Source organism: Dermacentor silvarum, chromosome 2, assembly GCF_013339745.2.
Source record: "Dermacentor silvarum isolate Dsil-2018 chromosome 2, BIME_Dsil_1.4, whole genome shotgun sequence".
In the NCBI taxonomy this organism is placed as follows: Eukaryota; Metazoa; Arthropoda; class Arachnida; order Ixodida; family Ixodidae; genus Dermacentor; species Dermacentor silvarum.
Genome location: NC_051155.1, coordinates 154,135,569 through 154,279,747, shown reverse-complemented (window position 1 = coordinate 154,279,747; position 144,179 = coordinate 154,135,569). Strand labels below are relative to the sequence as shown.

At 45.9% G+C, this 144,179-nt stretch overlaps 4 protein-coding genes and 1 long non-coding RNA gene across 10 annotated transcripts; 3 read left to right on the top strand and 2 right to left on the bottom strand.

Annotated features, from left to right (window-relative positions):
- Positions 1 to 1,879: 1,879 nt before the first annotated feature.
- On the top strand, positions 1,880 to 6,968 carry LOC119441139 (uncharacterized). Its single transcript, XM_037705821.2, has 2 exons — positions 1,880 to 1,963; positions 4,948 to 6,968. The coding sequence occupies exon 2, from the start codon at positions 4,978 to 4,980 to the stop codon at positions 6,316 to 6,318; it is 1,341 nt and encodes a 446-aa protein (XP_037561749.1). The 5' UTR covers positions 1,880 to 1,963; positions 4,948 to 4,977; the 3' UTR covers positions 6,319 to 6,968.
- A 16,794-nt stretch (positions 6,969 to 23,762) lies between these two features.
- On the top strand, positions 23,763 to 24,371 carry LOC125943191 (uncharacterized). The gene is made up of 2 exons (XR_007465636.1): positions 23,763 to 23,925; positions 24,247 to 24,371. It is a non-coding gene; the product is annotated as an uncharacterized LOC125943191 (long non-coding RNA).
- On the bottom strand, positions 24,086 to 41,964 carry LOC119441932 (acyl-CoA-binding protein homolog). The gene is made up of 4 exons (XM_037706601.2): positions 41,832 to 41,964; positions 40,305 to 40,419; positions 36,735 to 36,797; positions 24,086 to 24,556 (listed from the first exon to the last, which is right to left on the bottom strand). The coding sequence occupies exons 1-4, from the start codon at positions 41,844 to 41,846 to the stop codon at positions 24,483 to 24,485; spliced, it is 267 nt and encodes an 88-aa protein (XP_037562529.1). The 5' UTR covers positions 41,847 to 41,964; the 3' UTR covers positions 24,086 to 24,482.
- Positions 41,965 to 42,106: 142 nt separating this feature from the next.
- On the top strand, positions 42,107 to 54,221 carry LOC119441931 (60S ribosomal protein L37a-like). Its single transcript, XM_037706600.2, has 4 exons — positions 42,107 to 42,229; positions 42,409 to 42,537; positions 42,674 to 42,756; positions 54,125 to 54,221. The coding sequence occupies exons 1-4, from the start codon at positions 42,227 to 42,229 to the stop codon at positions 54,186 to 54,188; spliced, it is 279 nt and encodes a 92-aa protein (XP_037562528.1). The 5' UTR covers positions 42,107 to 42,226; the 3' UTR covers positions 54,189 to 54,221.
- A 12,696-nt stretch (positions 54,222 to 66,917) lies between these two features.
- Positions 66,918 to 108,128, bottom strand: LOC119441929 (reticulophagy regulator 3-like). 6 transcript variants are annotated; one of them, XM_049661741.1, is made up of 9 exons: positions 102,152 to 102,414; positions 100,257 to 100,394; positions 89,665 to 89,791; positions 85,772 to 85,856; positions 85,570 to 85,689; positions 82,933 to 83,145; positions 73,092 to 73,424; positions 67,529 to 67,605; positions 66,918 to 67,134 (listed from the first exon to the last, which is right to left on the bottom strand). In XM_049661741.1, exons 1-8 carry the CDS (start codon positions 102,385 to 102,387, stop codon positions 67,544 to 67,546), a joined length of 1,314 nt encoding a protein of 437 aa, XP_049517698.1. In that variant the 5' UTR covers positions 102,388 to 102,414; the 3' UTR covers positions 66,918 to 67,134; positions 67,529 to 67,543. The 6 variants fall into 6 exon arrangements, with proteins under 6 accessions (XP_049517698.1, XP_049517701.1, XP_049517700.1 ...); XM_049661744.1 differs by lacking the exon at positions 102,152 to 102,414 and adding an exon at positions 107,840 to 108,128 and having other exon boundaries at positions 66,918 to 67,605; XM_049661743.1 differs by lacking the exon at positions 67,529 to 67,605 and having other exon boundaries at positions 102,152 to 102,415.
- Positions 108,129 to 144,179: the final 36,051 nt, after the last annotated feature.

The window sequence follows — 144,179 nt, the reverse complement described above, 5'->3', positions numbered from 1 at the left end:
CGGTCACGATTTCATCTCCATTGACGTCATACGGAACCTCACGGCGACGGCGACGGCGACGGTGACGGCGACGCCGACGGCAGAAATCTGCTTTTGAGTGTCCATATAATTGCTATCGCAATAAAATTGCACAGTAGTGTCGACAAACCACAGGGGTTCGACCGTTAACGAAGCTTCGGTACGAAGCACCGTCGTCATGTGCGGCCGAGCAAGTGGCGATTGCATTGGCCCTCCTTTACGACAAACATGCCAATATCTTCAGCGACTCCAGGGCAGCCATCCGCGCCTTCAGCGTTGGCGCCGTGTGTAAGGAAGCCTGTCGCATCCTCGACGGCAAAACCATCACCACGCACACTCTCACGTGGTTCCCCGCTCACATATAGGATCCACCATGAAAGGCCCCACAAACCTCAGCGAGCTGGCCCACTCCAAGGCGCGAGGTCTCGCTTTCCGCGACCATGGAGAACTCCCCGGCCGGCCCGCAGTGGTGGAGAACAGAGATCAACCGACCACATATAACGAAATTACGCAGCACTTTTATCTCGGGAGGAGAGACTTTCCCCTTCCTCACAAGAAGTTAAATAGAGCGCAGGCATTGACCCTCAGATTATTGCAAACAGGCTCGTATCCCAGCCCGGCTTTATTACACAAGCTTTATCCCGACACTTATACCAGTAGTTCTTGCAGGCACTGCAATGACTTCGCTAGCCTAGACCATATATGCTCTGGCGTTGCCTCTGGTTGCGAGGCACGGGACAAATCAATGAGGACAAGTGGCTCTCCGCTATCAAGAGCCCCGATGACGGGGCGCAACTATGGGCTGTCCAGAGGGCCCACGATGCGGCGGTCGGGCATGGCCTGACTGTCCCAACGTGGGAGCGGCCCGCTGCGCGCTGAGTCGGGTACCTCAGGACTTTCTATAAAGCTTTACATTCATCCATCCATCGAGTCAAGCCAATACAAGACTGTGGGTATGCGCAATAATTATGTGGACAACTACGTACGCCCTTATTTTTTACGAATCCGAGTGCTTGTTATTAAAATTCACCGTCACAGAAGACGTGGTAGCACGGTGCCGATACGAGAAACGTTTTCTACCACCTCCAAATACGCTTTGCAACACTTGCCCCGCTGATCAGCACCCACTATCAGAACGCGAGAGTCTGGGAGATTGAAAGAGATGAGAAAAAGCATGTCCCCAAACTAGGGCCGCATGCGATGGCCGGGCCTATCCAGAAAAAAAAGAAAGAAAAAGAACGCCATTCTTGCACTGTGGAGCTTCACATGAGAAGCCTAGCTAGTGCGACATACCTAGAGATCTCATACACCCTCTCTTCTTGCACCAGTCAAGTTGCCGTTCCTTTTTTTTTTTACATATTTATTCTCTCTCTCTCTCTCTCTCGAGCTCTCTTGTGCTCCGAAGACGTCATAACCTGCCATCAGCTCCACTTGCTGTTCGCGGTGATCATTTTACGATGAAAGCAATCTCTGTCCCAGTTGATGAAAACCATATACCCCCTAAACGAGACATTTAAATCGTACCGCCCGCGTCAGCATTTCACGTTTTTTTTTCCAAGTTTCGCAATAAATGTTTGCGCAATTCAGGCCTCCACTTACTGCTTATAAGACATTTGTTCATCTAGAAACCCTGCATAGTACCTCTGGGCAAGGAAGACGAAAATGCCTAGCGAAGTATAGTGCAATTCGCTATTCTTGCGCGAATTCTAACTCTCTTGGTTAGAGGTCAACCATAACGACTTGAGCACTGATTCGTGTGGCATCGCTGCGTTATGATTGAAAAAAAAAACATAATTATTGAATACAGCACGATGGCTTCTTCTATATCTGAACCCGCGCACTGCCCGCGCGTGAACTTCTTTTCTTCCCCCGAGAGGCTGACCAGAAGCGTTGCTCGCCCCGTTGCAACCAGTTCAAGCTTCTCCATGGAGCGCCGCTAGGCTTAGTAAGTGACCTTTTTCTCACTCTAGTTTTCCCCGTCAGCGTTCGCTCGAACAATTTACAGCTTCCCACTTTGTTTCCTGGGCGCAGATTTCGGGTCGGAAGGTGAAATAAGCGGGTTTTGCATTTCCGCGCGCTGCTCAATCTTCTCGAGAGGGCAGGAGCGAAGCTTATGCTAGGCTTGAAGTAAACCTATATGCGTTCAAACGTATGGATCGCGTTGTCAGAGGCGTATTTAGACGCTCAAGCGTTCCTTCTCGAGCCTACTTTTCCTACGTTATTTTTTTTTTTTTTCGTGCGTGAGAGCTGTTTGTCGTTGGCCTGTCACCTTCGCTAGTCACTAATGGCTGGCGCTCGTTCTTACAAACGTATGTAGTGTAAGATCGGCTTTGTAAACATAGGCTCTAGTTTCTATTGGCTGTTAAACGAATTTAGTTGAGCGCTAACGCCTTCGCTAAAGCCTAATGATTTTTCAGTCGCGATCGCGCCTTCTTAAGACTTGCAGGTCATTGAGATATTCAATATGCTTGGCTACAAACATGAACACTTTATTACAGCTCTCGTTAACACTGCGTTAACGCATCGGTGTGAAGGCAAACGCATCTTTACTATCGTTAGGTCGTAGCACGGTACGTCGATCGAAGAGTGCATCGAATTAAGCAGTGACCGCATATACCGCACATTTTGTGTTTTGTGCGGGAAGTCGACGCGTCTATTTGACACTGAACCATGGTCATGCTTTCTGCAAGATCAGTAACCGAGCGAACAAGCGTTCTATGTACCGGTGATTAAAATTAGAGTGTCGGCACAGTGCAGCGTTAATTGGATGCGCCGACACCCCGCCGAAAGTATTCCGGAAGTTGAATTCTGAGGTTTTACTTACCCGACTATGCACGCGTGGTTCATTACTGACGCTGTAGTGGGTGACTTCGGATTAATTTTTACCACCTGGGTTTTTTTTTTCGCACATCGCAATGTGGCGTACGAAGGCCGTGACATTTTGCTCATAAACAGAACACCGTATATAGTCATGCACAAAGAGACCGCTGCGGATAACGCGTCGCAAGTACGTTCTAAGAAGTTGTGTATTTCGAAAGCTCCTGCATTTACAACCCATTATGCTGGCATTCCAAAACAAGCTCTGTTTAAGACTGTTCGTATGACCTGCGCCGTCCATATGTGCTTTTATCAAATCAGTTCATACGAATGGTTAAACGATAAGCGACTTCACCTCGGATCCAACCATGTGCCGCTCCACGCCGTCTCTTTGCCAATTATTGTCAGTGTGGCGCCGAGACCTTTCCCCGCTAAGTCTTCATGCTTGATTGATTGATCATGCTGGATTTATGCTTGATCCAGTTTGCTGGGCTTGCTCTCCGGAGTGGACACTTAAATCCTAATTTTCTCACATGTGAAAAATAAAAGTCCACTTGTCGAAACGTTGGCTCCTGTTCTAACCTTGTTCTCATGTTGCTCATCCAATGTAAGAAGACACACACATTGTAGGAAGAAGCTAAAGCTTCGCATAACTTACTCCACTATAAGGTTGCGTTGATTTCGGACTCATGAATGACATCACCATTAATTAATGACAAGAAAGGGCATAGGTCTAGTACACACAAACACGCAGGAAAGGAGACGGGACAATGGCGTCGCGGTAGTTCAGTTGGTAGGAGCATCGCACGCGTGATGCGAAGACGTGGGTTCGTATCCCACCTGCGGCCACTTCTTTTCGTTCACTTTCGTTCACTTTATTTATCATTTTCAAATTTCAGTCAAGACACGTAATACACCGTATGGTTTACTTGGTGTCATTATCTGTTAACTTATTAACTCACCATTAATTACGTCTCTATATCAGCTTCTACAGCGGGTTATTAAACAAATTAGATGTCATTCAAGCAACATTGGTATAAGCCGCTGCAGCTGCCATTGTGTTACATTTATTACGTTAGTCTGAACGTCGAGTTCGGACGAGGACATTCATGTTTGAGCTTAGAGAAACATTAGCCTGCTGCGATGAAAAGATGCACCCTCCGGTCGGAGACAGCGTCATACTGCAGGTCACGGCGATGTACAGGGTGGTCCAGTGTAAGTGGAAACGCTTCATTAGTATTCAGGCTGGTATAACTTAAACATCTACTTCACGGGGGAAATGTGCCGAATACGACGCCGAATGATGATACCGATAAAGGAAATAATCGTTTTCTTTATTTTGTGCTGAACATCAGCTGCTATAGACTCTTGAATGCTAATGAGGTGTTCACCCTAAAAGTGGCGGGCCCTGTACGTAACCTATCTCATAATTATGTTACGTCTTGCCCAGGGCCGGCATAATGCAAGGATTCCTAGTTTCCACTTGAATCTATTCATTTATTATCACCACCGTTCATTGCCTGTGGATAACGGTGAAAATAGGGGTGGAGCGCCACTCGGATAACTGACGAAACGCTATAGGGAGTAGCATTGAAAAAAAAAAATTGTTACTGTATCCCAACCAAGGCCTCGGAAACGCACCAAGGCACGTATTCACAAAAACGTTCTTGCGCTAGGGTTGTTCGCTAAGACAAAATCCAGTCAATCTTGAATTCGTTCATATCTTTAGCAAAAGCGGCCGGCCAATAACAAGCAGCCCTTACGAAAGGAAAGTTTTGGATATTTGAATCCAGAGCCCCTAGATACACAATAATAATAATAATAATAATAATAATAATAATAATAATAATAATAATAATAATAATAATAATAATAATAATAATAATAATAATAATAATAATAATAATAATAATAATAATAATAATAAATACAACGCTTAGGTTAGAATAGTTCATAAGCGAAAATTCCAACCAATGATGGTGCTGGCGTGTAACGTCAAAGAGTACTCTCGAAACAAAAGCTTCGTGAATTCGCCCCCAGATTCCCCGAGCGGCATTTTCCGGTTGCTCGAATCTAACGAAATATGCTCACTCAATCGTACTGCTTGCGCAGGCGACGGGGACGTGTGACGCTCTCACCGCGATGGCCACCCGCCAGCGTCACACTGCCACTGCCGGCCCCGGCAGACGTAACCAACAGTCACAGCGCCAGAGAGAGAATCAACGCCCTCGACGCACACCACCGCACGGGAGCAATGAAGAATACGAGCGCCGCTTCGACCGAGACGGGGCCGACGACAGTTTTAACGGGAACGTAATGCCGTGGCCAGGTATGGTGCCACCACCGTTCCTCTATCTGCCACCTCCTATGGTTGGCTTCCCTGAGCTGATGTCTCCATTCAGCCCCTACGGCTCTGTCATCGACGAAAACGGGGACATCTTCGACGCCTACTACGCGGCCGAGTACGCGGATGCGGGCGGTTTTGACTTGCAGGACGAACCTGTCCTTTACGATTACGACGTTGACGCACAGCAGCAAATGGACTACGCTCGGTTCCTGCATGCTTCCATGGTGCGGGGATTCGACGTTCGTGAGAGAGCGGACGAAGAAGACAGCGGCACGGGCGAACCGCATCCCGGCGCCGCCGACGGCGACGACTCGCCGCGCCACGTCATGAGCAGAGGCGGCTGCGGCGACGCCCAGGAGGACCCGGAGCCCGTCTTCCAAGAACCCTGGGAAGAACTTCCGGACGACTACTATGGTCCAGTGGTGACCAGCTACGGCACCGTGTCCGTGATCCTGCAGGATGCCATACGCGTCGACATCGCGACGGACGGCTCCGTGCGGGTCGTCAACTTCGCCATGCATTGCACGGCGGCCATCAACTCCTCCGGCGAAACCAGCTGCGTATGCCACCCTTGCGGCCGTGTGCTTCAAGAGGGCGAAAACGTGGACATGGTCTCGGGCATCAGGTTGGCCAAGGTCTCCGGCCGAGGAGTGACTTTCACGGCGCTCAACCATGGACTCGTCTATCTGGTCGATGCTTCGGGAACCAAGTCGACCACCGAGAGATTCCGGAACCTATTCTACGACCTCCCGCTAAGCGTGTTCCACTCCAACCCGGAACAGGGGACGGAGCGCTTCCGCGAATGTTTTCGCCTGGTAAGGGAGGCGAGGCAGAGGAGCACCCGAAACGGCGATGAAATCTGGCTGGTCGGTGGCGTCCGCATCAAGCAGACACCATGGGGAGACGTCCAGGTGTCACGTGACTCGGGCAGGCGGGTCGTCTGGACCTCGCCCACTGCCGGAACCATCTCGGTATCCACACCGCTTGTGAAAATCGCCTTGAGTGTCGACCCCGCTAGATTCTTCTTCGTGAAGATGGGACAAAAGAAAATCAGCGCCAGCGCAGAGGCGTTCACGGTGAGAAATGGCAGCCAGAGCGCCGGCTTCGACAATCAGGGCCGCGTCACTCTACCCTGACAGCACTTTATCGGACCCTAAGCTCTGAAAACGACCGAATACGTCTCCTGGACAGGCTTCATGAAATTGACTCCTTTTCCTTTTATTTTGTTTTGCTCAATGTGGACAGACAGCTCAAAGTGGACAGACTGTAATGAAGCTCGTATCATGTTCACGTACAGTCATACTGTAGTTCTGACAACTGTATGGGCCCTGAGAATGGAAGACAAAGTCGAGTATGATTTTGAAGTGAGGTCGTCGCCCATATCACCCGAGACATCAAGATCATCGCACAACAGGTCATCGATGTGCTTAACGACAGTGATTGCTTAATTGGCGATGACATCGACGCTATTTGACGGCTAGCAATCAAGAAAATTTTGAGAAGGTTGGTAAGGACATGCAGGATTCCACTGGAAGCCAAAGCAGAGCCGGAGTCGTGACGCTGCGCGGCGGAATTCCTGGCACATCGCGGCTTGTATGGCGGGGTTGCCCGAGTTGTCTTGGTAGCCCGAGTAAGGTGGACAGCTCCATTAAATTGCACACTTGCTTTGAATCATGCACCCTCAGTCGGTCACCGCTCACGGAGCAAATGATACCAATAAAGGGTGCCACGTTCTCTCCTCTTGAGATACAAAGCACAGAACAGTGTTACTTTTGTTGCAGCTGTCCTAATAAGGCAGGTATGTGAAGTGCGTTCGATGAACGCTTGGAAAAAGTGACGCAAATGTAGGACAACTGCGCGACATAACTGCTTTAGCGTGACAAGCTTCGCCAGTAAACTAGGCAGTTTGGTCAATCTTTTCTCAACTCTCTTAAAAACTTTTGGTTACGTAGTTAATTTGTGTACAAAAGACGTAGCAATAAGTTGTTGGCATTCAACAACAGCAATAACGTTTGAATTTCGGAAGCCGAAAATACTCGGAGCGTATAGCAATAATTTTACAGCAAAGTTAGCTGTTAGCCTCTAGTTTGTCGGAATCCCCGGTGAAGCTTCCCGAGTATTCGTCGAAAATTCGTCGAGAATTCGTCGAGAATTCGACGAGAATACTCGTCCAGTATTCCATCGTTAGACTCTCTACGCAGGCTTGATGCATAAGGCACTGGCCTTTCAAGGAAAGCTTGTGTCAAAAATTACGGGATGTGACAAACACGCAGTTTGGGGCAGTGGTTACAGTAAGGATATGAATTCTTATCCTGTCACAATATTTGCTTTCTATGTGCTTTAGATTTTATTACTCTTGTTAAGAATGCCGAATACGATGCATGGAATAAGCTTAGAGCAGCGTAGTCTAGATTGTGCTCTTGTCATTCATACCTTTTTATTGACTTATTTCGCCAACACTCCGCTCACTGACTTCTCTCCTTACTTTTCAACGCGTGCCGTAAAGTAGTTGTTTAGTAATTTACTCAGTCTACTTCATATGACTCGTTATTTAACGCGGTTCCACAAATAATATAGCAACTATGCTGTGAGCATGCCACGATGGCTGCTTCAGAAGAAGCGCCAAGAGAGAATACGCACTGCAGGACGGGCTTCCATTGTAAATTGTTGATTCGTCTTGTCACTTTCAGTGTGTTGTAACCGCGCGGCCCTCGACAAAAATCGATATTGTAGCCCTAGCTGTTCGGGTCAGCATCAATGTCACCTTTACCATCGAGTGACCAGACACCTGGAAAAACGCTAACGAAACACAAATTCTTCAGAAATGCGACGCCAAAAAATAAAATTATGGATCCGTTAGCTTGCAGCCTATATGTTTCAGCCTAGAAAACAAACCGTTCACTAAGGCGAGATCGAACAGGGCTAATCAGCAGCAGCGGCCTCCCGCTGACCATGCTGCGTGAGTGGTGGGGGCGGACTCATCACGTGATGTTCTGCGCATCGTGGAGCAAGCGGGGCCGCGGCTCAGGATCTGGAGCAGGATCCAAGGGAAGTCTGTTTCGAGACATCGCGCTCATCGTGCGTGTGTGAGCTAGGCGTGCGCATCGCCGAGGTCTGTAGGTTAATCGGCCAGCGCTCGGCGACTAATGCAGGAAGGCCTGGACAAGTTAGTTTATAATGTTGAATTCGTTTCTTGTGCGCGCAGCCTGTTGTAGTATAGGTTAAGTTCGTTATTAAATAGTGTTTTGCTTTCGTCAACCGCTGCCTCTTCAGTGTGAAGACTACATCGCACCCCGCAAGTGGTAACTTAGGATCGATGCTAAATTAAACGGAAATAAGCTCATTCAGCCCAATAGGCAACCGTTGCCACACATTGTAGCCGCCGTGGCGGCGCCGTGTCCATGGCGCCGCGTAACAACGGGAACGGAATGTAAAATCGATTCATTAAGTAGAGTTAACTTTCCGGAGCTACGCATGATTTGAGGCACGTCGTAGTAAAATGCTTCAAATTGGTTTGAAATACCTGGATATCTATAATGTGCATTTTGAATTATTACATAGCAGTCTTGTGTTCGCATCGGAACGCGGTCACCCAGGCTGAAAATTTCGTGGTCGACAGGCGAGTGTCATAACCACCGAGACAAAGCAGGGGGCCGATGCAAGTACTGCCGCACATTTTGGTGAAACCCAATTGGCCCTATTATCCTGGCGCAATAAATTAGGACATATCTGATAGCGCATACGTCACTTTACGATGTAAAGCGCTCTTAGGTGAGTGCCTATTGGAAGTTGCTGAATTTGACGTCTTTTTTATCATGTAAACTTATAATATAGAGCAGAAAACTGTTACCACGTCAACGACATCCACAGTGGACTTTGTCTTCTTCTCCTAACCTTTCCCTACCCCTTTCCCTTCCCCCAGCGTAGAGTAGCAAGCCGGGCTCAGTCCTGGTTAACCTTCCTGCCTTTCATTCATCATTCTCTCTCTCTCTCTTAATTATATAAACAATTGTCCTGCTTTCGTATACTCTTGTGCCTGCTTTGTCCTCCACGGAGAGCTGAAGATATATGCTACGTACCGCTCAGAAACGCTGATTGACTGAAACATTCTTTACCGCATACTTCTTTTTCTCGACATCCCGCTGCGTAAATATGTGTGCTCCGAAGGTATAGCTGGCACAAAAGGAAGGAAAATAAAGAGTACTTAGTATGCATTGCGTTTAATATGCCAAGTGTCTTCGTTTTCGTCGTCTTCGAACTGCAAAGCATAGAAAGACTGCTGTATAAATAAAAAGCATGTTTTCGCGTTGTTCTACCTAGGCAAAACAGCTAGAACGTTACTAGTTAGGCGCTCGTGGCTGTTACGGCGTTCAGCCTGTACAAACGATTCCATTCGTGGCCCTGACTGCGCATGAGCATATTTTGTTCCACCAGGGCCCGACAGTAACTTCGATTATTATTATTATTATTATTATTATTATTATTATTATTATTATTATTATTATTATTATTATTATTATTATTATTATTATTATTATTATTATTATTATTATTATTATTATTTTACCTCTCCTTTCTCCGTTTTACGGAGGCACTCTCCTGTTGCGGGCTTCTGGAGTCATCATCATCATCATCAGTTGTCTCTGCCACGCAAGCTTCGCCAACGTAGTCGCAGCAGCTGCAGGTTTTCTTGGAACTTTGCCGAGCCTGGTGAGCGACGTTCTGTTTTGACTTAATTATCGCTTCCTGACCGTTTCTGACAGCGAGAGAGCTTTCTTTCGCCGTGCTTTGGAGGCGTGTAATTGACGCCAGGGACTGAAGTGCTTGCCATTTTTACCAGCTTCCAAAACGAGGTTTGCGTTAGGCCTAACCAACTCTCGATCATAACGCGCGCCTAGGCCCGCAAGGCTTGTAATTTCCCACTTATCAGTTGAATTTAATGGCTGGGCTCCCTATTCAACCTTTATATTTTGACAGTGTTATATCGCCGAACGAGGACATACTCATGACTTCTTCTGTCACCGCGTGTAGGCCAAGGAAAGGTGGGTGGACAACAGAGCCTTGGCTATTCGCTGCTGCTCCGCTACCACCAACCGGCCAGTATGCAGCTGCATCATTCGTCTTGCGCTGCGTCAACTTGTAGACTTCCGGAAACTGGTCGCACTGAGCGAAGGTGGTAAACACTGCGACATGGAAGAAGGTAGTGAGAGCTGTTCCATCGGGAGAACCACAGTCTGTCACTCCGTACCGGTGACCTTATACGTCCAGAACTGTCAGCCTGGCTTACCCGAATGGCAGCTTCAGTTCGGCCCTCACGGCTTTTTCTACCCCGACCGTTGTAATATCTTCGACACTGTGTACTTCACGGAGTATCTCGGCAACGGCGAGCTTGAGCTGCAAGCCGCATACCTGCCCTCCTGTTAAACGCTTCAACATCTCGATTGCCACCGCTTCCTGCTGGCGTCGCTGCTGACGAGTCTTTGCGTAGAGGATGAAGGGAATCGTCCAGGCGAGCTACACGCGGTGGACCTCTCAAAGCCATTGCAAGTGGAATACACCCAGCGCGCCGGCGACGTGCAGCTGTGCCCAGAGACCACCAAACGCAGTCTGTGGGAAGAAATCCATCACCTACCCCAAGTAACAGATCATGGCGCATTGTTCCCAATCCCTGAGCACTTCAACATCTCTCTGCGGTGCGCCGTGCAAGTGGGCAACTACACACTGCATAATGAGAACGAGTTTCCTTGGGCGATGGCAGCTACGTGTGCCACCGAAGCGACTGACATCAGCAACGAGGCGCCAACGTGGACGTGGACGTCGGACACCATTCGAACGAGGTTCCACAACCTTTGCTACGAACCACGCTTGGACGCCTAGCAGGGAGCGGACCATTTCGATGAGCGTCTTCCGGGTTGTCGGCATGGCGAAGATGGAATTCCGCAAGAAAGGAAGGCATTGCCTGGTTGGTCGAGGACGTGAGAATAAAGAAGGTGCCGTACCGCCAAGGTGTCTGATAAATAGGGGGCGCGGATGGAGGGGGCGTGACCTCCGGTAAGGTAGATGCTGACGATCACGCTTCTCGCAACATCGGTGGCCACCTGCGACCCGAGGAAGTCTTTGTTCGTCCTGATGGACCACAAGAAGCGGTCTACGAGCTCAGATGGCTTCGCAGTGAGGAACGGCAGCAATCGAGCAGCATTTGATTTTTTCTGCGATTGACATTTTTGCGGATTATGCGACGAGGATGATGTGTTGTTGTATATCAGTGTTCGTGTGGCGCAATCACTTCGCCGCCACATAATTATATAGCCATGTCATGTTACAATTGTCCTCAATTTCTTAAGATGAGGCGAGTGGTGCATTTATTGCGTGTTACGAACAGTAAAATAAACAGGTTGTTGTTTCTTTATATCGTTGCCTACTTTTCGTTGAGCCGTAAATGCGTATTATCCATTGATATATTTTGAGGTATCGTTATCAGTATTCGCTTAAAACAATATGAAGAATCTGGAATAGGTTACAGTGAACCAAGCAAGCGCCAACCATGTAACCACGTCTAATGTAAGTAAATTCAATACGTTTAATATAATCTAATTGTCTAATCTTATCGAATCATCTGCGTCACAGCAGAGGATTAGATAACACTGAAAGTAATTCAGCGGTGTTGCGTAGCAGTTCCCAAAACGTGCTTGCGTCTGCGGCTTTGTTGCTATGGCGTCTGTGGTGAAGCACAGGGGAAGAGGTCGAAAAAATTATATTTAGATCGAACGCTCCTGTACGGATATCCTTTGGAAAATCCAAACTGGGGCACGCGTATACAAGAAGGTATGTAAAGCCTTATAAAACTTAATTTGTGACCCCCGCCATACTACTGGTTAAAAAAAGTATTGCTGTTTTATTTGTTTCTTTCTATATAGATAATTTTGGCAGTGCTTTTTTTATTTCATTTCATATCAATCGCGTGTGGCTGTTCAATTATACTTTAATTTTATATTGTTATTAATTTCATTTATGGAGCTTTAAAAGTCTTCAGTTATTGTATTCTAGGCTGCGCCACTCGATCGTAGCCAAAAAACCCCTTTCCGGTTGGCGGGTACATGCCATAGCCCATCAACCTCATCGTCACACAAACAGCGTCCTGGCAGCTGGGAGGAGTGGACCACTCCCCCACGAAGGTTTGAAAAACTATGGTGGCCGCTTCTGGTGCAGCACGTCAAGAACGTTCTGGGCCAGGAGGCATGAGCCTACCAGGAGGCCCGGACTTGGGCTTTAGTTCCTTCGGGGCTAATAAATGTTATTTCTCTCTCTCTCTCTCTCTCTCTCATCGTCACCATTACAGCCTTGAGGTTGTGTCTGATACTACTGCCGCGCGATTCTTGGCTCACTGGGTACGAGCCATGATACAGGTTAATCATCATCATCGTCTGATACGCATGCTGTTCGCGAGCGCTGTCGTACTTCCTGAAGACTTTCCTGGAACATCGCCGAGTCTGGTAAGTGGCGTTCGAATTCGGTACGATTACTTTGTCACTGTCCGTATCAGGAAGAAAGCTTGACTTGTCTGTGTTGAGGCCACGAAATCGAAGCTAGGAACAGTAGTTCCTCCTCCTCGCGTTACGCGCTCTTCTATGACGAGGTTCGCGAGGCCTAGCCAGCACTCTGGTTTTAACGCGACACAACTCAGAAATGCCAATCCTGAAGTTGGCGTCTTTTGCTGCATTCGCTATTCAGCACAATTCGGCAGGATGATAACACTGAATCTTTAGACAGGAGCGAAATTTTATGGGTCCTACGCCATCTTTGTGATGAAGCCGGTGCATGTCCCGCGTCTTGCCTTGTTATATTCCGTCTCGATACTTGCTGGGTTAGTGTCTGTTTCCTAATTACTAAAGTTAACTGTAGAACTCGGCGATTGATTCAACTGGATTACTTGCACTTTATTGTCAGATGTTTACCTCTCTTCGGGCTTGTAATTTGGGTTTGTAAAAGTACTAAAATTACGTGGTATGGTTGAAAATAAGAAATGAAACGGGAGCTGATGTATCGACCGTAATAAGAGGAAACACCCAGAGATTCAAAACCTTTAAATAGCTTTTGTCGCATAATGTCTCCCTTGTGATGGCGCGTTATTTACATATCAAGCATGCAGGCGGCGTGCAGAAATAGATAAATCCAAGCCGGTTCGTTTTATTCGAACCCGTGGATTTTTTACTCTCTCAGCTAGCTAGTATACAAGGTGTCCCATCTATCATGCACCAAGATTCAAAAAATGCAAATGCCACGTAGCTGGACAGAACCAAGGTAATGTTGTTTGCCGTCGCTTGAAGATACTGAGATTATTTTATTGCATTCCGCCTAAATACATAATTAGGTTTAATTAATCAACTTCTCAAATATTATAATTACATAAAAAGTGTCAGTGAAAACATTCTTCAGCAACACGAAAAACTTCCGATCAGCTTTCTGTTGCTCAATGCGTGCTACATAAAAGACTGGCCGCTCGAGTTACTTGTGGACTACGGCATGCATATGTCAAGTCGTAGAAACGTTAGCCTAATATTTGCCTCCTTGCCTCTACTACAATGATTGCTTGCTTAATTATTGTTAAACGAGAGAGACATCAAATTTTGAAAGACGTATGGAAGAAAGACAAAGTAAACAGGACAAAATCGAGGGGTGTCGTGCAGATCAAGGGTGGTCTGTAGGCACCGAAACAAATAGTCGTGAACTTGTTTGTGTAAATGTTAACTAATAGAACAATGCTTCTTATAAGATATCAAGGAATTTTATTGCGTTAGCAATTATATGGACACTCCAAAGCGGATTTCTGCCGTCGTCGTCGCCGTGAGGTTCCGTATGACGTCAACGGCGATGAAATCGTCGCCCCGCTCCAGACGCTGTATGTGCGAGTGAAAGGGAGCGAGGGACGCGCGCTTTCACGGGGAGTGAACGCACGTCGGAGAGCAAACGCGCGTTCTGCGCCGTGCTCCCTGAAGGGCTGCAGAATTAAGCGTCTCTTTCCTCCTTTCCATATACAGAGAGCAAATGCGACTTTTTCCGTCGCGCGAAAGGCTGTGGGGGGACGGGAGGGAGGGAGGAGAGGCGACGTTTAGCTGCGGCACCAAATGCGCATTTATATAAAAACGCCGTGCGCGTTCGGTGCGAACGCGAGCAAAACGCCGACGGCGTCGACAACAGTTCTGCGCGCTGCTGGTGCTTCTGCATGTCCAAGTTTATACAGCTGATAAAACTACTATCCTTACTCCGTATAGCTCTCTACTAATTTGCTATCGCAATTGATGCTTCGCCTTTCGGGTGAAACTGCGACAATTTTTGTTCACGCTTTCGGCTATCTCTGCGTGCAGGTGAAGGGAACCCTCGTGGGGGAACGAAGTCGTGGTTACCCGCCACTATCGACCAGCCCAACAACCGGCCGTACACGCCATCAAATACAGCCGATATTCATCAACACACGTAGAGTTAACCTGTAGAGCGCGTGAAATGGTGGCACACAGCAAAGGGGGAAAACACGGCCACGTGGAAGAAGGGAGCGAGAAAGATTCCGGCAGGAGTGCCACAGCGTGTCATGCCGTTCTAGTGACCTCCAACATTTCTGGCTTCACTGAGTTACAGCTTGTATTCGTATCTCGCCGCCGCTCCTTCGCCGAATGCCACGGCGCCATCTTCGATGCCGTGTACAGCACTCGTTATCTCGACAACGGCGAGCTTGACATTCAAGTTGGATTCCTGCCGTCAAGGTGCGTTTACACCTTTCAGCAGCTGGAGCGCCATCGTTTCCTGGTGCCCTCTGGGCTGACGTGCCTTAGCCCGACGGATGTGAGGAATTGCATAGGGAATCCGCAATCCGATGAAGACGCACCGCCGCCGCATGTGAAGAGCACCCGGCGAGCCGGCGACGTGCAGCTGTGCCCAGAGTCCACCAAGCGCACTCTGTGGGATAAAGAAATCCACGACATCCACCACAGGTGTGAGGTAACAACCTGCGGCGCGGTGTCCCTCATCCCTGATCCATACACCATCACTGTGTGGTGCACAATGCAACCGGCGGTCAACTCCACAAAGCACTGCATGGTGGGAACGAATTCCTGGGGCGAGCGCACCAGCCTGTGCCATGAATGCGGCCGCGATCAGCACCGAATCACCAACGCGGACATCGGACACCGCGTGGACGAGATCTCCGATTGCGGAGTGACCTCCACGGCTGCCAAACGCTGGCTGATTCATCTACTGGACGCCCGAGTATCCAGGTTCGTTCAGCGAGAGGTTCCACAACCTTTGCTACACACTGCGCTTGGACACCAGGCACCGTTCTTCGACGGTCGGTTCAGCGATTTATGCCAGGTGAAGCAGAGTCACACGCGAAGATGTTAGATGGCCCGGGTGGTCAGCGGCGGTACATTCAGCGGACACTGCAATTTCCCGATGAGATATCCATAGTGATTGCGGAAGGCGTACAATGCAACCGGCAGCGCAGCATTTTGGGAACGTTATCGGTTGCCACGCCTTTCTTCAAGGTAATCGCCGACCTTGATCCGATTCAAGTTTTTATTGGTCCGAGTGTACCACACGAAACCATGCGCCTACAGTCTACAAGGCATCAATATGGAATGTGGCAGCCGAAAGTCGGATTAGTAATGTATTACTATAATGATTGTCTGCATAGTAAAACACGTTTTGATGAAACATCGTCTATATCAGTGTGGCACGTGAAGCGTTCACATGCATTGCGTTATGATATGTATGTCAAAATGTATTTGTGATTAACACTTTCTTAGAGGTTGATCATTCTAGAAATTTCCTGTTACGAAGTATAAATGCCGTCTTGCCGTGGGCATATTTCATTTCCCCTTTCATTTTTTTTCTTGCTATTCCTCACTATCTCGTACATCATCCACACGGCACCGCTTTTGCCGATATTGTTTAAATCGGCCACTCGCACTTCGCATGATAAGAAAAGAATAATTTGGAACGTTACAAAATACTGGTCCTGGTAAAGTAATTATTCAAGTCTAGTCACAGCGCAAAAACTCGTGCGATAGCTCAGTCCTGCAAGACTGGTGTGGTAATTGATAAAAAGATCGCCAGCCCTTCCACTCCGTAAAGATAGCCACAGACTGCCCCGTTCCGAAAGAAATCGAAAATGGCTGCCCGCCGATCGCTCAGGCCCTCGCTACTCGTACCTGCGGGTGAGCATGCATTTATTTGCGCATGATAAACCTTTTTTCGTGGCAGTAAAACGTTATCGAACCCTTTCGGCATGCATACGACATCGCTCTGCCAACTCTTCCTTGCTGAGGATCCGTTCTAGCGGCATTCTTAGCCTTCCGTTGCACGCCACCGCGATTTTCGACCAGTCACCACAAGCGAAGTAAGTCGAAGCGGACCAATCGGAGAAGCCGGCACCACCCTCTTCATGCGGTTATCTATTTTCACTGTGATGGCTCGGCCCCATCAAAACCCTCTCCACTAGAGCGTGCTCCTCGCCTCTTGTCAGCCAATTAGATAAGAAAAACCGCTGAGTGTAGACAATGTTATTGGTTTTGAAAGCGAATAAAGGTGACCTCCTATAAAAGAGGAGAGTGTTTGATTGGGTTGTTCAGACAACGCTGCGGGTCACCGCCCGATGCTTGCGTCGGTGATTACGTAAATTTGACGTCAGGAGTTTGGATTCAAAACAATTTGGAATAATTTTACGTTATAGCGCCCTGAATGTGCCCTTGTTCTTCATCCTGCCTTAGAATCTCTACAATCATTCATACTTGTATCGCTGTTCGTCGGAGCGGATCACACTGATGAGGGACAAGTTGCTGTCGAACCACAAACGCTTGCGTTACGTGTCTCAAGTTTGCTCGGCGGCGTGGTTACCAGCATCCGCCCGCCATTGCCGCTTGCGATTCTTCAAAATTAAATTGCTTCAAAATCTAATCTGTCCGTCACGTAAGACAATGAATGGCTCATACGCCCTTAAGCAATGGCTCATACCCCCCTAAACGCGGCCACCCCATTACGACGACAGAAGAGAAGTGAAATTCTACGCTGGAATGATGAGCGGCAATGGAGCCAGCTGTGGAAGAAGACGACTATGACGACGACGATTACGACTACATACGCGGGAGCGATGGCACTAGCTTTAGCAAATTCCTCAGATTTTCAGCACTTGTCACATTATTGGAATAGTAAACTCTGTCAAACGCGATCACTTGAAGTTGCAATCAGTTCACTACGCTGCCGAATTCCGTTTCCAAATTTTTACCTACATAGAGCTGGTCTGGTACCCTCACCGAACTGTCCCTATTGCGGGCAACATGAAACATTAGATCATTTCCTCATTGTGTGTCAAAGATATGCTGAATTGCCAAAAAGAACCTAAGAAACATCGTTCCGCCTTCTTAGATTACAATTAAATGTGCAAAATTTACTATCTTTGGGGCCCTCGACCCTTGGGCACAGCGACAGGTAGGTTGGCGATGCCATCCAGGATTTCATTGCAGAGGCAGAAAGATTTAGGCTATAAAATCAGAGCTTAAGGTTCCGTAATTTTTACAAAATCTATTATTAGCTGCTTATTTTTTTAGTTTTAATTTATTCCTTCATTCTATTAAAATCATGAGAGATAATCTACCTATTAATTCTAGTATACGTACCTATTCCCAAATTTATGTTTGTATAGTATTTTATAATTCTCCTTTCTTATTGTTATATCAAACTACCCGGTTCTTGGCCAATCCGCCAGAGTGGGTATGCACCACTACCATCTAGGCTTTGCATCTACATCTTCATTTACAGTGCGTTCGCGCGGTCGCCCCGAGGGTCGCCAACGTGCCAACTGTGGAAGAAGACGACAACACTCGAGCCATTGCTGATGATGATAGTTTTTTGCGTACACGGACGACACCGAAATCTGTGCCTTATAACAAGGTTCACTTGGAAAATCGGTGGATCCCACGCATTTATGTGGGAATAGGTGTTAGGTGAATCTTTCGGTGGTGCTTTCGGTTATGTTTTCGCAATATTATGCAAACATAACGCTAATGACCGAAATTCTTGCAGAAATTGACGTAAATGACGTGTTATTTTACGCAGTTATCAATGACGCAATTGGGCAAGGGGGTGTTTAACCAGACTTCACGCGATCAGGCAAGTGTGACGTAATGAAGCGATGAGCTCATTGGTATAACGTGCCCACATTGTGTACTTGCCACGGTCACTGTGCGGTGTACATCTTATACAAGATGTTCGAAGATGGTATCTACACAAATTTGAAAAATATCTGAGTAGAGTACAATATACTAAAAAAAGTATTTTTTTTTTTACTATCTAAATGCTCCTAAAATATGTGACATCGCGCAAGGGAAACTAATTTCTGCCTCATTCATTTTGTCGAAAAAGTGCAGGAGAGCAGGGGTGCTTCTATTTTTGTGTTACATCTCGGTCCCTATTCTCAGCATGCCAATACTCGTCTCGAACCGAGAACTTAACCAGGCATTGCATTTCTGCACATAAACCAGTCAACTGTTGTTGGAGTATCCTGAAAAGCCTCACACAACTGTACTTACGTTATGGCACTAAATACTACTTTTCAAAAGTATTAGTGAAATACCGAAATACTAGCAAAAATATTTAAAACGCGGTTTCTTGAACGGAGAAGTTCAGATATGTACAACTTTGCTGTGTGGCTATGATTCGCGTACTCGGTTATTGACTTTGAGGCTGTGCAGTCTGATTCCCGCGGGCGCCGCGACCATTTTCTGAATAAGAGCCATGATTTAAGGCCACGACCTTCCGGTCCGGAAGGATTTGGTTTTCGCACATGAAAGCGATAGCTGGCCGATGAGAAACGTCGTAGTGTAGGGCTGCGAATTAAGGTAAAATACCTAGGGTTCTTTATACTAAAATGTTTCCACTACATAATTGCGGTGATTACTTCATCCGGGAATCACATCTTCAAATTACAGCTGCTTTTCGGCCTTCACGGCTTTTTCGCCGACGACCATTGCAACATCTTCGATGCAGTGTACTTCCCGGAGTACGTCGACAACCGCGAGTTTGAACTTCAAGCATGTATTACATCCTTCCTGCTTCGTTTAAATCCTTCAACTGCTGCAATATCGCCTCCTCCTCTTGCCTTCAGTGCTTCAACGCCTTTGTCTAATGGCAGAAGAGAAATTGCGCTCTTGATCCGCAAGTAAGTAACGGCGCAACGCCGCTGCACGTGAAAAAAACACCCAGCGCGCTGGCGACGTATACAGCTGTGCGCGGAAACAAACAAGCGCAGTCTGTGGGAGGAAGAATTACAGAATGCCAATGATGGGCCCGAGCTAAGGACTCAAGGTACGATGCTCGTTATCCACGGGCCCTTCAACATCTTCGTGCGGCGCACAGTGCAAGTGATAAGCTCCACACTGCATGGATGAGAAAGAGTTCCTTGGACGACCGCACCTGCACGTGCCACTTATGGGGCGATTGGTCAGCAACGAGGCACCAGCTTGGACACGGAAAACTGTCTGGTCGAGATTGCCAGCCGCGGAGCCACTCGCATGGCTCCCTAGCCGCGGGTTGGTATATCTGATGTACGCGCGGGCGAGAAATTACAAAGCCTCTGCTGTGAACCACACTTCGAAAAAAAAAAAAAAAAAGCAGGGAGCCGATTTCGCCGACGAGCGGCTTTCGTGCTGTTGGCAAGGCGAGTATATACCGCACGAATGGGGAAGATGGTCCGGTCTCGCGGTGGCGTGCGAATCACGCTACGCGTGAGATGCGGCACCAATGTATACGCCCCCGAATCGTTGACGAGGATTGTCCGGGCACTCTCGCGGGAACGATGTCGGTTGCACGCCGCCCGTCAAAGCTACTTACTGCCGGCTGCAACTCGAGAAAGTTATTTTCGTTAGTTTGGACTATTATATGCTACGAATGGACTATTATATGTACTAAATGGCAGCTGACGGCGCAGTATACGCGTTCAGCCTGTAGAGATATGCTCTTTTTGATAAAAGATCTTGTATAATTAAAGACACTATCCATACGTCGCGCACATTTGGTTTTCCGAAACTTAGTAAGAAATATGGCATTACATTTATCGATGATTTCTTACAGATTAGCTGCATGTTTCATAACTTCAGTGTTAGAAATGATGAAATAAGCCCTGTTATCTGCTTTTGCGTCGAGCCGGCAGGCGGAAAAAATCAAGCTGCTGGTCTACCTCTTGCGATGAGATTTGCTAATGCGGTGGCAGTATTCCGGCTTTGTTGTCCTAAAATTTAGTTTACCAAGCCAGTTGTAAATATAAGAGCGAAGCGATTATGTTCTGTTTAAATTCATTGGGTTTTCCTCTAGTACTGCGTCACAAGTATGACGTCAAGTTAGTCACGTTTTGCTGCGCATCCTCATTTAATGCCAACTCGTTAACGAGAAAAAAATTGGAGGGCGGTGCAGTAAAGCCTCCTGGCTTTCTTGCGAAAAACAATTACAAGCTCGCAGTGGAAAGGCAAGAACACCGTGCGAAGGTGCAATACAACTTGCCAGTGATACACGCACCGTCTTTCGTGATTATAACGATTATTCTTCGCTACGGGACGACTGTGATTGGCAGCCTTTCGTAGCGCGATTCGACAATATACAGCTGCCAGAAATATTGGATAAGTTTCTGGTACGGCCGCGATATTGCATAGTGCATGACTAAATTGACGAAGTGCTCGACAAGCTTTGAAAAGCGTTTCTTACGAGAGAATTATGACCGAAATACGACAGATTTAGGAACCTAGCAATAGCTTGGAGAGCTTATAACTCTGCGAGTCATAAGTACAGAGAAAGAAGTTAATTCGTTTTATGTCTCAGCCTGGTACTGAAGTAGATGTAACACTCATTTTTATGCACTGACACTACAGTTCATGAGTTAGTTTCTGACTCCGATGAAATGTATCTTCACTTTTTGTGTGTGTGTGAAGCTTGGCCTGCTGCATATATGTTTACAATTTAAATAAAAGTGTGGAGGCCCTCCTCGCGGAGAAATTGCAGAAGTGGCATGGCGAACTTATTTGTCATTATCTAACGCCTTTATAACAGTCCATCCGATCAATTCGTAGCTTGGCAGCTATCAGTATTTTTTCTCGAGTATCCCTCGATTCTCGGCAGATCCGCAACAAGTGGTGAATGTACTGTAGAAGCTGGAGCAGCACACTTTGGACATTTCACTGGGTCGTTAGGTGTTGAACCTGTATGCCCAGCTGACGAAAGGTGTAAGGGCCGCCCAGCCTGTATTCTCCGTGCTAGGCGACGTCAACATACTTTCGCCCTCTGCTGTATGTATACATAAGCTTGCATCACAATAGTATATATATATATATATATATATATATATATATATATATATATATATATATATGTGTGTGTGTGTGTGTGTGTGTGTGTGTGTGTGTGTGTGTGTGTGTGTGTGTGTGTGTGTGTGTGTGTGTGTGTGTGTGTGTGTCATTTGCAACACTACATTCATTAAGTTTCCACCAATAGACGAAGTTGCACAAACTGGCAGATAGCCAGAACGGCAGCGCAAAGCAGCAGCTCTATGCTGCAAGTCTCTATTAACAATTTACCAAGTATGTTTCAGAGGCGTGGCTCACAACCGCATTGCAAAATAAGTTATGCTATTCTTACTGCTTTCGAATAGCTCGAATAGAATGGTAAAGAGGTGCCACTTTACTGGACCATTAAGCTTGATTTATCTTTAAGGCATTGATTTTGTGGAGTCAATACCCTTTTTGAATTTGAGTCGTCTTGCACTGCGTTTCACAGACGATAGCTTTCATATGTGCAAACCTCAAATAAGGTTTCGAAGTTGTCTGCACATATGCAGCAGACACATTCAAGGCTGGCTTCCCCGCAACAAGAGGGCTTGCAGGGAGAAGCCCACTTACGAAATGTCCTTCCTTGTACAGGTCGTAGTCACGATATTGCACGTATTTTTGTGAGCATGTAGCTGAGAACCCCGCTGTGGCATCGGTATGCGTAGTTGTAAATACTTCACGAGTAAGCTTTGTTTAAACCTGTACTTTCGATTCTCAAAGCAACTGCCACAACGTTATGTAGCTACGCGCTACAAACTGACCGCAGGTGAAGTTTGCAATGGCGGGCTACATATGGGGAATATCAGAGCCATGACAGATAAGGTGTACACGAGATAACGTAGCGCTCTCACAAATCTGATCGTTGCCTGAAGTACATAAGCTAGGCGAAACTGGGTATCCCAAAAGCAACCCTAAGGGTGTCAGAGATCAGCCAAAATCTCCTGGAAGGGAGAACGTTATCGAACGCATCGGAAAGGTGCAATGCGGTAGTGCACACGAAGCTCCCAAAAGCTGTTGGTTATATCATTGCTACTTATCATATCGCTGCGGGACAGGGAGGATACCTATTATTTAATATATTGTTGTCGCAAGCTCTTCACCAGCGCACAAATAAGTGTTGCTACTTGTAACACATAGGAACTGAGCTAATACTTTCGCGGCAAGTTTCAGCCTCTAGGATTCTAATTGATATTCCTTCACAAAGCTGCAGCCATTTGTAAGATGTTTGTTCATCAACGCCATAAATAATATCGTCTGCGCACAGCTGATTACATTATCTTCATTTGAAGTTATATTCCAAGAATTACTGGGTAAAATACATTGCTCGTCTTGTGTAAAACAAGTGCGAGTCCTGTTATTCCGCGATACGTAGCGCGGCTATTCACCTAGAAGCAATTTTTTGACGACGGTTAACTGAGAAGATCTCGGCGGAGTTATTAACTTTCAGCTCAACATTGCACCGAATTTAAAAACAGCAGTAACATCCCAGAAACTACGCAGCATTCGTTGCATGCTTCTAAAGCACAAAAATCCGGTTGGAACTCCTAACAGCTGTTAGCGCTGTCCTGACGCCTTTCGCGGTTCAGATACGAAAATTACAGTAACGACCAATTGCGTCCGCTCTAGCAGACAGCTCCACTTCTCGGAATTGAGCAGCTGTCCTTGCTTTTTTCTTTTTTTTTGTTTACCAATACATATACGGAGACCTTCATTAAGGCGGAACTTATTCCCGAATACAGTACAGTTTCAACAAGCACTGTAGAAGCACGGCTGTCTACAAGTTATTGGACGGAAGCGTGTCATTTCGGCTCAAAATCATTTGCAAGCTGCCAATTGTAAGACTTTAGGATTTTTCGTTATAAATTCTTTACATTACAACGTACGTCCACGGTTCTTTAGGACGAAAAGAGAAGTTAAACGCGAAATCGCACGCGCAACATTATATCAGCTTTTGAAGCGTGTTTGTCAAGGGTATAATACCGAGCTTACATGCAGACCGTAATATTTGTAAGTGACAAGAAGATATACGTTCAGCAAAGTGATGACACCTATTATCAGGACGTGTTCCCTGAAATCCTTCCGATGATCTGTTCATCTCTTCTGATCCGTTCAGCCTACTTCGCTCCAAAGAAAGCACGTGCTAGAAGGCTGAGAAACTCGATCCTCTTGCCGATCTCGCACATAGAAAGAAAGAAAATGACTCGACTTCCGGTCAAATTTAAAAAGACCACTTTTATTGGTACTCCGTATGTACAAAGCACCTCATTGGTACAACAGAAAAGTGTTGCACTGAAACTCGTGCCATGCAAAATGGCAACATACCAAGAGATTGGATTAATTTAGGTGAATGTACAGCGTTATTGCTTCTGCGAGAAGTGGTACGTGGGAAATCCCTGAAATCCTTCCGATGATCTGTTCATCTCTTCTGATCCGTTCAGCCTACTTCGCGCCAAAGAAAGCACGTGCTAGAAGGCCGAGAAACTCGATCCTCTTGCCGATCTCGCACATAGAAAGAAAGAAAATGACTCGACTTCCAGTCAAATTTAAAAAGAAAAGACCACTTTTATTGGTACTCCGTATGTACAAAACACCTCATTGGTACAACAGAAAAGTGTTGCACTGAAACTCGTGCCATGCAAAATGGCAACATACCAAGAGATCGGATTAATTTAGGTGAATGTACAGCGTTATTGCTTCTGCGAGAAGTGGAAAAAAGAAAAAGGAACAGCTGATATCACAAATGTATCTGTTACGAAAGTAAATTTGTTCGGCGACCGTGGCGACATGGATGGTACGCCGTTAAGGGAGAAAAAAAAAAAAGGAAATAAGCAAGCAAGCGAGGTGACTTTGGGCTGATACGAAGAACACAGATCACGTTGAACGCGCGTCGTCGAGGGCGGTGTGAGCCCGCCCAGGCCGCAGGAGCGTCGACCCCGCAATCACTTCTTGTACTTCTCTATGAGCTTGCCGGCGTAGGTGACGTAAGCTTCCTTGGCTTCGTCTTGGCTGGTGCCTGCACATGGGGACAAAAGTGTACACTGAGTCAATTGAGAACGGGATACGGTACATGAGCGCCAGTTTTCTGTTTATTACTCGTTCTAAAGCCCAATCCGTTACATTCAGCTAATACAGACAAGGGTCACAAATCAGGATCCTTACTTACTGACTAAGATATTGATACTACAGCCGTAACCACCAGCGCACACCACGAGATCTCGAAGGCCATGCTACAGCGATACGATAACATTACTCGAAGGTATATAGTGCGAACAGAACACGAAAGGGCACAAAAATGAAAGCGAACACGAGACACAACACTGGCTAAAAAACTTTTTAATAGTAATGATCGATCGATTGATTGATTGATTAAACGAGACCGTTATCCTGATCAGTGTTCTTCCTGTTAGTGTTCGTATTTTCGTTCAGTGCACTTTTAAAATGAACCCATAATATTACTCCTTGTAAGTGTAAGCAGTTCCACAATAATTTAGCGCTGGAGTGGAAGCTACGAGGCCTGCTCTGGCGCCCTCGGGTCTGAAGAGACGACGCTCTGACGCCTAAAGGCATGGGCTTCACAGCAAAAGACGCGCCTTCATAAAATTACGTTCCTGATTGGCTGACGTCAACCGTAGCTTTCACTCCGGCGTCACATTATACTGGGATTGAGTATACTATGGCCAGCACTGGGCAGACGCTAGAAGCCACGTTGATTGGTTCACAAGGCCCAGTTCCGCGCATACTCGGAAGAAGTAAGCACAAACATAGCTTCAAACTTGGCGCTGATTATCTTTAACGGCCTCAAACAGTCATCGTAACTTCCTCGCATCATCCCTCTATTAGCCTTAACAAATATGTGCATACGCCACCGTCCCTTTATGCAATACCACTACGCCAGCAGGGGTCGTTAACGACAAAAGGGCCAATTAGCGAAGAAACTAATGAAAATTTCACTGAATAAATGTTTACGGTGATGATATAAAGCAAGCCTACGGCAGTGTACATCTCGTTCGCGACAATAAACGTGAGCCGCTACTTTTACTCAGGTGCAGCTGCCTCGACGTTATGTCTTTCTGTTACTTCATTTATTAGTATCTCTTCATGCTTTCCTCAAATAAATTACGATTTCAATCCTGCATATTCTGCTCTAAGACCATTTACCTAATTCCGTTGCAGCAACGTAAACACATCGCAGACAAGGGCCAATTATTCTACTTCTAATATTCCTTGGTTCACTAAAGAGAGGAATAATACCACCTAATTTGTTATTCTCGGTCAGTTTTTTTTTCTAATTAAGTTACAAATACATACGATGAACAATGTAAGGTGGATTATACTCTCCGTCTCTTTGCATCACTAATAGGTTCACCGGTGAGCAAAAGAATACGGACAGGCTCGACAAAAAAAAAAAAAAAAAAAAAAAAGACAGATTTTTTTGTAATTCAGGCGCACAAACAGAAATTGACGAGTGCATAAAAACGTTCGCAGCGTCAAGCTTGAACTGCAGTCCTCAATTTCAAGTTAGATTAATAGGTACAGAAAGAAAATTGGCTTGATCGCGGAACCCCTGGTTCGCATATTTTCGCCCAGAAGAGTACAGTCCATTTATATAATTTGGCAACGTTCTGCGTGGCATTACAAGGACGCACGCTGCTGCTGAATACATAGGATGGCAACGATAAGTGTGCGCGTTGACCAGATGTTTCGTGGACGGGCAACTTCCGCAACAGATTTCAAAGATTGTTTAAGCGTGATTTCCGAAGCTGATTTGGAGATATGGCCGACTAGCTACACTGGCTTGCAGCCAATTTGCGCGGCCTGCACTGACCGTCTAAAGAGACAGTTAAAAACAAAGATAATTAAGAGGCCTGTCTCCCGGTATTACGTTACTAGCATCTCTGTCCAACTCCAGTGGTATGTAAAGTTTGTTGGCAGTGACAGGGACTCATAATATAAAAAGGGGACGTAATAAAGCGTTTGCGACTCAGGATCTAGCAGACATTACATTGTGACAGAAACAAAACTAATTCAATAGAATGCAGCCGCAATGAAGTCATGCAGAGCAACCGCAAATAGCCCAGTGGCAGCTCAGGAGAAGCTGTGTACAATCGCATGATAGAGCGACTGCCAAGCTGATGCTTTCACATGCCCGTGTGCGCATGAACGAGTATTGAAGGTAGCGCCACTCCTCCCATCACCGCGCACGCCGTTTTTTCGAGCACCGCACTCGTTCGCACGAATCAGCGGACGTACATACAGGGCAGTTTATAACAGCGGAGCTGTTTAAGCTTGGCAAAATGCCGGTGTGCAACGCAAAAATTCGCTGAGCGAGGAGGAGCCACGTCTCTCGCGAGCATAGCGCGCGCCGGCTCGCGAGAGAGGAGCCCGGACATTGACGTCATAACTGCGCCGAGCACGCGTTCAGCCATGTGAACGCGCTAATGAAAGCGTGCGCGCGGCGGCGCCCTGGCATTTCTCCGCTCTACCGAGATATGGCTCGACCTAAGCGCTCCTTGACGCTGGAAGAAGGGGCTGCCCGACGAGAGAAGCGCCCGCAAGCCACGCGGGAAAGGAATCGCCGTCTTCGTGCCGATCCAGCCTACGTCGCCCAGACGACTTGGAATACCGAGAGCGCGAGAATAAAGCCAAGCGTCAACGCCGCGAAAGCGACCCCGGCCTCCGATAAACTAGTTGCCAAGAAACGTCGCCCTGCTCCGCTGTTTATTCAGACTTGGCACCGCTAGTGCCAAGCTGGCCACATTTAGTTTTTTTAGACAATACAGATTTTTTATATATATAAATAAGCTATGACGGTGAGACACCTGTCGTTTCGGCATACCAGCTCTACGGCGAGGCGAAAATACTTTGCGCTGCTTAAGTTACTCTGAAAACACTAACCAAAATTTGTTCGTTAACTTTTTTTTTTCTTTAGCTCGAGGGCAGTTGTTTATACGGAAACCTTGTAGGGCGTCACAATATATGGCATACCCCCTTTTTTTATAAATCCAAAATATCGCACGTAATATGAGAGATTCATCATCGAAATTGAAGGCCAAATTTGTGAGAAAACGGCGTATGCGAAAACACACACACACACACACACACACACACACACACACACACACACACACACACACACACACACACACACACCACACACACACACACACACACACACACACACACACACACACACACACACACACACACACACACACACACACACACACACACACACACACACACACACACACACACACACACACACACACACACACACACACACACACACACACACACACACACACACACACACACACACACACACACACACACACCACACACACACACACACACACACACACACACACACACACACACACACACACACAGGGAGAGAGAGAGACGTATACAGAGGGAGAGAGAGAGATGGCGTATCGGGAGAGCGCCACAACCTTCAACGCGATTTTACGACGGTTGACTATGAAGACCACACGAGGGAGCGTTTCAAACTATGCATTCATGTACAAATTACATGCGACTATTGTGCCACATGTTGTAACTTTGCTATGGCTGACCTTTATTTTATTTTAATTTTTTTCGGGGCGGATCGCATTAGAGAACTTCCTTCTCTCTTCAATCAAATTGAAGCCGCTGAGTTTCCGGTAGCGGTTTGCCCAGCCGGCCGAAGCCAGCCTAGGTTCGAGAAAATACTGCACATGGTCAAAGCGTGCGCATAGAGCGCATACGTGCGACCAGAACAGAAAGTTAGACGGTGACCGGCAGATGAAAAGAGAACAGCGCCAGCGAAAAAAAAGAAAAGAAGAAAAGAGAAAAGAAATAAAAAATATACCAGCGGACCGAAGAGGAAAGGCAACGCGCAATAAACCGAAGACGGCGACTACATATGTATAAGAAGCGGCGACATGACGTGGGATTTCCGAGGAGGAAACACACAGCGCGCATGTACTAGGTATTTGCGCCCGCGCCATCGCTGAAAAGGCCGCACGAGAAGTCATTATTATACCAGTGAGACCGGTTATATTGGAAATCATCCGCCTCGTCTCTTTTAACAGAATGAACGTCATCGAGCCCGAGGCGAACTTACTTTTTGCGTGCGAAGCATGCTATAGGCGCGGAAAAGTACCGTGACATAATGGAGACGAGGAGAAGTGCACTCTACGCACTGGGACCAAGCCACGATGAAGTGACCGACGGGCGTGCAGTTTTCTTAGTTCCTCCTCTGCGGGGCAGTGAAGATGGCGCGGACGGACGGAGTTCTGTGGAACTAAAATGTCAGAGGATAACGGCATGTCAGTTTCACTTTTCTTTTTTCTCTCTTTCGTACTACCTTAATTTTATTTTGGTCTGTTTATGTGTGTCTAATCTTTCGGAATAAATTGTTGGAAGTCAACGCTGTGTACGTCTTCTTCTGTACCGTGTTGCGCTGCTCCAAGTTCTTAAACACCGTTTTGACAAAACAAACGCAGCTCCGGCCCTACCATAGATAACAAAATATCAGAGCAATATAGGAACAATCAAGTAGCCGTAATTACGCGATTAGAAGTAGATAGATAGATGATAGATAGATAGATAGATAGATAGATGATAGATAGATGATAGATAGATAATAGATAGATGATAGATAGATAATAGATAGATAATAGATAGATAGATAGATAGATAGATAGATAGATAGATAGATAGATAGATAGATAGATAGATAGATAGATAGATAGATAGATAGATAGATAACATGGACAAACTTTCTCCTTTTACTGCTTGCCGCTCTGCATACTCTTGGCATCGAGCACGTCCCAATATGACCAAGCGCAACAGCTGCAGCGTGATGAGGAATTCATTGAGGACCGACCGTTCGTCGCCGAATAGCGCAATTAACAGCGGGAGGCGCACAACAGCTGCAACGCTGTTCGCGTTCCACAAGCGCGCGGGTACGCAAGTACAATGGTGCATGCATGTACAATTTTGCATGATACATGTACAACAATAAACCTAGAAGGCACACTATCTGTTATAGGACCGTGGCGCTTGCGAGTGATGTGTTAGCGCCCTAGATTTAGATCGATCAACGAATCAATCGAACAATCAATGCGTTCTTTACCGACTGATTAGAGAATTTTTTTTTAAATTAAGACTAGCACGTAAAGAGAAAGAAAACTGGCAATAATAGCTAAATTATCACGCGGCGCTACCGTGCTAACGTTTTACACTGTAAAACGCCATTACAGCTACGTAGCTTTGCATTTTTTTTTTAACGAAGAAACACGACTCGTACTATCGCAGTAAACTAGGCCACTTGAATCAAGTCCAAGTGATTATGCCAGAAAAAAAAAGCAATACAGTAGTAGACACATTATCTTAGTGATGTCAGACGACCCACCGATAAAAGAGCGTTCAGCGAACAGATATGCACGCTAGAGAGCGATTTTTTTTTTTTTTTTTTTTTTTTTTTTTTTGCCGGAAGAGGTTCCGCAAGAACAGGCAGGACGCGTACGAGTCTACGAGGAAGTCGGTCTAGCGGGAAAAATCTAGTTTGATTTTTTTCTTGTTGCAATTGTTGCTAAGTTAGTCAGGCGTGTAAGGGGGTGGGGGGAAATCCAGACATTATATTCTAGGTCAAGCCCGTCTAACGAGGTAAGGTGACGTAAATGCAACGTGATTCGCGTTGCTTTTGTGAACGTGAGGGCGGCTCTGTCGGCGCCTCGTACCTTGAGGTACTTGATTTTACAGGAACTGTCGTCACAGCCAGCGCAATGGCTTCACTTTAAACCGACTGAAGTGATACCGCGGGCAGTAAGATTGTTCAGGTTATTCAAAAACTCATATTATCAAACTCATCGGTTTATCATTATTATCATTATCAAAGCTCAAAATTGTGATGGATAACCGGTAAATGTGCATAAGTTACACAATTTTATTCCAAGGGAAGCCCGCTGAAGAGAAGTCAAGGCACTGGGCTGATGCTTCGTCCATTTCCTAATCAGTGGTCACAATTACAGAGTAATGAAATATTGATATAGTGCACAATAATTCTGCACTGATTTTTTTTTTTTTTGGATACAAGAAACTGACTGAACAGCTCGAAGAAAGTGATAAAGAAAGTGAAAATATGGGAAAAACGATTCTCTCGCCATCGTTGTCGGAAAATGGCTTCACTAGAAGTGGTCATGCGCAGAAATACATGTGCGCGCTGAATTTACCCGCAGCGAAATGTTAGCGGTTTTTATCCTTGCCACCATTGGACAGAAATGGCAACAATTCGCGCGTAGACAAATGTACAACGCCGCTGCCGAAGGAATTAAATGGACATCAAGGGAAAGAAAATGAAATTCTCTGATTTTACGTGCTAAAACCACCATATGATTATGAGGCCAGCCGTAGTGGGGGAGAGACTACCGATTGATTTCGACCACCTGGGGTTCTTTAACACAACGCACGGTACACGGGCGTTCTTGCATTTCGCCCACATCAAAACGAGGCTGTTGCGGCCGGTATTCGATCACCTTCGGGCTTAACAGCGCAACGCCAAAACCATTACACCACCACGGCGAGTACAAAAATAATTTCCGATGTATTAGTAAATTACAGTTGCACAGTACTAGAAAACCCCTGTTATCGCCTATAGAAAAAAAGAAAAAGAAGGCTCGGTAAGCTACAAAAGGCGGGAAAACGATGGACGGGTGGCGACGCCACCGTGAAGCTTCCGCACCAGCTCACCGTGACGTCGCAGACTCTGACGACGTCTGCTAGGGCCTAGTTAATTTTTTAACAGTAAGGATAGATTGCATTGTAATCGAAAAGAGCTAAACGATGATTTTAGCCAGTTTCAATAAGATTCACTGTGCTTCAGCGCCCCCCCCCCCCCTCCCCAAAGAAAAAGGGGAAAAAAAAGAAAAGCACTTTGCTTTCTTTTGCGTTGCTTCAACGCGAATTTTCTTTATTATTTTTTTTTACTTTTACTAATTTACTAATGTAACACCAGCATTTAATAATTTTTGCTGTGTGTTTTCTTTGGTCTTTTTCTCTCGAATATTTCAAACGTAACTGAAGTGAATGTCATTTTTATGTTTGCTACTTCGATAAGTGACTGCTACGTTTGCTGTCTGCCACGCGGGGTCCGTTACCTTGTCGAGCTGTCATTATGACAGAATTTACTCCGGGCCCCGACCACCAAGCATGACGTGGGGGAATTAACATCACATTATATATTAAAAAATGGAACTTTGACTTTCATTTGCTCTTCCAATTATCCATCAATATATTACCACGAAATTAAAGATAATAAGGATTTAGATATAATACTTCATCATTATAAGTTAATTCAGAGTTTCTCTTTAGTGTATTTTTGAAAACCTTGACATCAGTTATGCTAGCTGAACTTCTGGAGCAGCCACAAGCTGAAACTGACGAGTGCTGTCGTATATTATAAACGGCACTAAACACGACACTGTCACAAGAAAAAAGCGATTTTTTGATGGCCACAAAATTTAAGAGGTGCCGTGGAAGCATTCACGCAAAGTGTGACAACTTCGGTGGGCACATGCCCCGATTCAACGCTCACACGTGCTCTGTACAAACAACATGGCCAGGAAGCGGCATAAAGCGTTACACAGAGGCAGCACCTTCACACGTCCTTCAGATTGCTTAACATATACAGAGACGACAATTTTCCTTCAAGCGCATTTTATGCTCCGAGTCGCGAACAGGGAACTTCCCGTTGAGTGTTACTCAACGAATTACCGATAAGGAAAGAACACCACCTGTCAAAAGATCCATGCTCTCAAATAGTACACATCAGATGCGGTAACTTATACACGCCGCCCGAAAAGGCAAATATTCAATTCTTCCTCTATATTTATACCCGGGGAGTTGCATCCGCTTTATGGGTAAAACAGTGCGACCTCTTTCCTCGAGGAACTTGTAGCTCCGCCGGTGTGACCTCGCGTGAAGAAGTTTAGATGGCCGGGCGGTAAAGAGCCGTCACTGCAAATTCCTTGGAACGGTCCACGTAGGAGTGGACGCAGGGGGAGGGTTCCAAATAACGGTCATCCACAAAGAGGTATTTCGGGCGGCGGCATGAAAGCCGAGAGCTGCCTAACGGAAGGAATGGCTGCCTGACAGCTGGGAGCGGGCGTGCGTGGCCACCAAAGAGAAGGTAAGGAGGTCAATGGCCCAGCTATTTGGGTCGGAGGAAAGAAACAAGCGAAGACGGCTACGGTGGCTCCACGCCGTTTGCCTGTAGGAACGCCGGGATTGCCGAAACTGAGGGGGAAAAAGAAAGCTCAGATCCGCGCTCATCGTGGAAACAATGGTAAAGTCGTATACGCGTATATTCCCTGCGTCTCGCCTTTTACGCGTAGCGTGTGCTTTGAAAGGTAAACGCGAGCGAGCATTTAGCGATCGCACGCGCCGGACAGTCCGCGATAAAAGCATGCGCAACCATTTAACCTTTTCGCGCGCAGGTTCCCACGCGGGTGAGCCGTGATTGATGCTTGACCCGTATGACCGTCTCTAATGAATTGTTGTTGCCCTGAAATTGTCGCTGTGCCGAAACGTCGGCTCCGACCTGACGCTTCCCTATTTCGCCCACTGTTGATCACTTCAAATAAACCTGACACAGGAAAAAAAAAAAAAAAACTTTTTTTTTTCTGTTTTGCGCGAAATGAAACACAGAATATCAAATGTCATCATGTTCTGTGCAGTACTACAAGGCAAAAAAAAAAGGGGGGGGGGGGGATTAAAGCATCCGCATACGAGAGTGACAACGATACGTCAAGAAAAGACACGCAAGGATTGCAGTGTGCGACTAAAATGTCTAGATGTATTTTTTTCTTTTTTCTCATTATGGGTACTGTATACAAACTTTCTTGTAATTAAGAAGTGCTTATCAACTTTACAGCAATAATCAAGGGACAGCTCCCAATAATAAGTTTACACGGGACTCGAGTCTACTGCGATTCCAATTATATACGCCAGCAACATAGGGCCGACATGGCGGAGCACGGAGGCCGTGCTAAAATTGGTTCTGTCATATTGCTGGAAGCAAAAGCAGGCGCTAAGCACGAAAGCCAGAAGCACTGCCTCTTCATTACCATGAATAAATACTTCATTTAATGCTGGGAGGAAATGCTTTCGTTGTGTTATTTTGTAATTACTTCATGCTGTCTTGTTTGACAGCTGCTCTTCGATGGAGATTATTCATAGATGCGCACGCCATGCGACAGAAATGGCATTAACTTTTCCCTTGTAACAGGGATATGAAATGAACGCCAAGAACACGCGAGGCTGTCTTTTTTTTTTTTTTTCAACGAGTTTCATCATGACAGGCTCTAGCAACGGTGCTAATCTTCTTGTTCTCCGTACCTTTATTACTTTTTTTGCGTCACAAAAGCGTATAGGGGTCCAGGGATGGAAAAGGCACACCGCGAAAGCGCTACAAATCCGAACGAAAAATTTAGACGCTCAAGCAATACGTGTATCGCGGCCAGGAGAGTGCAGAATGTCTTCCGTGCGTAACTCAAAGCTTCGCGACGAAAATGGGTCTCCAAGCGACGAATTAAAACAAAATTCCGAGGCAAGATAACCCACCGACGAACGCCGTCTCGCAACCGATATCATAAAGGCCCACCCTCCCTGGTGGCAAAATTAATACGGAGTCCCCCACAACGGCAGGCCTCATAATCAAATCGTGGTTCTGGCACGTAAAACCTCGGAATCCAATTCACTCAAGCCCGCCGCGCGCCGTGTTGACCGGCAATGCTTTCTTCCAGTCACGGCGACCGGGAGAGCGCTTCTGTTATACATGTCCAGACCAGATGTTTTAATCATGGACAATCGGCGAGCAGAGTGATGCTGAAGGGTGCGGGAGCGTTACGGAGTCCAATATCGTCCCTCCTCCGCTCTTTTCCCTTCGGCGATTTTTCAGTTTTCGAAAAATCGTTCTCGAAATAAAATCGTGGCTACGTAACTGTAGGAGACCAGGCAAAGATGAGAAGAAAAGAAAAAAAGATGATGACGAAGCTTACAAATATTCATGGTAAACTCCGTCAAAGAGCGAATCGTAGGCACGAACAGTAAAGCCGAAAGAAAATGCCACCCGCACACCAGTGGGAAAAGAGGCGTCGCCGCGGGAAACCGTATCGATCACGAGAGCGCCCCAATTGACATCGCCAGGGCTGAAAAGATAGCATCCTCACTGCACGCGCAATCAGTGTGGCGGCTAAGGTAGGACGTCGCCGGGCCCGACGACTGCAAGCGAGTTGCGCGCACTTCATCGGCGAGTCTCGTATAACCAATGGCGCAGCCTGGTGCCGAATCCTCGACTAACATTTTTAGGAATATACTTGTCTACTTTTGCGTGACACAAAGCGACCGAAGCGACACTTCACCGGAATTGAGGGACATTCCGCCCCGCTCGCTGGCTCGGCCAAACAAGGTCGACTGGAAGTGATAGATCGACGAGACGAGCCCGGGAATTACTTCCGAGGGGAACCCAGGTGTTCACTATAAAGGAAAGTGAACCTTACACGTGGTCCACCACATTCAGCGAAGGGGCGGAAGGACAATAGGCCAGTTTCACCAAATTCCCCCGCTTCCACTCAGCCTCGTTACGCACCACTCGATAAGATTCTGAGATATTTCCTCAAATGCGCAATAAAGCGGGTTTGAGCCAGTTGGGATTTCACGATGCGAGGTGTTGTAGCACCGAAATATGGGGAACGACGGACAAGCGCTGACTTCCAACTAAATTGATTCAAAGAAAACCGCTCCATCTGCACAGACGCCCTAAAGTATTTCCGTGACAAAATGAAGCCACGTTCTGCCTAGCCATACGCAGCCGCCCCACTGCAGTAGAACCCCCCCCGTGCCTTGCGCGCAGTGGAAGGAGGCTTGCTTCCTCCCCGCCTTCCTCCCTTGCGCGCGCGAGATCAAGCCACCCTCCTCGGCTCACCCTCACACGCTTTCACTAGCACCTACAGCATACGGCGCGCGGCCCCGGTGTTATCGCCCTTGGACCTCATACGGAACATCACGGCGACGCCAGAAATGCGCCTGGAGTGTCCATATAATTGCTATCGCAATAAAAAAAAAAGTTCGGCTGTTTTGGCTTTACGACTCCTGACTCCCAAGAGGCAAAAAACGTGCAAACGACAGGCGCCCGTACATCCTTGTTCTGCACTTGTTCGCGTACAGGGCTAAAGACACAATGGTCAGTGAGTTGCATGTAATGCAGTGAAAGCTTCGAAACACATAACTGGGAAGGTCGAGTTGAAAGAAAAAAATGTCACAGTTTCGCCCTAAGGGCGAAGCAATGAATGCGATAGCAACACAGCAATGTCATACGAAGTAAGCTGAGCGGCTTTGGTAGCAATATGAATTGTAGTAAACATGAGCTGATTAAGTAAGCAGGTGTGCTGCGGCGCAAGTAGACCGACATGAAGAGAGACTCGATGACCACGAGAAGGCGCGTGTGAAACGGTGGTGTTGATGAGAAGCGCTTCCCGTGGGCAGCGCGTGCGAAGGGACACACCTGTAGCGCTGCACTGCCGATCCGGGCAGCATTGCATGTGTAGCGTGCGTTGGAAAATGTGGCCCGACTATTACGAACTGAATGAACAAGCGTGGTGTGAGCGCGCACAAACACGAAGAGATCACACTGAATGACAGCAGACAACGACTGTCAAAACGCTGGCAGCAAGCATACGCCGCAGCGGGCGAAGGTACGTGCGGTCTATCGCTTCAACGGAAACTGAGCGGCGAATGCACGGCGCATAAAGGTCAGAGCCGTGTGGAGAAAAGAGACGGTGCGAGCGAGCGACGAGCGCGGTTGTTGGCAGGGAAGTGCGCCCCCCCTGCTCCCTCCGGCGCTGGCTTCCTGCTTCCTTGCTTGCGCGTGGGAGATTGAGTGCGTTCGCTCTCCGTGACTAGCGCGCGTCCCCGCACGCTTCCGCTCGGGCATACGGCGCGCGGCGAAGATTTTATCTATAGGGAACCTCACGGCGACGGCGACGACGACGCCGACGGCAGAAATCCGGTTGAAGTGTCCATATAATTGCTATCGCAATAAAAGAAAAGCGAAATAGAAAGAAGTCTAAGTAGTAAAGTATGCAAGCGCCGCTCGACCGGTGCACGGTGTCCGCGTAGAAGAGCAACGCAGTTACATAAGCACTGACCTTTCTTCTTGTTCCAGAAGGTCCACTTGGCGCGACCCTTGGGGTCGAACATGCCGGGCTGGCCTAGAAGGAAACAGACAGATTCGTGAAAAGGCAGCGTAGAGAGAACGACCTTGATCCCAGCCTAGCCACTGCGTTTCCGCTAACCCAGTCAGCGTTCTAAGCTGAGAAGCGGCACGCCAAACATGACCGTGTGCGCGCAGTGAAAACTGATGTCTTGGAGTATGCACGCTACGAGATCACAGGTGTTGCAACGCGAGCAACACGTCGATCTTAAGCTGCAACGCTCCAGGGGTCAAATTCTCAAAACTTTCCGTCCGTAAGTGCTCTTGGCCGCTGGTTGGCCGCCTTTGCTAATCATACGTCTAGCATCAGGATTGGCTTAAAATGTGTCTTACGAACAATTCTAGCGTATAGACGTCTTTGTGAATACCGGCCCAGCAGCCTACCGGCGTCAGCAGTTACGAGTGTTATCGAGCACCTTTATAAGTGGCTACGATACGTGACCGCGGCTGATGATATCTCGCTTGAAGAACTGCGTTCGAATTCACGGAACGCGGCGTTATACAGTCGAACCCGGATATATTGAACCCGCATATAACGAATCATTGTTTATAACGAACAGGAGAAAAGTCCCCTTGACAATTTTTGTATAAATTGTCTATTTTATATGTAGAATTACCTAAATATCGAACTTTTTTTTTGATCGCCTTCAAATTCGACATATCTGGGTTCGACTGTAATACAGCCATCGGCATACTTGCACGGCAGCGGTGCACGCGCTAGAGTGTTGGTCACTGGCATACGAAACAACTTGCTTCTAGCGCGCGATGTCAGTTGCCATCGCTCTGCAATTGGCTTTCGTAGCTTCCGCTTATGGACGATTTCGTCCAACACTAAACCAGCATCCTTTGCCGCCTGGCTGCATCGAGCGAAAGCGAGCCTTATCACATTTAATGGCCTATCGCGAACACCAGCGATATCGCGTGCGCTGCAGAAAGGAGAGTTCGAATAGCTGCGGCTGGCCAACCAGACAGCGCTAGCTCGGTATATATTAATTCGTTCCGATTCGGCGACCTCCGGTGTATCGCGCATACGCAGTCTGGCGAGAGCTTCCTTTCGCCTACATAATAAACCAGGTTATAGCGAACTCGTATACAGATAACTAGGCCAATATTGAACAACAGAAAACGAAGCTGTGAACGGGACAATGCATAAGATATATATAGTTTATCGAACTCCACATCGGATATATTGAACGCGCGCACGGCTACCGCGCGAGTGATGCTAGGCCGCGATATTGTAGCGATGCCTTCCGCTCGATTCTATACCACTCTTATCATATGCCGTTCACCACCGGCTGATCCCACTGATAACGCGGGCGGGGAGTCGCTCTGACCACTGCCGAAGCGCGAAAAGGAATAGCATCAGAAAAGGCAACGCTATACAATATTGCCGCCCTACTTTTGTTCCTCTCATTAGCGTTAACAATGCCCAAGACTGTTTGACTAGATTAAGAACTCTGCTTGTCGACAGTGGGCCTCTTCGGTTATCCGTCCCTGACAGTCCCGGACTGCCCGAGGCGGTGTTTTCAGTCAATGAGCGTAGCGTATTCAGCATCTCGGGAAATCCTGGACAGTTCCGGCACGACAAATCGAAGAAGCTCAGTGTGTTAGTCTCATCCTCAGTTCCAACGCAGTTTACTGCGACCTCTGTACTCCTGTAATCTAGCAGTGTGGTGGACCCTCCATCACGACATTTTATGCATACTTAGTCTAATTTCTGTGTCCCTGGTGTATTTTTTTTTTTACAGGCTCTCTGTGCAAGAACATTTTGTTCTTTATATTGTCTCTGTTACATTACCTCTTCAAAACTAGCAATTTCTCAAATGACGTCGGCGTGGCCACCGCCAAAAATAGAACCAGCTTACTTAGACGGTATACTAAACATACCACCTGATTAAATATTACATTTGTTTTCAGCGTTTACCGTAATTTTTTACGGTTAAGGAAAGAAATTACATTCTGATTCGAATATATCCAAACACAGGACATACCAAACGGATTTCTCACGCATTGTGTGGCTCGTTATTGAAGAAAACGTTTTGCCTATAATTCTCTTATAGCCAGCGCGGCTCAAGACGTCCACGCGTTCCCCTCATGTTGCTATTGCTTAGCTTAAGTCACATTATTTAAAGGTCAGAACTCGGCAGAGAAGCGCCGCACGCAATACAAGTGAGGCAGGCGTGACGTGATCCATTAGAAGACAATGCTGTACCAAAGGAATCCGGCTGCATGCACCGAGTAACTGCTGCGCGAAGTAGTAATGCACTAAGTAGTTGATTACGGTCAACTGTTGGGGTTAGTTGGCTCATTCCGTACAATGAAGATTAATCCCGTTTATCCGTTCATATACCTCAGTGCCGTCCTCGCTTTCAAAGTGGCACACATTTATCTTCACAGTACAGCTGCTTGTCGAGAGGCAAACAAATAATAGCAAAACACACACACAAAATATCGAGCTTGAAAAAAAAAAAAACGAAAAATAAAGAGCCTTGTGCATGAAGGGCTAAACTAAAGGAGGCGACCGTGATGTGAAGCACATCGCGCACCATAACCGGCCCCTGAGAGTTCGCCAGTGGCAGTTGTATAACTATACCAGAGGTACCTATAACGTAGTCACGGCTCGCTTTGCTATTCTTTGGGACATAAGTGTTCATTAAGTATAATAAACCATACTAGTCTCTTGCCATCAAAGCAAGCTGAAATGAATAAGATCCGTGACAGGCGCAGGAAGCCGTAAGCACACTCAGTCGGTGCAGTCATTTCTTTTACTCCCGTCACGAGTATACAAGAGAAATATTGCTGTTCTTTTTTTTTTTTTTTTTCCCTACCAGCGACTATTATGAATGGAGAGTATAAATGGGGCTGTCATTGCGAAAGAACCGCAGTCTGTATCGAAGCAACTAAATCTATTTTCTCGCAAGTACCACAACAGTGGTGAACACGACGCGGAGGAATGATTTCACTAAATAAGTTTTCGGCCTAACTCTAATCCCGCGTCAATTTTTTTTTTCTCACGCCCTGTAAGCTCGTAAAGACAGCGTAGAGCCCGACGTCACCTCATCAACTTAGTCATCGAAAATTTGCATGCTTAAATAAGTAAATTACTATTCCTACTTCCGCGTCTTCAACGATTACTCAACGCTGTGTCGAGGCCCCTACGCAAAGCAAACCCCAATTCATGCAAAATATAATTGACATTTATTCGCTCTCCGAGCAAGTAACCCAAGTGGCTTAAAACCAGCGGTGGATTTTAGCCACCACGAACGAACAAACCGGATAAGTTTGACAGCCATCGCTTTTAGTGAAAAAGGCACGCGGAGATACACTCGGAACTCAGATACGTTATCTTCTTTCTTAAATGAGGGCAAGGGCGACTGCGCTATCTGAGGGAAATCTACCAGGGCATATCTACTAGGGCGCCATATCGTTGCTGATCAAAAAGAAGAAAAATAAAAAAAGAAAGAAAGAGTGAGAACGAGAAAGAAAGTGTGCGGTAAGGACTCACTGATGTTGCAATCGCCGATGCTACCCTGCTTGTAGAGGGCGTACAGTTCAAGGAGCTCCTCGTCGGACGGGCGCTCCTTGAGGTTCTTGACGTCGTCGGCGGCCTTGTTGAATCTCTGCGAGGGCGGGAAACAATGCACATGAAGCCAGTGTTCACTGAAACCCTCCAAATTTTGATTTTCAAGCATGTGGAGTATGTAAAGAAATAATCCCTTCTTATCTCTCATTTCTCTCCCCCCCCCCTTCCCCATTTTCTTTTGCACAGATCAGATCAAGAGTAATTGTCGTCCGATAAGCTAATTGTACCGACTTAAAAAGTTGTGAGAGGTAGAGATAAAGAGAGGAAAGAAACCGGCCTTTGCTATAGCTGATGCTTTAGACCTGACTTTTAAACCAGGAGTTGCCTTTCGAACAGACAAAACAAATAGTAGCGTGCGAAATCTAAAATAAATTAGAGGAGGAGGAGGAGGGATGAGCACCGGCAAGATAGAGCGAACAGACATGTATATAGGCGAGCTTTATTTAAAAAGAAAATTGCAAGCGCACAATACTGTCTGCACGCCGGCAGATATTGTTCGTTATTTTCCGACTGTTGCAATGAACATGTACTGTACAAGCGTGGGACAGTCAAACCACGACACCTTCCTTCGCATGAAAAACGCTTAGAGATCAGCAACCAACGGTGGCTGCGTTTCAATTATCCACTCCGGTAATTATTATTATTATTATTATTTTTTACAAGAGTCGCTACGGAGAATAAATAAATGGACAAAGAATAACGTATCGGTGTGATACCCGCAACGCAGACGCAAAATATGTTTTCCCTGCATCTTCAGAGGTTCCTCCAAATGTTGAATAAATTATAATTTCCACAGGTTGAAAGTTAACAGGGGAGCGTTTAGTAACGATTATGACTCATTCACTTCGCCGAGTGGTTGATGCTGGCGATAACGGCTGCGAGCGGGCCAATGACGGAGGCCGAAAAGAATGGTCTAATAAATATAACTGTTACAAACTCTGGGCACACTCCCGTGAGTGCTGGCGCCGGTCTATGTATGCAGTTCCTATGCGGCCGGGCGCGAGCCCTCGCGAAACCGCATTCGATCTTTTAAAAAAGCTCGTGCCTGTCCGACGGAATCTGTCATACGCTTCGATGCGACTACCTCATAATCCCACCAAGAAATGAACGAATGATGCAAGCACGTCACAGGCTGCCACAAATAACGGGCTTTTTCCTTGTTCTGTTCCACAACAGCTTCGACAGTCTAGTAATGCCCTCGGTGGTTGTAAATCTCGCGCATTTATGATTTCCACACACTAGCGTGTATATGAACATACTATTTCTGGCAAAATTATATATCGATTAATGCGTGAAAAGTGCTTAATACGCGAAAATCGTAGAGGCAATGAAATCAGTGGGTACATGAACCTGGGTGCTGCATTCGGGTGTACGAAGTAAATAGCTACAACAAGTGTTTTGATCAGCAGATTTTAAACAATGTCGGCTAAATTAATCTTACTCGCTTACCTCGTCCAGAGACATGATGACTCTCTTGTAATCCAAAGAGCGAATAAACTCCAGGAAGTAAATTCAGGTAATCGCAAACCGGCTACCACCTTTATAGCAGTAGACAACTCGTGTCGTTGTCGATGCCGCTGCCCCGAATAGTACTAGTCCTCGTGTTGCTGCACAAGAACTGAAAGCTTTAGAATATAAAAACGCTTTTATTATATTTTTAAAAATTTAATAGTGAGCAAACGTTTTATTAGTAGTCAAACATGTTTTTTTGAGAAAAAAAAGTAATAAGGAATAGATGGATATGGTCAAATTTGTCGCAAGCTTTTCGACCATCTAGCAACAACAGCAACAAACACTTCCTTTTCCTTTTCCAGTCAGCGTTGTTTCCGACAGGTTCGGCAAAAATGGTAAGCGAAGATGAAATCTAAATTAATCCTCTGTTCTTGTGCACGTTGTCTTGAAAATGATTTATAGTAGACTAAAACAAGCACCCATGTGTTTTTTTAAATGTCGATTTACAACCTACGGTGGCTCACACTCTTGAATATAGCCGGTAGGTAATCGCTGCACTCTACTCTTATTTCAGGCAAAGAGGACCAAGAAGGTCGGAATCGTCGGCAAGTATGGAACCAGATACGGTGCCTCTCTTCGTAAAATGGCGAAGAAGATTGAAATAACCCAGCATGCTAAATATACCTGCACATTCTGTGGCAAGGTGAGTGAAACTCCTGAGACTTGGTGAAAGTGTGCGTGTTGTGATATGATCGAGGTTGTTCTTTCACTTCCACCAATATGCCTTTTAGTTAGTGTAGTTTGCGTGGAAATAAGCATTGTGTGTGTATGTTTCGCAGGATACTATGAAACGCACCTGTGTGGGGATTTGGAAGTGTCGGTCCTGCCGCAAGACTGTTGCCGGTGGCGCCTACGTTTTCAGGTGAGCATGCGTATAGCATTTTGATTTTCGATTTCTGTGCCTCACGTACTGACCCTGATAATGCTCATTGACGCGAACTTTACCAGAAAGATATTCTGTGAAGTCATGTTGCTGTCGTTTTCATTGATGTCAGCTGTGATCGTCATCAGTAATACTAGATTTAGTAAGATAGGCATAGGCTCAGGCGCCGATGTGTGGATTTTCGCATCGACTACTGCTGCTGCCTTGCATTGGCTGCGCTGAGTCAGTGGAGTGCGTCAATTGCAATATGTACAAATCAGGCTGAATCCTAGAGATCCAGCTATGTCCTGCATTCAACTATGCAGTGCATGTGCAGTCTTAAAACAGCAGAACTGAATTTTTGTTGCTGGACTCAACTAGTGCACCAAGTGGATGTGAAAGTTTCATCTCATTAATTCCGACCTTTCCGCACCATTGGAAATTGACCAGTGTGATCAATTGTTTATGGCATGACATGTTGAGCGCTAATCAAGGACAAAGACGGAGAAGAGAGACACAAAACGACACAGGCGTTTTCTCTCTCTGTCTTTGACCTTGATTAGCGGTCAATGTGTCATGCAGTAAACACCAACTAGGCCAAACTCAAGTTCTTCTCAAGCAATTGTTTTGCCTGCCACTTCCAATGTTTACATTTGGATCTCATAACACTTGCCTTGTGGACCATTGCAAGCTGACCCAGAGTGCGGTCCTCTGCCTTTACTTGTGCTTTTGAGAAGGTGCTCTCACACACTTTCAACAGTAACGATTGTGGCAGTGCCCAGGCACTCTCATTCAAAGGATATATTGAAAACTGGGCTCAATTTGTGAGACAGCAAGAGCATTGCTGGGCTAAAGCCTCTCCAGCCCCATTTCCGGCAATCAGTTTAAGTACTGTCAACCTACTATCCTCCTGTATGCTCCTCTTTTGCCTTTACTTCCTGTACTAAACAGAACTTGCATCGTCTCGTCTCATGGTTCCAAGCAGATGTGATTCCATATGCCATCTGCCACTGCTGTGAGCTTGTAATGGCAGTGAAAGCAGAAATTGTGGAATTAGAACTGGTGCAAGCGACAAATCTGAGAATGGTGGTGCACATCAAGAATTGCGCCACTTAGCTAGCAGGAAAGAGCAGTGCAGATGGAGGGCATGTAGACTGGGAAAGCCGTGCAATACTTACTGGCAGTCAGGCTAGTTGCCCAGCTGTTCCCTTATTCTATGAAAATACTGAAAATATCTTGCGAACTTATCATGCCTAGTGTTGGACCCATCAGGTGAACTTAACCAATCGTGTGCACTGAACCTTGATCTGCGCGGCGGCGACAGCTTCGCCGGGCAGCCGCGCCATGTTTACGGTCGTCGGTTGGTCCGTGCGAGTCCGTGCATCGCGGAAGTATTGGAGATCGCTATCGTCCAAGCCATCATGGGGAGTTCGCACACAGCAGTGTTCTGTGCGCGGGGCCGTGAGTGCGTGCGCGAAGAGACTATACGTGCCGCGATTGTACGCCAATGCAGCAGCGGCATAATGGTGAACTCCGCGGTGTCGCCGTCTTCTTTTGAGAAGCCACGGTGCGAGCGACTTTTCATTGAATGACTGTAAGTGATGAAGCTGCGAGAACAAACAGACAGCTTAAGCGTTGAGATCTAAAAATTTGAATTCAATTTGAAAATTATGGTGGCTACAGATCGAGTTTGAGCACTTACTACTTTTCAAAATAAAGCAACTATAATGCTAATTTGTACGACGTCAATGAATGGCATTTACGGGACTACGTAAATGCTGACGGCCATTAAAAAGGAAGGAAGTTACAAATACGTTATACTTGTTTCTTTCGAAAGCTGCGCGGCTCTAACCAGCACTAAACAAACATGCACGGCACGCAGCGGTTGTGGAGGTCTAAAAAAGCATTTGAAAACAATTGCTGCATCTAATCCCTCTCCGACCATGACATCTATTACCGTGGTTATGGGATGCACACACAATTCACATGGCTATTTCACACACAAAAAAAAAGCGAACAAAAATAAACGACGGAAGCTCGCTCACCTTTCCGACAACAACAATTTGACGAACGGCTACTGCACCCACCCGCTCCTCAAATAATTATGGCCTTCCATGAATTTGTATGATTTTAGTTGCTCGCGCGACACAAAACTTGTTCTATGCACAAGGTAGTCCTTGATGTCGGTGAAATCCACGCGAGGCAGCAGCCCGACATCGTGCTGAAGTTCAGCGTCTTTCAGCTCAAGGGGGGTGGGGAGGGGGTCGACGCCGCCGCACAAGCGCACTTTTTCTTCGTAGCGCAATCCCTCAGGTTTATCTAAACCGCGTGCGTATGCACTTATATAGTTATATATTATAGTCACCGAACACACCAATTGACTATAAATACTGAAGTGCAACCTTTCGCTGAATTGTCCGTTTCGCTACTGCCAGCGCCTAGGCCTATAAGGCTGTGGCCTAAGGACGGCGACCGCCAACATGGTGGTAACCGTGGACGACGGTAGCGCTCCTCGCGGATGACGTCAAGTGCATACACCCTATAGCGGATATAGCTGCTCAAACGTAGCACTGTTTTCAATGCTGTGGGTTCTCGTTTATGTAGCAGAAGGTCTTTCTACGGTGTATCTACAGGTCCATACAGACTTGATCACGATGACTAGATCGAAAATGGTGGCTATACACGTCCTTCGTTAATGTACTGTGGTTCAGGGGGCTGTGGCTGTGTCAACAAATCTGAGAGCCATTATGGTGAACTATACCATATTTGGCTAAAGCAGCCACATGAGAAAAAAGCCCGACAATCAGCAGAATGCCATACCTGCCAACTCTCCAAATTGTTTTGTAGTCTTTACGAAATTGGGCTCGTTCTAGAAATTCATGAATGTTGTGTCCAGTCTTACAAAAGGTAGATTTTATTCTAAAGAAATATCTAAGGCTGAGGCAGCGCAAGATTATTCAGATTCTGTATGTCCAGTGAGATCGAATCTCAGTTGTGTCACTTGACCAGCGAGAAGAAATGTCCGAGGCGGAATATCCAACTAAAACAAATGCTTCAATATTTGAAAGTATCAACTGGTAGGGCTACTCTGGGTTGCCCATAATCTGGCAGCATAATCTGGTTTTGTCTTTGTCTCTTGTTCTGTTTTACTGGGTCCCAATACACTCTCTTGAAACAAATTTAATGGAATACCAACTGGACAAATCACTTCTTTAAACGTTAAGTAATTTCGTAAATATCATCACAACTACCATTCGCAATGCACAGCAATGTCAGCGCCGCTTTGCTTCCTAACTCAGTACCACAGTTTATATTATGGGACGTGGTAAATGCAATGTAATGCACTGTTGGCACATTCGTTTGAACACAGTCATCAAAAAAGCAACATGCTTTGTGGGATCTCACAATTGTACTTGAGACAAAGTAATGATAATACAGTAGTGCAAACAATCAGAAGGGCCTTTATTGCACCTTTCATACACCAATACCTGCTAGCTGAATTACTGGCCGATGGGCGTGCGACAAATCGAGGAGGTCCGTCCTCACCGCGACCAGATAGCGAGCGAATATGTTCGCCTCATGCTGGAAACCAATGCCTAGTCATTTGCATGTATGGTCATGCCAACGGTGCTACATTCCGGTGCCCCGCTTCCAAGCTCTCGCAGAGAGCGTGTCGAGGCATGCGCAGAACATCCACGCCGCTTGCCGACCCCAAACCAGAGGAACAGCCCTTCTCCCTTTTGGGCCCAAGTAACCCCGCCGTTAGGTGGCATTCGCAGCGCAACAACTACACCATCTCTCGCAATACGCTGCAACCACACCGACCGCCGCCGCTGGATTACAGGAGACGAGAGCCATGCGGGAAAACATCAGGGGATGCGTGAGAGTAGTGCATCCCTGCAGCTTTCATTTACTGAATGCTGGCACACGCTGAATATATTGTAGTTCTATATCATATTTGATACGTCGCGTCTAGCCAATAAACAACTACATGGTGACTGTAGAAAATCGAACGTTTATTGTGCTCTCCACAGTCGTATTTATAGGGGTCCATGACGTACACGTCACGTGATCCAGGTTGCCAGCCGGAGACACCTCATTATCTTCCCCCTACAGATTGAGGCGGACAGGGGCTCTGCGTTGGCGGGTAGACCTTCGGAGTGAAGTCTCTGGATCAGGGGCTTGATGCGCCGGTATACTTTGGCTTGGTATATCCAGCCTTGACGGTCCTGGCATCGTGTTGAAGTTTGTCGGTGAATCTGGTTCTGTCGGTTGATCCTGCAGATCCTGCAGTGGTAGTTCACCTCTTCGCACTTGGTCAAAATGCCTTCGTTGAACCCCTTGCTGCGTGTCAACGGTGACCATTCTTGCTCCCTGTTGTTCCCTCACTGTGGCTGGTATCCATTTGGATCTCGTCCAGCTTCGAGTCCAGACCCGTTGACCCTTTTGCCAATTCTGTTTGGTGTTCTGGTGCTGTGCGTTTCTTGTTTGCTGGTTCGGCGTGATGCAGTCTATCTTCGTTCTTATTTGGTATCCCAGCAATAACTCGGCCGGAGACTTGCCTTCTTGGAGAGGGGTTCGACGGTAGCTGCATAAGAATCTGGAGAGTCTGGTCTGTAAATTTCCCTGTCTCATCTTCTTTAATCCGTCCTTGACTGTGCGGACTGCCCTTTCTGCCAAACCGTTGGACTGGGGATGGTATGGAGCCGTGGTGAGGTGCTGTATTTGATTCCTATCCATGAAGTCCCGAAAAAATGCACTGGTAAATTGTGTCCCATTGTCGGTTACTATGGTTCTGGGTAAACCGAACCTTGCAAAGATGACTCGTAGGGCGTCCACAGTGTTTTCTGACGTGGCTGACTTCATAGGCAGTGCTTCAATCCATTTAGTTGTTGAGTCTACTGCGACTAATGTCATGTGCCCGTCCACTGGTCCTGCGAAATCTAGATGCAGGCGGCTCCATCTTTCGTTCGAGACTGGCCATGGTACTGGCGTATGTCGTGGAGGCATCGGTGCGGCTTCTATACAGACGGTACAGGCTCTTACTAGGCGTTCAATTTCTGCATCCACGTTTGGAAACCAGAACAAGGATCTTGCTGTCTTTTTCATAGCTGCCATGCCCGAGTGATTATCGTGTAACACATTTAAGACAGCTTTAATTGCAGCAGTAGGTATGACGATTCGATGTCCCCAGAAAATCAAATCCTGCGTGATCGTCAGTTCTTGTCTCTTGTTGAAATAGGGACGGTATCGCTGTTGATGCTCCCCTAAGAAATTCGGCCAACCTTGCACAATCCACTGTTTGACCTGTTGCAAAGTAGGATCCAAGTCCGTCAGCTGTACAAGGTCCCGTGCTGTGATAGCTTTGCTTGTTAGAAAGTCTGTGTACAGCACATACTCCGGGTTTTCTTGTAGGCCCTGAGACTCTTCACTGGTCTGGAGTGGCAGTCGGCTCAGTGCATCAGCATTGACGTTGTCTGCACCCTTTCGGTACTCTAAGACGTAGTGATAATTGTCCAGCAAGAGGGCCCATCTTTGTATCCTGGCTGCCGCCATGGGCGGAATGGCTTTGTTCGGATTGAAGATACCCGTGAGCGGTTTATGATCCGTCACCAAGACAAATTGGTTTCCGTACAAATAGTCTTTAAACCTGGTCACCCCAAACACAAGTGCCAACGCTTCCTTTTCCAGTTGCGAGTAGTTTCGTTCTGCTTGATTTAACGTCCTGGAACGGAATCCGATGGGGTAGTCAATTCCATTTACATGGTGAGAGAGAACCGCGCCAACTCCTACTGCTGATGCGTCACACTCCAACCTCAATGGTTTTTTCGGGTCGAAGTGGGCTAGAAACTTCGAAGTCTGAATTGCTCCTTTGACGTGCTTGAAGGCCGTCTCTTGTTTGTCCCGCCACTCCCATGTGGCACCCTTCTTCAGCAAGTCGTACAGTGGAGCCAGGTGAGTCGACAAATTAGGCAAAAACTTGGCATAGTAATTAATCAGGCCTAGAAATGCCTTGAGTTCCGTCACCGAAGTCGGCGTCGGTGCCCTTACGACAGCTGCTATGTTGTCATCCTTGGGCTTGAGGCCAGAAGCATCCACGCGGTGACCCAGAAAGGTTACTTCTTTTTGTCGAAATCGGCATTTGTTGCGGTTCAGTCTAAATCCATTCTCTCGTAACCGCTGAAGCACTTTTCGGAGTAGTGTGAGGTCATTTTTCTTCTCCGCTATGATGATGTCGTCAAGGTAAACTTGGACACCTGGCAGATCCCTGAAGAGCAAGTCCATTCGTCTTTGAAAGATGGCTGGCGCTGAACTTACTCCAAACGGAAGTCTGTTGAAGCAGAATAGGCCCTTGTGGGTGTTGAGCACAGTCAATTCCTTGGCCTTGTCGTCCAAGGGTAGTTGATTGTACGCTTGTGTCAAGTCGAGAGTGGTGAACACTTCGCCGCCGTTTAGCCGTGCGAAAATGTCTTCTACCCGTGGAAGGGGATATTGTTCAGTAACCGTAGCTGTGTTCACAGTGAGACGGAAATCTCCACAAACGCGGATAGATCCATCCGGTTTCACAACAGGCACGACCGGTGTGGCCCATTCCGCAGTCGTTACTGGTGATAAGATGCCATCTGCTACCATTCGGTCCAACGCCTCCGAAACTTTGTCCACCAAGGCATAAGGCAGGGAACGAGCCTTACAGAAACGAGGAGTTGCTTGCACTTTGAGTTGGAATTTCACGGGTGGGCCGGTGAATTTCCCAAGTCCAGGACGTACACGTCACGTGATCCAGGTTGCCAGCCGGAGACACCTCAATATTCACATATTGATAATATCATAGCTTGACCACTTGCTCACAAACGGTGTGCAGCAGTCATTAGTTTTGCAACACTTCCATTTATCTTTTAGAAAAAGGTAATATTTAGGGACAAATTGGGTTTAACATGATTGCAAAATTTGTTCAGTGCAAAAATCAAGAATTGTGTTTGCCCGAAAAAAAGGATCCTGAATGATTCACAACATCCAATATCGGCCCAGTGACATCAGCGGCAATAGTTTACGAGTTATGGCAAGACGAAATGTCCAACTGAGAAGGAATGTCCACTATTGGAAATTCCATCTTGTTTAGACATTCAGGCCACAAGCAGCGCAAAATCGCAAAAATTGCATACAAGAAAGAAATTATGATGGTAGCTGTGCTGGTTTTCATGGCAGCACTAGGTGCCATATATTAGAGGGGCACTTTCTTCAAGCAATTTTATTCGCCCGTGATGCGGCCCGATTTCCGTCCGTCTCCGCACAGATGATCACTTTCCTTTTAAATGCGGCATCATGATGAACTCGGTACTTCATGCTGATAGATAGAGCAGACGCTGAGAACGTGAAGACAGACGGTAGACTATTGCCTAAGCACGTGTACTGCAGCACACGGAGGAAGCTTCCGCATGCTACGGTGGCTAGGCACGACGCGCGTGCGAGGCGGCCATTTTGAAATGCCGACGCAGATTTAGGGTCGTATTGAAAGCGCGCGTTAGGTTTGAGTAAATACAGTATTCGTTTAGAAAGCGGCACTATAGTGGCATCGCCCATTTGGTGCCATTACGATAACGCCACACCGCGCGCCGATGCTGCACCATACCGATACTATAGTGCCTAGAATATACTTTGTAAGTATATTCTAGGCACTATACCGATACTACCGATACGACGCAGGTCAAAATGGCGACGTCGCTCGTGTACTTCAGCTGGCTACTGGCGCGGCTAGTAGCGGCTGCGATACTGACTTTTCTAGATGGCGCTAACTATGCACCATATTTATCAGTTTCAGTTAAAAACTGGCGCGTTTCTTAAAATCCTCGAATCTAAGCAGACCCTAGAGTTTTGTATGTGATTATTTGAAAAAAACTATCGGCCTAGATTCGAATAAATACGGTATCATCGTTTTCTGTGCGCCGATATATGACTGATAGTAAATTCCACTGGCGGATCTGGAGCAAGTTTTTTTGCTCCGTGGCCGAGAATTTGAATTCCACTGGCGGATCCAGAGCAAGATCGCATGTTCCACTGGGCGATTTGGGGCAACTTGCTCCGCGACAGAGCGCTCCGCGTTGATCCGTCTTATAGAGCCGGATTTCGGCGGAACTCCAGCGACTAGGCGCCGTCACTTCCGGAACAATCGGGTACAACGGTTGCTTGCAGCCCTTTTTCAAGCGCTGTCTGGTAACCCTGTGGCGTTGTTTACAGTTCTGAAATGTCGTCGTTCGACCCTGCCGGATTGCTCGTTGCTTTGAGCGACAGCGACAGTTCGCACAGTTCCTCTTAGAAAGCAGCAGCAGCAGCGATGAGGATGAGTCGTACGTACTGTACGAAATTTTATTTAATGAAATGTTTGCAGAGCCTCCGCACAAACGCCCCAAAATCGTCGGCTACGTCGAAGAAGACGCGAAGTGCAGTTGCCGCTATGCCTAGAACCCCCAACGTGGTCTAATGCGAGATTGGCAACATGGGTAACCGGATGCGTGCGACAACTTCCGCTGCAATCCCTGCCGGAGCGTGTTTATTTTTCACTGGTCGATCAGGATCGGGTCGCTCCGCGGCGGATTTTCTTGCTCCATCGTGGATTCAGCACACCGCTCCAGATCCGCCAGTGGATTTCACTATGAGTTGCATAGAATATTGCAACTGAATGTATTCCCACTGATGCTCCTCTATTTGAATCACCCACACCAATGCAGATGAGTTGACTTAATCCCGACATGATTGCCCGCTCTGAATCGGCCAGTGCTGACATCTGAGAGGTACCATAGAACAAAAGAGGTGGCACTACTTCAACTTTTCATTTTCGTAATTTTCTCGTTTACAGCAGAAGCCTAATCTTTCTTCCCTAGCTTGACTTCACCTTCTCATTAGTGTCCCTTAAATGTCCTCAGTAACTGTAAGGTTGAGGTGAGGCAATAGTCGAAATAGCGCTGTACCTCATCATCATTGGGTTTGAACGAGGGCAACTCAGCCAAACTTTGTCTTCATGTTATTTCTCTGGTTTCCACTTACATATACGTTTAAGCAAATTGTTGAAAAGTGTTGTACCAGTCAACAGCCAAGTTAGATTGGGGCACTTTATAATGACGGTTGAGAAATCTGTAGTATATTTTAGAGGCAGCTTGGAGATGAAATGCATGATGTAGCAACTGGCAATATGGCAACCCCTGGGACATTCATTCTTCATGGATGACAAAAAGTGCATAGGTCCTACAGCTTGAAGACCGTTGTCGCTCTAGGTCGCATCTGGTCTTTTACAATTTTGTTAGGCTTGCATTATGATATTTTACTAAGATATCATCATTCCAGTATGCAAAGTACATGCCGAAACAGCGCAAAATGTGTTCTTTAGCCACTTCAATTGTAGGATTTTTAAATGGAAGCAGCAGCAAACTCGGCATATTGTGCTCGTCCACCTGGGTTCCAGCTCCAACTCTGATAAATTCCATTACCGAGGCCTTTAAGGGGCCCTGAACCACCCCTCGGGCTTGGTGAAATATCAGTTCGCGGGTAGCAAACACTGCTGTGAACATTTCAGCCAAGTTTTGCTGTCGTACGCGGTGCGTGGAGCTCGCAAGCGTAGTGAGAAGTCACATTTCTCTCAAATGCTCTCTTTTCAACAGAGGCCATGATCCTCACTCTCTTCTGTGTGCTTTATTACGTAATAAAGCACATTCCAATACGCGGCTGCTATTGGTTGCTGCGGTCGGTTACACCGTGGCCGCTGCGGGGTGCCGCCACAAGTTCTCTGGCTAAGTGCACTGTGGCTCGCTGAGTGACAACCGCGTTTGGCTTAACGTTTAGCGTGTCGTAGGCACCAAAATCGGAAGTTGTGGCGTCTTATGATAACATCCAAAATAAAATTTGAACTGCGCACCATGGTGACGTTTCGAAGACAGTGTGTTGTCTCCCTGCCTTCGTAGTGCAAGGCATTGAAGAAGGAAGGGGGAGCACAGCTGAGGCAGTGTTTCATTGCCAATAACTCCGCTTCTGCTGAACGCATTGAAGTACTTTTTGCAGCAAAGTATTGCTGAAATAGCCTATTTTCACCTCAAATGTATTTCTCCACTTCGATAAAAAGTGGTTCAGGGCCCCTTTTAACACAGCACTGGAATTTTAACATAACAATATTGTGAGCAGAAAGTGAAGCATGTTTCAAGGGAACAAATTTGTTGTAATAAAGTATGTGATGTAAACATTTGGAAAAGTTTTAGTCGCTGAACAGTATTGTTTTGAGGTGTGTGATATTTTATTTGCTGCGATTTTTTGCCTCTTTCAGTGCTGTAGCAGTTGCCATTTAAAGTATTGCAATATCTGTTTTCTTGTGAAGTTAACCTGTTGTAAGCATCTGCATCTCACCTTTGCTAACTGCTAATGTAATTGTCTACATGCGTTTCCTCCAAACTTGCAGTTCAAAAGACATTTATTTGAATTGTTTGTTCATTTTGCTGATCAGCTTGTCATATTTGATAAGTAATTACTATTATTATTACAGTCAAACTTAGATTTAACGAAATTTGCGATGTAACGAACTATTTATTTCCCCATCTTAGTTCTATTGAATTGACAAAACCTCGATATAACGGAAGTTTTTCGCTGCAAGTACTGTATTATTTTTTTCTTCAAAGCAGTATTGTACTAGAAAGTCGTTTTGAGCAGATGTGGGGGAAAAGAAATCCTTTATCAATAAAGAAAATTGGGGGAGGAGGAGTTTGGTGAGAGAACTGAGGGCTGGTACATCTGAAAATTTTTTCCACTTGTGTAGAGTAAGTGAAATGTTTTTGATTTGGCTGCGCTTTCTGCACTAGTCGATGGTGCAGAAAATGGTTCAGAAGTTCTTGGCAATTTTTGCATCTGCTACTTTGGAAGTGCGGACATTCAACTTCCCTTGTTGAACATGCACACACCTCTGTTATGGGAAATGACATAGGAGTAACGACAGTAAAAGAAAGCCAAGGTGCATTGTGCACCAGCACGTGCACTTGCTAAAAGTCAGCTCTCTATAATTATTGAACTAGCACTAACAAGACGGGATGAGAATGAGAAGCATGCAGGTCATGACACTAGGCTTCAAGTTGTGTCGTATGTGCTCGTTCTTGTCCTATGTCTTTAGCACGAGTTAGGTATAAAAGTCTGGAATACACACCAACTAGTTCAACTTCTTTTATTATTAGTAGATGACAGCCCATCTCATAAACGTGCGCAAGTCTAAGCACGTATGGGCACTCCAGTGCAGAATGTGCCGCTAAATTGGCAAGCACCAGGTAAAAGCCGATAACATGCATGATGACAAGAGTAAGGATGTGTGCTAATTTTTCTTTGTGTACATTATTTTCAGCACCACAGCTGCTGCTACCGTGAGGAGCTCTGTGCGTCGTCTCCGGGAGACAAGGCAGCAGTAATGTGTGTAAATAAATGCTGAAAAAGAAGAAAGAGTCCAGTGCCTTGAGATTCACGATTTCTATCTAGCTCGTACTTTTATTTTACAGCTGCGAGTTTACTTGGCTATAACATTACTTACACTATGGCTTCCTTTACGTATTTAACCAAAATTTTAGGGTGTAAATAAATTACCCTAAAGGTCAGCAGCAACAAATTTCCACTTTGGTGAAATTGGTATAAATTAGTGGTATTGCCAAGATTGAAGCAATCTTTGCAATGCTGCAGGGCTGGTAATTGTATATTTCTTTTTTATTAGCAGCCTTTGAATTGCATCTAAGGAGACTACATGTGCAACACGTGGTGAGCGGATACGACGTAAACCCGAGCATGTCGCCTCAGAGCTTCTTTAGCCCACCACGGAAAGCTGCAGGCAGCAACCACTATCTGAGGTCATACCAAGCAGCCACGCTATGATGGCGGCATTCCCTTCCCTCCACACCCCATTTTGGTGTATATTTGTTGGCTTTTCACGACACAGTCATTCGTATTTCAAACGTAATTTTGGACAAATGCTGCTGTCTATCTACACAATAAAAATTTTTTGGTGCAGTTTCCCTTAAAAATTATTTAATGTGTATGTGTAGCTACTTTTTTTTTTTTGTCAATTCAGTTCATTTCCTTATACAAGAAAGGAGAAAGAGCTAAAGGCCGTGAGGCCTGATAGAGGCTCTTGCTCCTGTTGACGTTCGGCATACAGGTACACTTTACATTCTCTACAAGTATGTTTACATGCACTGTACACACATTTTGCTACATGCTGTCTTCGTGCTCCTTGCATGATAAAAATCATTCACATGAATTATACATCTGGTAAACTTGAAAGCAGTGAAAACTAATACATATATCAAAATCACTTTTTTTTTTGTACCAGGTTTGCATGCAGTACAGGGAACATATTTATTTATAGGAATGACAGGATTCAACAAAAAAGTTTTCATATACTGTTTAAATTGGGGCGCATAAAAGTCAATTTCCAGCTCAGCAATATTTAATAGTCGGGGTACTCTATAGGCTAGGTCTTGACGTGCATAATTTGTACGGGTGAATGGTGTTCGTGCAATTGGTATTGTAATGGAGAAGTGGGTGGGTGTACTAATGATGTGAAGACATGCTTTTTATATGTAAACGTAATCTGTATTGGTATACCTGGCTGGGTTGGAGCAGTGAATGCTTGCCAAATAAGTTGCATGTTGGTAGATCTCGCGGCCTACCATATTAGTTTTCAAATATTCCTATTAGCCTTTTTTGTAAAAGTATCAGTTTTTCATAATTTTTGCAGGCATTCCCCAATGTAATTGAGCTTAGAGTAAAAAAAAGGGTGTAGTACATTGATTTCTTCAGCCATAATGAAGAGCATTAATCCTATACGTACAACCTATCACTTTACTATGCTCATTGGTTAGGTTATTGAGAAAGGTTATCTTGGAACCAGACCCCCAAGAATTTTTGTGTTCTTACTTGTTCTATAGTTTACACTTTTAAATACACTTCCTTTGAGGACTATTTGGCCAATAACATGCCACGGACACCAAATTTATAGAGGTATAAGCTTCAATATTAAGCTAGTCCAAAGTTAAGGTGCACCAACTAGTCATTGCTGTAAAGCTAGTTGAAACACTTGTTGCATGGACTATTTGTGAGTCCTCCGGGACGGTTGCTGCATGAAAAACGATCTCGCAGAGAAGGCTGTTTAATAATTCTGCCCCAGTTCTATTATGAGCTGTGCAGTGTGCGACCTTTACAACGAAGTCACTTGTATGGCGGATGATTTTGGCGGCCCCAAGTCGGCTATCTAATTATTTGTTAAGCCCGACCCACATGGAGCGATTTTCTTCCGAAAAACTGGTGAATGGCCATGCGCAGCGTGCAGGCTGGCGGCTGTTCGCCGTCGATCAAGGCGGCCTAGATATGTTCGCAGGCGGTCAAACGCTGGCCGGAAGCGGCGAATGAAGGCTGTCAGCGAGGACCAGTCGGAGCGCGGTTGCGTCCGACTTCCTGCCGCCACATTTGAATCGGCTAGCCAGCCAAAGAGCCTAGAGCGAACATGGCGACAAAAGCTGCGCGCATTGATGACAGCTGTCCAGGCGTGACCAATATGGTTCAGTTGCTGATACAACGCCATATTTTTCACTGCATTTTACTGGGAATGGAATCGCGCTGTTCCTAGCATCACTGAATTCGTTGCGGCAGGGGCCGCCTGTTTTCCGCCGCGCTGATGCGGGCCACGCGAAGTTCGCCGTGACAATTCGCTACAGGTGGGCCGGTTTTGTAACTTTGTTATTAAAGATTTTGGCTGTACATGTAAAATGATGTTCCATGCGTTGCATTCAAAATGAAGGCAATGAATGAAGTTCGGTCATTCTAATGTGTACATATAGCTTAAAGCTTGCTTGAGCAAGCCAATACCTTGAAGATAAGCAAACAACAATCTTAAAGCCTGCTGTTGCCTATAAGGACAAGGCATAGGGCCCTAGAACCTCGCCATTAGTGGTGCCAGACTAATTTCGTCCATTTGGCTTTCATAAAAGGTTCTTTCATTTCTATAAGCTGGGTATACTAGAAGGATACGCTCTACTGTTTTTATAGCACCACAATTGTCTCAAAAGAGGTTGGTAGTTGCCACGGTTTGCATGGTGTATGCAGCAGCAAGGCATGGCTGTTGCAAAACCAGATAACTATGAGCAATTTTTGTATTACGTCCATCCATTTGTGGTTCTGATCGGATAAGCAGACCAAATTGGACATGCTGGCAAAATTCTGACATGGTTGGAAGCCTGTAGTTGCCATTTCACCACTATGCGTAGGATCAAGGCTACTTTAATGACAGTGCAGGAACATTGTTGCCACACAGTATATCAGATAAATAATGCATGCATGTCTTCTCCATAAACAAGCTGTATAGCTTCCCTGTGGAAGTTATTGTCCATATCAACTGCTTGTAGTCTGTGGGCTGGGCTGTCCATATCTCGGTGCCTCTGAGCACTTTCCCTCGTGTGGCTTTCGTCCCTGGATGAAGCCACAGCAGATGAGCATCCACTGCAGAAGCAAGGGCAGAGCACTGGGCCCTTTACAGGGTCTTCAGGTGCTTGGCTCCAGGCCTAGGTTACTGAGATGCAAGCGCTACCCAAGCCCAAATACTGCAGATAGACTTCCTCCACCCAAAAGAGATTACGGGGGAGGTAGCAGATGCATAGGAGTACTGGAGCATGTGTGTCTCGTAGAAGTGATTTTTGGCCCATAAAGATTGAGCTAGGATCGAAGGCAAGTTGGTGGGCTGTTGGGTAAAGGAGAGCAGGTGATCTCAGCTGTATTATAGTATAGTGGTAATGACTGTGACCCTGCACCCAGTGGACTTCTAGGGGTGGATGTTTTAATGCAAAGCATTTTTTGCAAACTTCAGGCATTTCGAGTGTATCTATCTAGGCTCCTACGTTGTGATCCCATCGTGGTCATTTCTTCACGGTATATATCAGAATAAGCATGGGGCCATGACATGCATGCATACATGACATGAGTGACATGACATATTTTTCGTTGCATGTATGTCGGGACATAAATGTACGAATGACATGATGCTGTCGTGGTCGTTTCTTTAACTCTGTATGCAGTTAAACCTGGATTTAACAAAATTGACAAATTCCCGAAAAACTTCGTTAAAAAAGGATTTCGTTATATGCAGGTTCGGCACGAAAATTCGAAAAAGAACCGCTTACCGTATTTACTCGATTCTAACGCGCCCTCAATTGTAATGCGCACCCGTTTTTCGTGACCAAAAGAGAGGGGGGAAAATGTACGGGGACGCGTGTCGTTTCGCACAAGGGCGAGGCGTCGGAAACGTATAGCGAGCGACACGATGGCATCATAGCGTCGTATAGTGTCACCTAGTGTCAGGTTAGTGAAGTGCAGAGACTTGCGTAGTAACCAAAGATTGGCGCTGCCAGCGCGTAAAAAAAAATGCTTTTTTTTTTATTTCGGCAACATCAACTGGAAAAGGAGAGTGCCGGCTTGGCGGGCTAGGCCAGCTGCAGCAAGCGGCGGGATCAGGTGGCAAGATTGCCGGGTCGAGGGATGCAGGCCCGCCTCACGGTCGCCGTGAATTCAAGCGCACCGCTGCCGCTTCACATTCCGTCGCGGCGGAGAAGGTGCTTCCGGTTGCTGCTCGCGCAAAAATGACAAAATTTGGGGCGAAATCTCTAGGTTGTCGGCGGAGAAAATTAGTTATTTCAAGGGGGTCTCCCGCTGCCACTTCGTTACGTAGAGGTCTCAAATACATGTGCTTCTATGGAGTAACGGTGGGGAATAGAAAAACTTTGTTGTATCCAGGAATTCGTTATATGGAGGTTCGTTATAAGCAGGTTTCACTGTATATCAGAATATAAATGGCATGCATGCATAGCCTCACATGAATGACAAGAGATACCTGCACATGTCTTGACATTACATCCACAAGCTTATCATGGTGCGTATGTCGTGACATAAATGGTATGAATGGCATGCATGATGCCGACGTGTTCATGTCGTTAACTCCATATAGTGTCGAACCCGGATATACCGAAGCCACATATAGCGAATGTACAACGAACAGCAGTGAAATCCCCTTGAAAATTTTTCTATAAAATTTTTATTTCATATATCGAATTACCTATATATCGAACTTCCTTGTGATCCCCTTCAGATTCGATATATCCTGGTTCAACTATATATCTAGATATGAGTGACATGAGTGCATGACCTGACATGGATGGCATAACTTAAATGTCATCACATGAATTGCAGACATGTCATGTACGTCATGACACGAGATTAATGACAACATGCGTGAGCATGCTATGTCATTCTTATGTCCGCGTCTCGCCGCTCATATATCAATCATCATCATCATCAGCCTATATTTATGTCCACTGCAGGACGAAGGCCTCTCCCTGCAATCTCCAATTACCCCTGTCTTGCGCTAGCTGATTCCAACTTGCGCGTGCGAATTTCCTAACTTCATCACTCCACCTAGTGTTCTGCCGTCCTCGACTGCGCTTCCCTTCTCTTGGTATCCATTCTGTAACTCTAATGGTCCACCGGTTATCCATCCTACGCATTACATGGCCTGCCCAGCTCCACTTTTTCCGCTTAATGTCAACTAGAATATCAGCTATCCGCATCTGTTCCCTTGCCAGGCTATTGAAAATTATCTTTGTCTTCTGCTTATTAATCTTCAACCCTACTCTTAATCTTTCTCGGTTAAGGTCCTCACTCATTTGCTGTAATTCGTCCCCATTGTTGCTGAATAGGACAATGTCATCTGCAAACCGAAGGTTGCTGAGATATTCGCGGTTGATTCTCACTCCTAAGCCTTCCTAGTCTAAGAGCTTGAATACTTCTTCTAAGCATGCAGTGAATAGCATTGGAGAGATTGTGTCTCCTTGCCTGGACCCCTTTCTTTATAGGTAACTTTCTACTTTTCTGCAATCCTTGTAGATTATTTGCCAATATATTCACATATGCATCCTGTACTCCTTGGTTACGTAATGCCTCTATGACTGCTGGTATCTCCACTGAATCAAATGCTTTTTCATAATCTATGAAAGCCACATAGAGAGGTTGATTGTACTCCGCAGATTTCTCTATTACCTGGCAGATAACATGGATATGGACCATCGTAGAATATCCCTTCCTGAAGCCAGCCTGTTCCTTTGGTTGGCTGAAGTCAAGTGTTGCCCTGATTCTATTTGAAATTACCTTGGTGAATATTTTATACAATACTGAGAGCAAGCTAATGGGTCTATATAATTCTTCAATTCTTTAATGTCTCCCTTTTTATGGATGAGTATAATGTTGGCATTCTTCCAGCTTTCTGGTACACTTGAAGTCGTGAAGCATTGCGTATATAGGGCCGCAAGCTTTTCAAGTATGATATCCCCTCCATCCTTGATTAAATTGACTGTTATTACATCTTCTCCAGTAGCTTTTCCCCTGGTCATGTCTCTCAAGGCCATTCTACTAACTTTTTTTTAAAGTTGTCTACTAACTTGTGCTGATGGCTATTGCTCGCAATCGTGATGCCGTGATGGCCGTTGCATCGTCATTTGTGCTTCATAATCCGATTCTTGCTGTGATTCTTGCGTGTCATCTGTGCTCGAGCCAGGTGGCACGGCACGCATAAGAAGATTCCGGCATCTCGGCGACAGAACACGAGGTGGTGGTTGCATCATTTCGAACAGCAATTGAAAAGCAAGTTTCCCACGAGTGTTGATTTCCTAGCGCATACAAAAACCTGCCGCCTCCTGGTTCCTCCCAAAGCTCGTACCAGACTTTCACGGCCCTAACCCTTTCAGACGCTGTGTACACAGTGGCGTACCCCAAGATAGTACCTCGACAGCAAAAGCACTGATGAAAGCAATGATATTTAAAATGTGCTGCATACATCTTGACTCACTTATGATTTGAATTTTGCTGCAATTTTGAATAATGTGCAAAATGTTTTAGCAAAATGAGTGGGAAGGTTTTTGAGTGGGAAATGAGTGGTTGGGTGTTTTTTTACTCGGTGTCATTATGTTGTATGTAGCGTATTAACTTCTTTCATTGTTTTTCACAATGTCATGCACCAGGCGTAATTTACAAGTGGCTGGATAAGGGCTTTTCAAAACACGAAATAGCAGACATTCTCATATTTGATGTTCCTGTAAGTTTTCGCATGGAGTCCACATTCTGTAAACTTGACAACGCTCACTGAAGAATTCAAAATTCTTAATCTTTTCTGCAGCTGTACACTTTCTATGATTCTGAAGATGCAAGAACTGTGGTGAAAGTAAGTTTTCAATCAACAGGATAAAGCGGCATCTGAAAGAGTTAATCAAACATCGAGGCCTACTTTCCTGGTGCTCATAGTGTCCAAGTACTACAACGCTGCATCATATTCAACTATGGCAGTGTTATCGCGGCTCGGCCAAGGCGAGCATCTGCAACACGCCACTCGTCTGAATGGCTATAAAAGGACATGGGCTTGAGGTTGCGCTACAGTATCGCCATCAAGTCACCCTTTTGTGTCCTTCTAGTGATACCTCATACTGCCGTCTCGGATCTCCATGCCGATCGTTTGTAGAAATCATGCCATTGTGGTTACCGTTGTCATCGTCTTGCTGCTGTCGTCTCACACATGCAATCTCGCATTAATCCACATTAATTATAGTTCACTATACTCTTCGCACACACACAAATACTGGATTTACAGAAATACATTAGTCAACTTGGTAATGCTTTGCGGAACCCCAGACAATCCTGCATAGCCAGCTGCCTGCAAAATGCTTCGCATAACGTTGATTCCCACAATACGTGGGATCTGCGCAACTTTTTCTTTTTGTGTATATATGTATGTGAATGTGAAAAATACTCCATTATGGATTAATGCTTACAAGACTGAGCAAAACCTAATAACATCTCCTAACTTCCTTAATGCCTTTTTGTGCCAATCTCTCCTTGCGTAATGCTTCTGCTACCCGTCACATAGGTCAGGTCGATTTTGCTTGCGAAATAAGTTTTCAGGCAAATACACTGCATTATTACTGACAGGGCAGCTTTGTGGTAGCATCCAGAGACATTGCGAAGTTGGTCTATAGTTAGAGTTTACGGGTTTTCTCAAAATTGGGTAGACCTTGTTTTTATCTCCATCCAAAAATTCATTTTTTTAAGTGACTATATTTTTCTGGATACTCTGACTTTTTTTGGTAGATAATCTTTAGTGCCACGCATAATGCATTTTTTTGTGGATAACTGGTTCAGTATTTTTTAATGGTGGGCGAATATTCAAATACATATATGATAGGTAGTGGATAATATTCATATTCAAAAAGGAGCTATAGATATTTTCAAATATCCAAAACTAACCAAATATTTCCTAACAATCGACTTTCAGTCTGGTTACTCTTCTCAGTCTGCAAAACAAAGTATAGCTAATTAACAAAAGTTTTCAAAGCAGTCCAGAAACAACATGCATAATGCAAGCTTTGTTTTTAGTTTCGTGGTGAAAGCCTCCATGACCACCTGTGATTTTCTCTTTAATCTTTCATTTGGTGGTTTTGGCAGAATGGGTATGTCGCAGTTCTATGTTTTATTCTACAACCATGTAACGCTTCCTTGCAGCGGGCCATTTTACATGTGGCACACAAGTCCCATCAGCAGATTTGTCTTTTCCACACCTTCTGGTCTTTTTTCGATAACCATTCATTTAGCACTTTTGGCAAGATAGTGATACAGCAGCCATTCTTTCTTGGAGAGTTTGTTTGCAGCCAGGCTCGAATGTTATTGAGAGGCTATTCATGCAGTTTTTCTAATGAAGATTGGTGGTCTTATGTTTAAAACTGATCATCTGTCTCTTATAGCCATCTTTTTTTGCACTAGTCAGTACAGGTATTACACCAAATTTTACACATATAGATATTCCTGCTGTAATTATGTGCATTTGTATGACTATTAGATATTTACCATTTGATTCATATTTGAAATTGATAATTGCCTACCTCAACCAATTTTGCTGATGCTGAAATGTGCCATACGATTGCACATCCAAGTTCCCAACACTGCAGCCAGATTCAGTAAACAGAATGAGCTTTCGACATGTAGTCGATAAATAGCAAGGGCACAATGCCATGCTGCGATGTGACTGCACCAATTGAAGAGAGCGCATTTCACATTCAAGCACATATAAAATGAAATTGCGAATGCATATTCTTTTAAACAGATCATGCAGTTACTTACAGCACTCAATAAATATTTTGTTCGTATTGCTATCGCCAAGCTTAGCCTATGCAGGCTCATGCTGTTGACGTGAATATTTTTGACACATTTTTTAGCTTTAAAGTGTCAAGCCTGGGCAGTGCACAAGTAAATCTGGTTGGTATGGCAAGGCCCAGTTTTGTTTTTGTAGGCTGACCATGAAACATACATGTCGGGGAACTTATTACAACACTGAAGCAGTTATTGAACCTAGGTTTGAACTGTTCATAATTGCATTCTTCTTAGGGCTAATACGATATTCTGGATTCAGCTGCAGTGAACAAACTTCTCTGCAAGTAAAAACACTCTACTGTTATAATTAGTATCTAGCTAACAACTCAAGGCTACAATCTGTGCCCATTATTGACAACTGAAAATTGCATAAGTTGCAGCAGAAATGCACTTGCAGTAAAACATCCATTATTCATTATCGATCTTGTCAGAATCCAAGATAGCTTGCACGATCTCTGCAGTCCTGCAATCTTTAATGCAAATTTATCATTTAAACAGCCAGTATGCCGCTATACAGATGATCTGTTGTTGGCTCGGCCTAGCTACAAGACCATTAGCGTTATTCTGCAAGTTCTAGGTGGCAGTATGTATATTTGCAGTGCCCTAAATAACATGCCTGATGGCATTCAGTTGATCATGACAGATTTCAGGGCAAGATAGAGTCTTCGCTGGGCAGCTAAGCCCGTGATGTTCCAGAGATCCTGAAGAGCAATCTCGAGTAACATGCCAAGTTATTTTTTTTCATTATCTAAAGGAGTACTTACGCAAAAAATTGGTGTCCCTTGTTTTTCTTGCTACTGTTCAGGTAGCTGTCAACCCCATAATTGTGATACAATGGCTAAACTTCTCGAATGCACCACTAATAATTCATTGCATCACTTTTTATGCGGCCCATTCAAAATATGCGCCAAATGCAGCTTGGCTTCAGATGTGAAAAAGCGTAGTCACCAAAAGTGGAGGTGGTAGTTGGTGCACCAGACAGCCCAGTGCGGTGATTGAAGGCCATAAGATTATCTAGTCGAAAGGTTCCAGATCAGCCTTTCCATTATTGTGCACTTCTCTTGGAAATGCAGGGGAACCTGCTCTCCAGTCTTGTCGTGCCGAGTGCTGAATGGACCCTGCTTTTGACAGCGTGGTGGTCACAGTGTGTGCACATGCCAGGTATTGCGAGACCACCACATCAGGTTTAGCGACATTAACAGCCTATTTCAAGTCTGAAGCGCCGTTGCACTTGGCACACACTTTGAACTGGTCAAATTAAACAGTTAGTACTTATTCTTAGTGCTCTGGAGAAATTGAGGCACCATAGCATAATTACTGTTTCGGCAGCCATCCAACAAAAAGTTTGAAATTGGACAAAAATTGTCAGTAATTCTCTCTTAACATAAAGCACTGGGTGACAATCAACCAAATGGCACTCCTTTGTTACTTACTTTGCAGCAAGTTGCTGGCACTTGCATGAACTGCGTAATTTTACCAATTGGTAGTACGCTTTGTGCAAGGCACCCGTGGCATTTGTAAGAATAAAGCCACCACAGTGGGCCTCTTCGATTATCCGTCTCTGACAGTCCCGGACTGTCCGAAAAACTGCATACGCAACGCTCATTGGCTGAAAGCACTGTCTCGGGCAGTCCGGGACTGTCAGGAACGGATAATCGAAGAGGCCCAGTGTTATTTGCCAACAAGGTCAATAAGCACAGCGAAGCTGTATGGGGAGTCCCACAATGGTTTTCGTGCGGTGGCATGGTCAGTATCAAGGAGGCACAGGGGAATTGCACAGAGCAGAGCAGCATACCCAAATGTGTGTCGGACATAGGGACAGTATAAAAGTACCAAGCTCGAATATTGTGAAGCAGTTCAAAGAGACATTGGCATTTCGAAGGAATTGCACCAGATATAATGAAACATTTGCCAAGTCGTGCATAGATTTTGGCCAATGGCAAACAAACCCCTAGGACTTCTGAAAGGTCTCTCATACAGCTTCGCTCTCTTTGATGTATGTTTTTTTTTTATGTACGATACTGTTGGCCGCAAGGCCATTACAGGATGGGTTTAATGCAACACATACAAACTGGGTGTTAAAAGAATAAAGTTGAAGCCACAGAAAATAGTACAACTTCATAAATTACATATATCTGTGAAGGTTCTCTCTTCGCAGAATGCTCACGGTAACCTTTTAAAAGAAGAGCGACGAACGAGCAGAAACAGGACAAGCGGAACATGTTAACCGTTGCTTCATTATCCTTGACAGATCCGGAAGGGTATGCATGTATGCAAGTAACTTGTGGCCAAGAACTATCACCCAATGCCAATGGCCAGTGTCTATAGGCTGCTTGCCGCCCAGTCTTCGAAAAAAGGGGAGAGCTGTCATTAAGTGCTTAGCTCCATGCGCTATGTAGAAACATAAAACTTTATTGAGACGTTCATAACTGTGTGCTCAACCCGTGAAAAGAGTTTACTCGCCACATTCTTGGGGTGCTTCAGGGCCTCTTCAAAATATTCAGGAGGTAAATAATGTTGATCTGTATCTGTGCGACAGTTATAGCTTTTTTCTCTGCAAAATGTTTTTTTTAATACAAATAATTGAAATCCACTCCAGGTTCCCTAGTCGGAGCGTTCACTTTCAAAAATTTCACACATCTTTGATGAATTCGTGGAAATATGGTGCCAGGGGTGATATGGCAACTTCTGCGACACCTGCCATAAGAAAACCAGGCACAATTCGTCAAAAGAAATTGTTTTGCAACAGTTAAACCTCTACATTGCGAAGTCGATAGAATAAGCAATTTGGTTCGTTATATCGAGATTTCACCTTTTATAGGAATGAGTACAGTCGCCGACAGATTTTTCTTACGCGGATGGGGCCCTGAAGTTTTTTTGATTATCGGATAATAGGAAAAAGTAAATTTGAAGAAAAAAGTTAAATTTCATATTGTTGAATTTGAGTTTGGTGACGAAAGATACGGTCTCATGCCTTGTCAATGATATCTTTACATAGACGGTACGAAGCGAAACCACCCACGCTTTTGCATCCACTCTGCCCCTGCGGCCGATAGTGTCGCCTGTAGTGGGACGACACTATCATGAAAAGTGCAGGCAGCAAGGAGCAAATCCTAAGCCTGCCTCGCTTCAATGCATCTCTGAAACTCGAGATTACGCAACCTCCTGTACTAAATGTGCGAGAAGATGGTGCACGCGATGCCACGCCATCTGCCACATGCGGCAGATTACCTCTAAAACAGGGCACGCGGGATGAGTGTGTGTTCAGCTGTGTTGAGAAATGTGCAGCCACGGTCTAGAAAAGGAGACACGTACCAACCTGCCCACCACTTCCTTCGCCCCCTCACCTCGCACGCGCTTGATCAAATTCTCGTGATCTCGCCCGGCCCCCTTGGAAAGACTAAGCCAGACGACACTCATGAAGCCACCATCATTCTTGGCTCACCCTTGCACGCTTTCACTCGAACCCAAAGCATACAGTGTGCGGGGCTGGATTCGTCACATCGCATCGATTTGAGAGGTGCGCACGAAAGCAGCCACTTGTAGTTCAACCACTTGACCATCTGCATCGCGGAAGTTTCCAGTTGTTGTCTCGGCATTCCTTCACGGCGGCAGTGACATTTCGTTATATTGAAGTTCTAATGCATGGCGTTCTATGGACAAGTTATAAAAAAGTTAAATATTTCATTATGTTGAAGTTCTTTATATCGAGGTTCCACTGTATAATAGTGGATTTTCACCAGCAGCATGCACTTGCGTGTTATTTTTCAGAAGCTGACAAACAACACAACTGTAATGTGGCAAGAACCACCTTCGGAAGCATGAAACTTACCTGAACCTTGGGGAAATGCATACTCTCAAAGCATAAGTGTAGCAGGGTTTGCAGTACCCCATAGGTTGCAATGTGAAAAACAAACTTTGAAATACTTTCTTTTATTGTTCATTTATGTACAAGGCACTCAAATATAGGTCTGTGCTGGTATCACTACGCCCGGTTTGCTGTAATCTTAAATCATCCACATATTGGCGAATACTGCAACCAAATCCTACACCAACTGCTGGATGCCCAAAATTTTTCCAAGAATCCCGCAGGTGGCGCCGGTTGCTATGCTTCGACCAGGCTTTGTAGAGCTATTGCACAAAAGAGTCGAATATGAGATTCTTGATGGAGGAGAGAGAAGGTGTAATTTTGTAACAAATTTTCAGTTCAGCAAAAACATGGCAGGACTACTGTGACACTTTACCATGTGCAAGTACACATGCAGGCCCAAGTTACGACTAGCATACAGGTGTGATGACAAAAATAAAATTGTGACAGTGCAGGTTTGAGGTTGGTAAAAACTCATCACAACAAGTGCTAAAAGTACAACCACAGACAGAGGTAACAAAGAGCAATCACTTGCACATTCGTACTAAGACAAAGTGCAACATGTGCAAGTTGTCATTAGTAGTCGAAATGCAGAAAAAAAAAAAAAAATGGAGAGCAAGTGTATAGGAAAAAAAAAATAGTATCAAGGCAACTCACAATCTGTTCTTTGGGTTATTGAAGGTCCCGCACATCGCCAGTTCTCGTGCATGACGGAACGTTTTCACTTTCTGACACTTTGAAAAAGACAGCAGAATACAAATGCCACATTACAGCTAGACACCAAACGACCAACAGCAACACCACAGCACTCACGCAAAATGCATCACAAACCTTTTTGACTGAATATTCATGTGACTTTTACTTGACCTACAGATGTAAAAAGCAACTGCAGAAACGAAGTCCTAGATCGTTCAAGTGTCCTTCATTCTTTTTTTTTTTTCGCAAAATGACAATTCGTTTGTCAAGCTATATTTGCAATTAAAAAACTTGATTTCTAGACAGAGACCGTACTTCTTTTTGTTGCCTAGAACACTACTACTATCTGGAACTGAAACACAAACGGAATGTGACTGCAACTGAATTCAGCTTTCATCATAATAGGTTGCTGAAAATATAGTACATTTTGCATGCCATAGGTTTTTCCATTAGCAGGGGATAAAAAAAAAATGCAGCTACTGCTCAAACTCATAGGCACTTGCTGTCAATACCACCTGCTCCAAGCCATGGATGATGAGGCTTTGCAAGGTCTTTCTCCCCCTTGCACTCTACGAAGTCTAGCTAGATTGTAAAGGGCAGCACACATTTCGTTTTGAATGTTGTAATGCCAAGAATAGCCGATTTGACATAAAAGAACATGGGCAATGTAAGTGCCAAGTATGCAAATGTGCAGCCAGTGTAAAACAAGCCACTTCTGATGCAATGCAGTTTTTACAGTCAACTGTAAATTTGCAATTTCCTGCTCACTCAAATGATTATTCTTGTACTGTGTCGTTATCGTTACATTACTCTTATTGTCAGTTGTTAAATGCCAACTGTGTGTTTAACTGATACAATCCCTTAGGGATTGGCAGTAGTATATTCAAATAAAATAAAACTTGTACCGCCTGCGAGGCCATGTTTTCAAAGCTTTTTTGGGTCCGAAACATTTGGGGCCCCTACGCAAAAACTCTTCTAATCTCCGGAAGGCCACTTGACCAAATCATGTTGTCGTAGAACATTAATGAACATTATGAACAATTTAGATCACAATGAACTTGCAGAGTTCATTGTGATCATGGCATAATGTGCTAGAATGTGGGTACAGATGTCCTCACTTCTCCCTACTGCAATCCAGCACTACAACAAGAGAGTGCGTTTCAGAGTGCCTGGTTGAATTTGAGAGAGAGGATACTGGTGCAGAATAGCAGCCTCAATTTATATACAGGCAAACTATGTAGTCTTATGCTTCCTTCTATGAATATAGTTGCTGCCCTGTTATTTCGAGCTTTCTTCACACTCTAGCCACTTGAGCGCTCTAGATAGAAACATGGACATCTGTACATCATTCTGCCTAGTGATCAAAGTACCTGCTCAAAACAATGTGATACTTCTCACAAGGTCATAAAAGTATTGCTTATGGCTGGGATTTAAACACGTCAAATACTTATATTTTTGAAGCCAGATTTATAAAATGCCCCAGCTCTTTAGACCAGGTTAACCATTGTGTGCTCTGAATGCAAGGCAGACAAACCTTGGCAAGATGCTTTAAGTACAGTGGAATCTCGATGATACGATCACGGCTAATACGAATTTCCGGATGATACGAATTTTTCTGTGGTCCCGGCTGAGGCTCATTACTTTGCAACGCGCTAGAGAACGGTTGTTACGAATCGATTTTCGATCCGCGTCGGTTGATACGAATAAACGCCGCCCCACCGACGGCCGCGAAATAGAACAGCGCGCAGTCACGGGCTTAATCCCTTTCTCTTTTGGTGCGGAGGCGCGGATGCGGCGCCGGACAGCGCGGAGGTCGCGGACTGGGCGCGAAGAGTTTGACGCGGTGGCGCTTTTCTTGCTTTTGCGTGCGGCCGCGGCAGCGAGCGAAGGTTCGTGCGGTCTATCGCTTCAACGGAAACTGAGGGGCGTAAGCACAGCGCATAGAAAGGTCAGAGCCGTGTGGAGATTGCTTTCAAGATGCGGTGCGCGCGACAACCCCGACAGCCGGCACACGCGCACAGTACAAGAACGCATTTGTTGGCAGAGTAGAAGCCGCCCCCCTCCCTCCTGCGCTGCCTTCCCGCTTTGCTCCTTTCGGTGGGAGATTGCGTCGCCAGTTACCCTTGCGCCCGGTTGCAAGATATGCATTTGGTGCCCCGCAGCACAGCGTCGCCCCTCTCCCCCCCTCCCCGGCCTTTCGCACAACGGAAGCAGGGCTGGGTTCGACTGGCGCGCCCAGCCGTGACGGAAGTTGCGTTTGCTCTCCCCTGTGCGTTCGCTCTACGTGCGTGAAGGCGCGCGTCCTCCGCGCGAAAGGCGCGCTTTCACTCGCACATACGGCACACGGTGACGATTTTATCGCCTTTGAACTCATGCTCCACGTCTCATGCTCCTCCTCCGCATCACCTTCGTTGATCTCCTCTCCCGTCGGTGGGCGCACCTCGTTGAGAAGCGTGCTCGCTACCGCCCTTGTCGGCGAGATTGTCCAGCGGAAGCCGCATTATAACCAGTATTTCGTCTCACGCGGCTGCACTGTAAGCGGTATGCGTATACATGGAGTTCATGGGAGGGTAAACGGGAGTTGGGAAAGGCCACGTTGTAGCCAGTTCTGCACTATAAACAGTTACGCTATAAGTGATCTATACTGTAAATGCTTTTCACGTGCGCGTGCCTGAGTGAGTTCACCTCCGACTCTTTAATTTAGCTAGTTTTAATTGTGTTTCGATGATACAAATTTCGGCTAATACGAATATTTTTCGTGACCTCGTGAGATTCGTATCATCGAGATTTCACTATAAATGCTTTGACTCAGTGAAAGTGCAATACCGTCATGTCACTTAGAATAAGTAGATTGCAGTGCGAGCAGTAATAAAATGCCTACAAGTGTTCACACATTGGCTGCATAATGCAATGACAGAGCAAAGGTGTGATGAAACGTGCACCATAGGCATGACAACTTAGATCTACAAATGGCCATAACCTGAAAGTCCTGGCAGTATATAATCTTCCAAGCAAAAACAACCTAGTAATGATACCGCAAGCATTCATAAAACAAATCGTCACAAACTATATATTGTAACATGCTGTCGCCTGCCTTAACCTTCAGCAAAAGGTCGAGTGATGGCTAGCAGGGGTTGCACATATAAAACATTTTGAAATCACAGCTCAATGCTAAAAACTAAAAAAAGTAAATAACAATAACAAAACATAGCAGCTCTAGCGTGTTGAAAGTTACCCTGGGCTGTAGGTACCGCAGTTCCTTTAGACTCAACTCTCACTACATTATGTGGCCATGTGGCATCACTGCCAACAAACGCACAGTAGTAAAGTTTTCTATAGTCACAGAGAATACAGCGCGAGGAAGCACAACCTTACTCTGGTTAAGCAGCTAACGCAAATTAAGGATACTTTGCGGTTGCGCACAAGTTGGGAGTCTCTCTCTCCCTGCTCAATAATGTTTAAAAGCAGCAAAACTAAAAACAAGTTTAACCTATGCAGAACAAATTTGGGTGACTCAAGATGCCCACCAAGGGCCAAATGAATGTTAAATGAACAGCTAAGATGATTATAGCTAGGCTCTACATCTTCAGATTTCTAAGCCTCAAAATATGATCTAATCATACCCTAAACATGTAAGTTTCAGCTGTCTTGCAATGGATGATACTTAAAAATGCTAGTCCTGTGCTACAAAGCTGGTTGGTTACATGCTAGATCACGAATGATCATCTTTCTCTTTAAGATTAAACTAGTGAACCGGCAGCTAACAACTATGCTTTTTGTAAAAATCGCATGCTGCGAGAGGTTATGATAATGACAGAATTGTTCTCTTGTGAATACTGATGTAAAAAAAGCAGTAAAACTTCCATACATGCATGGGAGTCCCACTTTCTGGTAATAACTCTGCACACGTGGTCTCAAGAGAACACAGAAACACACGGCGTTGATCTTAATCTCAATATGGACATACAAACAAGCAGAAAAAAGTTCTTTAGAACTGGGCACAATGCACAATAATGCCGAAAAGTGTCATTGATAAACTGTGTGTAGTAGTACTAACTCAGCAATAACAAAACAAACCATAAAGGCACTGATGACATGCAAGTGACTCATGCTCACACCAGCTTTAAAAAAAGTAACAAACACACAAAAAGAGGGGGGGGGGGGGGCGGCTTTAGGTAATTGTTAGTGCAATTTCCATGCACGAAAAAAACCACGAATACATGAATGTGTTGCATATACATGACAAACAGTGCATGCTGTGTCAGTTTGCTGCAAATTTCCTGCTAAACAACTTATTGTAAAGATTAAGCATTTAGAAAATTTTCTCACCTAGTGTTACTTTTTGCTTGTGATGTACTGACCGAAATAATCAGTGATACTGGACTACCACAGAAAAGAATGTGACATTTCACACAACGCACCAGCCTGCCAATTTGTGTGTGACAGGGAGTGTGTGTCAAAGCACTAATATTCAGAGCGTACCTAGGCTTCTGGGTCACTAACCTTGCACAGCATCATTAAGACTGCCACACTCTAGGTTGACGTGTCACTCCAATCAACTGAAATTATAGAATCATTATTCACAAAGGACCCCAGGGACTTCATGACACGTTCAGGCAATGACACTGCACATTTGAGTTTGTTCAATAATGAGAAATGATAATATGGCGACTACCAAGGAAGTGTGCATGTAGTAACTTAATGAAACCACATGGTGATGCTTGCTTAGATGTACAGGTACTATTAAACGACCGATGAGGTGTTACCTCAAAAGCTCCTCAGGGCTCTCCAGTCAGTCACAATAATGCCAATCAATAGAAAGCAAAATGAAACCACAGTGCTTCTCAGGCTGATGATACAAGAACTAAAATCACAAATAAATACAACTACAAACTCAAAGCTACTTGGAGCCACAAGTGTGCAAAGAGAGAACCCATATCTGGCAAAAAAAAAAAAAAAAAAAAGCATTTTCTCCTTACCTTAAACTTGGATCCCATTATCAGATTTTTAGCTTCCCCCAGAGCCTTTTGTACAGATGTTCAGAAGATACTGTCAAGGACAGCTTTAGTGACATATTCACTGAGCCCCACCGCTTGACAGCTGTCCCCAAGTACTCGGTTATCAGCAGGTTGCAGATACCAAGGCTGATGTTGCCAACAGTCAATGGCAACTCATGCTTGCTACAGCTGCTCCAACATGCAATTAGACCGGGATGCTAATTACATAATCCAGCTGCCATGCACTTGCTCACAAGCATAACAAAGGGCCCGCACTGAAGACTATGAGCTAAATATACAAAGTGTCGAGAAAGAAAACAAAAAGGAAGAAAGGCAAGAAAATAATGTACAAAGGATTAAGGTGAACAGCGGTGAAAAGAACAGAAACCACCCCTCCACGGCGTGCACAGAGCATCACAGAGGTGCGCACACACACACACACACGCAGTAAGTGTGGGTTTGTTATCACAAGTGTGGAAGCTCCCGTGTATCCACCACCTCGTATTCGTCAATGTCAATGTCACTACCTTGGGAGCTGTGTCGGGAGGTGCGAGGGCCCACGGCAAGAGGGCGCGACTTTGATGCCTCGGGCTGTCGGGCAGGCCGACGCGCCGAGGTCAGGCCTCTGATGAGTGCATCATCGCCTTCCGAGTCAGAGCTGTCCATTTTGAAGTGCGAGGTTGAAAAATGCATGGACGCTGATGATGCAGTGGCAGCAGAGGGAAGGAGCTGCTCATCAGAGTCACACACTTCGCTCAGAGAGGGCATGGTTGTCATGTCGGGTAGGAAGCTGTCCAGGTCTGTGTCTTCATCATAGTCTGGAAGGCTCCCCATTCCTTCATAGAATTGAGTCTCTTCATCTGCAAAGACGAGAAAAAAGCATCAACTATTGCTTGCAAAGAACATGTTGCTGAGCTAGTTGGTGCATGACCGTAAATAACAAAATTATGGCGAACCAGACAACCACGAAAAGAGTACACACACACACAGACAGGATAGTGCCTGTCCTGTCTTTGTGTTCCTACTGTAGTCATCTGGTTCACACAATAATCTTATGTTGCTGGCAAACCAGTTTACTGTCCGAGTCCTAACCACGGGAACATTTATTACATGCAGTGCACAAAGGGACCAGCAAAATTAAGGCATTGGAAGGAGAAGCCCACAAATAAATTTGCGTAGTCTCGCAAAGCTTGCTGCAAGATGTGTGAAATAGTGCTTAGAAAAGCTCATCAAAGTGGTCAGGAATAGCAAATGAATGAGCCTAATCAGTTTGCAAATCAAGACTAACAAACTGTGGCACTGTTTATATAAGGAGAGAGAGATGGCAAACGTTCATTGCAGTCACACAGCTTTTATCAACAAATCTAAACCTGACAAATGAGGCACGTGTCTTGAAGCACAACTAGAAACTTCAGCTTTAAAGGTCTTTAGGTGTGCTGATGATCACCAAGTCTTTCTTGAGGCTGATAATCTGGAGCTTAGGGTTGAGGATGTTAAAAAGTTTCGGTTTTTAATGCAAGTAAGTGGCTTCCAAATCCCTTTTTCCAGTGAGATCTCAAATGACGAATGGCTGTTTTTAGACCTAAAGCTTTATTTTCAGGAAGTACATGTGTGTTGGTGGTTTAAGCCTTAACTAGACATTCGGTCAGGTCATTATAATATGGCCGAACCAGGCATTGCTGTTACTTGCATCTCTTCAGCTTTGAGGAAATCTTGCCCACACAAGGTGCGGACAGGCATCTGAGCACATGGTCAGGCTTACCTAGACCGTGTTTCCACAAAAAGTTGTTTTTTCAGAATGTTGGAAAGTGCTTAGACGGCTGAAATTACGAAGTCAAGTTTGTGGATAGTGTGAATCAATGGTGAGCAAATGTTGCCGTGAATTTCTATGTACACTGGTTGCATGATTGAAGCATGCCATTTAAATTAAAATGCCCAATGTTTCATTTCCTGCCTACAAGTTTGGAAAGTTATGTCCAACCATATGCAAGCTTGCAAGAATCACAGTCCAAGAAAGACTTGTACGATAAACATTCTTTTAATTCATGTTTAAATTCATGTCACCTGGTCCTTGAATGAGTCTGAGAATGTTGACTTTCTTTAAAAGGCACCACACACTCATGTGACAGTTCGTTGCTACAAATGTGTCAGTTAATCTATGTTGAAGGACACCAAGATACTTTTCAGGCATAGAAATGAGGTCACTGATAAACTGAGATTTTCATATCAAGTGCTTCACAAATGCATGTATCACTGCTTTGTCCATGGTGCAGCATAATAGAGAATTTGATTAAGACAGTTCGTCCAGATTCCTAAGGACATTATTAGTGAATTTGTCCATTCTGGGTGTTGTGTCGCTGTTCAAAAGTGGCAGATCACTGTGCATTTTGTACTGATGAAAAGCTCACATTGTTAATTTATAGTGATTTAATTAAGAAAGTTTAGGATGTGGGGATTGGCTCTGATTAGTGCATTTCTTTTGTTCGCACCATCTGCACAACACACCTGGAGGCAAGAAATGGCTCACTGGCATTGTAGTATCGCAGGAAGATGCAGGTTGAAAAATCGCCATTACTTTATTAACATGCCTTTTTAAGATTTTTACTTGAAAAATAAGTTTCAACATTCTATTTTCGTGTGTTAGAAATTCGAGGCATTTCTCCAACCAGATAACTGCAAAAAAGTAATTCTAATGGAGGCATGGCAGCTGTGGTGGCCTCATTATTTCATTCATGCTCTATACTAATGAGGCTCACAACCACAAGTTTTGCCCAGATCATGAGCTTTCCCGATGGTACAAGCGGAGCAGTAGCCTTGGCTGAGCCACCACCAGCTCATTCTCTCCTTTTCACCAGTGCTCAGGCAAAGGCTATGCTCCCTACATATCAGAGGCTGACAAGCGACAAGTTGTTTCACTGTATTCAGGGCAAACCCTAAACTATGGCGGAGTCTCTCGACAGCAAGATATAATTGTTGTGCCCCAAACCAAGATTTGCTTCATGCACTGTTGTTGCGACAGCCACTTCTACAGCCATACTGTGGTTCAACAAAGGCCATAAAGGCTTTGAAGAGCTTCTGAGGAGTTGGGCATCCTTCCAACTCTCGACTTTATTGCTCTGAGCAACCAGAGAGACCAGAAAAGAATCAAAGGATGCTCTGGAACAGAGACAGTTAAAGCTAAATCCAGTGGTGGTCCAGCCAGTTTAAGACTTCGAGCAATTTTTGTAGCAGGAAAAAAAGCTGTTTTATAGCAATTTAGGAGCAGCCACATTGGCATTTTGCAGCAGTTCTGTGGCACAAAATCTTGCGTTTTGGATCAGTTGGAGCAGGAGAAAAGGAAGTGCATGACATTTGTGCAGCTTATTACTACTACACAATTTTTAAGTGCTTCTTTAGGGCAAATGGACAAGAGCAAGACCGACTGACGCAAGCTCACATGCCCAGAGCAGAAAACATTGCAAGCAGATTTTATTTGCCTATGTAAATAGCACTTGTAGACTCCTGAGAATAGTTTTACGCATTCAGACATAATACAAGTGCGACTAGAAATGCAGAAAAACAATTTTGTGCAACAACAATGCCTAGCCGCGGGCCCGAGGATTCGACGCTCAATGTGCTTAGTCACGCAGTCCCAAGTGCCGATGCGCGAAATGCCTAGCCGCGAGCTCGAGGAGTCGACGCTCGATGTGCTTAGTCGCATATTCCCAAACATCGAGTGCTGAAAGGCTTAATTGCGTGTCCAATCGAGGATTCCGTGCGCGAAGCTTGGTCGCGAAGTCCGCATCGCCGATGCTTGGAATGCTTAGCCGCGAGTCTGTCTACAAACAGAGCGATCGGCCACGCTACTGCGATGTCCGCATAGTGCGCAAGGCAAAGGGGGCACTTTGGCGCACTTGGCGCAAGTTGCACTTCGGTGAGCGCAGCAAGGCGCAGACAAGTAGAATTGTAGCAAAATGGCGCAGTTGGACCACCACTGCTAAATCTCATCATTGCAGCGTAGCAAAGAAAGCCCGGCTGGAGGAGGAGGCTCGGAAGGGTTCTGAGAGTACCACCTATGCAGCAGCAGAATTATGAAGTTTTATACTTCTATAAGAACTGATCGGCATTCTGACCAAATTTCATGCAAATTGATTATCTGTAATACAGTAGACTTTTGTTAATTAAACTCAGGTTAATTCCATTTTTTGCTTAATTCGACTGCAACTGAAGGTCCCAGCTGGCACCCATGCATATAGACGGTCCCAAACTTCCATTATTTTGATCCTCAAGTTTTATACTTCTATAAGAACTGATCGGCATTCTGACCAAATTTCATGCAAATTGATTATCTGTAATACAGTAGACTTTTGTTAATTAAACTCAGGTTAATTCAATTTTTTGCTTAATTCGACTGCAACTGAAGGTCCCAGCTGGCTCCCATGCATATAGACGGTCCCAAACTTCCATTATTTTGATCCTCAAGCTGGCCTTCACCAGATGGTTTGAACTTTACCAGTCAGCACGCACGCACCCAACACCTATGGTGACCCCAGAAGCGACCTATTCAGTGGCAGTGTCTGTATCGGCGGAGCTTAGGGGACAGTGAATGCGTTGAACACACGCCATCTCCTGTCAAAAATGATTTTTTTTGGCCTGCCTTGAGAAGATTCTTAAGCAATAATCGTAGCACACCATGTCCCATTACAATATTTACTTGATTCTAAAGTGTCCCTTTTTTTTTTTCAAGAAAATTCTGCCGTAAATTGCCTGAGAGGTGCAGTGTAATCAGATACGAAACCTAAACTGTCTTTGTGGCATTTGTATGCTTTACTGCATAACATAGATGTATTGCAGCAAAGCTGACTTTACAAGCCATGCAGCGAAATTGACCTTAGGAAACTGGCCACAATTGTGTAACACATAAGTATTAGACCTTTATTCATTTTTCTTGCTACAAAATTGGGCGTCCGTTAGAGTTCTGCTTTGTTTAGCAGCTTTAATATCATTTCTACGTTATTTTTCTGCTTCACACATGTTAAAAAACTTTGAATTTAGTTTTTTTTTCTATTTTAGGCTGTTTAACTGCACCACAATTCATGTACTTTTACTGAGAGTTAGCTGCATTTTGCATGCACATGGATGTGTAGAATGCAGATGACTTTTTCTTGTAATTTACAGCAATACTGGTCATGCATTTCAGGCAACCACTCAATATTCTCGATAAATATTGGCGAGATTAAGTTGTTGAAGTTCAGCGTCTGCGTATGCCCTCATCATTCATGTTTTTGTGACCATGTTATCTCAAGTGTGCTGCTTAACTAAATCATGGATTACTAACTAGCCATCAGTGCCTGCTGAGATTAAAATTTTGTTTTAAATAATAAGCTTAAAAAAATTTTTTGAGCCTATTTGCAATTTCTTGTCTATAAGCAGCAATATAGGTTATCTTATAACACATTTCTAGGCCTTGTATGAAGTACAAACCTCGCACAGGAGGCCCTACTTTTCCCACTTACAGGGAGGGGGCACAGAAGTACGAAGCCTCCCCCCTCCCTCCACAGCGTTGTGCGCGACTGGAAGACGGCGCGCTTCCTTCCTGCTTTGCTGTCTTGCGTTTGCAAGATAGGGCTGCGATCCCGGCTTACCCTCGCACGCTTTCACTCGCACATACAGATTACAGCGCGCGGCGACGATTTTATTGCCCTTGGACTTTATACGGAACCTCACGGAGACGACGACGGCAGAAATGTGCTGGAGTGTCCATGTAATTGCTATCGCAATAATAGACAGATTGAATCAACCAGTCAGATTAATGGAAGTCTACTGTATAAAAAAATAGCAAAAAATGGCCCCTGGAACGTTTACACGGTGGAGCTAGGTAATAACAAATACAGTGAAAGCTCGTTAATTCGCACCTCATTAATTTGAACTTTCGGGTTAATTCGAACTGATGGTCACGGTCCGGCCACAATATATAGGCGTCTATGGGTTAACCAACTCGTTAGTTCACGCGCGCATCGGCTCCTCTATCGATAATTCGAACTGCGCGCCGCTGCGTGGTGGTATTTTATACTGCCGCCGCAAGCTTTCAAGGCTCAACGATAGATGGCGCGAGCGCAGCGGCGTCACTGTCGTCATTGCGCTCGCTCTTCGCATCGTGTGGTGGTTCGTGCCGGATGTGTCTGCATAGTCTCCGTGTCCTTTGTGTGCCGCACATTCAATCGCTAGGCCTCGTGTACGTCAGAGCTACGAAGTCGTTCGGTGCCGTGTCGCTACGATGTGCCGCTGCTCACGGCCTTGCATATGTTGGTGCGGGCCTGGGATCAGGTCACGGCAACAACTGTTGCCAATTGCTTCCGCCACAGTGGCTTTTGTGTGACCAATGAGGGCACAGCTTGCGAGTCCGACGAGCGCGAGGCCGTGGTCATTCCTGCCGGATTGCGGGATGCGCTGGAGGACGTGACCTTCGACGACTATGTCGATGCAGATCGCTGTGCAGCGGTCTGCGGCACAATCACCGACGATGATATCATCGCGCAGGTGACTGGTGGAGAAGCGCCCGTCGTCGATGTAGGTGCGGATGACGAAGAGGATGATGCACCCACGCGGCCCTCAGCTTTGGAACTAATGGAGGCTATGCGTGTCGTGCGTCTATTCTTCAGCTTCGAGGAAGACGCAGACGATGCTTTCTGCCACGTTCGCGCGTTGGAAAACAAGGCTATGGCGATCGCATTCAAAGAAGAAAAACAGACAGTGATCACGGATTATTTTCGCAAGTAAATATTTTGAGTGATTTTCCAACAACCCGGTCTCAATTCCTGCTGTTTTTTCAATGAATTTCGTTAGTTCGAATTTCGGTTTAATTCGAACTCATTGGGCGTCCCCGCGAAATTCGAATTAACAAGCTTTTACTGTACTTTCTATGTAAACAGCCTCCAGGATAGGCCATTGCCATTGCATTTGTCTCAGTTATCATGCCGATCACTATTGTGAGCGTCTAATCAATCAGCGCTTAACACAACATTATCAGTAATGGCGCTCTTTGGCCATACCTGGCCCTTGCAACACAAAAAACCACATATCATCATCATCATTGTGAGCGTCTGAATGCCAGCCAATAAAAAGGGGGGCAAATGAACATAAACTAAGATCGTTGTAAGCCCTTCGGAAAAAGTTCATCCCCTTCTCTGTTTAATTACTGTTACACAACTACTTCCTTGCAGCGGGTAGCAGAGTACAAGTATTTCAGGCTTCATTTCCTTACTACACTAACATGCCCTTGTTTAAACACATACATCTTACATGTAACAAGGCCCTCAAAAAACTAGGTTACTTGTGACACTCTTCGAGCAGTGCCACCACACACAAAGCTCATAGCTTATAAAACCCTCATAAGACCAATATTAAGAGTATAGCTGTACGGCATGAAATGTTGATTGTATGTTGTCTTGATCTACATACCTACTGCTGCTATGTTTCAAATCTGAGACAGCAGTATTTGTAAATAAAATAAAATAAATAAATTGACACACAAAGCCCAGCATTAGTAAAGTAGATTAAGTTCAAAGAAAAGCTGTATGTTTTATTTGTAACCGTTATGACCGGAACTCCTCGCTTTCCTCCCACCTAGCTGCATTCGGACTCATCCTACTCTCAGAGTGGTGCCAAATAGAAAACCTAAAACTTTTGTTCAACTTGGTTAAAGTTAATCCGAGAATACGGCACACTTTTTCTGGCCACTTGTGCAATAATGTCACTCATTTTCTGGCAAATCTAATATTTCAGACTCCCAATTACTCGGACTTATTCAGTCCTCATCGAACCTGAATTATTGGTCGGCGAATGTACGTAACCTTTAAACAGGTAAAGTGCCATGTTTGCTGCCTCTTGATCTACATGAAAGCTGCATACACTATCGAGGTGTCCTAAAGCCGTGAGGAACGCAAGCGGTGGGTTCACATTTGCGTGAAGGGGCCCAGCCGCTCTCAGGTACGCCACATCATCTACCGTTGATCCAAACCTCACCTTAAAATTTCTTGCAATTTTTTTGATAAGGTACTGCTAAGCTTGCAACAGAGGTAAGACAGGGGGGTATTTGGAGATCGGCGGGAGAGGCCTTTGTCCTGCAGTGGACATAAATAGGCTGGTGGTGTTGCTTGCAAACCACCAGTGAAACCTCGATATAATGAGCTTCAGTATAACGAAATTCTCGATATAACTAGTCAACTTTTTATAACTTCTTGTCCCTAGAACACCATGTACAATATAATGCTCAATATAACGAAGTGAGTTTACGCACAATTTCAATACAAAATTTCACTGCCGCCGCAAAGGCAAATCGAGACAATAAATGGAAACTTCTGCAGACGGGGATAGCCAAATGATGCAAAAGCGAGCAAGGCAGAAGGGAGGGGAGGGGGACAGAGTGGCTTGTGCCTCCTATTCTAGAGCGGCTGTGGCTGGGCATGGCTGTCAGGGAGGCTGAGTGCATAGGCAGCCCCCGCATGCCCTCTTATAGAGGTAATCTGCAGCGTGTGCAAAGAGTGGGCGTGCTGACATGGCATGGCATATCTTTAACTTTGTTTTCCCACACGTTTAGTACTAGAGATTGCGTAATCTCGAGTTTCGGAGACACATTGAAGCGAGAAGTAGATGACCCCCCCCCCCCACTGCCGGTGCTTTTCATGACAGTACCGTTTCACTGCAGACGACACTTATCAGCCGCGAGGACAGACTGAATGCAGAAGTGTGGCTGGCTTCGTTTCGCACCGTCGATGTGAAGACATCGTCGACACGGCACGAAACTGTATCTTTCATCAATGACTCTTAAATTCAACAAAATAAATTTTTGTATTTCAAATTTGCCTTTCCTAACTGCCCAATATTTCATAAAATTGTGCAATCCCTTCTGTGCAAGAAAAATCCATCGACAACTATGCTTGTTTGCATAAAAGACCAAATTTAAACATAACGAAATTTCGATATAATGAAGCAAATTGCCGACTTTACCAACTTCGATTAATCAAGGTTTAATTGTATTTAGTAAAACTGCAGCACCTGCAAAACTGCAGCACCTGCAGCATTACTAACCATTACAGCACAATGGGAATCCTTTGGTGCAATTAACGAGGGCATAGGGCCTCTGAGTGGAGACTGAAGTTGCTTCATCATGGTCACAGAGCCCATACACCTTCCCGCCTATTCCTGCCGCTTGTAGCTTTTGAATAACAAGTGCGTCCTAAGAAGTTATTTTTGAAGCAACTTTCGGAACTTCCAAGTCACTATTGTGTTGCCACTTGTTCTATCACATCGCTAAGAAAGCTGCTGGTCGCTAAATAGAAAAATGTATCGCTAAACAGCCGAAGAAGTCAGATAAATTCAGGTACAATATTGCTAAAATGGCAACACTGCCTCGTGTTTAGCGGATATGATGGAAATCAAAAACCATGACCTTCGAGATTTTTCGCCCACTGCTAGCGAGGCCTAATCCCAGAAGTAATACCGAAGAGCTACACAAGTTTTCATGTTCTGGGTTTTGTCTTACATTCAGTAAGTGGCTATGGCAGCATTTCCCCCGTTTCGGCATCAAAATCGTCTACTGTTGTGAGCTTTTCGCAATACAGCCACTTGAATTTCAAAAGTAAATTCCGCACTGAAGTTGTTTTATGCCTCGGCACCACCTGCAGCAAGTTGAATTTCATCCACTTTCATTTTCCTTACTGTTACATTTATACAGTCGACTTTTATTAAAACGGACCCTGACATTCTGACAAAAATGGCCTTTTTATTAGAAGTCCGTAATATCCGAAACGCCACACTTCCAAAACCTTGGCCGCGATGTCTAACAACGTCATTGCAAAGAGTGAGTGACGAACGTCCCAAGAAAAAAAAAATAAGTCGCAGTTATGCCCGAAAGGCGAAGCATAGATTGTGATAGCAAATTAGTAGACAGCTATACGAAGTAAGGATAGTACCTTTATCTTGTAAACATTCGTTTACTAACTAACTAAATTAACAAGCATGGCGTCACGCACGCACAGGTAAACATGAACACATCTTGCTTGATGACCACGAAAAGTCGCTGTGAAAACGCCATAGTGCGGAAGCGTGGCGACAGCACCGAGCGAATTCATGCTGTCTCTCAATTCAATGCGAACTAAACGTCGAAAGCACAGCGCATACGAAGCTACTGGCACTGGGTCACTTTGTCCACATCACAAATTGCTTTGAAAATTAGGCCCGCGCGGGCGCGCACTTTGTCCACATTGCAGATCACTTTCAAGGTATGGCGCCCACATGGCCGTGCCTTAAGCAGCCGCCACCGGAGTAGACATGCACTCATATTCACCGACAATTTTTTATAGAGGAAGAGGAGGACAGGACACCAACCCAGGGAATCTAGAGGCGGTGCAGTGGCAAGCCCTTGAGGCAGAAGCGATGTGTCACTGAGCGTGCTCGACCTCGTGTCAGACTCCAGAGACAGGCTGAGCTGCTTTGCCAAAAGCCTTTCGTCCATTTTGGGCAGGAACTCCTCCAGCTCATCTTGCTCTTCTTCAGTGTTAGTGGGACCAGAACCCTCCCCAACACCACCACCATCATCATCTGAAGATGCACAGAAAGGGTGCAAGGGTGGAGGTTAGAAGATTGAGTGAGGTGAGTTTGTGTCAAACAGATGAAAGGCTACAACTATTACAGGATATCAAGTATAGATAGTACAACAGCACAATAAGAACGACATGACAGCCATGCCTCAACTTTCTAGAGAGTGCACTTGTCCCACACTCTCTGTTGTGTTCAATGTTAGCTACACATGTTATACCAACGTAGTCAAACTTCGACATAATGAACCTCAACTTAACAAAAGTAAGATGCATCGTAATTTTGCACGTATAAGCCCCCCCCCCCCCCCCCCAAATGTTTTTAGTGAAATGGTAAAGTCGGTGTGCGGATTATATCCAAATTTCGCCTTGATGTGCAGCCTCAGGGCAGCACAGTGCATGCTGCCCTGAAGACACACCTCAAGGCAAGGCTCTCCGCCATTAAGTTTTGTTATCGCCTAGGGAACCCCGCCCGTGCATGTTGAAGCTCCCTTCTCCTCCTCTTAATGGGTCGCCATACTGCGTTAAGTAGTTAGCGAATAGTGCATGTGGCGCCGGCAAACTCATACGTGGCCCGTTCTCGCGGGGTCCTACTAAGTGCCTTGCGATACGGCGGAGAGCATCGCTCTTATGCATTTTCACAAGTTATACGTGCAGGTTGTTCCCCCCACCCCTGTCCGGCTTGTAATTGGGTGTGTGGGTTATATGCGGGAGCGGGTTATCTGCAGAAAGAGAGCAATAACTTTTTTCTTTCCACTTTAATTCTTTTTTATAATTGCTGTATAATACATAACCGGTCTTGTATATTAACCAATAAGTACATAACATTTTGTTCGATACAACTGGCCATGGTGGCCGGCCAAGATTTTCCTTTTGACTAGCGGGAAGTTAGACTGCTGACACTATAAGAGTTAGTAAAGGTCAAGAAGGATGTCAGGGTTACATAGAAAGCATGTGCACACATAGGTTTCTATGGGACCAGAGGAAATGCTACACATGCCAAGAGAAAGCAGCTACACAAAGGCAGCTCCACACCTTCTGGCTGCATGCTCTGGCATGCTGGGGCTGTGACCTGATAGCTCTAATGCGAAATTTAAACTTTACTCAAGTGAAGCAGAGACATTTGGTTAAAAAAAGGAAATCTGTAGTGTCTTACGACCATTACATGATATCATGGTAAGCCTTTGCCGCTGTAACCAAACAGACAAAAAATGATGGACACAAAGCAGACTCGTACTACTGAAGACAACAAAATGGCCGTAACTTGACACAAGCACCCAAGAGTGATAAATTTTCAGCATATACTAATAGCTAGGTAGATATGCATGCTGCACTGAGAGAGAGAGAGAGAGAGAGAGAAATGGGGTGGGAAAGGCAGGGCACTGAAGCTTGGGCGAACGTAAGACCTGCCTGCCAGAATGCATACAGCTTAACTTGCGCCCACTGGCTTGCAGTTAAGCTGATAAGTAAGAAACAAGTATATTACAAAGGCTATTTGCAATGATTGGACACTATACTCCACATCAAAGTGCACAGCCTGCAAACACATTTACCTTTAAACCCCCACCGACAGTCTCTGTTGAGTCCATGCAGTCAACAGAGACAAAAAAATGTAGCCCATTTGTTCCCCATATTCTCGCCAGCACTTCAGGGAAACAAATAGACATTCCTTGTGTATGCACTGTATCTAAGATATTGTTCATTTGCATCAAATAGTATTCGCCATTTGATTTGACACGAGAATACACAAATCAATATCACTGAATGATGGTTTCTTTTGATTATGTGAGGGATAAGAACACTTTCTGGAGCCCCAGTGAAGAGAGAATGATGAAAGTAAGGAACGTTCTGAATGATTCTACTGCAGGGAAGCTGCAGTTGCTGCACAGGGGCACCAGTTCCTAAGCAAATGCATGGGGCAGATAACTTATGATCAATAGTTTTCAGCAATTCATTATGAATGCCGCTCTTTTTAGACAAAGCAATATCTTATTGGGCCCTTCCCACCATGCTTCCATCCCTTTAAAACAATGTTTGGTGTTGTAGCTTGACACTTCTCTTCTAGAATGAACAACACTATGTGCACCTGTTGAATTTGCTGTTTTCATTTTTTATTACTGTCATTGTAATGGTGCACCAGATAACTGAAAGCAGTTGTTTCTCATTTACAAGCACTTCAGTTGTATTTGCAAACAGCATTACATGTATTTAAGCCGTGTAAATATGTCTATAAGCCTCTTACCAAAAGGACCCCACGTATTTCACTGAGTTTAGAAATAGAATATTTGATTTGATATTCAGAGGTTGTTTCCTCAAATAGTACAGTCGTATCAGAAAATTTCCCTCTTCAAACACCCATAAAATAAACCAAATAAGAGTAAATCACGCCAAGTGGAGTCAGGAATTGATGACAAGAACGTTCACTTACTGCGCTGCTTCCTCCTAGGTGGCTTTCCAGATGCAATTCTCATAAGTGCATCGGCCTGTTCATACCACGTGGCTGGTATTACATACAGTGCAATACCGGGACCTAGGGTAACAGCCATCACTGAAACAAACAATGCTAAATTAGGCGAACAAAGGATGGCTTTCAGTGTTGGTAAACTGAGAAAGGCTGCCTGTGAACTTACACAGACTGTAAAGTATGAGAACACCAGACACCATTCTTCCCAACACAGCCGTCATAGCAAAAGTTGATGACGCCAGAATGCAGAACTGCAGAAGAAAAATCAAGCAATTGCAGTCATAAACAAACTTGCAAAAAAGAAGAGCTTCAAGGTACAGCTGCACTGACATGTGATTGACTCCCTAACTAACATAACTTACTGCTATTCTGCCTCCATGAAAACATTAAAGGGGCAACCAAACACTTCTTGAACAGTTAAAAAAACGTACGTTCCCAAGTTGTAGACAATGCTGGCTGTGAACATGCAGGTCAAATATCCCTCGACACCCAGCAGGGAACCTACAATCTCGCATAATAGATTGCTAGCCTCCTAAACCCAAGCTCCCCCCCCCCCCCCCCCCTCCATAGGCAATGTCAGTGATGCTCCCAGGCACTAACCATCGGTCACGCGCCTGCACATCCTTCCACATTTGGAAACGGGAGGAGTGGCAGTTGTTAATACGAGTTCTGCTTGTCCTATAACCAATTCCTTATCACCCTCAAGCGTGTTTGTAAGACGCCAACTTGTAAAGGTTGCCATAAGCACACCACAGAGAGAAAAAGAAAAGAGCAATAGGCACGCCATTTAAATATAGGCACGCCAAAATCAAAATTGTACTATCTCTCTTCATATTAGATTCTTTGTAAAACTTTAGTTGGGAATACTGTATTTCTTGAAATGCAGAGCACTCATTCCAGCATGTTGCTCAGTTTCAGGAAATGATGCTTCAGCACGCGCCTTTTAAGGAGTCTCAACTCTTCCTTGCCAAAAAAGTGTGCTCATTTCATTTGGACGGCTTGGTTTATCACAGGAACCAGAAAAAAGAGCTAAGGACAGCACATGCAGCACACACACAAAAAAAAAAAGGTAGCGATGTCCTTTCAAGATAACTTTCCAAGCGACTGATTCATGGTGTTTTAACACCCCAAACTAACATTAGGGTCATGAAAGATGGCATAGTAGACAGCTCCAGATCTCTTTTAACCACCAAGAGTTTTTGAATGTGCACCTATGTAAAACAAATGTTTTTGAATTCTGCCCCCATCAATGTGTGGTGGCAGCAGCTGGGAAACAAATCCACGACCCCTCCGCAGCGGAATGCAGTAGCTGCTCAGCCACAACTGCCAAGTGTTTCTGTTGTGAAACATAAAAAGGGAAATGGGGATGCTCCTACAGAAGTAAGTCAGCCAGTTCATAGAACATTCTAAAGCGCAGGAAGCATCTGCTTTTTTGAGTACGGTAGCCTTGTGCATCGGCTTCCTTATGTGTCTATGCCAAATGAAAGGAATGCTACAGGAGCAGAGCTTTCGCACATGTGTTGCTATGCCAAGTAGTCTGGCAGAGTGGCAGCACTCTTAGTTTCTTGGGACAGATACTGGAATCAGCGTAGCTTCCACACACAACAGTTTTTCAATTGCCGAAACACAGAAGAGAAAAGCAGAGGAATAAGCCAACGCTCAGGTACTGTCTTATTTTGTTGTTATAAATAAGATGCTTTTTTCTCTTCCACAATTTAAGCTAAAGTGAATGTTAATGTGAGACCTTTTTCAGGAGTGCTGCTTGCCTCCGTAGATTTTTCTTCATTAGCAAAGAAAGTTGTCTGCAAGTACCGTAATTACTTGAATCTAGGCCAATAGTTTTTTTCAAATAATCATAAAAGAAACTCTAGGGTCGCCTTAGATTTGAGGATTTTGAAAAACGTGCCAGTTTTTAACTGAAACTGATAAATATAGTGCATAGTTAGCACCATCTAGAAAAGTCAGTATCGCAGCCGCTACTAGCCATGCCTGTAGCCAACTGAAGTACACGAGCGACATCGCCATTTTGACCCGTGTCGTATCGATAGTATCGGTATGGTGTAGTATCGGCGCGTGGCGTAGCATTATCATAACGGCACCAAAGAGGCGATGCCACTATAGTGCCGCTTTCTAACGAACAGTTGTGCTAGCCGTAGAGGCATTGTCAAACGTTCAAGCTGGACGGGACTTCGACATCGAATAAGAAAAAACTCCGTCGTTGGAGAGGGCAACGGGGGATGCTTTTTACGTGTGCCGCAAGGAGGATGACATTTACCCAGGAACTTTGATCGTGCACTGCTTCAAAAGGTGCAGTATCTGTAATGCACTTGATGACACTGAATACAGTGCACTGTTTGAAAATGGCAGCGATAAGGAAGATAGCGACGAGGATAGCAGCGATGATGACGTAGAATGAGCTCGGCATGTTCAGATTCAATAAATGCTGTTTTCATTTTGTGAACCCTGTCCTCGCTTTCTTGTTTGGCCTACATTCGAGGTAAGTTTTTCTGGCTTTGGACGTAGGGGGGTCAGCTTAGAATTGGAGTCGGCCTAGATTCCAGTATGTACGGTATACATGCTCCAGGAGCCTGCCACAGTCTAGTTGGTATCAAATATGGTGATGCCCATAGAGGTCTCTGCGAAACAGCATGAAATGAAAAACAAACAAACAAAAAAGCTATACCATCTTGTGTACTCGACTATGACCTTCACAACAGACACTTTTCCCATGTAGTGTGCATGTCGGATTGCTGTAATGTCACTTATACATGCCTTGTGCACTGGACCCATTAAAAAAAAAAAAAAAGTGAGACAGCAATAGCAATGGTTAGCGGTGTGCATTGGCCACTGTTCTAAAGATATGCGGGTCAACATGCTCACACGATGCAGCACCCGAGTTAACTGTTGCTGCACAGCAGTAAGAGCACCCTGGCAGCGACCAGGAGTCTACCAACGCTGGCATAACGAGAAGTGCTGCCAGCAGCGTTGGAGGCGATGTGTAATGATGGCACACAAGATGAATTCGACGTAAAGCTTTCGGCCTTTTGTAGCTTCAAGTTTGCTGTCCGGTCAGACCACTGTACGCACCATCGTGTGGTATATAGCTGCAAAGCAGGAATGCTGCCTTTGTTTTTACAGCAAAACACGCTGCACACTTCTCGAGTCTCTGAAGGTCTGTCTAACCCTCCAAGTGCAGGCAACGCATGCACCATCAATTATGATATCACAGTGGCGCTGCCACCAGCGCCACCGTGATATCACATGCCTAGCAAGGATGTGAATACATGGGAATAGTGCTTTCCCATGTCATCACTATTCAGAGAATGTTGGTCATATACGTTTGCAAGTTTCGCTGCAAACGATCACCACGTGCTAGACAACACGACACTCATAAGCCTAGGTGTGTCTCTGATCGACACAGGCAATACAGAACGTGACCTGCAAAGCCGTGATCTGCCTATGTGTATTCACTTTTGCTTTACAAAGTACTACCTAAAATGAACACATTACATTTCTTTTGCAATGCATAGAAAGAGTTCTTAGAAAATATTGTCGCACTGTAGCGACAGGGAACAACCACAGTGGCACAATGCAAGTCGCGACACGAACTGTTTCTTGGGCGAATTGAGATTGCAGTTTAGCCTATAAATCTGTCTTCCTTTTTATTTATTTCTTTTTTTTCATCTGCTTCCCACGCAAATGTTATGCCCTTTTCACATGCAATAACCAGTGTATGGTGCGTTCTTGCTTAGCAGCTTACTAGTGCTGTTATTGTGTTCTCATTTTGTTTGGTTGAGTACCTCTACAATACGTACGTTTCACCTTCCCGTTACTTGTCTTTACCCATCACTGAATTGTCCCTCGACGCGTTTTATTTGACATGCTAATTGTGCTGTCCGTGCTAATTGTACACTTTATTTTTCTCTAATGCTCACTTATGTATGTGGTGCATACTTCATGTGTCTTCATTATGTAATGCCCTGTCCCCCCCCCCCCCCCACTGTAATGCCGGAATGGGCGAAATGTAGGTATACTAATAAATAAATAAATACAACGCACCAATCCTGGGTTGGTCTTTCGAAGAAGAATCACATTCGCAAACCACTTTCTGACGCTCTCTGACCAATCAGTGATGTATCGGCTCAGTTCGGGCACGCTGAAGACTTGCGGATGTACAGGAGTCCACCTGAAAAGTATTGCTTCTCTGTAGATGATGGTTCATCTAGAAATTAGCTATTACATAGTGAGAAAAGTTCCATACAGTAGGAAAATCAATCACATTATGCCATCACATGCAGATTCTATATGAAGTGAATCCTGCTGAAACGCAACAGTAGAAGCAAGATCTGCTTACAGCGAGGCCTCTCCCATATTACTAGCTCAGACCTACACGACCAACTATGGGCAATCCAGCGGTCCCGGGCAGCGGTGGAAAGGCTATGCCTCACCGCACATAATGCCCGTGTGGCCTGAGCCCGGGCCGGCAACCTCACAGGTGCTTCTATCAATAAAGTTTTTTCTGTCCGTCCGTCCCCTATTGACACTATGTTTGGGCAATCAGAAAGAAAAAATTAACCGCCCATGCACCCCATACAGATGTTAAACCAGCAAAGCTGAAATGTGCGGCCCCGGTACGAGCCACATGTGATTTCTTTCTTTTTTGTAACTGGCTCATCCCCGCATATCTAATGCAGGTATGCGCCACACGTGATTTTATTATCGTTAATCGTGACCTAACTGACGAGCAGGTGGTTATTGATGTCACGACCTATCAGTCATGCTATTCATACATTCATGCCCTTCCATGCCAATTTGATATATACCAAGTGAATGAGACGCGAGTTTTCGATAGGTTTATTTTCACCAGAGGGTTTCTGTGGTCGGAACATGAGTGTTTCAGCCTAGGCATATACAGCTTCGCTGTAAAAAGAACACAGTGCAGTGTGTAGACCACATGTGGTGACAAATCCTGGATGCAAAATATCACTGATGTATCCACGAAAACAGCCGAAAATTCAAATGAAAGCCTGTGCCCTCTTCAGAAGCACTAGTCTACAGCAAAGATCGCCAGCAGCGACATTACAGCTCCTGCTTCCATGTTACACATTGTGACCGCACCATGCAAACAGTCAGAAATAATGTGAACAACTTGCAAGATTCCCATAAAATGCAGAGTACACAAAACCCGCATTAAATATATGCCAAACTATGAAAGGTAAAGAGAAGCAAAGAAGAAAGAATAGAAAACTGCTGTGAGATAACCCTTTCAGGCACCAATTAATTCAGTCCATTGAGAATTTAATTTTTCCACAGTTGCTACATTGTCACAATCATAGAAAGCATATAGCTGCAGAACTGATTAAGAATTTTCAATTTTTCAGCTAGGCTTGTAAAGTTTACATAATGTGGTCTCCGAGCAAAAGATATGGGAACGTCAACTATTTCATGTTTAGTACACTAGGAAAACATCCATCCAACCACATGAAAAATATAACAATGTAAAGTGAAAAACTCTGAAAGTGAACCCGTCGCGTGACGGCATTCAGACATTGAGAACCAACACTTGAGCCTTAACATTCCAATTCATTTTACTAAAGCACATTCGAGATATTTAAATTTGCAGCGCGGGCACAACCAGAAGTAATTCAAGGTGCATGAACAACATCTTAAATATGAATATTTTCATCAGCGCTTTTGGTTTTCATGCGATATCATAACATGCACAATTGTGCGCACAACACTTGAAAGGGATAAATGTCGCATGGGCCCTCAGCACCAATAAGGGAGAAGACAAGAGAGGAGCGTTGCTTGTATACTCTGGACGAAGCAACCTGTCACGGAGCGGCATATTTTCGAATGGTTTGGACGCTGATTAAGGACACGCCGAATTACGAGCGGCAAACACGTGGGCTCCTGACTGTGCAGCGTATAATGCATTCGACATCGACACGCCGAATTACGAGCGTCAAACACGTGGGCTCCTGACTGTGCAGCGTACAATGCATTCGACATCGACACGCCGAATTACGAGCGGCAAACACGTGGGCTCCTGACTGTGCAGCGTACAATGCATTCGACATCGACACGCCGAATTACGGGCGTCAAAAGCGTCGTGGCCGCTCGGGCTGCCATCTCGATTCCAGACGCGTCACGCCGATTACGGACCCCGAAGTGTGCGCGTACGGCCACGTGGTAGTGCCGGGATCAACCTTGGCCCTTGACAGTGGGAGAGAGGCTGATCTGCGGTTCTTCGTCCATAGTGGGAGTGCGGCCAAGATTGTTGGGAGCTAAGAGAGCTGAATTCGGAGAATGCTACGTAGCGGCAGTTTCCCTACCTAGGGAACTAGGGAAGGCAGAGGCTATTTAGGCGCATGTTTTGAGCCCTGCTGATTAGTCTAGAAGCTGAACCTATGCGCTGCTGAGAAGCCGTTGGGGGGCTAGTGCCGTCCAGTATCGCCTGGGCCGCCTGGCCACGTCGGAACTCCGAGGAACTTGTTGACGTACGAGACGTCAAACCAGCGTCTGCAACGAAGCTCACGGTAGTTCGCCTCAAGTTAGCTCAACCTGCTTGAGGGAAGTCGTCAGATCTAGACTCCCGGGAAACCCAGCTCAGCAATTCGCATCCACCTCGACAAGATCGGACCGCCAGCATTCTTCGGGAAAGCTTTGTGCACCGACTTCCACGGTTTATGGACTTGCTGCTGCTGCCCGGCCATGCGTATGACACCATTTGTTTTCTTTTGAACTTTGATTTCTTTTGATCTTTGTTAAGTGAAATGCTGTTAGGTGTTATTCTTGTATATTTGATCCGCGCCCTGTTTCATATGTATATGACCTGATAATTGCTTGTATTTATTTGCCTTCATCATTGTGTTAGATTAAGTTCAGGTGTGTTAGTCTGTCTTGTGTTTTTTTTTTTTCTTAATGTATTTTATTAATCTGTGTGTATTTATCAGCCGATAAATATCTTGTTTTTTTTTGTTTACTCCCGACTCTGACTCTTTTCACTGTGCTCGCTTGCGTACGGAACGACCAACCAGCTTGTCTACCCCGTCGATCGACTTCGCGCCGACGACGAATAGGGGACAGCTGTGACATAAACTGGCGTCCGCGACAGGACGTTCCGTACAAAAGCAGCACGGTGAACTGAGAACGATAATCGTGGAGATTGATCGAGTAGTGCTACTGACACATTCTTGTGCAGTATCGAACGCGCATGCATGCGAATTGTGAGCGCTCGGTTTTTGGTGGTGTAGCAGTAGCGACATTTTGGAGGCAATGGAGTTGGAAAAGTGGTTAGAAGAAGGCAAACAGTTAGGCCTAAAGGGCGCCGAGTTGAGGACATGGATTACGCAACAGCAGAGGCAGGCCCGAGAGGAAAGGGAGAAAGAGCGAGAGGAAAGGGAGAAAGAGCAAGCGGCGGCGAAGGAAGCCGGAGAGCGCGAAATACTGTTGTTACAATTGAGGATTCAACGTATTCAAAGTGGCAACAGGAGCAGGGCTAGCAACGAGCACCTTGAAGTAGAGGAGGAGCAGCTGAAATGCAAGGCGCCCGTAGAAGTCGCGCACAGAAAGTGCGAAGAAATCGCACGCACGGTTCTGCCGATAGTAGGAAGAGAGGCTAATCTTTGCGAGCCTAACAAAGGCGATGCCAGATCCGCAGACCGTGGCGTAGTTGTAGAGGGACCCGTTGATGGGGACCGGATTGAGTGCGACGAGATACTGTGCCAATCGAATGCGAGAGAAGCAGCTAGGCCAGCGGTAGACGATTTGGAGTATGTCGCGAATGCTGCTCTAGCAGCAGTAGTCCGAAGTGACACAAGCTCGCTAGACGAGAGCACCAGGGCAGACTCCACTCGATCAGAAAAGTGCGCAGAACCGAAATGCGGGCAGGATAGTGCAGTTCGGGACATCGCCCAGGTAGGCGAGCTACGGTGCGCAAAGGAAAATGGCTGCATTTCCCCGGGGTGTCTGAAGGTCTCCGCCAGTGAGGGTGGCATTGAGAGGGGTGATTCACCCGCTGATCATCCGGACCGTGCGGTTGGGGTGGAAGTCGTGGCCGACGATATGCGCGCCGGTCATCATGAGGTGCGAGCTGAAGGCTCGAAATTTAGCATAGGAAAGCGTGCTAGGAAAAAGAAGCGGTGTCGCAGAGTGCGTAATGCGGCAGTGAAGGCAACGCAGCCGAATAAAACAAAAGGCGCTAAACCGTGTGGGGAGCGCAGTGAAGGATCTCGAAGGCCGCGTTGGCCGATTGCAATGTTTCGTGTACGAGCGCGTCCGAGCCGCCGGGGGAGGAAGAGAGAAAAGGGCCGTTCGTCGCGGGGGCGGACAAAAGCAAGGGTGCCAGTATGTTTACCCTCGTTCGGTTCCTTGAAAAGTGTGCACGGCATGGCACAAAAGAGAGAGCCGATACGGTGCCGTGAATTAGGCATACGCGTCAGTAAAGTTGCAGTGCGATGCGTGAAAGGCATGCTGCCTGTTTGTCAAGTGTCGGGGATGGACAGCGAGGAGAATGGCCGCTGTACCTTTTGTATTCCCTCGCTGACCAGACCAGCCGTCAAAACGCGCCCGCCTCGAGTACGACTTAAGGATTGGATGCATGTTTTGTAGAAAGTTTGTTCCTTTATTTTATCGTGTTCGGTGCATTGAATAGGCAGAGATCGTTTGAGTGAGCTAGCTTGGAGCTTTGGGTAAATTGTTTTAGACGCTCTACGATATTCTGAGAGAGCTGGTGTGCGCGCGTAGAACGTTTTTGAAACTTTGTTTTTTTGATATGTTCTTTCTGTAGCAGTTAGGCTTTCTTGGGAGGAGATACGCTGTAGCAGTTCACTTTACGGAAGTGTTCGCGAGATTTTTTTTTCTTTGAGAGTGGGTCGCTTTATTTTGAAGGAGCCGTGGTGTGGCCTTGTCTTTTGGAAGAGTGTTTGCGCCGTTCCTTAAAGCGTGTCTTCTGCGAACACAAAGGGATCAAAGCGCTGGTGCGTATCTCGCATGTGTGTTTGGAAGACGACAGGGTTTTGCGGTTCAATTGGTGCATGGAAGTACTTTGCTAGATGCGCAACTATTCTGGTCGCCTTGAGCGCGTATTTGGCGCAAGTTTTTTGAGTGCCATTGCACTAGTGCGTGTATTGAAACTGATGTGGAGTACGAACAGACGGTTCATGGCAGGTGTGCTGCATATATTATTTCGAGTACCATTTATTTGCGGTCATTGTGCAGTCGAGTTGGAGAATGTTGTTGTTGTGTGCCTGGACGTGTGGTGTTGTGTTCGATTTTTTTTTTTTGCATGGTACACGTGGTTATTAGATGTATAATGTTATGTATACATAGAATGGTCTTTTTTTTTCTTGTTTTTATTTTCGAAAATGCCACTCGTGTAAGTGAATATTATGTGATAATATTCTGAAAGTGGGGGGCTGTGTCACGGAGCGGCATATTTTCGAATGGTTTGGACGCTGATTAAGGACACGCCGAATTACGAGCGGCAAACACGTGGGCTCCTGACTGTGCAGCGTATAATCCATTCGACATCGACACGCCGAATTACGAGCGTCAAACACGTGGGCTCCTGACTGTGCAGCGTACAATGCATTCGACATCGACACGCCGAATTACGAGCGGCAAACACGTGGGCTCCTGACTGTGCAGCGTACAATGCATTCGACATCGACACGCCGAATTACGGGCGTCAAAAGCGTCGTGGCCGCTCGGGCTGCCATCTCGATTCCAGACGCGTCACGCCGATTACGGACCCCGAAGTGTGCGCGTACGGCCACGTGGTAGTGCCGGGATCAACCTTGGCCCTTGACAGTGGGAGAGAGGCTGATCTGCGGTTCTTCGTCCATAGTGGGAGTGCGGCCAAGATTGTTGGGAGCTAAGAGAGCTGAATTCGGAGAATGCTACGTAGCGGCAGTTTCCCTACCTAGGGAACTAGGGAAGGCAGAGGCTATTTAGGCGCATGTTTTGGGCCCTGCTGATTAGTCTAGAAGCTGAACCTATGCGCTGCTGAGAAGCCGTTGGGGGGCTAGTGCCGTCCAGTATCGCCTGGGCCGCCTGGCCACGTCGGAACTCCGAGGAACTTGTTGACGTACGAGACGTCAAACCAGCGTCTGCAACGAAGCTCACGGTAGTTCGCCTCAAGTTAGCTCAACCTGCTTGAGGGAAGTCGTCAGATCTAGACTCCCGGGAAACCCAGCTCAGCAATTCGCATCCACCTCGACAAGATCGGACCGCCAGCATTCTTCGGGAAAGCTTTGTGCACCGACTTCCACGGTTTATGGACTTGCTGCTGCTGCCCGGCCATGCGTATGACACCATTTGTTTTCTTTTGAACTTTGATTTCTTTTGATCTTTGTTTAGTGAAATGCTGTTAGGTGTTATTCTTGTATATTTGATCCGCGCCCTGTTTCATATGTATATGTACTGATAATTGCTTGTATTTATTTGCCTTCATCATTGTGTTAGATTAAGTTCAGGTGTGTTAGTCTGTCTTGTGTTTTTTTTTCTTAATGTATTTTATTAATCTGTGTGTATTTATCAGCCGATAAATATCTTGTTTTTTTTTGTTTACTCCCGACTCTGACTCTTTTCACTGTGCTCGCTTGCGTACGGAACGACCAACCAGCTTGTCTACCCCGTCGATCGACTTCGCGCCGACGACGAATCGGGGACAGCTGTGACACAACCAAAGAGCCTTGGCTGTTACTGGGGGGTAGTAGACTATCTCTTTGCACCATCCCCTCACAAAATTTCAACTGGTTTTAATTACCAAACACCTTCACAAATTCTTGCACTAGAACAGTCCTTGAAGAGTCCTTTACACCTTTCAAGGTAAAACAACATTTCCGACAGGGCCTTTCAACAGACTAAGCAGTTGGCACACTAAGACAAAGCAGCAAAATATGGCCAACGTTATCTTTTCCTTTTTCTGCACTCTGAAAGGATACACATGCCTGACAAGCAAATTTAGCAAAAGAGCAATTACTGCAAGAGTTTCAATTGCAAGTTCTAAATGCAGTGCAAACTTTCTAGAGCAAGATTATTTGAGTGCAAGCTAAATAAACAGCTTTCATTGTGAAGAAGCACTGCAGATGGGTAACTAGCGCTTCTGCATGCCATGATGCTTGGTCTGTAGACAAAAAAAAAAAGAATTAATACATTATGCGACCTATTTTAACCAGAAAATTGGCATAACAGGTAGAATTTTTAACGGCGACTGTTAAGACATATACATGACCTGCCAGCAAGATGTTAATCTTGAAGCAGCCATTTACCTAGCATCACTTGATACTTTTGCCATTTTCCTGCAAACATCCAATTTTGTTTCTATTACGACTTTAACTGCCACCCTGTTCTTGGAGTAAGCTACAAGAAACAGGACCTGATATAGCGCTTCATTGCCCCAACACAGGAGGAGGCCACAAACATGAAGACAGGAAGAGTACTGGGCCAGTATTGCTTTTCTTTTGAAAAGTGGCCAGCTTTCAAGGGGGGACAAGTGAAGCAATTACAGCTTACTTGGGCAGTCAAACACAGCTAAGACAAAAGGAACATAAAAAAAAAGGACAAGCCATTTCGCTTGTCAGGACATGTCGTGCGTTGCTGTCCAAACGCCTGTTCCGCTGCCCAAGCAATCTACAAATCTGCACTTTCATGCCTTTCAGTCATTCTGTGATGCAATAACTATTTTAGCTGTTTGCCGAAACCCCCTAGAAACAAGAAGTGAGAGTACCCTGGGAATTTTGTCACGGGCACAGCCACGAGCAGCAGAGCTACGTAACACAATAGGATTCACTCATCATTCGTTCTTTTTTTTTTCCACATCACAATTGTATGGGTATTGTGCATTTACTTCAGACAATGGCTTTAGGACAAATTTCAGTCATTGAAAGCAAGCCAACATGTCCAGGGAGCAGCAATTCTCCGTTTGTGGTCAAACAACGAATTTGTGGGTGTACTCCTGTGCTGATGATGCACAGGAGCACACCCAAGTAGAGCAAGCAAGCAGTGACAGTACATGTGACTGGCAGGTATATCTTAGTCTTATGTCACGCAGAGACATCTAGTGTCACATATACAAGACTACAGCAATTGCATTTGACATGTGGATAAGTATATTTCACTTGAACGAGATGAACAAGAAAGAGTGTTCAGATCTCCAGAAAAACCACATCCTGGAAGCACAGAAAACAAAAACTCAGAAATATGCATGCAATGTCGTCCACGAGTTTCCCTATGCCACTGCTAGACTGAATGACAACTAGAAATGAAGTGAGCGAGAAGAATAAGGAGATCTGTGAGGCTAGAGCTTTTGTTAGTCACAACCATACAAAGAAATAGAAAACAAGGACACAGGAAGCATAGGAGAAATTATTGCTTAATTGAAATGAAGAAAAAACACAGTAAAGGGAAATGAAAGTGGATGAAAAGATAACTCGCCACAGTAACCAAAGTAACATGCCACATTTCGCAGCGGAACCAAACTCGTCCACTTTACACGTGGGTGCTTTTACCAATTAAGCTACCGCAGTAGCCATTCTCTCATCCATTTTCTTGAGTATTTGTGCCTCGAGTACAAGAACAACGAATTGGGCAAGTTGGTTAAGATTCATAGGGGCAGCACAAGGAACGAAAAAAGCATAATGCCGCATTTGTCTCGCTTTCTTCGTCTTGTTCCTTTGTGTTGCCCCCAACCATTGTGTGTGCAAGATTAGCACTGGGAGTATTAGCCAGCACTGAAGTCATAGCCAGCACTTTTAACCACAGACGTCGCGTAGTATGTGAGCTTAGGAGCAGGCAACTGGCCAATAAACCCTTGTACACGACCTCCTGACACCAAAAGTTCTAAATTCAAGGCCCTCACTATAGAATGAATGAGAACAATAAGGTGATCCGAGGGGCTTGATTCTTTTGTTAGTCACCGTCATACGATGAAACACCCAACAAAGCCAGAGAAAACATAGTGAAAATTGTTGTTTAATTGAAATGTAGAAATAATAATGTAAAGGGAAATTAAAATGGATGAAAAGATTACTTGCCAAAAGTGGGAGCCGAACCCACATACATACTCCCAACATAGAATTGAAGCTTGGCTCGAGGAACAACAGATTTTAGGGTTTTAATTATTATTTCTTGCAAAAAAAAAAAAAAAAAACTAGGACAGGTTTAGTGCTATTTGGTTTCAGAACCAAACTAGGTGACCACAGAAGCTGAGGCCAGCGAGTGCTGCAGGGACGATGAAAGCAATCGCAAGGAAGTGTGCAAGCAGCATGTGCTTGGCGACAGTCCCAGTCTGCGCAACTATCTTAGTTGCAGCATTCCTTGCTCATTTTGAAGGCCCTCACCTGATGCTTCCTCCAGCGCTGTTACCTAACTCAGTCCGCTAAGCTCTTTGCTGTTGATGCAACACTTTGTCATGACGGATCATTGGCATGCTTTCATGAAATATTGCTAAACCAGGTGCTTTTCTGCAGCTTAGAACACAGAAATCTGAACAAATGATCAGGGTCAATTGCCAAGGGTAGGTAAGCTGGCTACCAAGGGTGCGCTGAGGAGTCAAAGATGTATAGAAGTGTTCAGATGTGAATGAGCATTTCAAATACCTCTAGACGTGAGCGAATGAGACCAAACAGGGCCAGGATTATCTGTGGGTTCAATGCCTGTGTCTTTAAACATTTCGCAATAGTGCCGAGGCTTCAGCTAGTTAGTACATATTATATATATAAGGTGTAGAATGAGTGATATCTGTGTCCTCACTGTTTATTTTGCACCATTCTGTCTGTTAAAATTAAGTGTTTTTGCACACTCATGCTTATCTGTTCTGTCTACGAATTATTTAATCATTTCAAGGCACGAGCTACCATGAACGAAGTAGAGTATGCTGTCTGAAGACCTGCCAATCCAAGCTAGTGACATGGTGGGCCACCACCTATGTTACCATAAGCTAGGCCATGCCCCAACATATTGAGAGCCAATCATAGAAGACCACAGAGATAAAGCCAGAATTTTGCTGACAAGGTAAGATGACAGGTAGCAAATGTCTACACTATCATTCACTTCCCATGAAGGGGGCAGGCTTGTTGCCGCCATGCCAGGCGATGTTCTTGCGGAATGAAAGTCTGCAAGAAACCCAGCCAAAAACTACTGCTGCAGTAAGAGCACAGCGAGAATTGTTTTATAGTGCGCAGGCTCACATTATCAGAGTTCCAAAACCCGCAACTTGGCGGTCAACCTAAGATTGCCCTCATTGGTCTGGCTAAAGGCAATGCAGTGGAGCTATTGAAGTTGTGGTTCTGGAAAGCCACGCTGCACTTCAAACATTGACAGATTTAATTGACTGGTTTGGAGTGCGCACACAACAATGTGCAAGAGTAGGGGCACACAGCCTTAAGCAGATAAAATGACAGACACGAGCTCAACTAGAGTAATCCTAGACTATTTGTAAGATTCCAAAAGCACTGGTGACATTGTAAACAAGCCTTGGGTATATATTTTAGGCCCATCAGAGGATGGGCCTAAAATGTGCCCAGCACACAGCAGTTTTAACTAAAAGTGCTTGGGGCTTGACAATAATTCCAGACCAAGAAAAGAGCAGATATGAACAAAAAGTAAAGTGGCTACAAAGTAGAAAGCATTATACAAGAACTTACTGTTCATTATCCTCTCCTTCAGGAGGCGGTACACGGATCTCTGGCCAGATGCTGTTCACCCAAGTTTTGTACATAAAAACTACAGCTGCTATGAGTGCCACGAAAGAGTAGAACCTCCTGCTGCATGACACCACCAACCTGGAAAGGAACAAGAGGAAACATGAGACCCTTCATAGAGCCACTAATAATGCCTTACAAGAAGCTATGCCAGAGTTTCATGAAAGTCATCTTAACCACAACTCAGAACTCCACTCAGACTGCAGCCCATATTAGACACCGAATACAGAATTGAGTGTAAAGGCTCTGGGATAAAATGATGCAATCAGTAGGGGCCAGTTCAATCTAACGCGCTTTGGTACTGTCATTAGCAGGTGCCTAAGTCACGAGGAGAATAATCCAAAGACATTTAGCAGGGCAATGTGCTCAAGCCGACTACAAATACAGATGCACAGTAACAACTGCACCTTTATTGTGGCATCATTTCACATGCTTCCCCCATAAAATACCCTCAGCTCTTAAAAAGTTCTCACATAGTCTTGTTTGAGCTTTTGCTCATCATTGTTCTTTTTAAACGATGGCATGACATTATAGATGCAACACTATCTGTGTGTGATCCTGCTGCTTTCTAAGCTCTACACTGGCGCTGTGCGCCTATATATAGTCAGTTCTTGAGCAATAAAACTCAGTTGTTAGTTCAGCACTTGTGGCATAAGTATTATGTTCTTGTGTGTTATCCATGTGCTGCTTCTTTAGTATAATGCAACAAATTTTATTCAAATACCTCTACTTATAATTTGTTTCAGCAATCTTCTTTTGCCTTTACAAATCAGGCTGAGGAGCACTGTCACATGGCAAACAATGCCGTCAACCCTCTGTCATTCAATACCACAAAGCAAAATTTCAGACGAGTCAATGTAACTACTTGAATAGTGCCTTGTTTTAACCTCGAAGTGGTGGCACTGCAAAAAAAAAAAAAAAAAAAAAAAAAAAAAAAAACCATTAACTCCCTTGTTCCCAAAGCAAGGAAGGAAAACGCGGCGTCGAGCACAAGCAACGTGATGGGCTTCACGGTGTGCAACAGGCCAGTTAATCTCAAGTCAGCATTCACTGAGTAGATAAGATAGGAACGACTCTTGCGGGTTTCTGGGCGCAAGCAAATAGCGTATCGCCGTCAACAAAAAGTGCACTTCCGCGTCAGTATCACATGGTTCAAAGCAGCTGCGAGTTCCAAACAGCATGCCTTGAAGAAACCGTGCTCTGAAATTAAAACGCAAAACGATCAACACGCTACCTCAGGGATCTTTTTCTAGACAGCAGCGAAGATCGAGGTCGACGCAAACGAACGAAGGTCACAGTGTCACTCAAGGCTGTCACAAAAATAACACCTGAACAAAGAGTTTGAATCGATAAGTCATTAATTCCGGCTATCAGTGACAGTAAAGGTTACTACTTGGGTATATATTCAATTTCACGCAACCACAAAGCACATGATCTGGTACGCCTCTGTTATGCGTTCACGACGACACTCGTGCATCAGTTTTTCATTCATTAAACAAGCGTCTTTGTTATGCTGCTATGAGAAGCTTGCCGCGAGTTTCAATCGGACAAGTTGGTTCTGTGTTGTATACTTACTGGTGAACAGATATACGACATTAAAAGGAGCTAAAACGAAAGTGCAACACGTACACATATACGTTTTCACAGCTTTCATTGCGTTTTTTACCAAATTTGGGCAAAACAACAAAGCGTGAGCGCAGCAGCGCTACTGGCGTCCACATCATAAATATGCCAGTTTCAGCACGCGTAAGTTGGATCGGCCTAACACCATACATGTAGCGAAGTCACTCAAGAACGCCGCGCAAATACGGTGTTTTTATCACGAGCGTACCACTCACCAAAACAGACAGTTGACTGCGACAAAGGCGGTAGCGCTCACGTACGGTCTCTCCCAGATGAGCAGGCTCTGGATTGAGATCAGATGCGCCTCAAAAGGTCCGAGCACGCGCTCAAGCACACAGTCTTGCACTCTGTCGCCTGTGCCAGCAGCGTTAAGCTGCCGCTCGAATCCACTACGCAGAAATCCCCTCGACCAAGCGAGCAGTTGCAGAACCCGCTTCTGCGCGGCAGCCATGTTTATTTTTCTTCGTCTCGTCTGACGTCACGAAGCATATGATGGAGTCACCTGACCCGCGTGCGCGTGCGTGCGCGTGTGTCGCCCGTCGTCTTTGCCCGTCGCGGTGTCGCCTAGTGTCGCCACCGCGGTCGCGGCTGAGGAGTGCGCGCGATGCCGCATGCGTCCTCGTTGCTTCCAAGCGAGGGAAGGAGACGAATGTATGAGAAGCGCGTTTTTTGTATGCAGTACGGCAGACAGCTCTAAGCTTTATCATTTTCTTGCAAGCGTGTAGCTAGGTGTAGGAGAGGAGGAGCACACTCTGCTGACGTTAAAAAAGAAGAAGAAAAAATCACTGCAAATCATGACTGGAGAAACCGAGTATCCATTGTAGGCACTCAGATATGGCTACAGTTCGCAATCCTTAGCAAAGCTTGAACGCAGTTCACATTTCTTTAACTGCGCATCGCTCTTGTAAATGTCATAGGTTTTCAGATGCAACTCGTATATAGTGGTCAGATGTTCTCAGTGTGAGCAAGGTATTTATTTCTGCCACGCGAATACGGGGAATAAGATGAGCCGCAAATCTAGGCATTTCTGAGATACCATTTGAGGGATTTATGGATACTTTAGGTTGGCAACATTGCAATGGATAAGCTATAGAATTTACCATAGCAAGCGCAGATCGATATTATTCAATATTTCTTCGGGAAGTGTCTGAAAAACTGCGTGATTTATTCCTGAGGATCATTTAAGACGAAAACCAGTGCGGAAGACGTGCTAAGGTACCAGATAAAGAGAGTGCTGTAATGCAGTGATTTTTGGCTTGTTGGTATGTGTTGGTATGTGCGCCTGTGTGTGTCATGTCTTCCTTCGTTTCACGCGCAATAAGCCTCAAGATAAAAGGGGCATTCGTCCTCTGCACTCCTTGTATGTTGTGTATATATGCGTCTTTCTCGCTGGTTTTCGTCTTAGTTGATCATGCACGCAGCACAAGGCACTTAGCCTTGTTGCACTACTTTTCCAAGGAACCGCACAGCTGTAGGGCACTGTAGCACAGCTCCGTGACACGCACGCGTCACAATTTCCCTTCGTTTTCTGGCAACCGCGTTGCAGTTAGAGGCGTAACGCTGCATGGCGTCTGCGAACGCGTGCAAAAAAAAAAAAAAAAAAAAAAAAAAAAAAAGTGGCGTTGCGTCACCCGGGGCACGTCTCCAACATTGTTCAGTATGTCGGCCCGACGGGGAGCGTGTCTGCATGGCTCGCGCTTCGCTTTACGGTAAGATTTGCAGCCCCACGTATTACCACAAATGCGAACAGAGTTATAGTGATTGCTTCCCATTGCCGCATCGAAGTTGCTGGTGCACATCGATCTACGTCTGTGCATGCACTGTACCCCAGGGCCAATGACCGAGGTTATTTGGTCAGCATGTGGGCCGTTTTCCACGCGGACTCGCTGGAAAGCGAGCCAGCACAGGTCGTACAGTTCAGTGTGTCCAAAGTATATTATGACATACTGGTCTGTGCAAGGTTTATTTAGGTCGCGTTACAGACGAGTGGGATATATTTAGAGTAAGGCGGGGCAGAATGCGACAGAAATTTGCAAGTAGTGAATATTTTTAAAATTTAATTCAATACCATAAAACAACAAAACAGGAATATTGTTTTGGGCCCAAGGTATGTGATACATAAACAGGCTATGTTCCGGCTGCTAAAAATTTTAAGAAAAAAGAAATAAGAAATGTTAGAAATGCCTCATTTTGCCCCAACCTGCGGGGCAAAATGAGACGCTGCGTGGGGCAAAAAGAGGTCGTCTAAAAAAAAAAAAAAAAATTAGGTAGTTCAGTTCTTGCAGGAGAAGCACTTGAAATTAACTCCGTGATAATCCACGCAGTCTTCATGAACCCTCTCTTTACACTACACGCTCTGAATCTAAGCAGAGGATGGTCGCTTGCAGATCAAGCACCGCCAGTCTTTCTTGGTGCTATTGCACTTTGTTGGACGTTTGCGCTTTACTGGCTCATTCAACGATTGCAAGCTATAGATCTGTCCTCACGAGTCTTGCTCTCTAGATGCAGAGCTGCACAGCCGTTTCACGGCTTTCATCATGCTGAACGTCGCTTTGTGAAGCGATGAAGTTAGAACTGTGCTAGCTTCAGAGTTCCTTGCCTTGGTCTTTCCTAATTTCAGCACTGGAGAAATCTCATGCAAAGTAACGCCTATCAGAATAATTTTCTCGTTGTTCAGGGTGTTTGCCAAACCAGGGCGCAATATCTCGTCGGCAACACACGTAAAAGTTGAACACGCACCCTTACACATGCTGACTCGCGCGAGCGGGCTCTGTCTGTCAGATGCCCACAAGTGCAAACGAACACAACTGCAAAAGCACATAACTGCAAGAACACACAATTGCAAAAACACACAGCTGCAAAAGCACACGCGGGACTGCGCGCCGATGCATACACGCGCACTAAGTACACGTATAGATTCTGTTGATGCCCCCAGCACCGTCGTTTGTACTTAATTAACCAGTGCGTTTTTTCTGGCATGGCAACTAAAGGTCCTTGTCACCCAGCTCTGTCAGTGGTGTACCTGACACGCTACATCTAAATTATCTGAAAACATGTACAGTGGACCGCTCTTCTTGTCTCTGTGTACAATGCTTGCGCTGCAACGGACGGAAGCGCACGCATGAACGGAGAGAGATGCATACGTAAAGTACGTGAACGGTATCGCCTGCAGCTGTTTTGTAACAAAGCCCTGCAGACACGGGTAAATGACCCGCCTTGGAAGCTTCCCACGGGACTACGCATTTGCGCGCCAGTGCTCTCAATCGCACCGCGTATACGAAGGACGAAGGAACAGCAGTATATATATATATATATATATATATATATATATATATATATATATATATATATATATATATATATATATATAGAGAGAGAGAGAGAGAGAGAGTGAGAGAGGGAGAGAGAGAGAGAGACTTGCGCGCTGCCACACAGAAAAGTGACGGGGCGGCGACCATTATAGGTTGTTCATTTTGCTTTAGCTATGGTAACAGCCGCGTCTGTTGCTTTAGGTAGTGCACTCGACACTAATATCGCTGGCGGGAACTACGAAGCCAACGCCTGCGCCACTGGCCCTTCGCTTTTTCGGCGGCAGCGCGCTTTGTATGCGTCAAGCGCTGCTCGTTTCATGCGTGGCACATTTGAGAGCGCTGCAACTGCGGCGCGCGGGTATTTTCATATATCGCGGGCTTTCGTCATCACGCGGCAGGAATTGCGTAACAGGCACGAATTTAAATACCAGCTGAATCGGATGTTTCCTAGTCCTCTCTACGATTTCCTTATTAGAAATTGGTCTATAAATAATATAAGACTTGCGGAGATGATTAACTTATCTTGACGAATTAATGCAACTGAGGAGAATGCATGTCATCGCATGATTTGCTCCATAAAGTGGCCGACAAGATTGTTTTATTTGCTTTCTATAGCTCACCTGAACATTTTAAACATTGGCTAAAGTTAGCTGGGACACCCTGTATAATCCGGTTAGTTGCGAGATACCGACCGATGGACCCGGAACCGTGGTGTGCTCGGCAAAGGAAGCTTCGCTTTAGAACACGCGAAAGACAACACAGGTGGTCTGAGTAGACGCACGAATCGCAAACTAAATATCAGTGTACTTAACTTCTGACATTGTAAAATCTTTCTAACGGTCGTTCGGACACAGATCAGAGTTAACAGAACTACCAGACGGAAGGCGGTGCGTGTGGCGATTTGTATACACTGGTAGTGTGATTACGTTTAGGTTGATAATGCATGCGAAATTTTTTTAGTGTGCATGACCGGTTAATCGGTCGTTGAAAGAGCTTACGTATATAGAGGCAGAAACGAAAGGATAAAGTTGTCTTCGAAGTGGGTCATTGACACGGGACGAAAGTGCATGGAGAGCAGGCCCTCAAGCTGCCCTTCGGACAGCTTTAGGGCCGTTAGACGACCGGCCTTTCACAGAAGAGAAGTTCATGGTGCCGTGGCTTCGTGCATCTGCTATGTACAAATCCACAAAAGCACTGCTGCGTTTCTTGAAATGCACCAGCCTATATGACCGCTTGTGATTGACTCAACGACGAGCACTTGATTGTGCGTGTACCAGTGCAAAGTGTAAACTTCTCTCTCCCTTCTCATCTTTCAATCCCCTTCCCCAGTGCAAGGGAAGTACCGGGCTCAGCCTGGTTAACCTCCCTGCCTTTCCCTTATGACTTATCTCTCCCTCTCTCTTGAGGGCAGACAAAAAGTTTTTAAAAATCAGAATAGAGTTTACGAAATGAAGACAGACTTTCGTGGGCAGTCGAGAGGAGGTAAGTCAAGAGCTCTTTTCTTGTTGGAGATGCTGCTCGTCAAAGTTTTTTAGTATACCCATAACGGCTTTCTCAGTTAACTGAGTGGAATATGAGAAACTTCAATCACTTTTACGTTATGCCTCTGCGAAACTGTTTCGCGGCTGAACTATCGATCCTCAGCACTGCACCGTTTAGGAGAGGATTATTTTACAAGGGCGCGCCGATAGTAGTGACAGCGGATTGACACATCGCTTATAGCCGCCGCTATGCTGCCACGCAGTAATATATGGAGAAGCTAATATTACAACGTGGCAATGATTTATGGTGCTCAACGTTCCAAATGAAATTCAATACACCAGTTGTGAGAAGCGCCGTCTAGTTGAGGGCTGCGAATTAATTTAGCCTGTACCTGGGGTTCTCTAACTTGAATTCAAAGAGCGGAAGCCAAGTGGGTATTGCATGACACACCTATTTTGTAGAGAAGCCACCAAGAGATGTATCCGATGTACGGATTATTCTATGTATACAGATGAGTTGACATGAGTTGCTTTGTTTGATGAGTTGACAGCTGCTTTGTTCAACTACAGGCATGGAATGCGCTGGCGTGTACATTCCACGTACTATAGAAAACTTACGAGCAGTCATCTCATCACTTCGTGCTTTAAAACTGCATGTGGCACTTGCCCTGGCAGCGTTCAGCTGGCATCGCATCCCGTTCTCGTCGAGGCTTAAAAATAACGTGCCAAGACAGGCGTCACCTGACGGTACTCCCGGATGACACTTGTACGTTGAACTCGCGTCCAGTCGGGTAGGGTGGCAGGAAAAATAGATACTTCGGAACTGGTGTCATGCTGTCTTCGATAGCCAACACTGTAGCTGTTAAGGCGATTTCAGCCACCGCGAAGAACTACATAATCGCGCAGCCACTCTCGTCGGCATACGCCGACGGCTCCGCCAGGCAAGTTTATTTGCATATTACAGTTAGCACAAAAAAGCGCTTTCGCGCTCCCTGCCTTTTCAACGAACCTCGCTCTCGATGCATGCACCAGGCGACGACAGACAAGCAAATGACTACAGGTTGGCATTCTAGCCACGCGGTATCTATATAGCCCGGGGGGCAGCACTCACCGCAGCACCCAGTAGAGTCCGTGCGCGAAGACGCTGCCGCCGACACAGAAGCGCATCCGATCTATATTCATATTCATCGTGGCGTCGCTGTCTTCGACTTCTCGTTCCGAGTATCGCAATCGACACACAGGTACAGTGACCGGTGTTTACGCCGCGGCACCAGATGTCTCTCGCTCGCCCGCTCTTATTCCAGGAAACTGCTGTCCAATGCAGTGCATACAGGCCGTGAGGCGTCAGCAATCTGCGAGTGGAAGAGACAACCGTTAGCTCCACCGGCTCCTGGGCAGGCAGAGACACGCGCCAGCCGTTGCATTAGCGCAACCGGCGGCGGGGTTCTCGCAACGGCGCCCTGGTCACGTGCCCCACCCCGCGGTTGACGACGTAGTGAGCGCGCCGTGGATAACTCTCCGGAGGAGAGGAGGCCAGATCCGCGTCACGCTCTTTAATTGAGGATAGCACGCTCGCGTGCGTGAATGTGTCGCCGTTTGCACACAGCGCGTCGTCACAGCCCCGAAGAAGCCACCAGTGCGCACTTGGGGAGGCAAATATTCGGAGTATGCAACATGGCGTAGACCTTTCGTTTACACGTTTCGTAACAGCTTTCGGAACGTCGGGGCGCGTCCTCCTTTACGAACCGTCTCGCGGTGGGTGCGAAGCACACGTGATGCAGTTATCTATGGTGCTTTTGAGCAGGTGCTCACGCGAGCTCGTAACAGTCTAGATAGAGGGCATGATGGTGGCGCTCAGGTTGCACGTTAGAATGGCCGCGTTGGTGCCTCATATGAAGTCGCCCCAAGAACGTGAAACTGAAGAGTGCGAAGTTTCACGTGTCACCCCAAACAATACGCGAGGGCGAACATTTGTTATATATAATTTGTTTTTACTTTGCATTCCGTAATTTCTGATCAGTGGGAGTACACACACACACACACACACACACACACACACACACACACACACACACACACACACACACACACACACACACACACACACACACACACACACACACACACACACACACACACACACACACACACACACACACACACACACACACACACACACACACACACACACACACACACACACACACACACACACACACACACACACACACACACACACACACACACACACACACACACACGCGCGCGCGCGTTCACACTAAACATAGCAGAAGCTCATAGCGAAGACAAAACTTTGCCAGTACGTCTTTCCATTCGTCATACAGTGAGGTGATAACGTCTTCGCTGTAGTGACCGGCCAAGCGTCTTCGTTGCAAATTCATTATGTCACTTCAGCGCAGAGAACAGCATCTTATGAACAAACGTACGAACATATGATGTGTAAGGAAGGGGTTTCTGTCGGAGTCGGCGCAGTGTTACACTTCTAATGTTCGATCATAAGTTTTCCGAATTTACAGATTAACTTTGCTGGTGGCGCTACACGTAATGATTTCCACGAGGCGGCCGTGAATGCATGCCACCGCGGTGGTACGGGTGGTGCGCAGCGCGCGACGCAACTTCTGTGACGTCACGCTGCGGACGTGATTGCGACGTGTCACGGCTGACGCATGCAGCGCGCCCCCGCGGTTTCTCGGATAAACGCCCTGCTTGCCTTTGTTGTCTGCACGTATCCCATCGTGGCATTGGCACATTGAGCTACGGTCTCTACGCGTTGGAAGTTCGCCGCGGGTTAGGGCGCCGGAGGTAAACTACGCAATCCACTGGCGCGACGGGAAAGTGTAGAAGGCGGGAGGCTCGGCGCGTCAAGTGCACCTCAGGTCGGAACCCCACGGTCTGGCCGGAGTCCAAGAGACAAAAAAATGAAGAGAGAAACAAAAGGTTCGTCACGAGAGCGTGTGTATTCTGGGCACTATACCCAGGTGACTGTGTGACTTTTTTTTTTTTGCGTGTGTGTGTGTGTGTGTTTGAATCGCGACTTGGGGACTCCCCGTCATGCGACGTCTCACTGACTGCGCCAGTAGGAAGAAAGGTCGCGGAGACTGCGTGGATACCGCCCCAGGTCGACTTGGGAAACACCTTTCAGTTTTCTCTCACATCACTTTCCTCGATCTTGGAACCAATAGAAGCGAGCGACAGCCGTTCCTGTCTATGTTGATGTGCACTGGGCCGTTGATTCACGTATATATATATATATATATATATATATATATATATATATATATATATATATATATATATATACCTGAGTGAAGTGCGCTTAAGAATATCACTGCCAGAGCTGTCAAAGAGAAGAAACCATACGAGCTGCTCAGGTTTATCGTCTATGCGCCGTTTCGACATATTTTGGCGCGAGATAGATAAGTGGTGCTGAGGCAACTTCGCGGAATGGCGGGTGTAGGGAAGGAGGGAATCGACCCTTTCCCTCCGCAGCATGGAGGGAGAGGAGGTACATTGCTTCAGACTTCCGCGAAACATCCTACGCAGTAAAGGAGAACTCTAGTTGCTCAAGTCAAACGGCCAGATGCGACAGTGAAAGTTCACGTACCTGCGAGTATTAATAACTTCGAGGTTTTCGTCATCCCGGAACATGGTCACAGTTCATGCACCGCCCGGCGCACTGGCCGGAAGACAATGCTCATGCCAACCACAGCGTCCTCTGGTTGCGCTTTCAAAAGGAATAACCTGGCACGCGAGGTACATGAGACCAGGAAGGCAAGGTGACTCGGCAAGTAGGAATCTGAGATTAGGTGGTCACAAGGTCTTAAATCAAGATAAAAAAACCACGACTGAACGTGTAACATGATGAATGAGGCCAGAAGAAGCTGCGAGTTCAGATGAACATAGATGTCCGGTGCGGCTTAAATTCGGAATGAGTGAGTTGAATATATCGTTTTATCTCAAGAATCCCTGCTTGGTAGTAATAACGAATCTTGATGAAATCGATGTGAAACCGTTTATTTGTATCTGTGGGGTCAGAGATTGTACGTCCACTGATCACGTCATGGAAAGACTAATGAGAATGTTTATTGCATCCTTTATTTAAAAAAATCTGGGTGCTCTTATAACAATACGAATAAAATATTGTATTTAAAAAAAGTGTGGTAATTTTTTCATATGCTGGTTTTCTGTTGCGCTGTGATTTGCCTTGCTACCATGATATATGCTAAACCATTGCTAGTCTTTGTAATCAATTCTGTATTTTGTTCTGCTAACCTTCTTTTTTCTCCTGTCTACTACCTTATTGATGTGTTACTGATGCTTTGAGTTGTTAGCTATCATAATTGTTTTTTTTTTTCGTAGGAGGTCCCAGTCTTTCACTATCAGACTTGCTGCTGTATACTAAATGCCTGCAATATGACCGAACTTTTAATAATAAATTCTGATTGTGATGTGGGCTTGTAGAAACAAGATACTTTGCACGCACATCATATACTCATTTCCACGCGAAATATAAGAGAGCTCATTGGAAGAGTGTATATGGCTTCTCAATCCATAAAACAGGGAGGATCTACGGTTTATTGAGCTATATACTTTTGCTGAAACAGTCGTACAGCAACCACAATGTTTTCCGTAAAGTAGTTTAACACACTTCAGACAATTTAACATGCACAGCAGACATTCTTATTCACATGCCTATGTAAATATATGTTGGTATCAAGAGATGGCGCTGGTTGCTCCTTTTCACACGATTAAGACTAAACTATATCGCGAGTCACAACATCACAAAGGTAAAAGAAACGTTACAAAATGACATAAACACGATAGATACTGAAAGCACAAAGTTTTACTATACTGTAGAGAAACAGCTTGAAATGTCACAAGCAGTATTCAGTAGAATCCCACTAAGACGAACCCGGCGAAGCCAAATTTTCGGATGTGAGGAACATTGTGTGGACATCTAGTTGGTGTCTTATAAAATTACCGAAAGAAAGAAAGAAAGAAAGAAAGAAAGAAAGAAAGAAAGAAAGAAAGAAAGAAAGAAAGAAAGAAGGCAATAAATAAATAAATAAATAAATAAATAAATAAATAAATAAATAAATAAATAAATAAATAAATAAATAAATAAAGAAGGCATTTAACACAAATCGCAGATTCAGGTAACCCGAACTTCTAAAGCCACCAGCGGGATACCAATTATTGGTAGGCTTGGAGGCGGCGACTGTGGTAGCTACACATATGGAAATGTTTTTTTATGTGGCGAAGAGGCAAGACCTCGATGTCCCCACGTGGGAGGCCTAGGCCCAGCCAACTAAACTGCTGGTTTAAATAAATGTTTGTTCCTCCTCCTCCTGGACATAACTATGCCCGCGTCGACGATGATGTGCACACCTGTAGGGCTGATACGACACAATAATTGGGGAGGCCCTCGAAGTGGCTCTGCAAGCTGACAATTATGGTGAGGTTAATGCGCAGGAGACAAGAACCAGCGATGTTCGCGCATGATGCAGCCGATAACGTCCTGAATACTTTGGCGCATTTTTTCTTCACCGAATAGGCGTGAATTAAAGAATTTTCGAGCTAGCTATAGGTTAAATGTCAGCATTTGTTCGAACGCGCAGGTTTGCACAGCGCCTGTAGGCAACAGTTACTCACTAGCTTGAACAATAGTGCCCAATTCATCTTGAAACTGCAGCGCGCACACAAGAAACGAGGACACAAGGTTAAGGTGACAGACTGGTGCTGTCACCTTAACCAGTTTCAAGCAGTTTAACCAGTAAGCACCTTAACCAGTTTCAACCAGTTTCAAACTGCAGTTTCAAGATGAATAGCTACCAACTCACCAAACTTTCAGTACTCTTACAATAGTGGCCAAAGCAATACTTTGTATCGTGTAATTATAATAAATGTTTCTCTGTCTTTTTGTTTTACTGCTGCTTCATTTATTACTTCCTGTCGTGAATATTTGTGTGCGCCAGCAATAGTAGATTTTAGTTTTGTGACTATCAGTTCCGGGGAGACGAAGTGATGATGAGATGAACAGATTTTGCACGGTCCCTTCGAGTTCGCGTGAATGGGAGTGTGCTTACCGTTGATACACACTAGAGCGAGATACAACGTGATAAAAATTGACACCCACATTACTGCTTTATGAATTGAATTTTGGACCATGCCTTCTCTGGATCACCGTTAACAACAAGCTGTCTCACTAACCGTTCAAGGCAACAAGGAAACGCCTGTGTGCAGTTGGATCTCTTTGAAAGTTTAAAATAGCATGTGCACTGGGCCGTGCGGGCCCAGCACCCACGAGAAAACGGGCGTTAGGCGAGTGTGCCAGCTCTGGGTAATCCGAACTTCTAGCCTTTTTCCAATGAGACAAAGACGGCTTAGGTTCTAGAAGAGAAGGCCAGGAAAAGCGAGACATCTAGAGATGTGCCAAGACTTTCAGCGCGAAGGAGCTTTTGGAATTAATACGCTCGACAGCCTTCGGCATGTGAATGCACTGTGCGTTTCAAGCTGACGATCATGGACACGGCGACAGAACTTTAGAAAACAGTTGCGTTGAAATAGGTCCCGTAAGCACCACATGGGTATATAACTGTCGCAGGGTATGACGAAGTATACATCGAGCTGTCACAGATCGTTCAAATTCATGTCACAGAACGCGCACTTGGGGCTGGTTATATTACCATTATGCGATTGTTCTGCTACTATAGCTACCCACATAAATGTACAAATCGTCGCCAGTCTCACCAAAGCCGTTTGATCGTACTTCGTTTTACTGGAGAGATCACGGCCGTTTTGCCCAGAATTCAGCGACGTAGGGCCGTCACTTCCATTAGATTTTACACAATCAAATCTTATATAATCAAGGAAAAAAATGAACGCCGACCACAAACAAATAATAACAAGGCGTCTCGGCTATCATACGGGAGCCTTGTTCGCAATGAACAGTGGTGGATGTGTTAAACTAGAAGTGATTACTGGAAGTTAAACTAGAAGTGATAAACCCCTTTACACAGAGAATAACTATGAATCTACACTCAGTGTATGTGTAGAAAAAAAAAAAAACAGAAAGAAAGCTTGGAAACGAAGTTGACAGAAGGAAATGTATATCTGCTCTTAGAACATACCGACCACCAAAAGACCTGGAGGAGTTGTTAACGGACGCCATGGCCCCACCAGAAAGTATGGTCAGGCTCACCACCATGTTTGGACTGTCTATAGCGGAGTTACATGACTGTGCTTTCTTAGGAGGAGGCTCCGGACAAAGAGTCTGGATTGGAAAAAACAAATTTTCTCTCTCTCTATACGCCACCGCTTACGGCACTGCGTTCTGTTATCCGACTGGAGGCGCCGACAATTTTCCGCAGAGCGCTCCTCATTTAGCTTTCTTGTGTTGATATCGCACTCCCAACGTATAAGTTTAGGAATTATATCGGTGAACTAAGCTGGTGTTTCGGCAAGTGCTTACCCAGTATTTTACGATGTTTCTAGGCGTTTCAATATCAATACTAGGATTCAAAGCTACATTTTAGCGCTCTACTTCAAAATATCAGGAACATAAAAAAAAAAACAATGAAACTATTGCACATCATAGAGCGACGCAATATGCTTTAAGGATATTTCAAGTTGCCACTAAATCGAATCATGAAAAGGCAGAACTTTTTGGATTTGCGTGTGTGTAGTCTTGTCGTGTGATATGCTATGTTTACAGCGAAGGAACACTAATTATCAGATTTCTTGCAAGGCAATGTCCTAAGAGAGTGCATGTAATGTTTTTTTTTTTTTTTGCGTGGCTAAAGTGCCAATCATAAGAGCGTCGACGAGAAATTCCAACAACAGCCAATACGCGATGAGTTGTTTGTATGTTTCCGGCACCGAAGTGTTATCTTATCAGTTTGACAGCGCATGGTGATTTACGTTGAAGCGACTTGGCATCTTGGTTGCGTTCGCTAGTAGTCCTCAGCAAGAGCAGGCACTATAACAGGAGCCCCTGGAGGAAAAAAATGAATATTTTTTAGTAATTCAATCTTTACAAAAACACTAACTTTGCGACATTAGGCATGAACTCCTCGAAAGTCTTTACACAAACCTGAAATAGTGGCAAACGGCGCATGCATACAAGGGCGCATGCATCCGAAATATGCATCCCCTCAATCTGCTTATAAGGTCTCCTCAAAGACCCTGTGATTGGAGGAAGCTGTTAAATGAGTCTCCATTTGTATCCGTGATACTAATTCATCGCTGCTATGTGGAATGGCCGACTACAGCCCCGTAACCAGGGATTAACAACATTAGAAAGGAACTTCGCCATTGCACTACCACGCTCTGTCACGTGGGCTTTATTGTTCGAAGTTCGATGACGCAAATATGCACCACGTGTTGAGTCGCGATAAAAAAAAAAAAAACATGCACTTCGCGGCATCATCTATACCAGCGAACCAACATCTTACCAACGAGTTAGTTCTCCGTTCGTCGAAACCACTAAGCTTAATTTTAGTTTTTTTTTATTGCGATAGCAATTATATGGACACTTCAACGGGATTTTTGCCGTCGGCGTCGCCGTCGTCGCCGTCGTCGTCGCCGTCGTCGTCGCCGTCGCCGTCAGGTTCCGTATAGATTCCAAGGGCGATAAAATCGTCGCCGCGCGCCGTACGAGTAAAAGCGCGCGGGGGACGCGCGCTATCACGGAGAGCCAACGCACGGCGGAAAGCAAACGCGATTGTCGCCCAAAAGGCCGTGGGGGTATGGGGGGGAGGGAGGCGGGGCGACGCTGTGCTACGGCACCAGATGCTTATCTTGTAACCCAGCGCAAGGAGAACTGGCAACGCAATCTCCCACGCGAAAGCAAAAAAACTCTGCCAACAAATACGCTTGCACTGGCTGTGGTGCCGTCGCCCGCACCGTCTCTTATCTCCACACGGCTCTGACCTTTGTAAATTCCGCTCAGTTTCCGTTGAAGCGATAGACCGCACGATTCTTCGCCCTCTGCAGCGGCCGCGCCAGCGTCTTGACAGTCGTTGTCTGCGGTCATTCAGTGTGATCTATTCATGTTTGCTTGTGCGCGTTGACACCACGCTTGTCAATTCAGTTAGAAAGCGAATGTGTCCCAAGTTTATGCGGCCGATAAAACTACTCTATCCCTACTCCGAATAGCTCTCTACCAATTTGCTATCGCAATTGATGCTTCGCCTTTCGGGCGAAACTGCGACATTTTTTTTGTCTCCGTTGCAAACAACCGAGCCTGCGATGTGTCATCTGTAGGAATAGGCAACTTATGTGAAAATGTTCGTCGTTGTGTCGTTTGTATATTACACGAAAATACTTGTGATTTACGAACATGAACGACGCTTAACATACCCACGTCCCGCGGAGCTATAGACTGGAGCTTGCAAACGGCACGTCTGTCATTGAAGCTGGTGCACTACTGCGCACGAACGCCAAGGTGTCAGTGGTGGAACAGTATACAAAACTGGCAGCTAACATATCTAATCCCTCATGAGTGGTCGGCATTTTCGTGCCAGTAATATCGCCCATTTAACTAAGCCCGCTTCATTACTCTAATTCTCTTTCACCAACACCACATTGGTAAAGGGAGTATCGTAAACCATAAATAAAGAATAAAAGGAAAACAAGGAGAACAGACGTGCTGCAATTTACACGACATTGACATAGGCAAGACAATATTTATTCTTCAGTGTAATGCTCCCAACTAAATATAATAATACGTAGAAAATATATTCAATATTTCATTTTGCCGACAATGTCCCACAAACGTCCACAAGGTAAACAAGTCCGTTGTGGGAAGCCGTGTTCACGACTCTGACCCTGGTTATCTAGTCCAAGTGGCCATGTGGACGTTCGAGCGGCGGTTGCAGCGCGCGACCGCACTGGCGGCGTATAAGCAGCCGCGCAAGCCTGGGGCCCCCGGAGCAAACGTTCACTGCTTGGTGGCCACGACGCGAATTGCCCAATTCGTCGATATGGCAGCGCCCGTGGTAAAGCTGATGGACGCCGCCCCGTACGTTGTTACTACTGGTCCGTAGCAGCAGGGCTCAAGCCCTTCCCCGGGATCGTGCTCGACGGCTGTCGGACCCAATTGCGCGTTGCCGCGTGCAGCAGTGCTTCATCGTATTCGTCATCGCCGCCGTTGACAACGACGCCAGATTCCGGATCATTTGGGGTGGTCCAGTTTGTCCGACAGCCTCCTTGCTACCGGTTGGTTCCTTGCATTGCAGACGTCCGGCGTGTTCGGTCTTCTGGGTATCATCGACGTCGGGACCAAAGAGGGTCGAGGCAGCTTGCGACTCGAGCTTGGCTCTGTTGCGGTAGATATGTTCGTCGACGAAAGAGTGGCCCGGGCCGTATGGACGCGGTAGCCCCGAGAAATGAAGCGCTGCGTCTGAAGAGAGCGGCACTGTGCCAGACGACGCCACGGTGATCACGTTGAAGCCCTCGACGCTGCTCTCGGTACGCTTAGAGTCGTCGCCTGCGTCTTCATGCTCGTGGCGGTAAGTAGACGGGGCATTCATCTGCGGGCGGTCCGGCTGGTTGTGACACTGCTGCCGCTCTATGTGGCTGTGGTAAATGGCCATCGCCCGGAAGTCGCAACAAGGTCTGCTTATCTGCAACGGAGGAAAAAAAAAGTTCGGCAGGTGTTACAACAGTAACACAAGAAGGCGAATACCTGCTGCACATTTGGAGTTATATACAATCGGGGCTAGACTTCTTTGTGAGACATATTGGTAATGCATTAAGTTATACAATCGGGGCTAGACGCGTCTTGCAAGGCATAACGAGCCGCAATTGGAAGTGCACGTGTGGCCCTAAGGCGACTTCCTGAGCGTCAGATACGAACAATTAAGGTAGTACCTAAAGTGCGGCATGTTAGTGCACGCACTAGAACAATTAAGGTAGTACCTAAAGTGCGGCATGTTAGTGCACGCACTAGGACACACCTTTAGTCAGCAAGATGGCTGCGACGTGATGTGTGCAATCACGCACGCACTAGGCACATGTAAGCCAGAACCGTAGAGCAGTTGTAGCTTCAGAGAAGCGTGCTCTTCTTGCAACCGGAGGCCCGGGTTCGATTCCCACCCGGTCCGAAATGTAGGAAATTTTCTTTTCAAAACCGCTGATTATTTGTTACCTCCCTGAAAAATGTAACGTCAATCCGAGCATTTTTTTCGCGGCGTCGGCCATTTCCCGTCACGGCGCAGTTTCGCCAAGGTCACCGCCAACATAGACACCTAAGGCTTTCGCCTTAATAAATTGGATGTAAGAGCCAATTATTTGAGTACCATAGCGAGAAATGAATTCAACTGCGAGGTAGCTCTGATTGTTGGAGCTCTGAACAGGACACGATTAAACGAGATGAAAAAGGTGAGACTGGTTCCCTTTAGGCTTATGATCCCGTTCACCGAGTACCTCTCGCCGTAGTAACTATAGACACTAAACAAGCAAACGTCCTAATTGGACGCTTCAGCATTGTCGCAGCATAATTGGGCGGCATGGAGCCAGCGTTAACACGGACAGAGCAAGAAGCAAAACGGGAGCAACAAAGCCACACTCACTCGTCGTAGCGGCGTTCGAAGATAAGGGCTGAGCTGGCAGAAACGGGACAGGCGCTATACGCTTGTGGCAGGCTCCGAGGAGAACGCAAGTTCACGTGCGGTCAGTGCACGCGCCACTGCACGAAAAAGTGCGCTTGCGCGCTTTTTCTTCTTCTTTATTTCTCTTTTATTAACACCGCGAAAAATTGGAGCGCATATTGAAATGAAGTACAAAAATAAAGCGTAAACTTCAGCCAAACCAGAAGACATCAAGCACTTAAAATAGGGTTGTCCAAGGCAAAAATTTTTTTATATAACTAGTGGACTCTTACAGAATACTCCCCCCACCGATGATTCCCTCCGGAGCTTCGCCCACTCATCATCATTCACCCTGTGGATATGCAGTGATTTTTTTAGATGTAGACATGGAACTTATCTTTTGGCTTCGCACGTCGGATAACGGGCAACAAGTGCATAAGTTCGTTGCTGTAGTACCTGAATCAAGCAAGGCTGCATGAAGGCTTCCAGTGTCGTCATTCCAGTGTATGACGACATTGAAATGGCAACAGTATATATATATAGGACGACGATGGAAGAACCGCGATGTCTTGACGACGATAAAGTGATGACGAAGAAATAACGTTATCACGAGGACTGCATGACGACGCCGGCAAGACGACGCAGTGACGTATATATACGATGTTGGCATGACAACAATGGAATGATGACGATGGCATGATGATATAAGCCCGTTTGCTGGTACTTGCAGTCGGAACACATGTACGCTTCGTATATACAAGGTGTTCCAGCTATCACGCAGCACGATTAAAAAAAAAAAAAAAAAAAGAGGACGGCGTTACGCGAATGCAAACCTACTGCGTATTGTTTCCAGTGCAGTGCAGTAGCCGCCAGTAATTTTTTCGTTACTTAGATTTAATTAGCTAATTGTAATTAATTATCTAACTCGAGAAGTACTGTCCTAATTCTCAAAGTGTCAATGAGAAAATTGTAGAGCAACACGAAAAACTCCCGATACAGCTTTCTGTTGCTCAATGCGGGCTACATAAATGTGTTTTTCCGAGCGTGAAAGAAGCCCGCGAATACACGCAAAGGGCCTCGAGCGGCCAGTCGCGCGGCAATTCTGCGTGTATTGGCGGGCTCCTTTCACACTATGAAAAATACATTTATGTAGCACGTATTGAACAACAGAAAGCTGTATCGGGAGTATATCGTGTTGTTTTACGACTTTTTCATTGACACTTTGATAATTAGGACAGTACTTCTCGAGTTAGATAATGAATTACAATTAGCTGGCGGCTACTCCACTGCACTGGAAACAATACGCACTAGGTTTGCTTCGCGTAACGCCGTTCCTCTTTTTTTTTTTTTTTTTTTCTTAAATCGTGCTGCGTGATAGCTGGGACACCCTGTATGCATCCATAATTACATCCGACGAGGAAACGACGATGAACGCCAATCCCGGGGAAAGAGCCAAAGAAAGCTTCGCTTTAAAACTACTATAGGGGGAGCTCTGGCGCTTGTGTCTACGGAGGCTGCAAGCACGATGGTTCAGACACTATGGGAACGATCGTTAGCACAAGGATTTACCTAAACTTCATACGGTAGAACTTCAAATGGCGTGGCGACTTTACAAGCGGACTTTCAACAAACTATTTGCGTTATACTAAATGCCGTAATGAGGAGTAATTATGCATGCGCACAATTGTGTTGCTTTCTGCGTTTAGAAATTAATAAGACTATTTAAAATTTTGTCCAGTAATTAAGGAGGATAAAGCATAGTAAACAAAGCCACAGGAACGTCCGCAGCCGCAAGTGCGACGATCAGACAAACCCACGGACTATCATTCCCATTTCAGCTGAACAATCGCAGCGTCAGAGCTTTCTATACATTTTAGCAGGACACACTATAAAATGACCTATTCTAGCAGCTTAAACAGGGACTAGGAACAATAATGGAGTGGAGCTTCGCCACTCCACGCCCACGCTGTGCGCCGTGAGCTTTGAAATTTCATCGGTGACGCCAACAGTGAGGCAGAGCACAATATGCAGCCTAAAACAAAGTTGAGCCGAATTAAGGGGTTACCAGGGAACTTACGTACGCGCATCTCATAAGCCAGTTCATAAGCCGTTCGTTGAAAAACACTGTCAGAGTCCGGGACAACTCAGCTATGCAGAGACACAAGTTACACTCATCTCGTGTATTATTGTGTACTTTCGACAACACCTACAGACTACTGCGAACACGATGGCTTTTCTTAACACAACACATTCCCCAGGAGCAATACAGGAGCTTGCAAGCAGTGTGTCCAATATCTTTAAAGAAGGTGGTGCACGGCTACTTTGCACATACATTAAGATGTCAGTGGAAGGGTCAAAGAACAGCAAGATGACATAATTGAATCGCCATGTATATTCGGTTTAGCAATAACACATGTTTAACAAACGCCACTTGAATCCCCTATCTCATTCGCATTCACCAAAATGGATTTGGTCAACTGGGGATCGTAGCGATCGCGCTATCATTTACAACACCGGATTGCAAGGTGGAAGATAATATTTATTCTTCAATACAATACTACGTATTCATATTACAAATATAAAACTGAATAACAAATATTTCGAGTACTGTACACGAGCCCATGGTTGGAAGCCACACCCGTTACTCTTCACCTGGATGTCTCGGTTGAGAAGGTTCCCGTTGCCATGTGCACTTTCCCACCCTCTTGCGGCACGCGGCCACTCAGCTGGCGCAAGTAGTGGCAGTCGCCAAGAAGTCCCACAGCGGTGGTTCTCTTCCTGGAGACGCACCGAGCACTCCGGTAAGATGGTTACGCCCGGGCGGGGACTCGGTCACGATCAGAACTACGTATCCGCAGTGAGTGTGTTCCGAGACCCAGCTGGGCGTGGCCGTAACCCTCGTAATCGGTGTTTCTCGCGTGCAGCAGTGCGTCGTCGTCGTCGCCGCCGTTGACAACGACGCCGCGTTCAGGCTCATTTGTGGTGATACAGTTTGTCTGTCCGACAGACTCCATGCTACTGGTTGGTTCCTTGCATTGCAGACGTCTGTTGAAGACAGCCGCGTCTCACAGGTCACAGTGGTTTGATTGAATAAAACTTGGTTTATTAAGGGAAAAGAGAAAGGGAAGAGTGCTCACACAGAAAGCAACGCAGGGGCTCACGTTTATCGCACAGGAACTCGCACATAGCGTTCCTCGAACACGCACACGGTAACTTGCGCTCACACTCGCACAGCTTCGTCGTCGCACTATCGAACGCGCACTCGCACTGTCACACAATCCCACAACACAATAGACGCGTCTCGGCCGCAGATCGCGGTGTACAAGGTAGGGGGCGCTAGATAACAGCTTGTGAAATAGCTAACATCTCGGCCGTCCTGAAATCTTAACGTCCTCGTTAAGGTAATTGCAGTCACACACACACACACACACACACACACACACACACACACAGCAAATAACACTAGCTGTCTTATGGCATGCAGTCGCGTAGTCTGGCAGGTACTACTCGTAGCCTGCGTGGGCGTCTAACTGCAAAATGCTCGTCGCACTGTTTCTGCTCAAGTTGGTGCTCGGATTCGTTGGACTCTTCGTCGTCGTCTAGATGAGACGTTTTACTTGTCGATGGCCACGCCTTCAATTGCGAAACGTGCGCGTCGTCGCGTACTTCTTTCTCGTCAGACTCGTCGTCCTCGTCGGACTCCTCTTTCTTTGCTACTTTCCTCCGCTTAGCAGGAGTGCTGGTCTTCTTTGCAGGCCGCTTTCGAGATGCCTCCCCCTTCTCTGCCTTGGGATTTACCGTCTTTCGTTTCTTCGCCTGGCCCTTGCCAGCGGAAGCATGTGTCATAGACTTTCTCTTCTTGGTAGCTGGCAGCGGCTTCTTGTTATCAAAGGGCTTGAGCAGGAAGTTGAGAATGCGATCCGTGCACTCCTCGACCGTGCCACTCTTCTCCAAATCAAGCATACCCAGCAAGTGTTTGTGCGCAGTCTTTTTGAGCTTTGCGACCATCTTTTGTCTCTTCACATACTCTGCAGAGTCCTTCTCAAAGGGAAACCCACTGAACTTGCGCAAATTCTTCTTGATCTCGGATGGCGCTCCTGGGCGGCCAAATGGCAGTCGATGCAAGGCATTAAGACTCTCCAAGCGCTCACGTTTGATGTTGTGCTCGATGCGGGGGCAGTCACCCAGTGGTGTGCCTTTTCCTTGCTCTGGTGGGGGCCGCTCGCGTGCCGCTGTGCGGAAGCTCACGTCCAGCCGCTCAACCTTCTTGCGCTGCCGAGAACCTGACAGCTCCAGTGGCTGGTACAGCAGGCCAAGCTTTGGCTCCTCATCGTCACTTCTTTCCTCAGCAGCACAGTTCCCGTCATCCTGTTTGTCATCCGCAGGGGCCTTTTCTTCCGATGCAGCTTTTCTCACGTTGTTTTCAACCGGCACGCTTTCCGATTCCGACATCACGGCTGCAGCTTGGTCCGCAAGCTGCATTCTTTGGTGACTTTCATAGGGCTCCTGATGAGCGAACGGAACGTCACTACAATGCCAAAACCGCAGAGAACCTCCAATTCTTGAATACGCGATGTAAGGCAACTCTGTGAATGTCCTTCCGACCAGTAAATCAACAGATTGGGCTTCATCTGGAACTACAAGAATGGGTATGTCCTTTGCCAAAACACCGTCAATGCATAAATCAGCCCTGCACCTTCCAATGCTTTTTGCCGCAGGCACAGTGCTATTTCCAAAACCATACAGGTCTGTTGTCTCAGGAACGATTTCTATGCCACATCGCGCTGCTCCGGAGGCACGCAAGAGACAGCCAGAACTGCCTGTATCAATGAGTCCAACGACAGTGAACTTTCCATTCAAAGTGACTTCCTTCAGCAAAACGCTTGCGCTCTTGATTTCACATACTGGCTCGGTTACTGTGTGCGCCTCGTTGCGCTGCTGTGCCTCCTTGCAGTGACGCTGCGTGTGGTCTGTTCCGTCGCAGAGGAGACATTTCATCGGTCGTTTTGGTTGCGGACAGTCTCTCGCTATATGTCCGTACTGGCTACAGTTGTAGCACTTTCGCTCTCCTTTTTCGTTAGTCAGAGGGGGTCGCCTGTCCTTGGTACTTCCCTCCTCGACGGATTTTCTTGCATGCAGCGCGCTCACGTACGGAGCACGTGCTTCGTTGCTCGCCGCTCTATGGTCGCGCGCTGAACCAAAAAACGCTTGCCTTTCACGCTCGATCCTCTCGAATTCCTGAATGTCGTGCAGAATATCGTCGTCGTCCTCATGACTTTTTCCGAGTAACATCGTGCTGAGTTGTTTCGAACGTAGTCCTGTAATTACCTGCTCACGAGTGTCCCAAAAATCCAAGTTCGCCTCCTTGCACAACCGCACCTTGGCGTGAAAATAGGCCACCGAGCTTTCGTTGCGCTGTTGCACTCGCTCGTGCATTTTGCGCCAGCGTTCCGCCGCACGCGTCTGGCTCACGAAGGTTCGCCGAAAACGCTCTTCAAAATCGCTCCAAGTTTTGACTTCGGATCTCCTCGAACGCAGCCAGTCTCTCGCCGGTCCGGTCAAACGGGACTTTGCGGTCTCAAGCATGAAAGACTCAGGCCAGCTGTGCAGCGTCGCAGTTGTACGGATATTTTCAATCCAATCCTTTGCTGAGGGTGCGTCCTCGCAACCGTTAAAGCTTGTTATGTTGTTGCTTAAGTCGGGCATCACTTGGAACGCAGCGATTCCACCAGGCGTTCCCGCGGACATGGGCTGTGGCGTCGCTGACGGAGTCAAGCGTTCCAACAAAGTCGTTAGGACGCGGTCCTTTTCCACAAGGGCGTTCAATAGTTCGCGCACGGTAACACCATCACTTTGGTCGGTGCCCATGGAGGAAACCGCCTCACGCACAGTCTCACTAGTAACACCACTCTCGTTGTCGCTGTCGGTTGGGGCGTCTCCACTCCGAACTTCCCTTCTATTCATGGTGCCGCTCAGTCCGTTAGGCCTAGTAATCCCGGTTCTGAGGTGTTGAAGACAGCCGTTGGGCCTAGTAATCCTGCTTCTGAGGTGTTGAAGACCGCCGTTGGGCCTAGTAATCCTGCTTCTGAGGTGTTGAAGACCGCCGTTGGGCCTAGTAATCCCGGTTCTGAGGTGTTGATGACAGCCGTTGGGCCTAGTAATCCTGCTTCTGAGGTGTTGAAGACCGCCGTTGGGCCTAGTAATCCTGCTTCTGAGGTGTTGAAGACAGCCGTTGGGCCTAGTAATCCCGGTTCTGAGGTGTTGATGACAGCCGTTGGGGCTAGTAATCCCACTTCTGAGATGTTGAAGACAGCCGCGTCTCACAGGTCACAGTGGTTTGATTGAATAAAACTTGGTTTATTAAGGGAAAAGAGAAAGGGAAGAGTGCTCACACAGAAAGCAACGCAGGGGCTCACGTTTATCGCACAGGAACTCGCACATAGCGTTCCTCGAACACGCACACGGTAACTTGCGCTCACACTCGCACAACTTCGTCGTCGCACTATCGAACGCGCACTCGCACTGTCACACAATCCCACAACACAATAGACGCGTCTCGGCCGCAGATCGCGGTGTACAAGGTAGGGGGCGCTAGATAACAGCTTGTGAAATAGCTAACACGTCTGGCGTGTTTGGTCTTCTGGATATCATCGACGTCGGTACCAAAGAGGGTGGAGGCAGCTTGCGACTCGAGCTTGGCTTTGCAATTGCGGTTCTCCGTCCAGAAGATGTGTTCGTCGACGAAAGAGTGGCCAGGGTCGTATGGACGCGGTAGCCCATGGAGACAGATGGAAGGAGACGCTACGTCTGAATAGAGCGGCACTGTGCCAGGCGACGCCACGGTGATCACGTTGAAGCCGTCGACGCTGCTCTCGGTACGCTCAGAGTCGTCACATGCGGCGTCATGCTCGTGGCTGTAAGTAGACGGGATAGTCATCTGCGGACGGTCCGGCTGGTTGTGACACTGCTGCCGCTCTTTGTGGCTGTGGTAAATGGCCATCGCCCAGAAGTCGCAAGAAGGTCTTATCTGCAACGGAGAAAAAATAAATTGGATGAAAGAGCTAATTATTTGAGTACCACACTGAGAAATCAATTCAACTGCGAGGTATAGCTCTGATTGTTGGAGTGAACAGGACAATATTAGCCGAGATGAAAAGGTGAGACTGTTTCCCTTTAGGCTTATGATCCCGTTAACCGAATACCTCGCCGTAGTACCCAGACACGAAACAGCAAACGTCGCAATCTGACGCTATATAGCACTGTCGCAGCATACTTGAGGGACATGGCACCAACGTTAAAACGGACAGTGCAAGAAGCCCCCGTAGCGTGAACAACAAAGCCACACTCACTCGTCGTAGCGGCGTTCGAAGACAAAGGCTGAGCTGGCAGAAACGGGGCAGGCTCCGCTTGTGGCACGCTCCGAGGAGAACGCAAGTTCACGTGCGGTCCGTGCGCGTGCTATTCTTGCTTGCTAGCTTGATTCCTATACCATGGCACATACCCACTACGATGGATTGGTCAAGAAATCGGTTGTTGAGTGGGTTGGGCGGGGGTAGAAAACTTGAGGGAAAAACTATTGTGAGGGAACAGTTGAAATTATCCAAGGAAACAAACTGGTGTTAGGTAATTTTTTTTCTTATAGGAAAACGTGTGCTTTTCGAAAGGAGAGCAAGCTAGAAGATGATAAATATTAATCAATTTAATTGAAATTTTAAATTGATAAATTATAAATCAGTAAATTATCACAAATTGGAATTTTGTAAAATAATAAATAACGAATCAGTAAATTAACTAGGTATTCTCCTTGTGGCATACGTTCCTGTGGCTAAAATCTAATGTAGATGCCCCAAAGGATAGAATGTTTTCAGTGTTTATAGAAATTTCTAATTTTCGGAATGGAATTTCGAAGTATTTCTTTCTCTGGATTGCGAATCGGTGGCAGGTTAATAAAAAATGATCAATGGTTTCAGGTTCTTTGCAGAAATGACATAGAGGGAACATCGCCAGACCAGACCTGTGTAGATAAAAATTTAGGGGTGGAATACGGCATTGTAATTGTGTGAGAGAGATTTCCAGTTTACGTGTGGGACACCATTGATTGTCCGAAGGGTAAAGCAAATGCTTTAATTCTGTTATTTGGAATGTCTGTATTGCAGAGAATTTTTTCACGAAAAATAATGCATGTGCTTTCTTCTTTTTTTTTTTTTTTTGATTTACACCGCGAACTACTAGAGCGCATATTAAAAAAAAGGAAGCGCATGTTTCCGCCAATTCAAAAGACTACACGCACTTAAAATATTGTTGTCGAAGACAAAGTTTGTGTTATAGAAGACTGCGGTCAGCCGACGTTCATATAGAAATGATTAGTTCGTTTTAAGTCAGAGTTGGTTGATGTGTGTCTGAGGCTTTTCACATGTGCTTGTAAGAAGGGTTATTACTACTGGTGTGGCGAATAACAAAATATCTGAATTGAATCACCATTCATCGACTAGCAAAGAAGTCGGATAGCGTCATCGGTCTAATCAAGCGGGTAGGTAACAGAAGGAGAGGCCTGAGTGAAGAGAATCTGATAATGCTAGTCCACGCTTTCTTATGCCATTTCACGTACGTAGCGGCCATGCACGTCTGGAAGAGGGCCGAGCGAGACAAGCTAAATGCCATGATAAGGAGGGGGATCAAGAGCGCGCTCGGACTACCAAACTACACACGCACCGACCGACTTCTGCAGTTGGGCATTCATAATACACTGAAAGAAATTGCAGAAGCACAAGAAAGGGCACAGATTCTCAGACTCTCCGGCACCGCGGCGGGCAGACGAATCCTAACAGAGATGGGCGTCCCCCCGGCTAAGGTCGAAGACTCCTACCAGGGCCTTCCGAAAGAGCAGAAAGACCACATCATCATATCCCCCGCCCCGCGCAATATTTATCCCCAGCGCAACGTGGAAAGAAGGAAGGCCAGGGCCGTGGCGCTCCTACGCCGAGCGACAGAACTCCCTGGCGGCAGCTGCTTCGTTGACGCGGCCCAATATGGCAACAGGAAAAAATTCGCAGTAGCGTCCATGAACCACAAGGGTTCGACCGTTAACGCAGCTTCGGCCAGCGTAGTGCAATTTTCCCGATGATAAAAATATTCATTGAAGACCAGTTTCGACATTTCATTGATACTCAATCAGTCGGTCGCGGTATATCGGTACTCTTATATGCGATCCACCACGGTAGCTCAGTGGCTATGGCGCCGTGGGTTGCTGATCACGAGGTCCCGGGTTCGACCCCGGCCGTGTCACACTCATTATGATGGGCGCGGACTACAAAAACGTTCGCAACAGTGCATTTTGTGCTTATTGAAAAATCCTCAGGTCGTCAGAATTAATCCAGAGCCTCCCCCCCCCCCCCCCCTACGTCAGGCCTCATAATCAGATGGTACTCGTAGTCTCGACAGGTAGAACCCCAGCATTTATTTATTTTAGTTGTTTCCTGTTTATACGTCTGTTTTGTGTAGAGCAGGTCGTACCGCCGAGATGACATTCTTTTATTTGGTTTTACACCGAAACTGTTAAGGGCTCAGTCTCCGATGGTCGTGTCCACGTGTAGAAAAAAAAAAAAAACGCTCATTGGCCGTATGCTGTATGTGCGAGTGAAAGCGCGCGAGGGACGTGCGCTTTCACGGGGAGCGCGCGCACGGCGGAGAGCATATGCGACTTATTCCGTCGCGCTAAAGGTCGTGGGGGGACGGGAGGGAGGGAGTGGAGGCGACGTTTAGCTGCGGCACCAAATGCGTATATATTGCGACCGGGCGCAAGGGGAACTGGCGACTCAATCCCAGTCTGAGAAGATTTAACATAAAAGGCATGCGCTGCCAGTGTTTTGTTTCATGACATTTGTTTATGGGCTGTCATTCTCAAAATTCTGAGGAGATGTATAAACTTGGACATGTAGCAGCACCAGCAACGCGCAGATATGTTGTCGACGGCGGCGGCGTTCTGAACGCGTTCGCAGCGAACGCGCGCGGCGTTGGTGACGTGTTTATGAAGAACGTGTCAATCTTTGCCGTACACCCTATGGTGGTGTACCGTAGCGACCATAAGGCCATGCTCCCTGTGGTCACTAAATAAATAAAACCACCGGATCGTATATATTTCTCATTCTTTAATTGTTCGAATAACCAATTACACCCTCACATCTTAATAGTCATAATTGGAAATACATAATTACTACTATAGTACAGCTTCGCTGGTCTTCCATCTCCACCCCAGTGGAAAGGCTGAGAGTTTTTATATCCATTTTCAACTTTTTTTCTTCTTAAGACACGAAGGAGATCATTCCTGAGGGCTATCTATAGGGCGACTGCAGCGGCAATGGTTCCGCCACTAATGCTCCTGACGATACCCTCTAAAATATTAAATTGCTTGTAAAACTCGCGTAATAAACTGTGTAGTGTCGATACAAAGCGTTGAACATGTTTGTTAAGATTGCACTGTATATGTACTGCTTAGAAACCTAATTATTCGTTATAAACCGTTTCGTTAACCAGTCTAAAGCCGTATATGCTACAGGCGTGAATTGGTATGCTCAGACGTCTTTTTTATTTCCCACTCTCGCAAAGGGCTACTTGCTTTCTAGAGGCTTTCCTAACTTTTATGACACAACTACAACCCAGAAAGAGAAGTACCATTTAAGAGAACAAGCACACGTTGCTACCATTCACGAAATTGTTGTGACGGTTATGTGCGCGGGAAGCCACATGTATGTTTTTGTCGAGATAACTGGTTCTTGCGGATATGGAGAACAGCCACCAACGAAAAGCACAGGACATGCCATGGTGACATGGAGATACCATGGCAAGACCCGGAGCGGTTTTTCGCACAACATCGTTGCTATCACCTGCCCATCGAGCTTCATGAAAATCGTAACAAGTAATCTTTCACATTGAATCATCGTGACAAATAAGCTTTCTGTTAAAATCCACCCTTTATGAAAGTAAAATGTCTTTAAAGAAATTAAAATGAATGAATTAAATGTTACGGAATTACATTTGATTGCGGGCAGGATTTATCTCTATGCAGTCGAGCTTCAGGTTGCTGCAATTGAAACAGAGTGCTCTTTCGGTTCGTAAAATTCAAATCCTTTGCCTTGAGAAGCCTCAAGCAAATCACGATGTGAGCGTTTGTTACTGCACCTGATAGGTGCAGCGATAAGTGGTAGAGCAGTTATAGGTGATATTGCATCTGGCCATTGAGCGCGCGTCCCCGGGAATCACGTCACGGACGGGGGCATCTACTATTCATGCAAGAAACTGGAGAATATATTGACCATTTCTTTCGTCCCTGTTCGTACGCAGTGTTCTATTTTAAACGTAATTATAGATGGCTTTCAGTTTAAACGGTTTTTACATACCGCGATACAGTTACACAGTCTGAATGAGCCACGAGGGCATGTGCTGGTGGCGGCTAGCCGTCATGATTGCGGCAGCAATTCGCGTGTCGTGCTGCGCTGAACATTGTAGTAGTGCAATCTCTAACAGAGTTTTGTGGGGAACTGAAAACAAAACCATTCCAAGGGACCGGCTGCTGGCGATGACCTAGAACATTGACCCATACTCTGAACACGAGATTTGTTGAGACAAAGGGTGGTGCGAGGAAAAAGAGAGAGAAAGAAAGCAACAAAATTCGAACTTGGAAGTTTATTTGAAGAGCAACTAATATTTGCAGAAGGGCGATAAGAAGCACGCTATAGCTGGTTTGGGTATAACAAAGCGAATTTGTAGAGGAGGAAAAGTTAAAAAAAAAACAAGCAATAAAAAGGTACCTGGAAATAGGTAGAATTGAATTCCGTAGTCGCACGGGAGTTCTAAACCCAAAAATCGAAGCATCGGATTTACTCAGCAATATTTTTACGTAAAGCGCAGGAAATATCCCACATGGCAAGACAAATACATGTGTACCTGTGGCCGAAATCCAGAGCCTAGCCATCATCATCATCATCATCATCATCATCATCATCATCATCATCATCATCATCATCATCATCATCATCATCATCATCATCATCCTATATTTATGTCCACTGCAGGACGAAGACCTCTCCTTGCGATCTTCGAATACCCCTGTCTTGCGCTAGCTGATTCCAATTTGCGCCTGCAAATTTCCTAACTTTATGACCCCAGCTAGTTTTCTGTCGTCCTCGACCACACTTCCCTTCTTTTGGTATCCATTCTGTGACTCTAATGGTCCACCGGTTATCCATCCTACGCATTACATGGCCTGCCCAGCTACATTTCCCCCTCTTAATGCCAATTAGAATATCGGCTATCCCTGTTTGCTCTCTGACCCACACCACTCTCTCCCTGTCTCTTGAAGTTAGGCATAACATTTTTCGTTCCATCGCTCTTTGTGCGGTTCTTTGTTTGAGCCTAGATTCTTTGTTTGAGCCTAGCCACTGAGCTGAAATAACAGAAGCCCTGTGCTCTTTCACAGTGGAAACGTGTTTCTGACCGTAGATGGACAATTACATATTTTCTTTGATTTCGTGGCTTTGCATAAAATATTAGCATAGTCATACAAGATGTGTTCCTGCCCATAAAATATCACTTATCTCAGGGAGTATTTCATGGCTAAGAAGCAGAAACAGCAGGGGCAGAGTGGTTTTTTAAGAGGTGATCATCCTTAATACTTGTCGCCGATAAAGATATGTCATAGGAAAAACGAAAACACCAATATGTTTTGTTACATTTAACGTACAACGGCAATCAGGTTCGTAACTCCCATTGCTATCACATAATCACAGAAAGGGACATGAAAACCAGAGCTGAGACAGTCGGCGAATGTGATATTGTCTTACTCGTGAAATTAAAATTTCGGTACCACCTTTTGGTTAGTTGGTAGATTAGATATCAGCTTTATGTCTAAATAAATTCTTCCATTCTGTCAAGTCAATTCTACCATAATTATGTCGTGTTTACGCCAACTGAGGCTATGAGGCAAGTTAGCGTACGGTTGCAATTTGAATGTATGAGAAGAAAGCAATTATCTCATGCGTAAATCCGAAACCCTGAGATTTGAAAGTAGTGTCCATACTTTTGTCGCAAAAAGCGGATGAATATTTTCCAAAACCATCTTATTTATCGCTTTGTCCGTTCCTGAAGCCACGGCCATAGCATGGACTCCGAAATCATCTCCGCGGCACAGTGGCGCACAGCGGTCAATCTTGGAGGCCTTAGTTGAAGCACTCGGGGTCTTTCTAACACTCACTAGATGGCGTGACCTTTCATGTCACCGTTAAGTGCAGGCACCGGGATCCGTATTGCGCGGGAAGGCGCCGAACCGAATTTTTTCCTCAGTACCCTCCTCACCTTTTTTTTTTTTTATGTGTGTGTGTTGCTATCGCATTTCTCTAATTTCTCTAAGTTCAGGACTTATAGCTGTAAAAATAAAGTGATATTGGAAGAAACGGGTACAAGGTTATTTTGTCTACATCCCTGGGCCTGCAGAACCTGGCCTGAACCACTGGTCAACATGAAGGAATTAATATTATGGCCTTCCACCATGAATACAATATTTACAAATTCGCTGATTCTGTTGCAATTTACTGTGAGCAATGATAGAGATGCTATGTACTGTGACTGGCAAAATACAGCGAGCCTCACTACGCGTTGTGCGCTGTTGTGGCTATTTCTGTCATTGCTTCGTGGGTTGTTCGTAACTGTTAATTTTATGTTCTTTCTTAATTAAATACTCTTCAGCTTAGGCATTACCTCTGATGCCTCACCACACAATGAACCGTGCCAGTCTTCATTATGAGCACCACCGTATTAGAGCGCATGCAGCTAGCTAGTGTCAAGTACTGACGATAAAATATTTGCCTAAATTTACTCAGTGTGAATTACAACGCCAACTTATTATTTTCTCGGCCGTGTCGCTGCTAACACGAAATAACGATTAAAAAAAAAACGGTGGTACACAAACAAAATAACTCACTGTATGGCATAGTTATACGTATAGTTACAATAAAAAATGTAAATAAAGATTGTCTGAACGAAGCATTATCCGTGATGGAAACAAGATTGGCGGGAAGGTGGTTCCAGTTACGTTAAGTGTTCTGTGTGAAAGAGTGTAGAAGTGTGTTTATGCGAGAGGATGTACACCCAACTTTACTCATGTGGACAACCCGCGATGAAAGGTACGCAAGCTCAGGGATGAGCTCAGCGTGTAGATGATGATGATGGTAAACTTTGTGAAATAAACATAAGCGAAAAACTTTTCTGCGTAGCGATAAAGACATTGATAAACTGGCTTTCATTGCTGTTACGCTGGACGTACGAAAATAATTGGCTAGTATGAAACGAGTGGCATTATTCTGAATCAGTCCAAGTGCATTAATAAGGTTACAACGGTCAGGATCCCAAACAGCAGCGGCATATTCTAATTTGGGGCACACAAGGGTTTTATAAAGAACCAATTTTAGTTCCGTTGGAGACTTACTTAAATCTTGTCGTAAGTATCCTAGCATTCGATCTGCGTTATCAATGATTACGGTGACGTGAGTTTTGCACTTTAGATCAGGCGTTACGCTGATTCCGAGATATTGATAGCACGAAACTTGTTCAAGCGTAGTACTTTTAAGTTTACAAACTGGGCCGTGTTCGTTTACGCAAGAAACGCGCATTAATTCGCATTTATTAATGTTTAATTCCATAAGCCACTTGTTGCACCAAACCATTATAGAATATAAGTCTGATCGTAATATATGTTCATGTTAGACATGAATCGCACGTGATTTAAAGGAGGTGTTAAAGGACTCCTCAGTTTTGTTTGTGACTCTATATACTATATTCAATCGCTGCTGTGCAGAAACGCATATCATTTCCTACAAAAATTTACTAATGGAACTTTGGCCACAGTGTCTGAAGGTGCAAGCATGGCGGTCCAGGCAGCATGAGAATGAACGTTTAGTACACGAATTTGCTTAAACTTCCTCCTTACGACTTGAATCGGCGTTGCGACTTTGCATACTGATTATTTCCAACAAAATGTTCTATTATAAATGCCACAATTTACAGTTGTTACGCGTGTTGGAAGAGTCTTATTGCCTCATGAATGTAGAAGTAAACAACATTTCTTCAAAACTTAGGTCAATAAACTAGGATATAGCATATTGAACAAAGCCTCTAGAACGCCTGGAGCCACATGCACGATCGATGATTGGACAAATCCACGTGCTATTCATCATTCCACTTTAGCTGAGCAAACGCGGCGCCTGAGTTGCTTCTAGTAATTTTAGCAGGAAACTCTATGAAATGACCTATTCTAGCCGCTTAACTTCAAGTATTAGAAACAATAGAGTGGAGATTCGCTGCCCCACTTCCATGCTGTGCGCCGCGACCTTTATTGAAATTTCCGCGATGACACAACCAGTGACGTATAGAGTCCTATATGTAGCATATAACAAAGTTCACATATATGCGTAACTTTTGTCTCTGCTTGCGCAAGCCGATGAGGTGGCCAGGGAGCCCCAAAGCTGCGGTGCTCTTCTTTGAGGCCTCTGCTCGCAGCAAGTGCTGTTACGCTGAGATGGCTACTGCCGTGAGGAACTCTCGGTCACAGACAAAATTGCGCATGTTGTGACCGCAGGCCTGTGTGCCCTGGAGTCGTTGCCACGGACGCGTCGTCCTATGGTGGTCTGGTCCAGCTGTGCGTTGCCGTAGCACTTGGTGCTCGTCAGCAGTGCGGTGCCGCAATCGCCATCATCGACGCCGGCGCCAGTTCAATCCGCGCGGGTCTTGTTCTTATTTAGGACATCGTCGTTGGAAACTCCCGGCTCCGGGTACTGCAGGACTCGCACGTCTTTGCTCAAAACATCGATGTCGAAATCGTAGAGGGTGGAGGCAGCTTGCAACCCGACCACAGTCTTGCGGTGGATCTCCGTCAAGTAGGTAGGTTTGACTACAAAAAAGCGCCACGGGGCGAATGCATACGGTAGCCCATAAAAACAGACTGAACGCAGCGCTGCGTCTGGGCGAGGCGCCGCTGTGCCTGACGACGCCGCGGGAATCGCGTTGACGCCGCCGTTGCTGATGCCGGTACGCTTCATACAACCTGTTCCACTACTTTCGAGGATGAATGCAGACGAGGTGCGTTTCTCCGCGCCGTCCGGCTGCTCGGGAAGCTGCTGCTCATCTTTGCGTCTCTGGCAAACGGTCATCGCCTGCGAGTCACGAGTATGTCCGCCTTATCTGCAACGTAGACCAAAGACTGGATGTAAGATCCAATTATTTGAGTCACATAGCAAGAAATCAACTCCCGAGAAACTCTAGGGTATCTCTGCGACTACGAGGTTTCCGAAAAGGACAGTATGAGCGCCGATGATAACGTGACAGGTTGAATTTAGGTTCAGGATTCCCATCGATGAGTGCCTCGCCATGGTTATAATGAACGCTAGACCAGCAGCCTATCGAAAATATCGCTGACGACGGATTTTGTGCGACACGGGACCCTAAATGCTATCGCGTTAAAATGTATGAGTATCTAACAGAATAGGGATTCAGTTTTTGCTATGTATCTTTTTGACATTTTAATACTGGCGTAATAAACGCCTTTGCTCAGAGTGAGTGTTTGTATCAGGGTAAGTTTACGCATGCTAACAAAACAAAGATAGGAGAAGTCTCTTTATTAGAAAATAAATTTGGAAAGCGAGCACTTTGATATTGGAGAAGTGTGATTTAATTTTTTTTAAATGCAGCTTAAGTTATGATTGGTCTTTAGCGTCTCTTGAAATAGTGAAGGGCTTTCACTTTAGAAACCTCTGGGCTACAGGGATGTACTGTACACAGGTGCAATAAACTGCATTCGCTGCATTTGGGCAGATGGTTCCTCATTGGCACGATGGCGGCAATCTGCCACGGTGGCTCAGTCACTGTGACGTTCTGCTGCCATGTTGAGCACGATGTCCCGGGTTCGATACCCTGCCGTGGCGGCCGCGTTTCAATTGGGCACAATAAAAAAAAAATAGGGAAAGAAAGGCACTCGTGTAATTTCTTTTTTTTTATTTGCTTGGGTTTTCACGGGCATATACCTTCAAAACAAAATAAATATATTGCGAAGTCATGCCGCGTCAGGTACATGTCAGTGAACACGGTGTGTGAACACGCATGTGAAAGGGCTCGGTAATCTTCACGAATCAATGAACGATCGCGTGAGCACACAGCCCATCATGATGCGCTACACGGTCTGGTAGCACCAGCCTCATTGCAGTACAACTAATGACGAAGCCATGCGGCGCGAGCTGCTGCTTCACCACATTCACCACTATCGCACGTTTAACAAGCGCAACTCGATTCCTGTTTCGTAGCGAACGCTACATTGGCTAGCCTGCATTCTCGCCGTTTCGCTGTGGCCGGTGGCCGCACCGCGAGCTGAGCTGTTGCCTAGCAACCACCGCAGCTGGCAGCGTTTCTTTCTCTAAGGTCTGACCACCCCGCGGCGTCTTACCGGCGTCTGACACGCGTCTTTCGCCCCGCGAACTGCTTCACTGGAGAGGGTCCGGAATGCCAAGCGCGCGAAGATAGCGTCGCAGAATGAGGAAGAGCTAGCCGTTCGGCTAGCGAAACGCTTGGATTTCTCAGCTTATAATTTATACCTGGCTTATATCAATGAGTGTATACCTAAGTAGAATAATTACAGCTAAATCAAAGCCTAACCAAGTGAAACCAAGACTTAACCAGGCCAAAACCAAGCTTTCGCTTTGCATATTTAGCTGAGCGAACCCGGCGAACTGTTTCACTGGAGAGGGTCCGGAATGCCAAGCGCGCGAAGATAGCGTCGGAGAATGAGGAACAGCTAGCCGTTCGGCTAGCGAAACGCTTGGATTTCTCAGCTTATAATTTATACCTGGCTTATATCAATGAGTGTATACCTAAGTAGAATAATTACAGCTAAATCAAAGCCTAACCAAGTGAAACCAAGACTTAACCAGGCCAAAACCAAGCTTTCGCTTTGCATATTTAGCTGAGCGAACCCGGCGAACTGTTTCACTGGAGAGGGTCCGGAATGCCAAGCGCGCGAAGATAGCGTCGGAGAATGAGGAAGAGCTAGCCGTTCGGCTAGCGAAACGCTTGGATTTCTCAGCTTATAATTTATACCTGGCTTATATCAATGAGTGTATACCTAAGTAGAATAATTACAGCTAAATCAAAGCCTAACCAAGTGAAACCAAGACTTTACCAGGCTAAACCAAGCTTTCGCTTTGCATATTTAGCTGAGCGAACCCGGCGAACTGTTTCACTGGAGAGGGTACGGAATGCCAAGCGCGCGAAGCTAGCGCCGGAGACTAAGGAAGAGCTAGCCGTTCGGCTTGCTCTTGTTTGTGAAAACAATTAATAAAGGACGGTTAAGAAGGATACTTAGCGAAAAAAAAAGGTATCTGGCAGGTATCTAGGTATCTATTGTAATTTATGTTTTTGGCATTCTAATGCTGGCTTATTATAAATATTCTCTGTCGGTAAGTGTAGTAGCGTTGCTATTGCAGAAGCATAACTTACACATACAAGTTGAATTGTTATTGATCTTTAGCGTCCCTTTAAAAAGGGGTCGTTACCTAGAAGCACCTAGCATACCGGGATGTACGGTCCGTAAGAGCAATAAGCCCATTAATAAAGTTAATTCTATCTCTCTCTCTCAGTCGCTGCATGCGGGCAGGTGTTTCCTTGCCGGCCACGGTGACTTAGTGGTTAGGGCATTGTGCTGGTATGTATATAGCAGCAGCTTCATTGCAGTAAATAAATACTAAACCATTTCGTGCGACATGCTGGTGCTCACTCTAAAAACTGGCACATAACCAGAATTGACAATAGCTAGTCACCCTCCCTAAGGCACCTGTCGAAGGCCAATTTTATATACCACAGTTTTGACGTATCCACTAACACACACGTATCTAGAAAGGAAAACGAAGTTTTGCTCGCGAAAGTGCGGGGCTCGTGTTGTCTTTTTTTTACTTCAGAATAAACCACGAGTCATGCTGCGGAGCTGTGCGCTACGTTATTGCGTATTTTAAGAGGTCTGTGTGATTTAGTGATACATATGAGAAAATGTTACAAGCAAAGGTTGTGCGCCGTGATTTACGCAAAGCAGAGGTGTGTACCCTGCCACTATACCTGCCACTATATTTGTAGGTCAGTTAAACCCCACGACAAACTTATCTTAATGCGATTAGCATTATCTGTAGATGCCGCTCTTCAATGACAAAATAAATTACGTGGCACTGGGCGGAATCGAACCAGCGTTATATGTATATGCTGATAATCTTGCCTACATATATATTTGGACATGGGCCACGGGTAGGGTGCCTTGATGCCCGCGCGCGCCGCTGAGGGTGAGGACACGCGCGTCGTCTGCTACGGCGGCCGCCATTACGCCGCCCGCCGCAGCTGGGTAGCATGCGAAACGCGGTACCGCTTGCGGTGCACGGATACGTTCGGAAACAAGTACACGTTAGCGAGCTTGTTTTTATTGTTTTAACACGAAAGTGTTTTATGCCGGGGTCCACCAAGACTTCACTGACGTATTTCCGTCACGGAAATACGTCACACGAACATACACGAACATAATACAAAGAAAGAAACCAGAAGAAAAAGTTCCACAAACATGCAAAATTTGGAAATCGAACCCACGACCTCTCGGTACTCGCCGATAGATCGCCGAGCGTTTAACCCATTGCGCCACAAACGCATTTGCAGAGAGCTACACAGACGCGCCTTATATATCTAACACTCCTCCGTGTACCCGCGCTCTTGCTCGGGGCGGTGCCGCCGCCTACGAGCAGAAAAGAGAAGTACTGCATTATGACACTAACGCGCACCAACAGTATAGTGCCTAGAATATACTTACTAGTGTGCCGACCGCCGGGAGTTTCCAATGGGAGACGCTGGCACTGCCGGTGATGCCTTCCGCCGGAGGCCCCCAGACGGCGACACTGTTTGGGACCGTGCTAACCGAGCGGCGCATCACGCGTCGCTTGCGCATCACGCGTCGCTTGCGCATCACGCGTCGCTTGCGCTTCGGGTGCACTTCGGATGCGCGTTCGTAAGCGCAGTCGGTTGCGGCGCGTTGTTGCTTTCGAGGAAGTAGCGTGTGGTGCCTCCGCACGTCATTGCTGGGGTTCTTTTCTGTGCGCATGGTTCGTACTTGTGTTTGTTCACGGACGGAACCGACATGTCGTCGCAGAAAACGAGGCGTAAACACAGCACCTGTTTTGTCCCATATTGTACAACTGGATACCGCTCAAATAACGAGCAAGTCTCATTATTCAGCGCGCCTGCTGACTGGCCAGAACGTTTTGCCGAGTGGGAGAAGAATATAAGAGTGCAGATCGAAGGCTAACTCTGGCGGCTGTCGCTTGTGAGAAACACTTTAATAATTGCTACATTGAGCGCTCGTTCAAAATTAGTTGACGGTGTGTCGCCTATGAAAATGTGCCCTGTTTAATTACCTTCATTTATGGTAATTAATTTAATTTATGGTAATTAGATACAACTTGGTGTGAATTTAGCATTTGTGGACATGTCTCGCATATAATAGTTTACTGTGGAAAAAAGTTACACTTCTTCGGAAACCACGTATTTATTTATTGGTATTTTTCGCAGAAACACCCCGTATCGTGTAGCGTTATAATGATAACTGTGCATACGATCGTTTGTAAGTGCAACAAAATCATATTCTTTCGATTACGCTTTGCACCTCAACCAACGTTCCGCAGAACGAAACGGGCTGGGACAGTCCATTGGCGTCTGTCGCACACGCGCGCGTTGGCTAGAGACGCCGCTCGGCATAGCACGGTCCGTACGGCTATCGCCGTCTGGTGGCCGCCGGCGGAAGGCATCATTCTCCGTGCCACCGGAAAGCCCGCGGTCGGCACACTAGTAAGTATATTCTAGGCACTATACCGACAGTGAACGCTTCGGTGGTCTCAGCACTACGACGCCTCGATGCCAGCATTCGAAGGGACGCTGGCATCAAGAAGCACTACCAACGCCACCTAGGTGGCGTTCACCGTACTCAGCACAGCGGAGCGTGGCCTCCGCAATTAGCTCTGAAAATGTTTCTGAAGTTGATCGCGGAGGCTGCAATTACGACGCGCTGTACGCGCTGATTTGACTCGGTGACGATTCAGTTACGTGCTTTGTCTTGCGCGTTGTATTAGTGTGTCAGTTACGTGCTTCGTCTTTCGCGTTGTGCTAGCGTGTGCAGCGTAGTGCAGCTTCCATATGCACGACGGTTGCTCATGGTCATCGACGTTGGTAGCCGTGATGGAGGAGACGTGCCACCAGGCGTCAGCGTGGGTGCATCAACGCCTAAGGGCGCTTTAGCCACAAAACACCAATAGACATTATATATCAATGTGCAATAAACATTACACTACTTCTGTGAAGACACGTTTCACTTTCGTGTTCTATACCGATTCCTATATAAGAGGGATCAACCACATTTTTTTTAAAGCTTGGAAATCGCTTAGTGTTGTTGTTCCCTAAATGCTTATTAAGAGAACGATGTACTTCATGTAAGCTGACGGCTTGTGCATGTGTTATGCGCTAGAGGTTGACGTAGACTTCGTTATGTAAAAAACGAATCACCTTGCTTAGGCCGGAAACAACGGTTTCGATAAGTATAAACCCTTACTTATTTTCCTTGTAAACTCTGCATTCCAAATACACAAACAATCGTTTAAAGTACTCATATACATGTCAGCAGCAGCAGTATATGTATCTGAACACACAAATTTTAGCGTTGCGAAGCTACCTGAGCGCGATTATGGTGGCTTATTTTGCTAAGTTTACAAACAATTTACATCATACGTATTGTACACAGTATAAAGTACCGAGGGACAGTATGGTGCAAATAGCCTGGTGAGATGAAATGACAGCTTCTTTATCATTATTATGCTTGCTCAAAGGATTGAAATACTGTATATATATATATATATATATATATATATATATATGTATAAACACCTGCCGTTCCCCTGTTAATATCTGACTTTCAGTACCACCTCTCCCGCCTCACCATTTAAAGCATGCGCTGTGCTGGCTTATCTGACACATATACCCGCCGTGGTTGCTCAGTGGCTATGGTGTTGGGCTGCTGAGCACGAGGTCGCGGGATCGAATCCCGGCCACGGCGGCCGCATTTCGATGGGGGCGAAATGCGAAAACACCCGTGTACTTAGATTTAGGTGCACGTTAAAGAACCCCAGGTGGTCCAAATTTCCGGAGTCCCCCACTACGGCGTGCCTCATAATCAGAACTGGTTTTGGCACGTAAAACCCCATAATTTAATTTTTTTTTTTTATCTGACACATACATGTTCGCGCTCTATCTTTATGAAACGACACCCGGCAATTCCAGTGTACAGGTCATTTATTTGTGTGCATAAATGCTCCGCTGACTGAAGCAATTTCTCAAATAAAAGACTCCATGGCAGAATTTGGTGATGGCTGCCACTGGTCGCTTCACAGTGATCGTGAATGAGTAAAAAAAAAAATGTGGTTGATCCCTCTTATATAGGAATCGGTATAGAACACGAAAGTGAAACGTGTCTTCACAGAAGTAGTGTAATGTTTATTGCACATTGATATATAATGTCTATTGGTGTTTTGTGGCTAAAGCGCCCTTAGGCGTTGATGCACCCACGCTGACGCCTGGTGGCACGTCTCCTCCATCACGGCTACCAACGTCGATGACCATGAGCAACCGTCGTGCATATGGAAGCTGCACTACGCTGCACACGCTAGCACAACGCGAAAGACGAAGCACGTAACTGACACACTAATACAACGCGCAAGACAAAGCACGTAACTGAATCGTCACCGAGTCAAATCAGCGCGTACAGCGCGTCGTAATTGCAGCCTCCGCGATCAACTTCAGAAACATTTTCAGAGCTAATTGCGGAGGCCACGCTCCGCTGTGCTGAGTACGGTGAACGCCACCTAGGTGGCGTTGGTAGTGCTTCTTGATACCAGCGTCCCTTCGAATGCTGGCATCGAGGCGTCGTAGTGCTGAGACCACCGAAGCGTTCACTGTCGGTATAGTGCCTAGAATATACTTACTAGTGTGCCGACCGCGGGCTTTCCGGTGGCACGGAGAATGATGCCTTCCGCCGGCGGCCACCAGACGGCGATAGCCGTACGGACCGTGCTATGCCGAGCGGCGTCTCTAGCCAACGCGCGCGTGTGCGACAGACGCCAATGGACTGTCCCAGCCCGTTTCGTTCTGCGGAACGTTGGTTGAGGTGCAAAGCGTAATCGAAAGAATATGATTTTGTTGCACTTACAAACGATCGTATGCACAGTTATCATTATAACGCTACACGATACGGGGTGTTTCTGCGAAAAATACCAATAAATAAATACGTGGTTTCCGAAGAAGTGTAACTTTTTTCCACAGTAAACTATTATATGCGAGACATGTCCACAAATGCTAAATTCACACCAAGTTGTATCTAATTACCATAAATTAAATTAATTACCATAAATGAAGGTAATTAAACAGGGCACATTTTCATAGGCGACACACCGTCAACTAATTTTGAACGAGCGCTCAATGTAGCAATTATTAAAGTGTTTCTCACAAGCGACAGCCGCCAGAGTTAGCCTTCGATCTGCACTCTTATATTCTTCTCCCACTCGGCAAAACGTTCTGGCCAGTCAGCAGGCGCGCTGAATAATGAGACTTGCTCGTTATTTGAGCGGTATCCAGTTGTACAATATGGGACAAAACAGGTGCTGTGTTTACGCCTCGTTTTCTGCGACGACATGTCGGTTCCGTCCGTGAACAAACACAAGTACGAACCATGCGCACAGAAAAGAACCCCAGCAATGACGTGCGGAGGCACCACACGCTACTTGCTCGAAAGCAACAACGCGCCGCAACCGACTGCGCTTACGAACGCGCATCCGAAGTGCACCCGAAGCGCAAGCGACGCGTGATGCGCAAGCGACGCGTGATGCGCCGCTCGGTTAGCACGGTCCCAAACAGTGTCGCCGTCTGGGGGCCTCCGGCGGAAGGCATCACCGGCAGTGCCAGCGTCTCCCATTGGAAACTCCCGGCGGTCGGCACACTAGTAAGTATATTCTAGGCACTATACTGTCGGTGCGCGTTAGTGTCATAATGCAGTACTTCTCTTTTCTGCTCGTAGGCGGCGGCACCGCCCCGAGCAAGAGCGCGGGTACACGGAGGAGTGTTAGATATATAAGGCGCGTCTGTGTAGCTCTCTGCAAATGCGTTTGTGGCGCAATGGGTTAAACGCTCGGCGATCTATCGGCGAGTACCGAGAGGTCGTGGGTTCGATTTCCAAATTTTGCATGTTTGTGGAACTTTTTCTTCTGGTTTCTTTCTTTGTATTATGTTCGTGTATGTTCGTGTGACGTATTTCCGTGACGGAAATACGTCAGTGAAGTCTTGGTGGACCCCGGCATAAAACACTTTCGTGTTAAAAAAAAAAACTGCGTAATGATTTAAGACCGGACGAGAAGGCAACCTTAAAACACAGAAGTAGTGAAATATAAAAAAAAATGTGGTTGATCCCTCTTATATAGGAATCGGTATAGAACACGAAAGTGAAACGTGTCTTCACAGAAGTAGTGTAATGTTTATTGCACATTGATATATAATGTCTATTGGTGTTTTGTGGCTAAAGCGCCCTTAGGCGTTGATGCACCCACGCTGACGCCTGGTGGCACGTCTCCTCCATCACGGCTACCAACGTCGATGACCATGAGCAACCGTCGTGCATATGGAAGCTGCACTACGCTGCACACGCTAGCACAACGCGAAAGACGAAGCACGTAACTGACACACTAATACAACGCGCAAGACAAAGCACGTAACTGAATCGTCACCGAGTCAAATCAGCGCGTACAGCGCGTCGTAATTGCAGCCTCCGCGATCAACTTCAGAAACATTTTCAGAGCTAATTGCGGAGGCCACGCTCCGCTGTGCTGAGTACGGTGAACGCCACCTAGGTGGCGTTGGTAGTGCTTCTTGATGCCAGCGTCCCTTCGAATGCTGGCATCGAGGCGTCGTAGTGCTGAGACCACCGAAGCGTTCACTGTCGGTATAGTGCCTAGAATATACTTACTAGTGTGCCGACCGCGGGCTTTCCGGTGGCACGGAGAATGATGCCTTCCGCCGGCGGCCACCAGACGGCGATAGCCGTACGGACCGTGCTATGCCGAGCGGCGTCTCTAGCCAACGCGCGCGTGTGCGACAGACGCCAATGGACTGTCCCAGCCCGTTTCGTTCTGCGGAACGTTGGTTGAGGTGCAAAGCGTAATCGAAAGAATATGATTTTGTTGCACTTACAAACGATCGTATGCACAGTTATCATTATAACGCTACACGATACGGGGTGTTTCTGCGAAAAATACCAATAAATAAATACGTGGTTTCCGAAGAAGTGTAACTTTTTTCCACAGTAAACTATTATATGCGAGACATGTCCACAAATGCTAAATTCACACCAAGTTGTATCTAATTACCATAAATTAAATTAATTACCATAAATGAAGGTAATTAAACAGGGCACATTTTCATAGGCGACACACCGTCAACTAATTTTGAACGAGCGCTCAATGTAGCAATTATTAAAGTGTTTCTCACAAGCGACAGCCGCCAGAGTTAGCCTTCGATCTGCACTCTTATATTCTTCTCCCACTCGGCAAAACGTTCTGGCCAGTCAGCAGGCGCGCTGAATAATGAGACTTGCTCGTTATTTGAGCGGTATCCAGTTGTACAATATGGGACAAAACAGGTGCTGTGTTTACGCCTCGTTTTCTGCGACGACATGTCGGTTCC

Excerpts from the sequence above, each read along its gene's own strand:
- LOC119441139 (XM_037705821.2), top strand. The coding sequence starts at position 4,978 with ATGGCCACCCGCCAGCGTCACACTGCCACTGCCGGCCCCGGCAGACGT.
- LOC119441932 (XM_037706601.2), bottom strand. Across the intron at positions 36,798-40,304 it reads CATCGGCGATTGCAACATCA|GCCAGCCCGGCATGTTCGAC; the intron begins GTGAGTCCTTAC and ends GTTTCCTTCTAG. Across the intron at positions 24,557-36,734 it reads CTTCTGGAACAAGAAGAAAG|GCACCAGCCAAGACGAAGCC; the intron begins GTCAGTGCTTAT and ends CCCCATGTGCAG.
- LOC119441931 (XM_037706600.2), top strand. Across the intron at positions 42,538-42,673 it reads CCTGCACATTCTGTGGCAAG|GATACTATGAAACGCACCTG; the intron begins GTGAGTGAAACT and ends TATGTTTCGCAG. Across the intron at positions 42,757-54,124 it reads GGTGGCGCCTACGTTTTCAG|CACCACAGCTGCTGCTACCG; the intron begins GTGAGCATGCGT and ends CATTATTTTCAG.
- LOC119441929 (XM_037706595.2), bottom strand. The coding sequence starts at position 102,387 with ATGGCTGCCGCGCAGAAGCGGGTTCTGCAACTGCTCGCTTGGTCGAGG. Across the intron at positions 85,857-89,664 it reads GAAAGACCAACCCAGGATTG|TTCTGCATTCTGGCGTCATC; the intron begins GTGCGTTGTATT and ends TTTCTTCTGCAG. Across the intron at positions 73,425-82,932 it reads ACCGCCTCTAGATTCCCTGG|ATGAAGAGACTCAATTCTAT; the intron begins GTTGGTGTCCTG and ends TCGTCTTTGCAG.